The sequence below is a fragment of the Scyliorhinus torazame genome, chromosome 18 (assembly GCF_047496885.1).
Source record: "Scyliorhinus torazame isolate Kashiwa2021f chromosome 18, sScyTor2.1, whole genome shotgun sequence".
NCBI lineage: Eukaryota > Metazoa > Chordata > Chondrichthyes > Carcharhiniformes > Scyliorhinidae > Scyliorhinus > Scyliorhinus torazame.
Genome location: NC_092724.1, coordinates 5,139,941 through 5,284,119, shown reverse-complemented (window position 1 = coordinate 5,284,119; position 144,179 = coordinate 5,139,941). Strand labels below are relative to the sequence as shown.

The 144,179-nt window shown below is 48.5% G+C and overlaps 1 long non-coding RNA gene across 1 annotated transcript; it reads right to left on the bottom strand.

The window, feature by feature from the left end:
- Positions 1–25,962: 25,962 nt before the first annotated feature.
- LOC140394764 (uncharacterized) lies at positions 25,963–116,018 on the bottom strand. Its single transcript, XR_011935988.1, has 3 exons — positions 115,831–116,018; positions 39,563–39,682; positions 25,963–26,355 (listed from the first exon to the last, which is right to left on the bottom strand). It is a non-coding gene; the product is annotated as an uncharacterized lncRNA (long non-coding RNA).
- Positions 116,019–144,179: the final 28,161 nt, after the last annotated feature.

Below are 144,179 nucleotides of genomic sequence, written 5' to 3'. Positions count from 1 at the left end.
CCACCTGTTTGGTCACCTTCTCAAAGAACTCAATAAAGTTTGTGAGGCACGACTGTAGCCATGTAAAATGGCTGCGTTCCGATTAATCTGGCCAAAACCCAGTTTAAAATGGCTAAACCGAAAGACTGCTGGGAAAAACAGCCAAGAAGACACAAGCAGGCAGCTGCAGACAGTTTTGCATATTCGGCTCTGGGAAGGTAGCCCAGATCGATACTCAGGGCTATCAACAGCCCATCAACCTAGGTATTCGCAGTTGCATTCAGGACTGTTTGCAGCCCATCTATTTAGACATCCACAGTTAAATCGGCTATCCCCGGGAACAATTGCAACATATTAACAATTGAATACCGGGCCAGACCTGTCGGCGCCTGCAGTGGCCGAAACAAAGACAGGTGAGCGACCACCCCCCGATCGAGGAATCGCCTCACCATTGGACACATCGACCCCAGAGATTGGGGACAGATCCAATCACTTGGGACTCAGGGTCAAGGGCCGCCCCGGGAGGCGGGAAGCCCCTGGGCCCTATAAAAGTGAGGGTCCAAGTTCAGATCGCTCTCTCTTTCCTCTTCGCCTGCTCGAGACCTTCGCAAGACCAGCCACCGGCAACAGTAAGTTTGAATCCAGCGATCGCTATCCGGTAGAGACACCTAGCCACCGACCTGTAGCAGCCTTTTGAATCCCACGGGCCAGATCTGATTGGACAAGCCATTCATTTCCCTGACCTGGTGGGCTCTTCCTAAGTTAAGTATTGGCCAGTAGTGATAGGTTTATTATATAGAATGTAGTATTAGAGTATTAATATTGCTTGTTGTATGTAATAAATGACCGTTGTTTTAATCCTTACTAAGCGGTGTGCTGTGTTATTAATCATAACCTGAACTTGAACCACGTGGCGGTATCATAAAGATACCTGGCGACTCATGAGCAAAGGTGACGTAAACAGAGCAAATAGACTAAGGTTAAAAAGAGCAACACGACCTACCCTTCACAAAACCGTATATCCATATACACCACATCAACTGGTTTACCCTCATCCACCTGTTTGGTCACCTTCTCAAAGAATTCAATAAGGTTTGTGAGGCACGACCTACCCTTCACAAAACCGTGTTGACGAGTTCTAATCAAATTATTCCTTTCCAGATGATTATACATCCCATCTCTTATAAACCTTTCCAAGATTTTGCCCACAACAGAAGTAAGGCTCACTGGTCTATAGTTACCGGGGTTGTCTCTACTCTCCTTCTTGGACAAGGGGACAACATTTGCTATCCTCCAGTCTTCTGGCACTATTCCTGTAGACAAAGATGACTTAAAGATCAAAGCCAAAGGCTCAGCAATTTCCTCCCTAGCTTCCCAGAGAATCCGAGGATAAATCCCATCCGGCCCACGGGACTTATCTATTTTGACACATTCCAGAATTGCTAACACCTCGTCCTTCTGAACCTCAAGCCCTTCTAGTCTAGTAGCCTGAATCTCAGTATTCTCCTCGACAACATTGTCTTTTTCCTGTGTGAAAACTGACGAAAAATATTCATTTAGTACCTCTCCTATCTCCTCGGACTCCAAGTACAACTTCCCGCTACTGTCCTTGACTGGCCCTACTCTTACCCTAGTCATTCGTTTATTCCTGACATATCTATAGAAAGCTTTAGGGTTATCCTTGACCCTACCTACCAAAGACTTCTCATGTCCCCTCCTGGCTCTTCTTAGCTCTCTCTTTAGGTCCTTCCTAGCTAACTTGTAACTCTCGAGCGCCCTAACTGAACCTCAATGTCTCATGTTTACATAAGCCTCCTTCTTCCTCTTGACAAGTGTTTCGACTGCTTTAGTAAACCACGGTTCCCTTGCTCGACCACTTCCTCCGTGCCAGACAGGTACATACTTATCAAGGACACGCAGTAGCTGTTCCTTGAACAAGCTCCACATTTCCATTGTGCCCATCCCCTGCAGTTTTCCTCTCTGTCCAATGCATCCTAAGTCTTGCCTCATCGCATCATAATTGCCTTTCCCCCAGATATAACCCTTGCCCTGCGGTATATACCTATCCCCTTCCATCACTAAAGTAAACGCAATGGAATTGTGGTCACTATCACCAAAGTGCTGACCTACCTCCAAATCTAACACCTGTCCTGTTCTGGTTCACCAATGTCGTTTTGTGGGTTGGAGGATTTGGGTCACAAAACCAATCTCTGGCATTTTAATCCCAAACGCGATTGTTTCTCAAATTAAAATCCAGCCCATTGTCTCGACCAGAAGCAACTCTAAATATACCTAAAAATAAATTAAGTCCAACTAATTACCCCTGAAAGAGACGTATCAGATATGAATATATATCTTTATCCCCCTAATGGTTATTACTACCTTAGATTAAAATATAAATATTAGATTAAAATATAAAAATAGGCATTCCAGCTTCCTTCAGTTTAATTGAATTTAAATTGTCGAGATGACTTATCCCTCGCTATTTGTTGCGTCCTGCAAAATTAAAAATCACATTTTTGCACAAAGTGATATTCTGAAAAATCGGAGAAAACCTCTCATGGCCGTACAATGGCTAAAATTCTAATTGGACACATTTGTTTAGGGTGTGAAAGATGGATAATTGATAACTCCTTATATGCCATGGTTCGAAGGTCAGTGATTGTTGGATGTGGCTGTTTGAACAGCTGCCAATGTCTTGTCAGCCGACCAGATAGTGCTGGGAAGTGGATGAACCACAGTGTGGGCTGCTGTGAAATATTTCAGAGGTGGAACTGGCTCTCCTAGACACTGTCGTGAAAGGCTACTTAACCCGGAATGTTGTGGGAATGTTGTGGGAGGGAGAAGTCAAACATGAAAGTTTTTTAACCAATTTAATTGTCACAAGTAGGCTTACATTAACACTGCAATGAAGTTACTGTGAAAAGCCCCCAGTCGCCACATTCCGGCGCCTGTTCGGGTACACTGAGGGAGAATTCAGAATGTCCAATTCACCTAACAAGCACGTCTTTCGGGACTTGTGGGAGGAAACCGGAGCACCCGGAGGAAACCCACGCAGACACGGGGAGAACGTGCAGACTCCGCACAGACACAGTGACCCAAGCGGGGATCGAATCTGGGACCCTGACCGTGCCACCCTAATATTCACCAACACAAATATAAAACCCTTTAACTATCTTTGTTTTCTTAACATTCCAAATAAGCATGTTCAAAATAAAACGATGACTAGTGGGCTTACCACTAGTGACACTAAGAATATATTCTTAATGAATGATGTTTAGTAAGTCAGGTGATTCCGGTTATTGCAGTATACAGGAGTGTAAACCAGGAGTCAGAGTTGGAATAACAGGAACAGACACACAAACACTTCTGGAAATCCAACAAGAAAGTGAGTTTTGTTGGTTATTTATTCTGAGAATGATAGCTGAATGATAGCTGAATGTCAATGCTGTAAATCTCTGTGTATTAAACAATAAAAATATGAGAAGGCTTTAAGTAATAACGGGTGGGAAGGCCTTAAGTAGCAGCGTGAGGAGGTAAGAAAGGTTTCCAAAGGCGCAGCGGTGGGCTGCCAGTCGTGCAGCTGGCGGGTGTCTGCCAGGGCTGGGGGGAGCAGTAGGGGGTGACCAGGATATGGTCCGTGGGTTCAATGTGTCCCTCCGGGAGCAGGGTGTCCAGGCACGGACCACCATCGCCGTGGCCGTTATGGCAGCCATCAACTGCCTGCTGTGTTCTGTAAATGTGCAGAGCACCACCGGCCGTATGGGTGGCCCCCACGCCCTCCAGACCACCCCCTGGGAGCACTCAGACCCCAGCCGACCCATCAACGTGATGGTCGTGGTCCAGCTCAGCCAGTGGCCCACCAGGCATTGACACTCCTCAGTGCGTCCATCTGAGACGCTGTCCCACTGCAGGGGGAGCAAGGGAAGAGCGGAGCTCACCCCTAACAGCGGGCGCATGAACCGTGGACATTGTCACCCACCAGGCATCACAAAAAGGACCCACAGCACACTGCAGCTACGGCCCCAACGGGTGCCCATCCCCCTCGCTCAGACCCATCCACTTGCCCTGCCCATATGCATGCCACCAGGAATGCGCCAGTTTGTGATGCACTGTGCCCCTGCCACCCTACCCCACAACCAGGTGCCACCCTGCTGGCAGGGTAGTGCAAAGCCCACCCAAGGAAGACACCGACAGTAGACCCCATGGGCGGGCACACGACAGGGGCAGCAGAGTGTATCACTGGAATGGGTAGCGCCAGCCATTGGTACAGCTGCCGACAGGGTCGTGTGGCAGGGTTAGAGGCCCCCCTCGCCCCCGGTGCCAGGCACCGACGGGCCAGGGGAGTGGTGCTGAAGGCAGAGTGTCGGGGGGAATGGCTGGGGGTGGGAGTGGGGGGGGGGGGGGGGGGGCATGCAGAGTCTGGGGCTGCAATGCAGGCCTGGGCCACCGCATAACCCATTGGACCTGGATGAGCACGGGAGTACTCACCATGCTAACATGTCTGCCCTTTACCCCCTGCAGGCAATGAATTCCGGAGTCCAGCCAGGAATGATTGGCATCTACCGAGCCCCAGCAGCCCTTGCAGACGCAATGAGGCTGCACACCACCAACAATCTGTCCTGGTCCACCCACGTCGACGCTACGAACAGGAAAGCAGAGCAGCGCCTATACTTTCTCAAGAAACTAAGGAAATTCAGCATGTCCACATTGACACTTACCAACGTTTACAGGTGCACTGCAGAAAGCATCCTATCGGGCTGCATCACAGCCTGGTATGGCAACTGCTTGGCCCAGGACCGCAAGAAACTTCAGAGAGATGTGAACACCGCCCAGTCCATCACACAATGTTGCCTCCCATCATTGACTCTGTCTGCACCGACCACTGCCTTGAGAAAGCGGGCAGCATAATCAAAGACCCCTCCCACCTGGGTTAATTCTCTCTTCCAACTTCTCCCATCAGCAGGAGATTCAAAAGTCTGAGAACACGCACAAACAGCTCCTTCCCCACTGTTACCAGACGCCTGGAAGACCATCTTATGGACTGAACTGATCTCTTCACACACCTTCACTACCGAGTAGTACTACACTCCGTATGCCTCACCCGATGCCTGTGTCCAGGTATTTACATTGTGTATTTATGTATGTCCTATGTTTTTTTTCATGTATGGAACGATCTGTCTGGACTGTATGCAGAACAATAACTTACACTGTACCTCGGTACAATAAATCAAATCCAAATTCAGATCCAAAGTATTGGAGGAGGACTTGACATACAGCAGGAAATGCTGCAGAGGACAATGCCGTATTTATCGAACACAAATCACCATCCTGTGGCATTCTGTGCTCTATAAAATTTACAGCTACTGTGTGAATGGTACTCAGATAGATTGGTGACCTGATTTAACAGAACGCTGGAAAATTCCATTTGAGCTTGATGGTCTGGCAGGAAGTGCGGTGTCCCGTGTGCACTGTGTATGATCTCATTTTCCTTTTGGATAAATGGGTAAGCTGTAACTTAGGAGGCGACCGTCCCCAAACAGTTAAATACGAGCACAACTGCCAATGAGTGCTGAAATGCCAGTAATGGGACAGAGCTCAACATTATAAAACACAATTGGCACCTTATAAACATTACGGGTTGGGGTGAATAATTTGAATTCATTGGGACATTGCTTGAAAGAGCTCATTGTAAAAATTACTGAAGGTGGAGTTGCTTACAAAAGACTTGTTGGGGCTCCTGACTTCAGATAACAATAGCAGGATAGACTTTGAACCCTCAAAGCAGGGATTTGCTTCTAATACTTTTTGAGGGACCAACAGAAAGTGCATATCACTAAGCCGGAAGTTTTGCATGGCTACAGTTTAATCTTTGCTACAGGCCCTGACATGAACACCACCGTGACAGGAAACTAAACAATTCCTCACAGATAAAATTAGTTCCAGGATATTGCATATGGGACCTAATAAAGAGACTCCTGGATGTTAAGAAGTGATTTGAAGACAAGAATCTCACTCAAGGTCCTATATAAGATCATAAACTGCAAGACAGCACATTATAACACCTAATAATTGTATAATATGGAAGTTGTCCCACTGGTTAATGCATTTTCCAGTCAATAGCTGGGTCATATGGACTGGCTAGGTTCAAGGTTTGAATGCCTGTCTGTCCGAAAATAGCTGATTTCATCCAGTGAGGCTAATCTTCACATTGAGAATATCCTCCACCCTATTGTGTGGCACGACCAATGTGTTAATAATAATAATCTTTGTTAGTGTCACAAGTAGGCTTACATTAACACTGCAATGAAGTTACTGTGAAAAGCCCCTAGTTACCACACTCCACCGCCTGTTCAGGTACACTAAGGGAGAATTCAGAATGTCCAATTCACCTAACAAGCACGTCTTTCGGGACTTGTGGGAGGAAACCGGAGAACCCGGAGGAAACCCACGCAGACACGGGGAGAACGTGCAGACTCCGCACAGACAGTGACCCAAGGTGGAATTCGAACTGGTCCCTGATGCTGTGAGACTAACCACTGCGCCACCATGCTGCCAAATGGGATAGACTTCAAACCGATCTGGCACTCAGGACTGGGCAACTGTAAGGTGCTGTGGGCCACCAGCAGCAGCATAAGTACACTCAACCACAATCTGTAACCTCGAGGCCCATATATCCCCTACTCTACCATTACCATCAAGCCAGGGGATCAACCCTCGTTCAATGGAGGGTACAGGAGAGCATGCCAGGAGCAGAACCAGGTATACCGAAAAATGAGGTGTCAACCTGGTGAAGCTACAACACAGGACTACTTGCATGTCAAACAACATAAGCAGCAAGGGCAGCACGGTAGCATTGTGGATAGCACAATTGCTTCACAGCTCCAGGGTCCCAGGTTCGATTCCGGCTTGGGTCACTGTCTGTGCGGAGTCTGCACATCCTCCCCGTGTGTGCGTGGGTTTCCTCCGGGTGCTCCGGTTTCCACCCACAGTCCAAAGATGTGCAGGTTAGGTGGATTGGCCATGATAAATTGCCCTTAGTGTCCAAAATTGCCCTTAGTATTGGGTGGGGTTACTGGGTTATGGGGATAGGTTGGAGGTGTTGACCTTGGGTAGGGTGCTCTTTCCAAGAGCCGGTGCAGACTCGATGGGCCGAATGGCCTCCTTCTGCACTGTAAATTCTATGATAATCTATGATAGTGCCAAGGTCCCGGGTTTGATTCCGGCATTGGGGTGACTGTCTGTGTGGAGTTTACATGTTCTCCCCGTGTCTGCGTGGGTTTCCTACGGGTGCTCCGGTTTCCTCCCACAGTCCAAAGATGTGCAGGTTAGGTGGATTGACCATGGGAAATTGCTCCTTAGTGTCCGAAGATGTGCATGTTAGGCAGGGCTATGGTTATAGGAGAGAGGAGTGGGCCTAGGTAAGGTGCTCTTTTGGAGGGTCAGAGCAGACTCGATGGGCCAAATGGCCTCCTTCTGCACTGTCGGGTTACTATGGATTCTATGGAAGTAATAGACAGAGCTAAGTGATTTCACAACCACGGATCAGATCTAAGCTCTGCAGTCCTGCCACATCCAGCCGTGAATGGTGATGAACAATAAACAACTCACTGGAGGAGGGGCCTCCACAAATATCCCCCTCCTCAATGGTGGAGGAGCCCAGCACATATGTCGAAAAGACAAGGCTGAGGCATTCGCAACAATCCTCAGCCCGAAGTGCCGAGTGGATGATCCATCTTGATATCCACAGGAGGTCCCCAGCATCACAGATGCCAGTTTTCAGCCAATCTGATTCACTCCACATGATATCAAGAAATAGCTGAAGGCACTGGATACTGCAAAGACTTGTGCTCCAGAACTTGCCACACCCTTAGCCAAGCTGTTCCAGTACAGCTACAATACTGGCATCTACCCAGCAATGTGGAAAATTGCCCAAATGTGTGTCCTGTACACAAGAAACAGGACGAATCCAACCCAGCCAATTGCTGCCCTACCAACCTGCTCTTCATCATCAGCAAAATGATGGAGGGAGTCATCAGCAGTGCTATCAAGCAGCACTTACTCAGCAATAACCTGCTCATGGACGTTCAGTTTGGATTCCGCCATGGTCACTCAGCTCCTGACCTCATTCCAGCCTTTGTTGAAATGTGGACGAAAGAGCTGACCTCCACAGGTGAGGTGAGAGTGACTGCTCTTGACATCAAGGCAGTCTTTGATTGAGTATGGCATCAAGGAGCCCTCGCTAAACTGGCTCAATGGGAATTGGGGGAAAGCTCTCGCTGATTGGGGTCATACCTGGCACAAAGGAAGATGTTGTGGTGGTTGGAGGTCAATCATCTCAGCTCCAGGACATCACTGCAGGAGTTCCTCAGGGTAGTGTCCTCGGCCCGACCATCTTCAGCTGCTTCATCAATTACCTTCTTTTCATTGTAAGGACAGAAGGTGGGATCTTCCTGGAGTGATCTCTGTTTGTAGTAATACATGATCAAGTAATGTTAAGCAAGTACAGGCAAATGAACACTAGATGGCCACACTATCAAGGTCTATAAAAAGGTTTTCCCATTCTTTCCTCAAGGAGTGTGTGTTAGGCGTGTGGAAAGTACAAAAGGGAAAAGCTAGAGAGAAGTTACAGATCTTAGTACATAGCATTGTCTTATTTAATAGTTTCATCTATAATTATTTATTTACTAGTTCAGTATTGAAGTAAATGAACTCACTAGTTTATTTAATATTACTCATTAAATTACTTTATCATCGCTGGAAGACTACATCTATATTTCAAAAACTCGGCTAGACAAAAAGAGTAATATATATATATTACAAAATAGTAATATAACAGTTCCCATGTCAGCGTAGGTCTCATCCCCACAACATATAAAAGATGTGCAGCGTAGGTGAACTGGCCACGCTAAATTGCCCCTTCATTGGGGAAAAAAAGAATTGGGTACTCTAAATTAATTTTTTAAAAAGGAAGTAGGGATGTTCGCTGATGACTGTGCAATGTTCCGAACCATTCGCGACTCCTCAGATCAGAGGCGGATTTACGGTTCGTGAGGCCCTGCGCTCACCTTCATCTCCGCACACCCCTCCCGGCCAACCTCACACACCTCCTGACCCCACCCACCCTCGCCCCATAGACCACACTCTCCCATTCTCACAATCTCACTCACCTCGCTCACCTGTGTTGCCTTTTTTACCGACTGTAAATATGGCAATCAATGAGGTTGCCCTTCTTCCTTTGGATATCAATATCATATTGCTCAGAGTCGCCAGGTATCGAATGATACCACCACAAGGTTCAACCGGCTATCGATCAAAGAGCCAAACACCAGTTAGTTAGCTCAAGGTCAAGGGTACTTTATTTACACACACAATTAATCATGCAACATAGACACTACTAGTTAAACTACACCTATCGACTATGACAACCTGTACTTAACTTCAGGCACTTGGCTTAGGTCAGAGGAACAGTGGCCTTTGTTTGAATCTGGATCTACTGGGTCTGGAGAAGTAACTGCTGCTCAGCTGGGCTCATCCGTCTGGTAGCGAGCGTTGAACTTGAACTTGCTTCTGGTGGCGCTGCGATTGGAGGTGGACGTTGCCGGAGCGCCAGGTCCAAGAGAGGCCGAACACATGGTGGTCTCTCTCTTTATCCTTGGGGGCTTTTGCACTCTTTTGGGTGGTCCTTCAGTTTGGACCCCACTAATTGGGTAATTCTTGATCACTGTGTTCGATTTGAACCAATAAATGGGCGGGTGCCTTGATGGCTGGACGTGTCCTAAGTGGTCATTGACCCTGTTGTTTACGCTTCCCTAGTACAGGGAGTGGCGCCAAAATGTCTGGGATTGTATCGGTTACTCAAGTATCAGTCCTTTGTCTGACGGAGATGGGCCATCAAAATGCTAATCGGCTGGGGGTTTCGATACCGTCTGTAGGCTTCGCTCACAAATATACATTCAGACTCTGAGCCTGCCTGAACCTTGCACTGTCCATTTTTCCCGTTATGCTTTGTAACCGTCCATGTTCCTTATTGTAAGTGGCCATCCCAGATGGCTACACCTGGAAAAAGGAAAAGTTGCAGTTCCAACATTTGCCGACACTATTAAAAAACGGCAATGTGGTTTACAGTTCGACATTCCTCCTTCCCACTCGGTTCATTTTAAATACACTAACTCCTGCACAAATTAAATCTTTGTCTGCAAAGTTTGTCAACAGTAATTGCTGTGCTCTACTCATTTTGGAAGTGAAAATGTGTACATCAAATGACAATAGGATAAGCTCCCACCCACGGAACAATTGCCTGCTGGAACTCATTGATACTGAATAATGGTGACATGGTCAAGATAGCAGAATGTGCCTGGCATCTCATTACACTGAACCACAGCAAGAAGAGGAAACTGGTTACGAGATAAAAAGGTTTCTGTTGATTTAATCTGTAGACTGATGTTCAATTATAGGTTTGCCATCATTCAGACCTATCTTTTCTTTAGTATAATATTAGCATGCTATCCTCATAGTTAGTAGAGAAAACACTGTCTTCCAGCAATCGGAGTAACAGCATGGAGTGTAGCAATGATGGAATATCATCTAGTTGTGCAGGCCAATTTATTTTAAGATTGTGTTACTACTAGTTAGACAGTTTCTCACTGTGTTTGAGAGATGTTGGTGAGGACAAGCTGCTTTTCTAATGACCTATTTAGTGCATGATGGATTGCCATAAAAAGTTTCCATGTTCAACAATCAATGAGGTGCCTAATCCTGGGAGCTTAAAGTAGACAAAGGCCTCTACAACAGCGGTTAGCACTGTGGCTTCACAGCGCCAGGGTCCCAGGTTCAATTCCTCACTGGGTCACTGTCTGTGCGGAGTCTGCACGTTCTCCCCGTGTCTGCGTGGGTTTCCTCCGGGTGCTCTGGTTTCCTCCCACAGTCTAAAGACATGCAGGATAGGTGGATTGGCCATGCTGAATTGCCTGTAGTGTCCAAAAAAAGTTTAGAAGGGGTTATTGGGTTCGGGCAGATAGGGTGGAAGTGAGGTTGGTGCAGACTCGATGGGCCGAATGACCTCCTTCTGCAATGTATGTTCTATGTTCATAACCGGTATAATGCTTCAGGTGCAATTTTCAACAAATGTTTTGGTGCTACAGAGATAATGAGGTGGCCAAGATGATGTCTCGCACTGAAACACTTGTTCAGCGCAAGTTGCCATCTTGGTAAAGGCGTTGAAGCCCATGCTAGAAACAGCCACTTAGCGGCTGGTTAAACAGCTCATTTCCACATAACATGCCGTACGTGTTCAGTAAAGAGGATATGTTACATTTTGGTTGTGAGCACTTCAGCCAACCGCCTCATTCACAGTTACCAGCTGTTTAGAATACACATGATGTTGGGGTTGATTTCAAGTGCTACTTAAAGGGATACTCACCACTTAAAGGGATACTTACCATTTAAAGCATAGCACGGTAGCACAGTGGTTAGCACTGTTGCTTCACAGCACCAGGAACCCGGGTTTGATTCCCGGCTTGGGTTACTGTCATTGCGGAGTCTGCAGTCTGCACGTTCTCCTCGTATCTGGTTTCCTCCGGGTGCTCCGGTTTCCTCCCACAAGTCCCGAATGCTGTTAGGTGAATTCGACATTCTGAATTCTCCCTCTGTGTACCCGAACAGGCGCCGGAGTGTGGCGACTGGGGGATTTTCACAGTAACTTCATTGCAGTGTTAATGTATGCCTACTTGTGACACTAATAAAAGATTATTAATTATTATTAATGGGGTACTCACCATTTCATGGTGACTTCTGCTCTGAAGAGGACCTCTGATACAACGGGTGGAATTCTCCAAACCCCACCGGGTCGGAGAATTCCCGGGGGGCGGCGCGAATCCCGCCATGCCACCCCGACGCCGGCTGCCGTATTCTCCGGCGGCGTTTCTCGGGCGGGGGTGAGGTTCACGTCACGCCGGTCGGGGGCCGTTGGCAGCGGCCCCCCTGGCAATTCTCCGGGCCCCAATGGGCCGGCGGCCGTCTGTTCTTGGCCAATCCCGCCGGCGTGGGTTACGTATTGTCCCACGGGTTCTCGGTTTTGGCACCTTGCTGAGAGTTTGCTTTGGTTTGGATGGGGAAATGGGAGAATAACAGGAGGCCAGGCAAGGCAACGTCAATTGCTGCACGTGTGAGGGAAAGAGGGTGAGGACAGTGAGGTGGCTTCCTTCTGCCCCTCTGGGACAGGACAATCTCTCCCCCTCTGGTCCTCCTTGACCAGAACCGCCAGTGCTGCATTCAACAACTTGTGTACCCTCTCCCTTGGTCCCTAGCTGAACAATCCTGTGATGTGCCATTGTCTACCAGCCACAGCCTCAGCACCTTCAGTGGAAGAGGATGTGAAGAGCCTGCACATGCTGCTCCCTGAAAGTTGTGTCTAACCAACTCTTGAGTACTAAAGTCAGCTCAACGCCTCCAGGTAAATTCATATCATGGTAATCAGCAATCAGGACCAACATTGTGTGTTAAGTCTGCACCATGAAGCAGGCGAGTCTTATTGCATTGCCTCCATTTAGTGCCTGATTTCACTCTTTGTCGAAAATAACCCCCCTTAATCTCTTTCGCTTATTTCAATCAGTCAACTGCTCCATTGTTGGCGTTATTGAGATACTCACCTGTGAAGAATAGAAGCTGCAGAGTACTTATTGACTGCTAACTGTGCAATTGTTCATAGCTATTCATTGTGGAATTCCAAGATAGCAGTATTCATTTAAAAAAATCAATAACATACCTTTTTTGTATTTGCTGTATAGCATCGAGATTTAAATAATGAAGTAGCTGCTTTTGCTGTGTAGGTAAGTCGTCAAGACACCCCTGTACTTTTGAAGTGACGCCGCATTTTCTTAGGACAGTGCAGTTACTGTATTATTCTGTGGCAAAATTCTAGGGGAGAGGTGCACAGCGGAGCAGATATAAAAGTTAATGGGGTGATGAGCAGCTAATGCAGCTTTCGGTTCCAGCAGTCGGGCAATTTGCCAGAATATTGGTTTTGCGTTGGATACCATTTACAAAGGACAGCAGACAGTGATTGCTTGGAAATAATTCAGCTTCTCAAATTTTGAGTGTGTGATTATCTTTGTGTATTATAGGGCAGCACGGTGGTGCAGTGGGTTAGCCCTTCTGCCTCACGGCACCGAGGTCCCAGGTTCAATCCCGGCTCTGGGACACTGTCCGTGTGGAGTTTGCACATTCTCCCCGTGTCTGCGTGGGTTTCACCCCCACAACCCAAAGATGTGCAGGGTAGGTGGATTGAGCACGCTAAATTGCTGCTAAATTGGAAAAAAATGAATTGGGTACACTAAATTCATTTTTAAAAATCTTTGTGTATTATATGTTGTGCAGAAATTGTAACCCAAAATTAATTTACAGGATTGTTGAACAAAACTTGCACCATTACCACTCAGTTGTAAATTAATCTTTAATACATTTTATGATTATAAATTTTGTTACAATGCGTGAGGAGGACGCACTTTAGATGCGACAAATATTTTGGAATTTCTTTTCCAAAAGAAATGTATTTAATTTTTAATAAGGACCATTCAAACCAGGTTTCTTGTGACAAAGAAAGAACAAGTCTATTAGGTACTACACCCTGGGAAAATAATAAAAGACACAATGGCACAAACAGATATCAGAAATAAGGAATGTAAAGCGTCCAAATAAATGTGAAAAGAATATTCAATTAAGTTCTTTGCTTGTCCTTGATTATTGAATATTGCACCTTTTCAAGTTAGCTGGAGTTGAATTGAAGTCCAGATAACTGCACTTTGCTGCAGGCAATTTCCTTCCTTTTAATTCAAGATCCGTCTCCCAGAAACTGTCGGGTTTCTCCAAAGGTTCTTTCCGATGGAGAGTCACTACCTCTTCAGTTGGATTTCTATACTGAGGGGACAGCGGTTTTGTTCTCTTAAGAGGGAGAGATTCCTCACTGCTCCATTCACAGCTTCTCCAGATTCTTCCAATGGCTTTTTCTCTCAAGTCTAGCTTGGCAAAGCCAGTTATTAAAAACCTCCTGTCTGTATATTCCTAAAAAGCAATTTGATTAACATGTCTTGCTGTCATTCTTAACATAGAACATAGAACATAGAAAATACAGCACAGAACAGGCCCTTCGGCCCACGATGTTGTGCCGAACCTTTGTCCTAGATTAATCATAGATTATCATTGAATTTACAGTGCAGAAGGAGGCCATTCGGCCCCTTGAGTCTGCACCAGCTCTTGGAAAGAGCACCCTACCCAAACTCAACACCTCCACCCACCACCAAGGGCAATTTGCACATTAAGGGCAATTTATCATTGGCCAATTCACCTAACCCGCACATCTTTGGACTGTGGGAGGAAACCGGAGCACCCGGAGGAAACCCACGCAGACACGGGGAGGACGTGCAGACTCCGCACAGACAATGACCCAAGCTGGAATCGAACCTGGGACCATGGATCTGTGAAGCAATTGTGCTATCCACAATGCTACCGTGCTGCCCTTAAGAACAAATAAATCTACACTATATCATTTTCCCGTAATCCATGTACCTATCCAACAGCTGCTTGAAGGTCCCTAATGTTTCCGACTCAACTACTTCCACAGGCAGTGCATTCCATGCCCCCACTATTCTCTGGGTAAAGAACCTACCTCTGATATCCCTCCTATATCTTCCACCTTTCACCTTAAATTTATGTCCCCTTGTAATGGTGTGTTCCACCTGGGGAAAAAGTCTCTGACTGTCTACTCTATCTATTCCCCTGATCATCTTATAAACCTCTATCAAGTCGCCCCTCATCCTTCTCCGCTCTAATGAGAAAAGGCCTAGCACCCTCAACCTTTCCTCGTAAGACCTACTCTCCATTCCAGGCAACATCCTGGTAAATCTTCTTTGCACCTTTTCCAGAGCTTCCACATCCTTCCTAAAATGAGGCGACCAGAACTGTACACAGTACTCCAAATGTGGCCTTACCAAGGTTTTGTACAGCTGCATCATTACCTCATGGCTCTTAAATTCAATCCCTCTGTTAATGAACGCGAGCACACCATAGGCCTTCTTCACAGCTCTATCCACTTGAGTGGCGACTTTCAAAGATGTATGAACATAGACCCCAAGGTCTCTCTGCTCCTCCACAATGCCAAGAACTCTACCGTTAACCCTGTATTCCGCATTCATATTTGTCCTTCCAAAATGGACAACCTCACACTTTTCAGGGTTAAACTCCATCTGCCACTTCTCAGCCCAGCTCTGCATCCTATCTATGTCTCTTTGCAGCCGACAACAGCCCTCCTTACTATCCACAACTCCACCAATCTTCGTATCGTCTGCAAATTTACTGACCCACCCTTCAACTCCCTCATCCAAGTCATTAATGAAAATCACAAACAGCAGAGGACCCAGAACTGATCCCTGCGGTACACCACTGGTAACTGGGATCCAGGCTGAATATTTGCCATCCACCACCACTCTCTGACTTCTATCGGTTAGCCAGTTCGTTATCCAACTGGCCAAATTTCCCACTATCCCATGCCTCCTTACTTTGTGCAGAAGCCTACCATGGGGAACTTTATCAAATGCCTTACTAAAATCCATGTACACTACATCCACTGCTTTACCTTCATCCACATGCTTGGTCACCTCCTCAAAGAATTCAATAAGATTTGTAAGGCAAGACCTACCCCTCACAAATCCGTGCTGACTATCCCTAATCAAGCAGTGTCTTTCCAGATGCTCAGAAATCCTATCCTTCAGTACCCTTTCCATTACTTTGCCTACCACCGAAGTAAGACTAACTGGCCTGTAATTCCCAGGGTTATCCCTAGTTCCTTTTTTGAACAGGGGCACGACATTCGCCACTCTCCAATCCCCTGGTACCACCCCTGTTGACAGTGAGGACGAAAAGATAATTGCCAACGGCTCTGCAATTTCATCTCTTGCTTCCCATAGAATCCTTGGATATATCCCGTCAGGCCCGGGGGACTTGTCTATCCTCAAGTTTTTCAAAATGCCCAACACATCTTCCTTCCTAACAAGTATTTCCTCGAGCTTACCAATCTGTTTCACACTGTCCTCTCCAACAATATCGCCCCTCTCATTTGTAAATACAGAAGAAAAGTACTCATTCAAGACCTCTCCTATCTCTTCAGACTCAATACACAATCTCCCGCTACCGTCCTTGATCGGACCTACCCTCGCTCTAGTCATTCTCATATTTCTCACATATGTGTAAAAGGCCTTGGGGTTTTCCTTGATCCTACCCGCCAAAGATTGTTCATGCCCTCTCTTAGCTCTCCTAATCCCTTTCTTCAGTTCCCTCCTGGCTATCTTGTATCCCTCCAATGCCCTGTCTGAACCTTGTTTCCTCAGCCTTACATAAGTCACCTTTTTCCTCTTAACAAGACATTCAACCTCTCTTGTCAACCATGGTTCCCTCACTCGACCATCTCTTCCCTGCCTGACAGGGACATACATATCAAGGACACGTAGCACCTGTTCCTTGAACAAGTTCCACATTTCACTTGTGTCCTTCCCTGCCAGCCTATGTTCCCAACTTATGCACTTCAATTCTTGTCTGACAACATCGTATTTACCCTTCCCCCAATTGTAAACCTTGCCCTGTTGCACGTACCTATCCCTCTCCATTACTAAAGTGAAAGTCACAGAATTGTGGTCACTATCTCCAAAATGCTCCCCCACTAACAAATCTATCACTTGCCCTGGTTCATTACCCAGTACTAAATCCAATATTGCCCCTCCTCTGGTTGGACAATCTACATACTGTGTTAGAAAAGCTTCCTGGACACACTGCACAAACACCACCCCATCCAAACTATTTGATCTAAAGAGTTTCCACTCAATATTTGGGAAGTTAAAGTCGCCCATGACTACTACCCTATGACTTCTGCACCTTTCCAAAATCTGTTTCCCAATCTGTTCCTCCACATCTCTGCTACTATTGGGGGGCCTATAGAAAACTCCTAACAAGGTGACTGCTCCTTTCCTATTTCTGACTTCAACCCATACTACCTCAATAGGGTGATACTCCTCAAACTGCCTTTCTGCAGCTGTTATACTATCTCTAATTAATAATGCCACCCCCCCACCTCTTTTACCACCCTCCCTAATCTTATTGAAACATCTATAACCAGGGACCTCCAACAACCATTTCTGCCCCTCTTCTATCCAAGTTTCCGTGATGGCCACCACATCGTAGTCCCAAGTACCGATCCATGCCTTAAGTTCACCCACCTTATTCCTGATGCTTCTTGCGTTGAAGTATACACACTTCAACCCATCTCCGTGCCTGCAAATACTCTCCTTTGTCAGTGTTCCCTTCCCCACTGCCTCATTACAAGCTTTGGCGCCCTGAATATCGGCTACCTTAGTTGCTGGACTACAAATCCGGTTCCCATTCCCCTGCCAAATTAGTTTAAACCCTCCCGAAGAGTACTAGCAAACCTCCCTCCCAGGATATTGGTGCCCCTCTGGTTCAGGTGCAACCCGTCCTGCTTGTACAGGTCCCACCTTCCCCAGAATGCGCTCCAATTATCCAAATACCTGAAGCCCTCCCTCCTACACCATTCCTGCAGCCACGTGTTCAACTGCACTCTCTCTCTATTCCTAGCCTCGCTATCACGTGGCACCGGCAACAAACCAGAGATGACAACTCTGTCTGTCCTGGCTTTCAACTTCCAGCCTAACTCCCTAAACTTGTTTATTACCTCCACACCCCTTTCCTACCTATGTCGTTGGTACCAATGTGCACCACGACTTCTGGCTGCTCCCCCTCCCCCTTAAGGATCCTGAAGACACGATCCGAGACATCCCTGACCCTGGCACCCGGGAGGCAACATACCTTCCGGGAGTCTCGCTCGCGACCACAGAATCTCCTATCTATTCCCCTAACCATTGAATCTCCTACAACTATTGCTTTTCTATTCTCCCCCCTTCCCTTCTGAGCCCCAGAGCCAGACTCAGTGCCAGAGACCTGGCCGCTAGGGCCTTCCCCCGGTAGGTCATCCCCCCCAACAGCATCCAAAACGGTATACTTGTTTTGAAGGGGAACGGCCACGAGGGATCCCTGCACTGTCGGCCTGTTTGTTTTTTTCCCCCTGACTGTAACCCAGCTATTCTTGTCCTGTACCTTGGGTGTGGTTACCTCCCTGTAACTCTTCTCAATCACCCCCTCTGCCTCCCGGATGATCCGAAGTTCATCCAGCTTCAGCTCCAGTTCCCTAACACGGTCTTTGAGGAGCTGAAGTTGGGTGCACTTCCCGCAGGTATAGTCAGCGGGGACACCGGTGGTATCCCTCACCACCCACATCCTACAGGAGGAGCATGTAACTGGCCTAGCCTCCATCCCCTCTTACCTTAAAGAATATAGCTGCTGTGTGGACTAACTAGATCTCCGCCCTCCGACTCTGCTCCCAGTCAGCTACACTTCCTGTAAACTCCTGGCTCTCTTCGCACTCTTTGCGGAAATGTCGGAAACAAAATGAAAGGAGCACCTTACTCCCTCCTCACCTAACTCCCTCGGTCACCAAACTCTCACTATCGCACTCAAAAATCACCAAATTCAGCACTCAGTGCAAAAACCTTGTAGAACAACTAATCACATTTTTATCTTTCATCTCAGAAACTTCTGACACATTTAACGATTATAGAAATCAGCAGAAGGTTTTGTCCTCCACAGAGGGGTTTGAGTGTCTGTTGGGTGCGCCTGGCTTCCCGCAGCTTTTAACTATTGATTTAAAATTCTGCGCTTTGCTTTCATTATCTCTTCTTAGATGGTTGGGTTTTGATATCTATAGGATGTCTTTGAAGTGTCATTTTCGATCCTGCCAGGTCATTGGCGAGGCGCAGTCTAACCCCTCCACAGGTAAACTGTGGATGACTTCCACGGTCACTGATCTTGACACAAGGTTGCACTACAGGTGCACTAGGTATAAGGGGATGGGTATATCCCATCTTTCATTATTCTTTGTCAACACTTTGGCACGTACTCCATTCCCTGGCGGAGAGATTTTGGCTAGGATTTTCCAGCCCTTCCTGCCAGCGGAATCTTCCAGCAGCACGGTAGCACAGTGGTTAGCAATGTTGCTTCACAGCACCAGGGTCCCAGTTTTGATTCCCGGCTTGGGTCACTGTCTGTGCGGAATCTGCACGTTCTCCCCGTGTCTGCATTGGTTTCCTCCGTGTGCTCCGGTTTCCTCCCACAAGTACCGAAAGACGTGCTTGTTAGGTGAATTGGACATTCTGAATTCTCCCTCAGTGTACCTGAACAGGCACCGGTGTGTGGCGACGAGGGGATTTTCACAGTAACTTCATTGCACTGTTAATGTAAGCCTACTTGTGACAATAATAAAGATTAATGTAGATTATTATTATCCTGCTAAAATTCCCCCCCCCCCCCCCCCCCACACTGTGTTCCCCAGTGTTGTAGCCAGCGAGCAATGTGACTGGCCATTGATTTCTGCAGGACCACAAGGTCCCGCCAGTGACAAATAACAAACCTTCTAATTTGCAGGGACTTTTTTTAACCTCACCCACACTCACAGTAGTACATCCACGGTGGTATTCTGCCAGAGTCCGAGCCGTAGCCTGGTCTGCCATGCTGTCTGTCTGACTTCCATTCTTTTCATGGGGTTGATGTGCCCCAATAAATCCCACAGGGTTTTTCTTGTAACCTCCAGCAGTCTACATGGAGATGCCCTACTTTGCGGCAGTTAAAACACTCAGGCATCCTGGTCTCACTTTCCTCAGCACCATCCTTTCTGGTCTTAGGCGGGCCTCCTGAATTTCCAGCTGTCCCTCCTCTCCCATGAGTGCTTGGTTTCTTTCACCCTTTTCAATTAGTTAGGGGTGACCAGGACAGAATTTCCTTTGGCATCAGGGTTTGTGAATCAGCTGATAATCATCGGCTATAGTTGGTGGTGCCAAGCTCCTCTTACTCTCTGTATCTCTACGTGAGTCCTTATTGGGAAGGGCATGGTGTTCTTGAACTCCTTGAGGAGAATTACTCCACAAATATTTTGTAGATGGCTTCTTCTTTACGTGCTCTTGCCCCCTGGTCAAAAGCGAACTGCTTACAACTTTCAAATTCCAGGTTTAACTGGTCAAGCCATTTCCTGAGGGTACAGAATTTCTAATGGTATGCCCCGAGCTCTAATAATATTAAAAATCTTTATCATTGTCATGAGTAGGCTTACATTAACACTGCAATGAAGTTACTGTGAAAATCCCCGAGTCGCCACACTCCGGTTCCTGTTTGGGTACACAGAGGGTACACATTTGGACTGTGGGAGGAAACCGGAGCACCCGGAGGAAACCCACGCAGACACAGGGAGAACGTGCAGACTCCACACAGACAGTGACCCAAACCGGGAATCGAACCTGGGACCTTGGAGATGTGAAGCAACAGTGCTGACCACTGTGCTTCTGAACCGCCCAAGTAAGTGGTACATATTGAACATAGCCCTTTTTGCTATCTCACGGCAAGAGGCAATAATCCTCATGCACTTTCCCTAAAAGCTTACTTTGTAACACCAGGGACCAATGTTGGTCCTTAATTGTTGTTCTATCTGTTTGAAAGTGATAAAGAAGACATCAACTTCTGCTTCACAATTGAAAAGGGCAACACGGCAGCAGAGAGGGCAGCACGGTAGCACAGTGATTAGCACAGTTGCCTCAAAGCTCCAGGGTCCCAGGTTCGATTCCCGGCTGGGTCACTGTCTGTGCGGAGTCTGCACATTCTCCCCGTGTCTGCGTGGGTTTCCTCCGGGTGCTCCGGTTTCCTCCCCCAGCCCAAAGATGTGCAGGTTAGGTGGACTGGCCATGATAAATTGCCCTGAGTATCCAAAAAGGTTAGGTGCGGTTGCTGGGTTACGGGGATAGGGTTTGGGTGGGGTGCTCTTTCCGGGGGCCGGTGCAGACTCGATGGGCCAAGTGGCCTTCTCCTGCACTGTAAATTCTATCATTCATAATACTTGGGGATTAAATGGGCAAACATGAATGCCTCAGCCCTTAGATCTGAGCTAGAGGTGCCTACAAGGCGCAAAGTGGAATCCCCCCCCCCCCCCCCCCCCCCCCCCCGGCAATTCTCATTTAAATTCTCTTTCCTTTTCTCTCCCACTTCCTGTGTGGTACGGTGGCACAGTGGTTAACACTGCTGCCTCACAGCTCCAGGGACCGGGTTTCAATCCCGGGCTCGGGTGACTGTGTGGAGTTTGCACTTTCTCCCTGTGCTTGCGTGGGTTTCCTCCAGGTGCTCCGGTTTCCTCCCACAGTCCAAAGATGTACAGGTTCATTGGATTGGCCATGCTAAAATTGCCCCTTCGTTTCCTAAAGGCTAGGTTGGATTCCGAGGATAGGGCGGAGGCATGGGCTTAAGTAGGCTGCAATTTCCAAGGGCTAGTACTGACTTAATGGTCTGAATGGCCTTCTTCTGCATTGTAGGTTTTCTATGATTCCTGGAATTCTCTCTTTCTTTTCCCTTTTCCTCTCTCTGTTCCTGCATCTCTCTCTATCTTTTTTAACCCTTTCCTGAATAAGTTCCAGTTTCAAAGTCCACTGCCCCAATCTTAATTTCTCTGCTGCTATCTGTGGATCCATTTCAGCCTCCTCAATTTCCACCTCTAGATGTTTCAGTGCTCCTTTTAACATTGAACCTGTATATCTTGCATCTGACCACAGCTAACGGCACGGAGTGGTACACACCTGTCATTTAGAGCTGGAGTGACAGAAAGAAAAGCTTTGACAAAGGATCACCTGGACTCAAAACGTTAGCTCTTTTCTCTCCCTACAGATGCTGCCAGACCTGCTGAGATTTTCCAGCATTTTCTTTTTGGAAAGAAAAGCTGTGTTATTTTTAGATATTATTCTCTTTTATTTTATTGATGACATTTTTTTGTTGGTCTTGACGCCGGCCGAGCAGATTTATACCCAGTTTCAAGCAGTATAGCACTCTTGAGTTCAAATATTGACCGCTGTAATGTGGTTTTGCATTTGAACTCACAGCAGCTTTGAAGCAGAAGTGGCTGTTCTGTGAACCAATGAAAGATTTAACGTTGCAGATTTGGCTCTCGACTTTGGCCTGATGAACACTGAGAATTTACAACCAAACCTGAATGCCTGTTCTTAATCCTGATTCGAGCACGATCAGTTAGAGGTATTAGGAATGGGTGCTTGCCTCATCGTCCCACATATTCGTTTAGCTGAATACAGAATATCATTAAGTAGCTTGTATTTCCCAATGTTGATGTTGTTTGGACCTAAGTAGCTTGTGTCAGGTTTGAGGGATGTGCAAAAGATTCTCCCCTCCTTGCTGAACGTTTCAACCAAGCACTTGAATGGACTTAGCGAGAATACTAATTGTGTGAGTGGAATATTGTTTGTGTTTTAAAGGACGGGATAATGAAAGGGAAGTATCAGAACAGGGAGACAAAAAGTCCTGAGAGCCTTTGGAAAGGCTGAGAAAGCAAGTCAGCCCAATAATGGCTTCTTCCAAATGCAAGGTGTTGGATTAAGAATGAGTGGGCTAAAATCAGTGGAAAACGGAACACCCAACCCAGGCATGAATCTGCAGGAAAATAGAATTTGTTTGTCCGCAAATTCATATTTAATCCCTTCTGAGGTGGGGGTGATGCTGCATGAGGTATCTGCTCGGAGAGGTTCTCTTCCGTGCAACTTCATTGCCTGTAGTATGACTGCAAGAATGTGGAGCCAAATTTTCTTGCAGCATGTGACAAATCTAGCATTCGAATGATTCAGGAACTCTGGGGGCAGTTTGCCACTGTTGAACCTATCGCCAAGCCAAGGCGGTCTCCGGGCATCCAGCAACAATCAATGATGTGAACAAACTGAGCCAATCGCATTGAAGGATTCTCACAGCTAGCAAACCAAGACATTAAAAGCATTGGTTTACCCTTCATTTTTTAGTAACATTTTACGTGGGTTCAAAATAAACATTGAATGCTGCTCCTGTGATTAAATTTGGAGCTGAAATATTATAATCATTTCAAATGTGGAATTTTGTTTCTTGTCATGGAGAAATTCCACAATTATGAAATTAGTTTTCGCCAGAGCAGAAAGGTTTCTCTGCAGGAATTATGGACTGAGTATACCACTGAAAATCCAGTTACACATCATTCAACAATGTATGGCTTTGTCGAGACCTTCGACAGCAAGACTAGCAGTGTAACGGGGGGTGGGGGGTGGGGGTGGGGGGGGGGTGGGGGGGGGTGGGGGGGAGAGGAGTTCTCATCAGTTCAATGATTTCTAAGTGATTTCACTCTGGGGGTAATTCAACAGTGCACCCCGCGGAGAATCGCTGACAGCAACTTCTGGATTTCCCGCATTTAACTGCACATATGTTTCAAACTGTTTGGCTGTCATTACTACTGCAAGAGACAGGCCAATATCAGTAGTCGGCTATGAAAGTGCTAGAATGCTTGAAGGAACTAGCAATCGCTTTTTCTTTCTACCTACTGATCCTTTCCACTTCCTACCCCGGGAATAAGATATTTTTTCAATGCGCAGGAATGTAAAGGTTGGAAATACATGCAAATTCTCACAGATTCATTGTTCATTTGCCACACAAATTAGGCATAAAATGCAGCTAAGTCACTTTGGACTGATTCCAACAGAATACAATATGAAAGTGCACTTCTCAAGGAGACACTAACTATTTTTACTTTGCCTTTGACAGCCTTGAATGTATGCGGCATTAATGTGATGCAGCGGAGCTTCAAGCAGCCTAGAGCTTATCCCATTAGTCTCTGTAGTGTTTCTGGACCTGCTGTGAGTGCTACATTTACAAGGTCTTGCACATTTACAAGATGGTGTGATGATGAACACACACTGACCAGCACCGACCAAATGCCTCCCAGTGTGGATTATTGCCTTCATTAATTAGTGTCATGTACAGTACACTTGTGGTGGCATAACAAGGAATTGGTCCCAGCATACTTCAGCACATCAGAAAATACAACACCAATAACCCTCATATTTCCTTATTCAGAAACAGCAACATTGCATGGTTAAAGTAAGAGTATACACTATAAAATGTTAAAATCCATATCGCCCCTCCAACCTCCTTCCATTGTGAGTGAGCTTTGATATTCTCCAAGTTTTGAATGCGTCTTCAGTGCATCAACTATAAGTCCTACTATTTTTTGTGACAAACAATGGTTGGATAGGTGTAGGAAACATGCCACCAAAGGAAACCATGTCACTCAGAAGCAGCTCCCAACCATATGAAGCGTACTGCGCACAATTATCTGTGTATTGGGAGGGTATGAACAGTTGGAGGCTCCCCACCAAATTTGCCCTGGCCTAATTAACAAGGCTAGACTTTGAGAAGGTATGACTTGCACATCAACACTGCCTATGCAAAGTGTCCATATGAAATGAATGTTGTGAGTAAAGCCTCCTTTCAATTGGCTCCTTGTTCCTGCTTTTTAGCTCATCTGATTTCCTGTTTGTTATTGGAGCAAGGAAGCTCTTTGGACCCATTCCCACAGCTTCATGAAACTGTGGATTTTCTATGTTTGTTTGTCTATCAAGTAGGATTTGTGTGACGATTGGGGGGAATTGAGAGTATTATTTAGAGTATGTCTTTTTTTCCAGTTCTCGAGGGGCAGCTACATCAAAGGGTGCCTGCGAGGAAGGTGTGCTTGCACACTCGATACTCCATTAGGAGCTTCCATTACTTTGCTACATGTCTGTACAAAGTCAGTATTGTATCTGTTCTTGACCAAAGGGATCTCTATACAAATGCTAAGAATCGTAAAGAAATAAATTTGAAGTTGAAGGCAGATGTAAAAGTCCCACTATTTTGAAGGAGAGCAGGTAGTGTTTTACGCCTAGAGCAGGACGATGACGTGAGTGTGCCGTTCTTTCCTGTCACCTACCTCGATTTATTTTAGTAGGAGATCATCTTTAACCACAGCCAAGAACCATTTGTTTTAGTACCTTGAATCCACAGCGCTTCCAAATGTGTCAGAAGCACCAGGTATGCATTAGAATGGTCTGGTAATTGTCCCTCTAAGGGCAACACAGCAGAGTAAGGGTCACCTGACCAGGCTGACCAATTGGGACTCAGATTGGGGAATCACCCCAGGGGGAGGAGTTCTCTGAGCAGAGGCTTTCCAGAACAAGCCGCTGCCCTTGAGGACCTTTGTAAATAAACCGTTTGTTGATCACGAATGAAGTCTCTGAACGTGCATCTGGCCCAGCATTTCATCTTCAAGGTCAGCAAGAAAGAGGTGTGCACAGCATTCTGAAGAGTAGCACTCCTGAGCATCAGTGCACACAGTCGTCTTTACAACATGTTTTATTTCATGTTTGAGGAAGAGGAGCCGGTCCCTCTTCCCACAAGCATGGCATTCCCATTGGCAGTTCTCTTGGATTAGTGATTAGAAAATTAGTGCCCTTTCACACCCTGGCATCGTGTCCAATGAGAACTGAATGTCGACATTGCAACATATTATTATTCTGTGTAGTGCAAGGAACAGGGGACATGAGGACAATATCAGCATTTTTAATAGGTCTGATACATTGCCGTGCATTTCTATAAGGGAGTCACTGCTAGACCACTGACTCAACCTGATGCATTATTCTTCATCCCTGACCTTCCCTTCCCTAACTGATATCTCACTGATATAATTGGCCATAATCCCCCAAACCTGCCTCAATTATAAAAACAAGTAATAATCATTAAGGTCTGCATATCTCTTGATAACATATCCAAAAGTCACCAGTTTGCTCTCTGAGACTGAAAACGAGTGGGCCTTTTAAAAAATACATTTTCATGACAGTACCCCCGTAGTATGAAAAAAATCTTTCATCTGTTCTCCTCTCATATTCCAAAATGATGAACCATTCCTGGAAAGTTTTTCAAAGGCATGTAGAGGGGAAAAGAAAATCACATTAGCATTTAAAAAGAAAATTGTTTTAATGTTGTCTGCAGTTCACCTTGCGAATCAAGTTTCCATTAAGTCAAACCACCTCAATTTAACACAATATTTATTGCCCAAATTGAATGGTACATTAGTTTATATAAATATGTAAAATTAATATGTTAAGCAGGCAAGGTCTTGCGAGAACAACGCATTTTACAAAAATGTGCTCTGGATTGCTTTCATGTGATTGGAGCATTCTTGGCGACGGCGGCCTGTGTCGCTTTGCTGATTGAGAGTGTCATCTGAGATCAACCGTTGTGCCCCTGACCACTCAGAAACGTCATGACCATTTATAATTAATATCCATTTTCTTCTGTTGATTTTCTAGAGTATTTTCTTTTGAGCAGTGAATGCCTACGGTTTCACTGCACTGATGAGGAGCCGCTGATGGTGTCGGGAACCTGGATTAACACAAACAGAGGTGAAATTCATTAAGCTTCAGTGCCACATGTGTACCTTAATGCTGTTCTCTCATACTGTCAGAATCAATATGGACTTTGTTACACACAATATGCCAGTGCAAGTGATTCTCATCCAGGCCGTGCTTAATTCTAGCTTCTTTAGAAATTAAGAACTCTGCTGCTTATCAACGCTGTATTGTGCATATGCCTCTCCATGGGAGGCCATTTTAACGGTTAGAAAACTCAAAGATGTTCAAATGTCCTCTCTGCAGCTCCAATGGGCAAGGCTACCAAAAGCACACAGGTCAGAATTGTGGTATAATTTCGCTGTACTGTGAATTTTGATGGAATCAGGGGAGAAACTGGAAGTCCCCCCTATCGTACAAAGAAGCAATACCAAATCAAATCCAGGGCTGTTTTTTGTCAGTGTGGCCTTAAACTTACCTGCTGATGCTAGTAACATCCCTTATAGAAATTGACCTGGAATCTGCCCTCCATTTGTGAATGGAAACAGCATAATCTGGATAGCCGGGGTAGAACTGGTCTTGATTTTAATGGATGCCAGTCGGTGAGTCTTTCGCTCGCTAACCCTCATCCAAAAGGAGCAAAGTGCTTTCTACTGTGAAAAAGAGGATGTGAAAGCACTTCACTCGTTTTGATGTGATGAGGAGCTGGCAATCATACCAAGAGTGGTTACAAACATTGTGGTTGGCATCAAAGCAGGGTATCTGGGAAGCATTCAAGCGTGAAGGGAAAGATAAATAAACAAACATCCGAAGCAAACTGTATCTGGACCAATAAAACTGTCAATCAATGGCTAGTGCAATGTATAGCTATGCAAAATTGAATGGAAGATTTGTATTTCAAAGGCTTTTGTGGATTTGAAGCCCTTTAAAGTGTACTTGGTTTTCAGGGAAGCCTCTGACACTTGTAACAGCTGCTGATTTAAACATTTGTGTCTGAGGCAGCAGGTATTAGGGAAGGGTGGGTAAAAATGCAGTGTTTTTAACTCTGCTGTCTGGACTGCTCTTCAGCTTTCAGACAGGGATGATTGTGGGTCTCTGATTGGGGGGGGGGGCTCTGATGGGGCTTCCATTGCCTTCCGAAACAACCACTTGTCCAAATATGTTTGTCATACCTGTGTACTTTTACTGGAAGAATGGGGCAATTACTACTTTCTTCATTGCATGCGATGATCTTTAAAATTTAAAATGACTGGATGTCTTGGATACCAAGCACAATGCTCTTTATTAAAAAAGCGTCAGCTAAATTCATATCACAGCATGAATACTGTTGAATTATTTATCTGCTGAGCAACCAGTAAATGGATCTGATCACCATTCATTTTATATTTGATTAAAGTACCACAGTTTTAGGCAGGAGGGAGAAGTATTGGGTTCATCTAAGTCACTGGCTACAGAGGTCAGTGATGAGGGAGATTTCAGGAACATGTTGTTGGCTCGTGATATTCTGAACTCTGTTTCAATAATGTCCTAAACTGGTCAAATCTACATATGTTCTAGACCTCACTACAAGCATACATCAACATGAGAAATAGAATTAAAATACATTGACATGAACTGTTAAGCCAGAAAGTTATATTATCTTCCGCAGTAAAATGAAATCTTGTACATTCAACGAGAAAAGATTTACACATTATATCAGTTATTATTAAGTAAATGTTCATTTTTGTCAAGAGACCAAAATTGCTGTAAATGTTGCCAAAACCAATTTGGAAGTGTGTGCTTTGAATACCTGATGGCTGTAGTTTGGAATAAAGCTAGTCAGCGATGCCTTGTTTTCATGCTGTGTGAAATTGCAGCTCACTGTGATTATAACCGGTATTGATTGAGGAAAGCGAACTCTGTTTTAATGTAAGTCATGAATTTTCATTTTTATTTTGACTGTCACTTCCTCTGAACTTGATAAGTGCATCTCTGATTTTGAAACCGAAATTGGCTTGACGGGAACGCTTTATGAGAAGAATGTCAATAACTTGACAGAGCTCAGACTACGTATATATGGGCAGACAAATTAGGCGCAGGGGTAGGCCATTCGGCCCCTCGAGCCTGCTCTGCCATTCATTAAAATCATGGCCGATCTTAATGTGGCCTCAACTACAAATTCCGCAAAACCCTGTTAACCTTTGAATCCACTGTTCGCCAAGAATCTATTGACCTCTGACTTAAAACTATTCATTGACTCTGCCTCCAACGCTCTTTGGGGAAGAGAGCTCCAAAGATTTACAACCCTCTGCGAGAAAGAATTTCATCTCAGCCCCGTCTTAAGTGGGTAATGCCTTTTTTTAAACAATGTCCCCAAGTTCTAATCTCTTCCACGAAGGGAGACATCCTTTTAACATCCACTCTGTCAAGTTCTCTCAGGATCTGATATGTTTCAATAAGATCGGCCCACATTCTTCTAAATGCCAATAGATATAGGTTGAACCTGTGCAAACTTTCTTCATTAGATAACCACCCCCATACCAGGTATCAGTTAAGTAAACCATTCATGTACCCGGACACCCAGATCCCTCTAGTTCTGCAATCTCTTGCCATTTAAATTATATACTTTTTTCTAGTCTTTCTGCTAAAGTGATATTTTCCCACATTATAACCCATCTACCAAATTTCTGCCCACTCATTTAACCAATCTATGTCCTTTTGAAGGTTCCCTGGGCAGGACTCTCTGTTGGTTGATGCCAAAATCATGAACCACAATTGGGTGGAGAATAGGTTCTGACCCCAAAATCGCGGCAGGCGCCGATTTGACGCTAAATCATATTCTCCGTCACCTTGGCAGCGGCGTCAATGCCGTCCGGAATGTATGTACAGTAAACACAATTTGCATGTCATTAGCATGCCCGATGCTGTACTCTCTGGTGTCTCCGCGATGCTCCGCCCCTAATGGGCTGAGTTCCGAAAGGCGCGGTTCACTTGTGCTTTTAAAAATCGTGAAACCGGTGTCGTGGCTGCTGAGAGAGAGAGAGTGGGCGCAGAAAGCGTACACCAATGCCATAGTTTGTTGACAGTCATGCCGCTGGCACGGAGCACCATTGCTGCAGCCTACAAGGCAGCCAAGCAGCTGATATAAATTGTAAATAGTTGATGCCCCAGCATTGATAGCAATGGCACCCCACTCAACCATTGTTGACAATCTGAAAATGACCCATTTATCCATAATACTCTGTTTCCTGTTAGCCAGCCAATTCTTCATCTTTGCACATTTACCTCCTACACCATGAGTACATTTTGGATAGTAACATTTGATGTGGCACCTTGTGAAATGCCTTCTGGAAACGTAAGTACGTCACATCCACAGGTTCTCCTCTATTCATGTTGTTAGTTACTTCCTCAAACAACCACAATAAATTAGTCAAACACGGTTTCTCTTTCATAAAACCATGTTGGCTCTGCCTGGTTGTATTAAGATTTTTCTAGGTGCGCCGCTGAAACCTCTTTAACGATAGGTTCCAACAATTATGTATTGTAGTGAAGGTTATGTTGCTCATATTCTTTGTGGTCTCATTTGTCAGATGAGATGTTAAATCAAGAAGATATAGGAGATTCAGTGACACTATTTTGAAGAGAAGCAAGGGAGATAACTTGTTGTCCTGGCCAATATGTCATTCAGTCACTAAATCAGATTATCTGCTTTTGTATCTCATTGCTGTCTTGCAGGACCTTGCTGTTTGCTATCTCATTGATGTGTCAGTCCATATTACAATAGTGACTATTTATCAAACATGCTTCTTTGGTAAATGCATTTAATTTGGCTCATTCTGGGATGTCCTGTATCTAAATGCAAGTCCTTTGCTTTATCATTTAGTTCTTTTCCATATACTGTCTGTACAGTACTGACAACCCCGGATGTTTTAGTTAACCTTGCACTTGGTAAGACACTGGGACCGTCAGATGTTCAGCTCGGGGAAAAGATAATATTAAGCAACTGAAATCTCATCATCAGCGATGAATGCGGTTTAAGAGCATCACTGGAATACAACATTTAATTTAAGGTTTAAGTTATATGTTTTCAGCAATGCCATTTGCATTTACACATTGTTTCTTTAGTTTTGTCACCCTAAGTAGTCAATTGTAAAGGTAGCGTGAGGCGTTGGATGAATCTCTATTGAGACCTGGCTTGAATATCCCAGACAAGGTATGACACCACAGTAAGGTTTGAGGTCCATTTTCAACTTCATTGCCTGTAGGAATCTGATGGAGCAGATAATCTCTCTCCTTTTAGGACCTCTTGATTTTAGTTTCTCTTAATGGCACCAATATCAGGCAATCTGTACAAATGGCAGCTGGATCAGTCTGAGCCTGTTGACCAGGCATTTTATTTTGTTCGTTTACGGAATGTGGGCGTCGCTGGTTAGGCCGGCATTTATTGTCCATCCTTAGTTACTCTTCAGAAAGTGGTGGTGAATTCTCTTCTTGAACCTCTGCAGTACTTCAGGTGTAGGTACACCCACTGTGCTGTTAGGGAGGGAGTTCCAGCATTTTGTCCCAGTGACAGTAAAGGACCGGCCGATATATTTCCAAGTCAGGATGGTGAGTGACTTGGAGGGGAACCTCCAGGTGGTGGGGTTCCTGGTATCTGCTGCTCTTGTCCTTCTAGATGGTAGTGGCCGTGGGTTTAGATGGTGCTGTCGAAGGAACCTTGGTAGGTTACTACAATGCATCTTGCAGATGGTACACACGGCTACCACTGTTCATCGGTGGTGGAGGGAGTGAATGTTTGTGGAAGGGGGAGCAATCAACCGGGCTATTTTGCCGTGGATGGTGTTGAGTTTCTTGAGTGTTGTTGGAGCTGCACTCGTCCAGGCAAGTGGAGAGTATTCCATCACACTCCTAACTTGTGCCTTGTAGATGGTTGACAGGCTTTGGGGGGTCATGAGGTGAGTTACTCGTCATAAGATTCCTAGCCTTTGACCTGCCCTGGTAGCCACAGTATAAATGTGGCTAGTCCAGTTCAGTTTCTGGTCAATGGTAACCCCCATGATGTTGATTGTGGGGGATTCAGCGATGGTAATGCCATTGAATGTCAAGGGGCAATGATTAGACCCTCTCTTGTCGGAGATGGTCATCGTCAGGCACTTGTGTGGCGGGAATGCAACTTGCCACTTGTCAGCCCGAGCCCGGATATTGTCCAGGTCTTGCTGCATTTGGACATGAACTGCTTCATTATCTGAGGAGTCGCGAATGATGCTGAACATTGTGCAGTCATCAGCGAACATCTCCACATCTGACCTTATGATGGAAGGAAGGCCATTAATGAAGCAGCTGAAGATAGTTGGGCCGAGGACACTACCCTCAGAAACAGACCCCTTTGCATTTGATAACTGTTTTGTTGGGAAACCCATTTTCAGGTGTTACAGTTTTCGTTGGTATTAAGCAGGCGAGCTACAGCAACTGATTCACTGAAATCTAGAGTGGACAATTACTAAATGTAAAAAACGAAGAATATGGGGCGAAATTCTCCCCAAACGGCGCAATGTCCGCCGACTGGCGCCCAAAACGGCACCAATCAGACGGGCATCGCGCCGCCCCAAAGGTGTGGAATGCTCCGCATCTTTGGGGGCCGAGCCCCAACATTGAGGGGCTAGGCCGGCGCCGGAGGGATTTCCGCCCCGCCAGCTGGCGGAAACGGCCTTTGTTGCCCCGCCAGCTGGCGCGGAAATAACATCCCCGGGCGGCGCATGCGCGGGAACGTCAGCGGCCGCTGACAGTTTCCCACACATGCGCAGTGGGGAGAGTCTCTTCCGCCTCCGCCATGGTGGAGACCGTTGCGGAGGCGGAAGGGAAAGAGTGCCCCCACGGCACAGGCCCGCCGGCGGATTGGTGGGCCCCGATCGCGGGCCAGCCCACCGTGGGGGCACCCTCCGGGGTCAGATCGGCCCGCGCCCCCCCCAGGACCCCGGAGCCCGCCCATGCCGCCTTGTCCCGCCGGTAAATAGGTACTCTAATTTACGCCGGCGGGACAGGCAATTTATCGGCGGGACTTCGGCCCATCCGGGCCGGAGAATCGAGCGGGGGGGCCCGCCAACCGGCGCGGCCCGATTCCCGCCCCCGCCCAATCTCCGGTGCCGGAGACTTCGGCAACCGGCGGGGGCGGGATTCACGGCAGCCCCCGGCGATTCTCCGACCCGGCGGGGGGTCGGAGAATGACGCCCATGAGGTTGAACATCTCTTCAGAAAGATGGAAGCCCCGACAGAGTGCAGCTCTGTCTTTACAGCTATTTCCCATTCCGGCGGGATTCCATCAGAAATTGGCCTTGAACCCAGAAAAGTAAACCAGATCATGGTGGTCTTCAATTGCCAGCCAAACCCACCCACAATGAAAAAGGGGGCATCCAGACCATAATATTCTGGAAATAAATAAAGCCAATTGGTACTGTTCGACTACTGTGCATGATTTACGAATTTCAAGGATAAATGACATCTGAGATCCCTCTCGCCAGTTAAATAAATCTGGTGCTGTGTTATGCATTATCGACACACATTAATGTTTGTAACTCTGAACCTGGAGCGTTTACAGAGAAATTGAAGATATTATGTCAATTTCGGAATAGAAAGTAGGTCACACATAATTCTTTTAACACTATCAATCAGTTGTTCGACTGAATAGTCAAGTGCTGCGAAATGGGTGACATTTTGCCACAGAAAATCAATTTTCACCGTTGCGAAATGTTCCTGAACGTGCACAATGAACTTTTTTATATTGGTGCTAAAATTCCGTCATTGCCAGGAGAAAAAATGGATGATCTGTTAGTAGAAACACTGTTACGAAGTTCGCTTGCGATTTGAAATCACAAAGTGTATCTCTAGATCTCTAGCTATTATCGGTACACAGTTAATAATGGCAATGAATTGGTTGGATTTCTCCGGCTGTTCGGATTCTTTTTCCCCGTTGGCAGCCCCCCCCCCCCCACCCCCACCCCCACCACCACCATCACCACCACCACCATCACCACCACAACCCATGGGTTTCTTGGCAGCTTCAATGGGAAATCCCATTGACAAGTGACGGAAGATAGAATCCCGTTGCCAGCGAACGGCGCGTCGCTGAGAATCCTGCCCAATATCTCGAGCTGTTTACAGTCCGAGTGTTTGAAACAAAGGGCTGGATTCTCCGGTTGCTGACGGCGAAATCGCATCCGGCGATCTGCCGGAGAATAAAAGTGTACTCTGCGAGTACACTGCGCGATGCATCGACGGCCTCAGGTCATTGCCTGAGGCCCGCTCCCCCCCCCCCCCCCCCCCCCCCCCCCGCCAATGCTCCACCCCTGATTGGCCGAGTTCCCGATGGTGTCGGTCGTGTGTGGTCTCATCCGTCGGGAACTCGGCGTGGCGGCTGCGGACTCAGTCCAGCGGTGCCGCAGATGGGGGAGGGCCGATCCGTGTACAGGAGGGTCATTATAAGGGGCTGGGGTACTGTGGGGGGCGGTGCTCCAGGACGTGCAAGCTGGCCGAAGCGGGGGACTATTTTGTGGGCCGTGTCCGCGGACCTGGCGATTCCCCAGCCGTATTGGCAGCTCTATCCGGGTGTCCTGGTGGGTGCTAGTCAGGGCGGGACAGACTTTATAAATGGCACCTTGATCCTTGTATTATAAGTTGCTGGCAGGGCTGGGGGGCTGGCAAATCAGGGGCTGTCTTGCCAGCGATTCGTCATGGATCCTTGAAGTTTTTGTTATCGAAGTGCTGCACTATACAGCTCAGAGAACCGCCATTGCCGTCTCCGGCTTCAACACCCCTTTTCCTACCCACCATCCCCATTTTCCAGTTCCTGGGAAAATATCACCTGTCATTTCTAACAGGTTAAAGATCTATGAAAGTGATAGATGTGGTGATATGCATCACTGTAAGTACACAAGGGGTTAATGTAAATACACTTAGACTAGATAAACACTAGAGGGAGCACCAGAGACATCATGACACACAGACATTCAACCAATAGGTCAGTAAGATAGGACACGACCAATGGGCATTCACGATACACACAGAGGTGACACTACCACAGGGGGGCATTACACCAACCCATACATAAGGACACGGCACACATGATCTTCCTCTTTCCAGTGGAGACACTTAGTGAGTACAGACAGCGTTGATTGAAACACATCACACCCACCACGTGGATTGTAGCAGACTGGTTAGTCAGTCTGAGTAGCTACATCAGGATTAACAGGAGAGTCGAATCCAAGTAGGAGAATTGTTAATAGTTCAATAAACGTGTTGAAGTTGCCTCCAAGTCTGAACCTTCCTTTGTCAGAGTGCACATCGAGGAAGCAGCTTATGCTCCGTCAAGAGCAGAACAAAACAATAGACAAATAAAGTGATTATAAAAACTTCTACTTCTCTAAATAATGGGATGGAATTATTGTCTTTGTAGTCTTGAGTTCATGCAGAAAATGGAGAATACATCATGTTTGCAGAATGCAGCAAAGGTTTACAGTGGAGAAGGCCCATGTGGCCCAGCATATCTGCTAGAACGGTCCAAATCTAATCCCACAGCCCTGCTCTTTCATATTGGTTGTGTCGTCTTTGATGAATATTTTTCATCTAAATTTCTCTTAAAAAAACGCTGATTAGCTTCACCCACCCACTGTGTCAAAATACCGAATGTCAGGAGATTTCTCCTTAATTTATTTGTGACAATTTTACATTGATGAATCCTCCGCATTGACTTCCTACACTGTTGCAACACGAGCTTGCCCACACTCTTGCCTTAGAACAAGAACAAAGAACAAAGAAATGTACAGCACAGGAACAGGCCCTTCGGCCCTCCAAGCCCGTGCCGACCATGCTGCCCGACTAAACTACAATCTTCTACACTTCCTGGGTCCGTATCCCTCTATTCCCATCCTATTCATGTATTTGTCAAGATGCCCCTTAAATGTCACTATCGTCCCTGCTTCCACCACCTCTCCGATAGCGAGTTCCAGGCACCCACTACCCTCTGTGTAAAAAACTTGCCTCGTACATCTACTCTAAACCTTGCCCCTCTCACCTTAAACCTATGCCCCCTAGTAATTGACCCCTCTAACCCGGGGAAAAGCCTCTGACTATCCACTCTGTCTATGCCCCTCATAATTTTGTAGACCTCTATCAGAGTCAAACCTGATGCGTTCAATGCTTACTCTCGAGTTTGAACATGAAATCTAGGCTGACACTAGTGCGGTGACTCTGGGCGAAATTCTCCGTAATCGGCACGGTGTCCGCCGACCGGTGCCAAAAACGGCGCAAATCAGTTCGGCATCGCACCGCCCCAAAGGTGCGGAATCCTCCGCATCTTGAGCGACCGAGCCCTAACCTTAAGGGGCTAGGCCCGCGCCGGACTGATTTCCGCCCCGCCAGCTGGCGGAAAAGGCCTTTGGTGCCCCACCAGCTGACGCGGAAATGACATTGCCGGGCGGCGCATGCGCGGGAGCGTTAGCGGCCGCTCACGGCATCCCCGCGCATGCGCAGTGGAGGGAGTCTCTTCCGCCACCGCCATGGTGGAGACCGTGGCGAAGGCGGAAGGAAAAGAGTGCCCCCACGGCACAGGCCCACTCGCGGATCGGTGGGCCCCGATCGCGGGCCAGGCCACCATGGGGGCACCCCCCGGGGCCAGATCGCCCGCGCCGCCTTGTCCCGCCGGTAAGGTAGGTGGTTTAATCCACGCCGGCGGGACAGGCATTCCAGCAGCGGGACTTCGGCCCATCCGGGCCGGAGAATCGCCAGGGAGGGCCCGCCAACCAGCGCGGCGTGATTCCCGCCCCCGCCGAATTCTCCGGCACCAGCGGGGGCGGGATTCACTCCAGCCCCCGGCGATTCTCTGACCCGGCGGGGGGGGTCGGAGAATCTCGCCCTCTGTCTCTCAGCATTTGGCCTGTCTATTTGTTTGAGGTAGATTCAAAGATCCCACAGCAATATTTGGCAAAGAGCAGAGGGGCAGAATTCTCAGATTTTGAGACTAAGTGACTTTCCCGCTGAGTAAAATGCTGGGATTCCACGCCAGGTTCTACACTTGGAACCTCATCCGTTATACATCGACGCGTTCGCCTCCGAATCTCCCGGAGGGCCAACGACGGATTTGCCTGCTCATCGTCGGCTGCCGGGTTCGAAGGTCATGGCGCCATACTTAAACATCAGTCCAGGGCAGCACGGTGGCGCAGTGGGTTAGCCCTGCTGCCTCACGGCGCCGAGGTCCCAGGTTCGATCCCGGCTCTGGGTCACTGGCCGTGTGGAGTTTGCACATTCTCCCCGTGTTTGCGTGGGTTTCGCCCCCACAACCCAAAGATGTGCAGGGTAGGTGGATTGGCCACGTTAAATTGCCCCTTAATTGGGCACTCAATTGGGTTTTAGATATATGGTTAAGTCCTTTGCTTGTTCACGAGACATAGATTGTTGAACGCTGTGGCTGGTTCCTTTAAAATCCTGGACTTGAATTGAAGTCCATGTAACTGCATTTGTTGGAGACAACTTTCTTTTTTTGGAAGCCATAGTCCTTCTTCCAGAAATCGATGAGTTTCTCTTGAGGTTCTTTCCGCTGGACAGTCACTATTTCTTGAACTGGATTTTACACTTCAGAAAGGGAGAGAGATTGCTTCCCGTTCCTTTCATAGTTTCTCCAGATTCTCTGCTTCTGTTTGGCAAACCCAGTTCTCAATGTCCCGCTCGCTACACATTCAAAAGGAATTTGATTGCAGAAGATTGACATCAATATTGTAGAACAAGTAATTATATTTTGATGCTTTGTCTCAAACTTTCTAAGGTAGCAGAAACCAATAAGAGTTGGGGGGCGAGATTCTCTGTGTCGGAGATCCGCTGGGGGGGTGGGGGTGCGCGAGTCATGTGACGCCGGTCCACCAATTCTCTGGTGACCGGAGAATCGGCACCATTGGCGCGGTGAGGTTGGCGCGGTGCCGGTCAGGGGCCGCTCTACATGCCCCCCCCCCGGCGATTCTCCGCGCGCAATGGGCTGAGTGGCCGCTGAGATAGACCGAGTCCTCCTGGCGCCATTCATGTGTGGTATTACCTGGCGGGACTTCAGCATTCATCCTGCGGGTGGGCGGCCTGGTGGGGGGGAGGGGGAATTCAACCATGGGGGGAGGGGGCCTCCACTGTGGCCTGGCCCGCGGTCGGGGCCTACCAATCGGCGGGCCGGCTTCTCCTGGTGGGGTCCTATTTTCCTCCATGTCGGGCGCCTGTAGCTCTCCGCCATGTTGCATCGTTGCCGGCGTGGGAAAGCAACTAGCACGCCGGCCGCAGGGCGCATGCCCAGACCCGCGGTGCCCACTTGACGCCGGTATCGGCAGCTGGAGCTTCGCGAGTCGCTCTAGTGTCCTGAGATTATCTCTGCTGGGCCCCTGTGCGGCGCAGGATCACTGCTCCTAGTGGCCTGTTGGCGCCGTCGTAAAATGCGACGGCGTTTACAATGGTGTCAACACTTCGCTTCAGGATTAGAGAATCCCTCCCAGGGTTCCTTCATCCCTCACAGAGGGTTTTGTGTCTTTTGGTTTTGTATCCTGGTTGGCTAGTAGTTACCCATTGTATTGATGGATTCTCAGTCTCTGCTGGAGAGGTAAACTTATAAAGATATAAAGACTTATAGACACCACCAGGTGTGAAAGTCCATGAACTACATGTCCGGGCGGGTCTGCAGGGCAAACAATACAGTAACTATTCAGAAGTGGACCATTTATAATTCCAGTTGTCAGCTGACTCGTGTCGGCCCTTTTTGGTCAGTGTCTTTTCTTATGCTTGAAACAAAGGGCCTTGTTAAATGATTCAGTGTGGTTTTAGTTGGCTGCTGAAGTTATGGGTGGACATCACTCCGTCACAATTTCCTGTCATCCTGCCAAGACTTAACTGAGATTTCCCATTAGCTGCCCACCCCAGGGCAGACCCCTGGGTTGAGGGAATAAAGTTACTTATGGGTATTGTCACCCATTTGTCTGCCTTTTCTTTGCATTCCAGCTTTCTCCCATCCCATATTTCCCACTGTTTCGACCTGGCAAAGCCAGCCCATATAGCAACAAATGAGAAATTGAGATCTGAATGGCAGTGATATTCCACACGCACTGCACAGATCGGCGATCACCTGACATTAGGGGAGCATCATTGTAAAAGATACAAATCCCACCACAGCAGAGATAATCTCCCATTTCACAAAAGTGGAAGATAGAGGTGAAGAGGTCTCTGACCACTGCCATGGGAAACACTGGGCGGGTTTCTGCGCCCCACTGCACCACTTTTCTGGTGGGATCCTGCATCCTGCCAGCCGGCCAAATGGGGTTTCCCATTGTGGGCAGCCCCACGCCGTCGGGAAATCCCCGGGCGTGGGTGCACTGCCGGCGTAACGGAGAATCCCGCCAGCGGAGAATCCAGCCCACTTTCTTGGCTATGTAATATATTATTTATGAAATTAAATGAAATGAAAATCGCTTATTGTCACGAGTAGGCTTCAAATGAAGTTACTGTGAAAAGCCCCTCGTCGCCACATTCCGGCGCCTGTTCGGGGAGGCTGGTACGGGAATTGAACCGTGCTGCTGGCCTGCCAAGGTCTGCTTTAAAAGCCAGCGATTTTGCCCTGTGCTAAACCAGCCCCAGTATTTAAGGCCAAACCATTGGATATAGACCAAGGGATAACCTTTCAGAGTCCTGACAAATTAGCCGTGGTGCTTTAATCACCAAGGCTGAGACCTCACTAACACGCTTCACAGAAGTCTCCTTGTTGCGTCACTTTACCTTCCCTCATCGCTATTCCCCACAGGCTCAGGAAATCTGGGTGTCAGAAAATTGGGTGCAGCATTCGAGAAGGATTCACAGGCTACACAAAGCTGATGGAGATCACACATGATTGTTCCTTCGGTAGCCTCCTTAACAGAAGTTAACTTCAAAACGATGGTGGCAGGTCTGTTACATGTGGAGATCTTGTGGCGAGTGGTGGCACATGTACCACTGGGTTCAAATCCACATCTTGGGACAGACCTTTACGGCCCTCCCCACCAGTGAGATTCCACTCCTGCCAAAGTCAATGGACTTTTGAACAACTCGCCACATTTTTGTCTGTTACATGCCATCGAATGGACAGCCAGGAGATGTGTTCCTTTCATGGTACTGAGTAAAGAAAGCAGAGTTCCGTGCAAACTGACTTTATTTGTAAAATTAAATAGTTTGGTCATAAAAATGTCCTCCTCATCCTCAGTAATTGGGATTACCTCCTTATTGTTGAAGAGCGAAGTGAATTAGGGACCAATATTGTATCGTTTATCCACACGATCGCAGTACTTCCTAGAATGGCTGCAGTACAAATGGTTTGCCTTCAAATTGGATGATGTCTACAATGGATAGAAAGACACAATTGATTACAGCTATGTTAAATTTACTCAGATCTGCAACAAGAGTGAGTTTGTAATTTTCATTCTGTCGAAGATTTCTTTTTTAGACTCCTGAAAGTGAGGGGGTGGACTCACTGATTCCCCTCCTCCCTATCGTGCAGTCGTAATTGCAGCACGTCAATGTCAAAAAGTGTTGTAAACACATTTTAATTAGTGAATATTAATTTGGCATCATAAACCTGCCCCCTCAAACCCCTGATTTAAACTGAGTTTTAGTGGCAAAATTGAACTCCAGGTCAGCATCATCACTGACATAAACAATACAATTAAAATCCTGCCCACAAGGACCAGTTAATTAAAGGACCATTGTCATTGACTGCTTCTGCCTTTAAATAGAGAATGTAAATACATCCAAACTCAGGGCGATAACCTGTGTTGTGGCGTGAAAGCAGTTTACTGAGATTTTTCAAAACTGCATGTCCTTGAGCCATTTTGAAGTTGCAATTTATTTATTTAGTTTTTTTAAAAATTTAGAGTACCAATTATTTTTTTTTCCAATTAAGGGGCAATTTAGCGTGGCCAATCCACCTTGCCTGCACATCTTTGGGTGGTGGGGGGGAAACCCACGCCGACATGGGGAGAATGTGCAAACTCCACACGGGCAGTGACCCGGGGCCAGGATCGAACCCGGGTCCTCAGCGCCGAGGTCCCAAAGTTGCAATTTATGTCCATACCATAGACATGATGGTGGTCAATCAATGCGGAGTTTTGTGACCAGTTATATCAGTCTTGCAAGACAGAAATTGACAATGATGAAACAATATTAAATTGTAAATATGGACTGGACTTTACATTTCTTGGCATGGAAATTGAGCGCTCATTCAATCAAGCATCAGATGGCCGGTTAGTAGCCACCCGACAGGAAGGGGGTCAGTTGTAGGTGTGTTGGTCGGGGGGTGGTTTGGTGTCCAAATAGCACTGTAGGCCAGGGCGTCTTGCAGCAGAGGGGGAATTGCCGCAAACAGGAATTCGGCCACAGCTGGAATTGTAAACGCTCCTCTCAGAATCTTTTGTATTCAAAGCTCAAAAATTATTATTTAAAAAAAACTAAACATGCAACCACTGGCACCTTCCTCAGCAGGACCCGCTGGCACACTTTACCGTGGTCCCACTGGCAGGCCTTTCCAATTTCCCTTGTGCCATCTCGCCTGGCGCGAAAGACTCCCAAACATCTTCTCGTCCTACCTCGGGAAAATGGAGCACGCAACAAGAAATTGCAGATGATTGGGTTGTTAACAAGGTTAATAACTTGTTAAACAGCGATTTCTAAATGGCTGCAGATTTCTGCGCCCACTCACTTTCCATAATTTGGGGGTCTAGCGTGGTGACATCATATTGCTGACACAATGCAGTCACGCCAAACATTTCATCGGGGCTGGGCTGGGGGGGTGGGTGGGTGAGGGAGGGGGCAATTTGGATGGTAAATTCCAACCCTATGGGTCAATAATGCTGAAGGTTCACCTCAGGGTCACTGACAATAATTGATTCAGAACGCAAAGGGTTGCCAGGCCACAGCTTATGCTGTGATTTTAATATGGGCACGGAGAAGATGGGGGCACGGCCCAAGTCCACCCCAGCCAAAACGGGGATCGAACCCCATGCTCCTGTTGCCATTCTGAAACACTGTTAGCCATCAAGCCAACTAAGCTAACCGCACGCCCGCCCATCCCCCCTTCAAACATTAGTGTTCTATGGTGTACCTGCACCACATGGACTGCAATAGTTCCAGAAGGCAGCTCACCACGACCTTCTCAAGGGCAATTAGGGATGGGCAAGAAATGTTGGCCTTGCCACGAAGCCCACATCCCATAAAAATTAATTCAGAAAAAAAAGAAAATCTTGCATTTACATAGTGCTTTTAGATCCAATATCCCTCAAAGTACTTTACAGCCAATGGGTGGCATGCTAGCACAGTGGTTAGCACAGCTGCCTCACAGCTCCAGGGGCCCAGATTCAATTCCGGCCTCAGGTCACTGTCTGTGTGGAGCCTGCACGTTCTCCCCGTGTCTGCGTGGGTTTCCTCCGGGTGGTCCGGTTTCCTCCCACAGTCCAAAGATGTGCAGGTTAGGTGGATTGGCCACACTAAATTGCCCCTGAGTATCCAAAAGGTTAGGTGGGGTTACTGTGTTACGGGGGATAGGGTGGAGGTGTGGGTTTGGGAAGGGTGCTCTTTCTGGGGGCCGGCACAGCCTCGATGGGCCGAATGGCCTCCTTCTGGACTGTAGGGATTCTGTGATTCTAAGCACTTTTGCAGTGTAGTCACGGCTGAAATGTAGGAAATGCAACAACCAATTTGCTCACAGCAAACTCCCACAAGCAGAAAGATGATAATAATCAGAGTTTTTTTTATAATGATGATTGCAGGATGAATATTGGCCAAGATTAAATTTTGTATGTCGCCCCCAAAATTACAAGCCACCCACTACTAAGGTCAAAAAGCTTACATACCCCTGATTTAGTACATCTGAATATTCTAGTGCAATCAAATCACCTTCTCCTTCCTCACTGCTCAAGGCCCCAGAAACTCATTTTCAGGTTAAGCAGTATTCATTTGTACTGCCTTCAATTTGGTCGACTGAATTCACTGCTCCCATTGGGGAGTCTAAACGTAGACTGGGAGACTGCTTTGCGGAACACCTTCGCTCAGTTTGCAAGCATGACCCCAACCTTCCTGCCGCGTGCCTTTTTAACTCAGCAATTTGCTCTCGTGCCCACGTGACTGTCCTTGGGCAGCTGCAGCGCTCCAGTGAAGGCCGTTACAGACAGGAGGAGCAGCACCTCATCTTCCGATTGGACACATTACCGCCCTCGGGGCCCAGCGTCGAGTTCAACAGCTTTAAACTGAGACCTTTCTCCTCCACCTTGCTTCTCTTTTCCATTTTTAAATATTTCATACATGTATTGCCTCGAAGCAAAACACCCCCCCCCCCGACACACCGCCCCTCTCCCCCTCCCACACTACCTCCACCCTCACACACTGCCCCGCTCCCCCTCACACCCCCTCCCCTCTCACACACCCCTCCCCCTCACACCAAGCCGTCTGTCGTTTGTTCTTCAAGTTGCAATTTGTTGTTGCAGTTTCTTTTGCTCCATGACTCTCTCCTTTCAGTTCCAATAAAAATGTCCATGACTCAAAATATTAACCTTGCTTCTCTCCTGATAGTTGCTGACAGACATGCTGACATTTTCCAGCTTCCTCTGTTCTTGTGCAATGGAGAAGGGACTGATTTCTAGTTATTTGGAAGCGAATTGTATGGAATGTTACAGCACAGAAAGACCATTTTTCAGAAGCAGGCTGGTGCTTACACTCCATGCAAACCTCTTCCCTCCCTGTAGCAACTAATTCTATCGCCAGTCTTACAAAATCGTCTTTTCACAGTGATTTAGTGTTTCAGCAATGGCTGTGCTTTAGTTCTGCTTTCAGTGCTGCCTTAAGATATTAGTTGAATTATTCATCCGCTGTTTACATCACTGCAGCCCCCAGACCTGAGTCACATATACACCACGCAGCCTCAAATATCACGCTCCAGCCCCCATCTCACCCTTACTCCGCAGCCCTTCGAATTAATGCAACCCTCCCTCCCTCTCGCGTTATCAAAGGTCCTGACCCTTCAGTTAGTTTTCACTCTGCAGCCCCCACACTCGCACTGATAACCTCAAAGCAGCTTTATACCAGAACGCTGTGGTCCCCGCATCGCACAAGCCAACTACTGTTAGACCTCCCAGCTGTCTAAAAGTGACAACATCCTTAGTAATGAATCAAGATTTATATGCCACATGGCAGCTCGAATAGAAATCAGAGCTTCCTGGACGCTAATCCATCTTAACACATTTTGTTCCGTCTCCAAATAAATTTGGTCACGTTGACGATGCTGAATTATTCTTCTGCATTTGTATAATATTTGGTGGAAACCAGCTGTACCAGCTGTTGATCAATGTTACACAGCAAACACAGGGATGACCTTCCACTTTCACTGAGGGTAGCAATCAGGTGGAAAAGATCGCCTGCCTTTCACACCTTGTCTCGGCCAATGGAACAAAATTTGGGTGGTATGTTAAACCTACAGCCAATCCACCACCGACCATTCTATCGCAGGAGAATAAAGTGTAAATGTACATCATGTGGCTTTCCGTGTCCCATATGACATAGATAATGATAGTGAGAGCGAAAAGAGAGAGCCACCCACTGAGCTGTAATCTGCCTGGGAAAATATTGGGCCAGGGCAGTGGAGGTATTGGGCACATTAGAACATGCAGCATGGAATTACGCTCCTAATAACTCGGAGCTATTAGACTTGTTTAGTTTTGAAGGGCATAATGATCAAGTCACCAATAGTAAATAATCCTTTGTACCAAATTCTGCTTTAGGTCTTAACAAGAAGACAATTTGGCACCACGGTAGCATTGTGGATAGCACAATTGCTTCACAGCTCCAGGGTCCCAGGTTCGATTCTGGCTTGGGTCGCTGTCTGTGCGGAGTCTGCACTTCCTCCCCGTGTGTGCGTGGGTTTCCTCCGGGTGCTCCGGTTTCCTCCCACAGTCCGAGGATGTGCAGGTTAGGTGGATTGGCCATGATAAATTGCCCTTAGTGTCCAAAATTGCCCTTAGTGTTGGGTGGGGTTACAGGGTTATGGGGATAGGGTGGAGGTGTTAACCTTGGGTAGGGTGCTCTTTCCAAGAGCCGGTGCGGACTCGATGGGCCAAATGGCCTCCTTCTGCACTGTAAATTCTATGATAATCTATGATAATCTGGGAATGCTGGCAGTGCCAGACTGGCACCCCTGGCAGTGCCAGCCTGACATTTCCAATGTGCCTAGGTGGCACTGCCAGCTGGCAGGGCCACTGCCAAGGTACCAAGCTGACATTTCTTGCGTGGCGGTGATCGGGTCAGGGTGCCCTGCGCGCGTGTTGAGAGGGGGTTTGCTGGGGGCCCCTCATTGTGAGTTTGGGCTTTGGGAGGTTGGGGGCTGTAGAGATCGGGACTCCATTTTCGCTACGCTGACGAGTTCCGGCGAGCGGAGCTCCTCAGTGCAGGAAATGGGGCTATGCGTGGCCTCGGCTGCATGCTCCCCGCTGAGGTTTCTCTCTAACCGGGGCGTGTTAAATAGCGGGATGTTTCTCGGCGCTGTAAGCACGGGAAACACGTGGCTAAACGCTCTCACTGTGGGATTCTGTTCCCATTTGGTTAAATCGCGCCCATGGAGTTAACTGGGAGTCTGTGAGGCACATGCCTGACTTCAATCACTGCTCCTTACAGATTGACTGCAAGTCATGGGATTAATACATCACATCCTGTCAAAGCATATAATGTTTGACAGTAGTTTAAGTTATAATAATAAAAATCTTTATTGTCACAAGTAGGCTTACATTAACACTGCAATGAGGTTACTGTGAAAATCCCCTAGTTGCCACACTCCGGCACTGAGGGAGAATTCAGAATGTCCAATTCACCTAACAAGCACGTCTTTCGGGGCTTTTGGGAGGAAACCGGAGCACCCGAAGGAAACCCATGCAGACACGGGGAGAACGTGCAGACTCCGCACAGACAGTGACCCAAGCGGGAATCGAACCCGGGACGCTGGCGCTGTGAAGCAACAGTGCTAACCACTGTGCTACTGTACCGCCCAAGTACCCTGTCTTAGAGGTATACGCACCAGATATTATAACAATACGGAGAGCTCTGCACTATCCGAGGTAAGACATTAAACTGAGGTTCAATCTTTCCTCTTTGAAGAAAACTATTATGACATTGCTGTTTATTGTGGGAGTGACCTTTGTGCAAATTGGTTGCTGGTTACTACACTACAACATCCGACTCGGGAGGTGGGTGTGTGGCACCCCACACAGTGTCAAGAATGATCGCTGGATATGATTCTTGGCTGACCAGTCAGTGGCCAAAGGGCATGCCCACTGTCCAATTAAGGATGGTTGGTGGCTCCCGAGTTGGGGACCAGTAGGAGGTTCTCAGGCAACCTCACATGGGTAACCCAAAGTGGGAACTGTTGATGCCTCCAGAGAGAGAGAGAGAGAGGGGTGTGTGGGGGGGGGCGGACAGAGAGAGAGAGAGAGACGGTGTCTCACATTGGAGGTAGACCTGAAGATCAAGTCAAATGATTTGCCCTAAAAACAGCCACAGAACCCAGGCTGCGATGGCGAAGGGACCACCCACACCACTGGATGGCCAGCAGCCTCAGCTGTGGGTCAGCAGTCATGACGGGTAGGGTGCAGCTTCCTTGCCGCTTGAACCCCGTCTCTCACCTGGAGGTCACCTCCCGAGTCCTCCTGGCTGCACATTCAGTATCGGACAAATTGGGTCAAAGCAAGCTTTCGTGGCATGCACAGAATTTAAACACAAGGGGCAAGATTTGTGGAGGCTGATAGGGGCGCTGGGGGCTGCCTGCCGACTGTAAAATTCGGCCCTACCTGGGCTCTAAATCACCTCAATTGGCTTATGTGCTGCTTTTTGGTGGGCGCTTGTTCCATTCCGACACGGTCTTCTTGAAAATTCCTCGGACGCAGAATTTTGTAAAAAACTGGCATGCTGGCTGGCGGTGTAAATTTACAGTTCTGCCGCCCCCGGCGCCCCTATCAGCCTCCACTAATCCTGTCCCTTGTGTTTAAATTCTGTGCATGCCACAAAAGCTTGCTTTGACCCAATTTGTCCGTTACTGAATGTGCAGCCAGGAGGACTCGGGAGGAGCTCCTCCCCGCCAACCCCTCTCCACCCCCCCCCCCCCCCCCCCCCTTCCCCCCATTACATTTTTGGACACCAGTTGCCACACACCCATCTCAATCGCCTTCCTTGCTCTGGTCTCATTCTCCAGCCCGGGCTCTGTTGACCTATCGAGCTGGCCGGTCTCCCTGGGACTGCTGAACTGCTTCTGCGACCACACCCTCCACTTGCAGTCGCAGGCAATACAAAAATAAAGCCGACTATCCTATTTTGCGCGATGCTGACACCAATCCAAGCAGCCCTGCGTGGCCAGCGCTCCGTTGGAATTGCACCTTGCTCTTCTTTTTAATTGCTTGATGGGATGTTGGTGTCACCAACTAGGCCAGCATTTACTGCCATCCCCTAATTGCCCCGGGGGAGGCAGCAATGGATGTGATTTAATTGCCGGATCAACGTGTTCCTACTTTTACAAAAGAGGGAAAGCACCATTTGACCTAGTTGTGAGTACTTAGGGAGAGCACGCAAGTATCCTAAAAATAGGAGAATACTTTGGAAAGGGTTACCACAATATAATTAAATTCAGTGTAAGAATAGCAAAGGAAAGCTGAGTACGAGGGACCCTGACTGGGAATGAATGCAAGTTATAGCAAGATAAAAATAGACTTGGCACTGATTACATGTGAGGAAAAATCGTCAAATTGAACCGTATGTCAGCAATAGGAAATTTTAAAGTAGGAAAGATGCGAATCAGGAACAATTTTAGTTTTAAAAGAAAAGAGGCCATATTGAAGGCTTGGGTACCAGAGACAACTTCAAATCGCAGAAGAATAAATAGTGCTTATGGGACGCATAAAACTGAAAGTTAGAACAAAGGTTTGAGATTGGTATGGATAGAGACAGCCAACAGTAAAGACAATGAAATTAGAAAATGCTGGAAAAGCTCAGGAGGTCAGGCAGCATCTGTGGAGGGAGAAGCAGAGTGGACGTTTCACGTCCGTGTGTTGAACTCAAGGTTGGGTCATCAGAGCTAAAGACGGGTGAAGATGCCAACCTTTCAATAGAGGGAAGAGCAGATAGACTAAGGAACTACCTTGCATCAGTTAGTGCAGATACCGATGAACATTGGAATTCGAGGACCATCAGAAGTGGTTGCCAAATAGCTTTTTACACTGATTAGTCGTCCAAAGGAAGTCAGTCAAATTTACGATAGACAACTCCCTGGGGTTTGGTAGTTCATGAGTCCTGAGGTGAAGCTATGGAAGAAGTGGCAGAGGCATTAATGGTCAATTTTTTCAAAATTCTGTGGAAAAGAATATTGTGTGAGAAAACTCATGCATGGCAAATTTTAATTTGTTCCCCAAAAGGAGACATGGAAATGCCAGGTCATTATAGACTAACTAACCCTATTTCAGGTACCAATAAATAACACTGTGCTGTACTGTTCTATGTTCTATGGGTCGACACAATGGGCTGAAATGATTAAGCAATTACAGAAGCATCAGCCTAATTTCTATAAGGCAAATCTAAGATTGCAGGAAGGCATGGATAGGTGAACAGGTGACAGGTGCAATAGAATGTGGAGAGTTACGGAATTAAAAGTAAGGATAATAAGTACGCCTTACTGAACAGACTGGATGTGTTGAATGACTGCTCCTCCCTCTTATGGTCTTAACAGGCAATAGTTTCAATGCTCTGGAGGAGCAGGGAGACCTTAATTTACTAAACATTTGTTGCTTGGATGAATACATTAGGATCGGTACTGCAGGAGGTGATCCTATTTCTTCCCCTCTGCCTCCTCCCCACCCCCACCACCCGCCCGCTCCCCCACCCCCCAATTGTCATTCGCTTTTGGTCTCCAGGTTTTTTTTTCACAATTCTGACGCGAACATAATTGTGAATTTCAAGGGAACAATAAGTCCTCAACTTGAAGCCATGCTCCTGGCACAGTGTGTGCTGACTTGCAGTATGTTTTGGGACCGTCAAATTATGCATGGCATTTTTGCAAATCCTGTTCATCGGCAAAAAAATACCCACCCACACCATAATGTCACTGGAATGTAAATTATTATTTCGCAGGCGAAAGTTCTGTTCCCACATGTCTGTGAAAAGATGTGTGTAAAACAGTTTAGCATCTTATCTTCAGCAATGCAAAAGATAGTTTACTCATCGTCATTGTCTTGTCATTTGATGACAGTTATAGACCGCTGCTGTAAAGGTCCTTCCATGGCATATGTAATGTTGTCTTTACATTACTGAAATCATTAGAGTTTTCAAAACCTAGTCGTGAATCTTGAGAGGCAAATGTGTTACAAAGGCTTTGATTATAAGTAGACAAAAAGAAAACACAGCCTCACACAGTTTCCCAGGTACAGTTCATTTCTTTATTATCTCTAGACACTAGAAGCTGGATATTCCTTAAACCAGGCCTTTAATATAAATGCATAGAATCCTGACAGTGCAGAAGGAGGTTTCTCGGCCCATCGAGTCTACACCGACCCTCTGATAAAGCACCCTACCAAGACCCATTCCCCCACCCTATCCCTGTAACCCCACCTAACCTGCACACCTTTGGACATTAAGGGACAGTTTTAGCATGGTCAGTCCACCTAACCTGCACATCATTGGACTGCGGGAGCAAACCGGAGCACCCGGAGGAAATCCACGCAGCCACGGAGAGAAAGTGCAAACTCTACACAGGTAGTCAGTCACCTGAGGCTGGAATTGAACCCGGGTCCCTGGCACTGTAAGGCAGCAGTGCTAACCACTGTGCCACCATGCCGCCCTCGTTTCCATCAGGGCTGCAAGATAGAATTTGGTGACAATAAAAATCACATTTTTAACTGACTAATGGTGAAGTGCTCAGTTAAAATCTTTTGTGATCAATTCGAGCAATTTTCCAATAAGTTTTATCTTAGGAATTTAATTATAACTCATTTAAATTACTTTTGTGTTATGTTCACCGCACAGGACATTGCAACTCCTGGTTAGAAATTATTCAGCCAACAAGAGGCATTTGAGTGATCTGATGAAACTTGGTAAAGAAAAACATCAACAGAGATCCAGTCACAAACGTTTACAAATGTCCAAATTAAAAAGATTTAGAATTATGATGTCTCTTACAACCACAAAGGACTTTGTGCTTCTCCTTCTGTCTCAACCTTTTTCTTTCTCCCTTTCTGCTGTTTTTTTTAAACTGTCGTTCCTCTATTTCTTTCACACTGCAATTACACCCTCCCACCAGTGTTCACACTGCAACACCTCCACTGGCCCCGGGGGAGGGTGTAATTACCGTGTGACAAGTCATGTAGGCAGTTCCCATTATAGATGGGGACAGAGGAATTTCTAATGGCCATATAAGAAAAAGGACAAAATGTATGACTTCAAAATGGGGACTGAATCACATCTGTGTGTTTTTCAATTGCTCCCTGCGGTCTAACCCTGCTCTATCGGCTGACTACACTTGTTCCCAACTTTTGGGGCTATTTAAATCCTGTGGTAATCGACCCGTCCTCTGTCAGGAAAGCCGGAGGCAGCCTCGCCATGGCCATTTCTGGGAGTCTTGATGGGATTAAATGCAGGCAGTTAATTGTTTGTCATCAGGGTGCCTGTGGCCTTAAAGGTGAAGTTCCTGCCTACAAGAGCTACCAGCTGGAGGACTGGCAGCTCATTACTTTGAGCAGGAACACCGGGAGCAGTGGCCATTGCTAGAACAGGGTCAAACAGCCCCCTCCTGCTCCTAAGTCTTATGCTCCTATGCAATGGGTCATGGACGAGACCCCAGAAGAGAGGGGAGTGCGGGGGGTTGAGCGAAGCCAGTCAAATAGATCCAGGTTCCATTTAGTGCAACCTTTGGTTTGTAAGTCTCGGAAGTATGCTGAGAATGAACTGGCGAAACTGGAGCCTTTTTCTTCGGAACAGAACAGTTGAAGAGGAGATCTGATAAATATGTTCAAATGTATGATGAGTCTTAATTTTAAAAAAACTTCCAATTGAGGGGCAATTTAGCGTGGCCAATTCACCTACCCTGCACATCTTTGGGTTGTGGGGGTGAGACCCACGCAAACATGGGGAGAATGTGCAAACTCCACACGGACAGTGGCCCAGGACCGGGATCGAACCCAGGTCCTCAGCACCGTGAGGCAGCAGTGCTAACCACTGCGCCACCGTGCCGCTCCATAATGAGTCTTAATAAGGTCAAAACAGGCGCAAAACTATTTCCACTGCTGGGGCGAGATTCTCCGATCCCCCGCCGGGTCGGAGAATCGCCGGGGGCTGGCGTGAATCCCGCACCTGCCGGTTGCCAAATTCTCCAGCACCGGATATTCGGCGGGGGAGGGAATGCGCCGGTTGGCGGGCCCCCCCCCGGCCGAAGTCCCTCCGCTAAAATGCCTGTCCCGCCGGCATAGATTAAACGACCTACCTTACCGGCGGGACAAGGCGGCGCGGGCGGGCTCCGGGGTCCTGGGGTGGGTGCGGGGCAATCTGGCCCCGGGGGGTGCCCCCACGGTGGACTGGCCCGCGATCGGGGCCATGGGCGGGCCTGTGCCGTGGGGGCACTCTTTCCCTTCCGCCTTCACCACGGTCTCCACCCTGGCGGAGGTGGAAGAGACTCCCTCCACTGCGCATGCGCGGGAATGCCGTCAGCGGCCGCTGACGCTCCCGCGCATGCGCCGCCCGGACATGTCATTTCCGCGCCAGCTGGTGGGGCACCAAAGGCCTTTTCCGCCAGCTGGCGGGGCGGAAATGCGTCCGGTGCGGGCCTAGCCCCTTAAGGTTGGGGCTCGGCCCCCCAAGATGCGGAGCATTCCGCACCTTTGGGGCGGCGCGATGCCCGACTGATTTGCGCCGTTTTGGGCGCCAGTCCGCGGACATTGCACCGATACCGGAGAATTTCTCCCCTGATTACTATAATTAGAGGACATCACTTTAAAATAATCCTGAAGAGAACAAAAAGAGTTTAGTACAATACCTTATTGCACTGATAACTGTTAGAATGCAAGATGGAAAGAGAACCCATAATTGTTTTTAAAGGATAACTGAATAAATATTTGTAAAATAAAAACACTTTGTATAAAGCAATGGGACTAAATGGGTGCTTTCAGAGAGTCATCATTTGCGTTTTGGACGAGATGAAGTCTTTCTCTGTTGTAAAATCTGTCAAACATTTTATTTTATGCAATGGAATGGGTTCAAGTCCCTAATGCTTGAGCATGAAAATCAAGGCTGACACTCCAGTTTATCACTAAGGATGTGCTGTCGGATGGCTCATCTTTCTGATGAGATATTACCCCTGGCCCCACCGCGCCTGCTGCGATGGTTGTAAAGGATCCGGTGGCGCTATTGCAAATGAGAACCAGTGTCCTGGTTGACAATTATTCCTCAGTCAACATATTGTCATTCTCACATTGCTGCTTGTGGGAGTTTGCTGTGTACAAATTGGTGGCCGCATTTCCTACCTCACAACAGTGACTATGTTCAGTTAGTTGTCTGTAAAGTGTTTTGGGATGGTTTGTGGTTATGAAAGACGCTGTAAAGGTGGAGGTTTTCTCTTCTTTCTTTTACTCAATTAGTTATACAGAACCTGCCCGAATTCCCACTGTAAATGAGATCATGAATTTATATATTCTGATGATCTATTCAATGAATATTCATCCTCCATAGGTTGCCGCATTAAGAGAATATTGTCTTTGAAAGTGCCACCCTGAGCAATCCACTTGCTGCTGGCTATCATGTAATTTATTCTGTTCCGACATGGGCACAGCCAGAAAATTAAAACATTCTGCTTTCAATTTGCATTTCACTCAGTTGCTTGCTGTCCCTTATTCTAATATTGAAATATTCCTGATGGTGCACCAGCATTGGGGAATGACCTTGACTGAAACTACCCTGCATTAGCTCATGGGTGGGATTCTCCGCTTGCCAACGTCAAAATCGTATTCGCCGATGGGGCGGAGAATCTCTTTTGACGCCGGAATCAGGGGCGGTGCCTGCTTTCGGATGCTCCGCCCCTCCAAAATGAAGCTCAGCGCTCCAACAGGAGGGTCTAGGGAAAACAGAGGCCAGCAAATCGTACACCTTCTCAGTCTACTGTCTTCATCCGCAGCAAATGTGGCCGAGACTGCCAGAGTGGGGCTCCTGAGTCACACAAAGCTGACCAGTTATGGGCCAGGGTTTAGAGAACCCCAACGTGTATCATGGAGTTCACCTGACCCACAACTTTTACTAGATTGTGGTAAGGGGAGCACACGGCCCACTCTACAGATGTGATACAGCAGAAATGGAAAAGTATTTTTTAAAGCAAAACAATGTTTATTCTATGAGCTCAAGTTAACCTTTTTAAAACATAGTGAACATCTTAGCAATCATCAATTCAAATACAACCCCCAAAGAATACAACACTAAGTAATCCTTTAAGCTTTCCTTTTAACATCCATAAGATTTAAAAACAAAACCTTTAACAGAAGCTCATCAGGTTAAAGCCACTACTGAGAGCAGTTATTAGTTTTAAATCACCAAAGGATCAATTTACAGTCTTTAGATTACAGAGAGAGATACTAATACCCCTTCTGGCTGTGACTGCAGCTATCCAGCTCTGAAAACAAAATTGAAACACACCCTGCGGCAAACAGCCTAAAACGAAAGTAAAAAGCTGACAGACAGCCCAGCTCCACCCACACTCTGACATCACTGATAAACGCCCATTTCTTAAATGCCCATTTCTTAAACACCCATCTCTTAAAGGTACTCTCACATGACAATAGCTATCATCATTCGAAACAGAAAGCTACCACCAGGATAATAAACATTGACTTAATTTGCAACTGTTGCATCCTCTGTTGAAGGAAATTGCTCTTATGTTAGTGGATTGTTGATTTGGTGCATTTTCTAAAGACTTGTTGCCATTCGCTTCAGTTTTTCTCCTTTGAGGCTGGTCGCTTCAGCACATCTATGGGCTCAAAGAGTGGGATCACAGTCTTATGTGAGATCTCTCTCCCCGATGCAACTAAACAACTGTGCAAACACAAGGAAGAGTGATGCGACATTTACAGCGCTGAGCTGTTGGACATTTTCCAATTTTCATTTCCTTACCAGCATTATTCTCTCAACAGATAATCACTTAATTGACTGTAAATTATCACCCTATTACTTGAAGGCAATCGTTGCACCGTCATTCCCAATGGCGTCTGGCATCTCATGTCAGATAATATCCTGATATTGCTTCTCATCCGCCATTGATGCTCTGTCAGCTAGACATACATAGGTTGGGAAAATTGGAAACCATTTAAATGGACATTGAATTTCTTTCAATGATTTATTTGGGTGTAGCCCAAAACTGTCAGAATCTCAGCTTTTCAAATACCTTTGTGAAATACTCCAACCTGGTGAATAAGTTCCATTTGGCTTCTGTTAAATATAAGTGCAAGAATGCAGCAGTTTAAATTTGTCACAATTTGGTTACGTGGTAAACATAGATCACTCAGTAATGTTAACCATTTGAGGACTTAACCTGCACAGCTGCATCTGTGTGATTTGTGGTTAGCTGGTAGCCCCACTTGTAGTCCAAACGTACTGGGTTCAAGATCCACTCCAACCACTTAAGCGCAAAATCTAAGTTGACACTTCAGTGGAGAGCCGAGGGTGTGTTCCACTCCTGGGGCTGCCTTCTTTAGGATGAGATATTAAACCTTCCCACTCAGGTGGATGTAAACATTCCACATCACGAATCCAAGGAAGAGCAGGGGCGTGCTCCCTGATTCCCGAGCCAATCCCTCAGCCAGCCTCACTGAAAATCAGATTAATTAGTCATTTTCTCGCTGCTATTTGCGGGAGATTTTCCTTCATGAAAATTGGCTGTAATGCCCTCTGGAACTTCATAAGCCCTATATAAATACAAGCTAATTTTTTATGTTGGCATCAGTATATATCTACCAGTATATTTGCACTTGTATGTGTTCAGAAGCATCATTGCACTAGTATAATCAGACCAATGTATGTACACTGTGGCCGGGATTTTCCAGGTCCACCCCAAGTGTGTTCCACCCTTGGTGGAAGCGGTGAGCCATTCAAATGTCCATTGACATCGGTGAGGCTGGAAGATCCAGCTGGCCGGAGGGGCAGCCGAGATACCTGTGCCAGCGTACCTGCAACAGATTGGGCTCAAAGTTCAATGGGTGGTGTGGTGCATCTATAAATCCTGAAGACCATGGTGAAGGCAGAAGAAAAAGAGTGCCTCCATGGCACAGGCCCGCCCGCAGATCGGTGGGCCCCGATCGTGGGCCAGCCTACCGTGGGGGCACCCCCAGGAGCCCCCCGCACCACCTGCTCCTGATGGTAAGGTAGGTGGTTTAATCCACGCAGGCGGGAGAGGGTTGACTGCAATCCTGTTGATTCCCCTATTTCCCCTTTCTTTATTTTTGCTGTTATCATTTTGATCCATGGATGATTAATGGACATGTATCTTTAAGTCAAGCAGCAGAGAAAGTGAAGAATTCATAAAGTTGTAACATAGAATATGGTGCAAGCTCTCGAGCAGCAGAACTCAGAATTTTCAGCACCCGAGAGATGGGGTCGGACTCGGTTCGATTGCCTTGCTGGTGACCAGTGAATTGGCCAAAAGGCTATAATCTTCCCATTAACAGGTAGTGATTGGTCCTACCCGAGGGATGATTGATTTCCAGAGGCCTAAGGGAAGCAGAGTTGGGCCCTGGAAACTCAGGGAAGGAGGAGCTGTGAGTACCTGCTCTCATTATTTTCTCACTCTCGTGAGAAATGCTTTGTGCTGCTGCATTTCTGAACCGACAGAGAACCTGAATGATGAATCCACAGTGAAGACCTCAAACTGAAAACAGGGGGCGGGATTCTCCGACCCGCCGCCGTGTCCCGAATTCTCTGCCACCTGAGATTCGGCAGGGGCGGGAATCACGCCGCGCCGGTCGGCGGGCCCACCCCCGGCGATTCGCCGGCCCGCGATGGGCCAAAGTCCCACCACAGTCAACTCTCTCCTGCCGCTGTGGATTAAACCACCTACCTTACCGTCGGGAGCAGACGGCACGGGCGGGCTCCGGGGTCCTGGTGGGGGGGGGGTTGGCGCGGGGCGATCTGGCCCCTGGGTGTGTCCCCACGGTTGGCTGGCCCGCGATCGGGGCCCACCGATCCGCGGGCGGGCCTGTGCCGTGGGGGCACTCTTTTTCTTCCGCCTTCGCCACGGTCTTCACCATGGCGGAGGCGGAAGAGACCCCCTCCCCTGCGCATGTGCGAGGATGACGTCATGAGCCGCTGACGCTCCCGCGCATGCGTGGACTTACACAGGCCGCCGAAGTCCTTTCGGCCCTGTCTGGCGTGGCGCCAAAAGCCTTCCACGCCAGCCGGTGGAGCGGAAACCACCCTAGCCCCTCAAGGTGAGGGCTTGGCCCCTAAAGGTGCGGAGACTTCCGCACTGGTGGTTCCCGCCACTCCATCCCGCCGGGACCCCCCGCCCCACCGGATAGGGGAGTATCCCGCCCAGGGACTTGGACCTGAAAGCCTAATTTGTAGGAAGGTCTGCTTAAAGACAACCACCTGGAACAAAGACTCTTTCGCCTTTTACTTATTATTTTTCACCCCTCTTCCCCTTTGTGTTTGTTTGTCAGGTGTGTGTGTGTATGTGCGTTTGTGTGTGTATATGTGTGTATCAGTGGGGACAAGTTTAAAGTGGGGATTAGGAATTACATAATCGTATTTGCTGAATATTTGATTATAGTTATTAATAAGAAGTAATTGTGTTTAAATTTACAAACCTGGTGACTGTAATTATTGGGCAACCAAGGACCAAAGACTTTGGGTATTTTTCTATGAATTATTTGTGAATTCAATTGTGTTGCGACTCTGGGCCAGGGGGTGCTGGAATTGACCGGGCCCTAGATCAGGGTGTCGTAACACTTTCACCTTTCTAGATCTGATTTTGAGATCAGACAAAATAGTGATTTAAAAGTCTTTGTCACTTCCCATATTCTTACTTGTTTTGCGTTGAGGTAACATCAGTAGATATCCAAATAGGTGCAGATGAGTAGCACAATGCCATACATAATTCCTGTACCAGCCTCCCCGAACAGGTGCCGGAATGTGGCAACTAGGGGCTTTTCACAGTAACTTCATTGAAGTCTACTTGTGACAATAAGTGATTATTATTATTATAAGTGGCCATTAGTTTGGAAATCTCCCTTAGTGAGGTTATAAATATAGATGATTCATAGGGGTGGCACAGTGGTTAGCACTGCCGCCTCGCAGCACCAGAGACCCGGGTTCAATTCTGGCCTCGGGTCATTGTTTACACATTCTGCGTGGGTTTCCTCCGGGTGCTCCGGTTTCCTCCCACAGTCCAAAGATGTGCAGGTTAGGTGGATGGGCCATGCTAAATTGCCCTTCAGCTTCCACCTAGGTTAATAACACTCATAATAATAATAATCTTTATTAGTGCCACAAGTAGGCTTACATTAACACTGCAATGAAGTTACGGTGAAAATCCTCTAGTTGCCCCATTCCGGTGCCTGTTTTGGGTACAGTGAGGGAGAATTCAGAATGTCCAATTCACCAAACAAGCGCGTCTTTTGGGACTTCTGGGAGGAAACCGGAGCACCCGGAGGAAACCCACGCAGACACGGGGAGAAGGTGCAGACTCCGCACAGACAGTGACCCAAGCCGGGAATCGAACCCAGGTCTTCGCTGCTGTGAGGCAACAGTTCTAACCACTGTGCTGCCATGCCGGCCACAGTTAGGTGGGGTTGTGGGGATAGGGTGGGTGAGTGGGCCTAGATAGGGCGCTCTTGTAGAATATAATAAATATTTGGAGCTGAGCTGGATTTTGCCCCAGTTTCTGTTGCTAGGTAGATAGCGTTCTACCTGATTAGGTTCCTGTTCTATTACTTCTCTTCCTTGTACATCTGAAATGTGCGCGAGCTCAGTAGTTCTCTTCAGGAGGCTCAGCACAAAGCAAATCTCCCCTGAGTTTAAGCTGGGATTAAAAATCAGTGCATATGTCAGGACAGGCAATGTAACACGAGACCTGCTGGTATATGAAGTGGCTGGATGCAGCACTCAGCTGGGAACCGATGGGCATTGCAATCCATTTCAGATCATCGTGAATAAAACACAATAGGATTTCAGAAAGTCGCAGGTGGAAAAGAGGCTGTAAAATATCATCTTGTTGTGTCTCACGCCATCTGCCATCACCTGCAAAAACTTAATCAGTGCGTTGAACAGAATAAATTTCTTATTATGCGTTTTCCATGCTAATTTTCCTTGTCATATCCTGGAACTATGAAGAAGTAAATTCCAGCACAATGTAATATTACATTAATAGCACAAAATTGTTTTCTTCAACTTATATTTTAAGTGTTTGTGTCTCTGTTTAACAAATAGTATTCCAGTTTGCAAAGCAATAATCACAGTGTTTTGTCCAACTGTGTGGAGTTTCTACATATTTCACAAAGTTCTGTTATTGTGGTTTTATCTTGGGATTCTTACTCCAGCAGAAATCTCGCGGGAGGCAGTGATCTTTTGCTGCATACACATTTATTTACACATCAACTGCTTACGAAGTTACTAAGGTTAAGTAAGACAAAGACATAGTCAGAGCCACTCTCGCTGTTGAGTCAGCTTCTCTGAGTGAGTGACATCACTGTGACATACCTCCTTTATGCACATGCTCAACAGCTATTATTAGAGTTCACCATTTATGTTTTCATCTCTCTTGCCTCCCCTCCCTCCTCCTGCAACTACCACGGTCCCCACACACCCCCGTCCCCCAGTCTTAATCCTCAAACTATTATACATACATCCCCCTGAACCTCCCCACAATGCCTATCCTCTTTAAAAGAAAGTCTCTTTGGTGTTTTCACCAGTCTTCCTGAAAGAGTGCAAAGCTCATTTTGAGGTAGATGGGAACCCTGTTGCTTCAAGGTCTGTTCCTGGGGGTTGTCACTCCTGGGGCGGGATTCTCCGACCCCCCCGCCGGGTTGGGCCGAAGTCCCGCTGCTGGAATGCCTGGCCCGCCGGCAAGAATCAAGCCACCTCTCTTACCGGTGGGACCTGGCGGCGCGGGCAGGCTCCGGGGTCCTGGGGGGGGGGGGCGGCGCAGGGCAATCTGGCCCCGGGGGGGGGGGGGGGGGGGGGGGGGTGCCCCCACGGTGGCCTGGCCCGCGATCGGGGCCCACCGATCGGTGGGCGGGCCTGTGCCGTGGGGGCACTCTTTTCCCTCCGCCTCGGCCACAGTTTTCACCATGGCCAACGCGGAAGAGACCCCCCCCCCGCGCATGCGCGGGGATGACGTCAGCAGCCACTGACGCTCCCGCGGATGCGCAGACTTGCGCCGGCCGGCAGAATCCTTTCGGCCCCGGCTGGCGTGGCGCCAAAGGCATTCCACGCCAGCCGGTGGAGCGGAAACCAGTCCGGCATGGGCCTAGCCCCTCAAGGCCCCTAAAGGTGCGGAGAAATCCACACCTTTGGGGCGGCCCGACACCGGAGTGGTTCCCGCCACTCCATCCCGCCGGGACCCCCCGCCCCGCCGGGTAGGGGAGAATCCCACTCCTGGTTTCCCAGTGATTCATTGGTTGTGATGCTCTATTGAGGTTCAGTGTGTCCTGCCCATGCTGCCCATGCTGCCCATGCTGCCCATGCTGCCCATGGTGCCCATGCTGCCCATGGTGTTCATGCTGCCCATGGTGTTCATGCTGTTCTCTCCATTGAGTGTGGAGATGCCGGCGTTGGACTGGGGTGAGCACAGTAAGAAGTCTTACAACACCAGGTTAAAGTCCAACAGGTTTGTTTCAAATCACTAGCTTTCGGAGCACTGCTCCTTCCTCAGGTGAATGACGGGGTATGTTCCAGAAACATATATATAGACAAAGTCAAAGATGCAAGACGATACTTTGAATGCGAGCATTTGCAGGTAATTAAGTCTTTACAGATCCAGAGATGGGGTAATCCCAGATTAAAGAGGTGTGAATTGTCTCAAGCCAGGACAGTTGGTAGGATTTCGCAGGCCCAGGACAGATGGTGGGGGGTGAATGTAATGCGACATGAATCCAATGTCCCGGTTAAGGCCGTACTCATGTGTACGGAACTTAGCTATAAGTTTCTGTGACAATGCAGAATCGCCAAACTAAATCCAGCCCTTAGTCAATCAAATCCATGCCAAGGTGTTGCCAAGTATGTGATGGGAAGGAGAAGTACAGAAGTGGCCCTTTCTGCTCCAGTCTTTGGATGGCATAGGTGACACAACTAGCGACCGTCTATTTAAGGTGAAATCTCTGGCAACCAAACAGGCTGTTGTGTCCTGGCTTGACACTTGGTTATGACAAGCTGGGTCTTCTGAGTGACCCCTAGGCAGAGAGCACATGGTAATACTACTCTTATACCAGGAGGTTGTCTACAGCGCTGAAGTGGTCCCACTGTTTGGAACGTTGCCTCAAGACAGGGTTTCTAAGGGGATGCACTGTAGCCATCCGTCCAGGTAGTCAGTACGACTCTGGACGCATAATTCATCTTGTCTTTGGGCTGTTCGAAATTCCTGCAACTTCTGGTCTGTCGCCAGCAAATATTTGGTAGTCAAGGCTGTAAAGACCTCAACCTCTGCCATGAAGGGTTTGTCTTCTTGTTCTGAGTAAATGGCAGGTGTGCTGGACAATGTATTGGCCATAGTTTTATATTTACCCTGTACGTACTCTGTAGTAGTGCGGTTAAGCACGAGTTAAAGGCAGAATTGTTGAATCCTAGCTGGCATCTTTGCCATTTCCTTTGTGTTCAGCAATGTTACAAATGGCTTGTGATTGGTCTCATCTTAAAATTCAGGCCCAGCACATAATCAGAGAATTTCTCACAGGCCTAATCGCTGCGAGGGCTTCCTTTCTGATCACAGCGTAGCGCTGTTTAGTTTCGGTTGATGACATGGAAGCAGAGTAAACAGGTCTCCTTTTGCCATCACCTTGGACCCCGAATTGCTGCTCCCAGCCGCATTGCAAATGCATCGGCCCCCACAAGTGTGGGAAGTTCTATGTCATAGTGGACTCAGACCTCTTCCTGCGATTGTAAGAATTAAAAGAGATTCTCATGAAAAAAAACAAAGCCTATTCAGCTTCATGCTCATAATGTTTGGCTAGGTGGTACAATTTGTTGATGAGTGAGTCAATCCCTTCATCCTGCTTTTGGCTTCACCAATTAAATTTCACCGCCTCGATGACAGGACTGAAGAATGAGTCATAGATTCCGCTGACATCTTCCTAGGAGGTTACCTCTTCATTCATGCCCTGCCTCGCCAGCTGGCCATCTGCTATGCTCCCAACAGCATATAATAAAGTGCTGACTTGATCTTTGTTCCTTTATTTGCAAGACCCGAGGCATTGTGCTACCCGGCAAAATATCTTTGACAAGTTTACCTTTACTCAGCCTGTCGGGGACGATAAATATTTTGCAATGATTCTGATATGGGCAAAGTAGTAGCCCTTTCTTGCCCTGGTTCAAAGTTGACTTTTCCTGCACTGTTTGCCTTGCCAGGCCCTAGGATGTCCTAGATATTTCATCACCTCTGGCGTGTTTGCTGGGCTGGCTTCGAAGCCCAGCAGCCACTGAACAATACTGAACTTCGCTTGAGATCTTTCCTGTCTCGTTCTACTGTCTTTCTGTGATCATAATCACTGCAGCCACCATTTGTTTTCATGGTTTTATCTCGGGATTTGTTAGCCTCTTGCTCTAGAAGATATCTTACTGGAGGCGATAGTCTTTTGAAGAAAATGCATTTATTGACATACTGGCTGTTTACAGAGTGAGACTAACACATAGCTGACAACTTGGAGCTGTAGCAACCCTTGGAGATGTTTCTCAGGCCTCTTCATTCAGTGAGTGGCATCACTGTGACATTAGCTCCTATGCATATGCTCAGTAGCTATCGTTTGAGTTGACCCTTTGCTCGACAGTGTTGATTCCATGAGATGTGGTCACAATGGTTCTCTGGCCCAGTTTCTTGCTCCTGGATTGGGTCTGCTGGGACGGGGGAATTTCTGACTTTGTGGCTTGATATTTAACAATGAAGACCCGCAGGTTGGATTTTCATTCTGGGGGGCAGGCTGGATTAGGACTCGGGCTTGTCACCCCAGAACAAGTATGGAGGCTACCGTGAGCAGGTATGGACTGGGCAGAAGGCCTGCCTCTTTGCTCTGTCACTGTGTTGAAATAAAAAGGAATAAAACAAAAAACATCCCTCCAGCCCTTACCCTTCATCTCCCTCACCCCCGCATACCCCCATGCCAACCTATGCCACTTGTGATGAATGTAGGAAATTGTCCTTTATTATATTTTACATTTAGCAGTAGTAATGTTGTTAAGGACCCTGGTTTAAAATACATTAAAGCAGTAGGTCTGCTAAAGTTGTGATTACGGCGTCATAAAAGTGAGGGAATCATTGATTCCAACAATTTACTTGTTTACAGAGCGATGCTAATGGAACATTGTTTTAATTGCAGGCGATTCCCTAGGATACATACAATTTGAGGGATTGGGTTTAGTCCTAGCTAAGCAGGTCAAGGATATCTTAGTGGGGTACAGATGATGTAATTAATGGGAGGAGCCAGGTTTAACTGTAATTTTGCAGTCTGCTAGAAGTTTTTAATTTGAACCCTCCACCTACCCGAAAGTCTCCTCATACCCCCATGTCAAATCATTCTCCTCTATCCACATCTCCATTGCCATTTATAGGCCCATGCCAACTTATTGTCAACTCATGTCAATCCATGCCCCCACCCACCACCATTTGCCCTTACCCCTGCATGTCAATTCAGCTAATATCCTTTGACAGCTTCTTGACAGCTTTGACAGTTCCTTGAAACCTTCACAGCTCCTGACAGTTCCTTGAAACCTTTGAGAGCTCCTGCCAGTTTGACAGTTTTTTGACAGCTGGGCAACTCTTTGACAGGAGTTTGATAGTTCCAATGAGTGCATAATCATTTTCATTTTTCACAATCCCAAAGTGTGAGTTACCTCTCCCAAAAGGTGCCTTACTTCCCCCAAATGTGGCCCTATGATCCTATATAAAAGGGCACCTTATCTCTCCAAAGGGATACCCTGAATATCCAAATGAATCCCTGAAGTTCAATCCTCCTCTTACTCTCCATACCCACAAAAATCCCACTTCAGTGGAGGGGACTGGTGATTTAAATGGCCAGCTGCCACTGTAAACCGCACATTGGAGAGCCCCAGTCCAACTCCAAACCTTCAAAATTACAGCCATTTCCGGGTTTTCACCACAATGAAGAATCCGTTGCAATGAAAATCTTGGCCCTTGGCTTTGATCTTTAAGTCATCTTTGTCTACAGGAATAGTGCCAGAAGACTGGAGGATAGCAAATGTTGTCCCCTTGTTCAAGAAGGGGAGTAGAGACAACCCCGGTAACTATAGACCTTACCTCTGTTGTGGACAAAATCTTGGAAAGGTTTATAAGAGATAGGATGTATAATCATCTGGAAAGGAATAATTTGATTAGACATAGTCAACACGGTTTTGTGAAGGGTAGGTCGTGCCTCACAAACCTTATTGAGTTCTTTGAGAAGGTGACCAAACAGGTGGATGAGGGTAAAGCAGTTGATGTGGTGTATATGGATTTCAGTAAAGCGTTTGATAAGGTTCCCCACAGTAGGCTACTGCAGAAAATTCGGAAGCATGGGATTCAGGGAGATTTAGCAGTTTGGATCAGTATTTGGCTAGATGGAAGAAGACAAAGGGTGGTGGTTGATGGGAAATGTTCAGACTGGAGTCCAGTTACCAATGGTGTACCACAAGGATCTGTTTTGGGGCCACTGCTTTTTGTCATTTCTATAAATGACCTGGAGGAGGGCGTAGAAGGATGGGTGAGTAAATTTGCAGATGACACTAAAGTTGGTGGAGTTGTGGACAGTGCGGAAGGATGTTACAAGTTACAGAGGGACATAGATAAGCTGCAGCGCTGGGCTGAGAGGTGGCAAATGGAGTTTAATGCAGAAAAGTGTGAGGTGATTCATTTTGGAAGGAATAACAGGAAGACAGAGTACTGGGCTAATGGTAAGATTCTTGGCAGTGTGGATGAGCAGAGAGATCTTGGTGTCCATGTACATAGATCCCTGAAAGTTGCCACTCAGGTTGAGAGGGTTGTTAAGAAGGCGTACGGTATGTTAGCTTTTATTGGTAGAGGGATTGAGTTTCGGAGCCACGAGGTCATGTTGCAGCTGTACAAAACTCTGGTGCGGTCGCATTTGGAGTATTGCGTGCAATTCTGGTCGTCGCATTATAGGAAGAATGTGGAAGCATTGGAAAGAGTGCAGCGGAGATTTACCAGAATGTTGCCTGGTATGGAGGGAAGATCTTATGAGGAAAGGCTGAGGGACTTGATGCTGTTTTCGTTAGAGAGAAGAAGGTTAAGAGGTGACTTAATTGAGGCATACAAGATGATCAGAGGATTGGATAGGGTGGACAGTGAGAGCCTTTTTCCTTGGATGGTGATGTCTAGCACGAGGGGACATACCTTTAAGTTGAGGGGAGATAGATATAAGACAGATGTCAGAGGTAGGTTCTTTACTCAGAGAGTAGTAAGGGTGTGGAATGCCCTGCCTGCAACAGCAGTGGACCTGCCAACACTAAGGGCATTCAAATGGTCATTGGATAGACATATGGACAATAAGGGAATAGTGTAGATGGACTTTAGAGTGGTTTCACAGGTCGGCGCAACATCGAGGGCCGAAGGGCCTGTACTGCGCTGTAATGTTCTATGTTCTATGTTATGGGCGGCGCAGTGGCATAGTGGTTAGCACTACTGCATCACAGCTCCAGGGTCCCAGCTCCAAGTTTGTACTTTCTCCCTGTGTCTGCGTGGGTTTCCTCCCACAGTCCAAAGATGTGCAGGTTAGGTGGATTAGCCATAATAAATTGCCCCTTAGTGTGCAAAATGTTAGGTGGGGTTACGGGAATGGGATGGGGTCCTGACTCTCGGTAGGGTGCCCTTTCAGAGGGCAGATGTTCTATGTGTAATTCTGATGATCCAGGCTTTGTTCTTTTCCTCTACTGAACTGCCGAAAGCCCCTGTGTTGTTCAGAGCTGCTCTGCAGAAACCAGGTGGCTTCCACGGGAGGAGTAACAAAAGGCAGACAACATTTGAATGTTGCGTTTTATCATGCTGTACTTCATGCAACTGGCAGAGGATTGGGATTGACGGGTCCAGGAAAAATGTTTCCTATATATTTCCCCCACTGCAGTCAGTGAGCACTTTGTGGACATGAAAGATAAAATAAGTGTTAAAAATATAGTCAGTATTAAATAAACCACCTTTAAAGAGTGATCTTTGCTCATACTCCTGCCAATTCATCGCTTCTTTGTTTGCATTGAGGCATCTTTAAAATAGAATTGCCCAGCAGAAGAAGGATTTGTTTGTGTATGTGCCGTCTGCTTTGACATGACACCATCTATTGACAGTCTTGGACCTGAAGGCTGAATTCAGAATTTCATTGCTTTATGATTTTACACACTTCTTTGCAATATATCCTTTTGCTGCTTATGTTTTTCATATCTGGTATTATGACCACGTGAATGTGCACAGCTCACATAAAACTGGAAAAGTAAACTTGGCTGTTGCAATTTATTCCTTACTTACTTTATGGACAGAGATGGGAGCGAACAGAAATCCTTGTCACCTTTCCCCTATTTTCCGTAAGCAATGTGTCATTTTGGAAAGGAGGATGTGTGGGTTTCTTAGTCCCCAGAGTATGTGCAGTCAATTTAATTGACATCAGCAAGCTTTCGTGGGTTAAAATAAAGACGATTATTCATTTGTGCATTCACCACAAAGCACTAAGTTCCTCGTGCACAGAGGCACACAAGGAAGATACAATTCAAAAGAAGAGTGCACTTTTACAAATTGTAAACAAAATAATACTTCAAAATTCAAGTGCTTGGTTCATCACTGGAACGCAGTCAATGCAGGCCCATTGAAGGCAGTGTTCCCATTCTGAAAGGACACTTCAGGTCTGTTCAGTAGTCAGAGTTGTATGTCAATATTATGGAAGGATTCTGTCGAAGAGATGGATGTTCAGCCGGTCACTGACCAGCAGGGAAAGCTTTGGTACGGGTGAACTTGGCATTGGAATCAGCCAAGGAGGCCTTGAAGATGGAGCAGTCTACAGGCTTAAAGGACGTATATGTTACACCGTTGTTCTGCTGCAGATAGTCTGCAGTGGGTGCTCTGTGCAGACTGATTTGCTAAAATAGTTAGAAGAATCAGAACAACTTCTAGCTTGCACTGAGATTGGAGGGGGCATTTTGTCTGGTCACTCGATGTCAATGCAGGTATTTTCACAGGGTGGGAATTTTCTGTGGAACCATCAAATTGTTCTTTAACAAATTATTAACATTTGTGATCAGAGAAAATCATCTTGTTATCCTTACAACATTGCTAGCACTCAGCCACCAGTCAAATTCTTCCTAGCACACTTATAGTGCAGGTTAAATACAGTAAGCAGAAAGAATCTTCAAGCCTTGTTTCATCCCCTCACACAGCTGTCTTCACTCCTGCATTTTACAGATGTTTACTCCAGGAATTCAGGAAAGGGATTTCCAAATTCAGTTGCTGCCTTAGATTAAACCTGGCCGAGGTCTTGGGCTACAACATAAAATTCTACTTTTATTGGTATTCTTCCACTGTTACTTTGGGGATTGCATTCACTGATTCCATTGATGTCTTGATGAAATCTACAAACTAGTAGTCATGATTGATCTGAAGGGAACTGATTCAGACAAACGCAAGGGAATAAGCGTGAATTTTGATGGAGGTTGTTCCTTAAGAAACATTGCACTATTTGACAGCTTTATTCTGCACAACTCAAATGACAGAACCTTAGCAAAGCGTTTCTCTGAATCACTTGGTCGATAACTGGAAGGAAGTAACTGAGCAATGGATGTTTCAAATATGCATGTGGACTGTTTCCCTGACCTTTAGCCGGGGTGTAGAGGTGCGAAGGAATGGAACAGAGACCCAATCAATCCATTTCACATTGCACTGAGTGTCAAATGGGGCGGGATCCCCCCCCCCCAGTCGCGTGTTTCTCAGGGTCCGCCGTTCGAGGGTGCAGAATTCTCTCTTCCCGCTGCTTGTCAATAGGATTTCCCATTGAAGCCATCCCATGCCGCTGGGAAGCCCAAAGGCGGGGATGCAGCGGGCAAAGAGAGAATCCCAACAGCTGGAGAATTCTGGCCATCATTTCATTTGAGGGTTTGGGATAAATGAGACACATGGGGCGTCATTCTCCAACCCCCCAGCGGGTCGGAGAATGGCCATTGGCCGCTGTGAATCCCGCCTCCGCCGGCTGCCGAAGTCTCCGGTACCGGATATTCGGCGGGGGCGGGAATCGGGCCGCGCCGGTTGCCGGGCCCCCCCGCTCGATTCTCCGGCCCGGATGGGCCGAAGTCCCGCCGATAAATTGCCTGTCCCGCCGGCGTAAATTAGAGTACCTATTTACCGGCGGGACAAGGCGGCGTGGGCGGGCTCCGGGGTCCTGGGGGGGATGCGGGGCGATCTGACCCCGGGGGGTGCCCCACGGTGGCCTGGCCCGCAATCGGGGCCCACCGATCCGCGGGCGGGCCTGTGCCGTGGGGGCACTCTTTCCCTTCCGCCTCTGCAACGGTCTCCACCATGGCGGAGGCGGAAGAGACTATCCGCACTGCGCATGCGCGGGAAACTGTCAGCGGCCGCTGACGCTCCCGCGCATGCGCCGCCCCGACATGTCATTTCCGCGCCAGCTGGCGAGGCAACAAAGGCCGTTTCCGCCAGCTGGCGGGGCAGAAATCCCTCCGGCGCCAGCCTAGCCCCTCAATGTTGGGGCTCGGCCCCCAAAGATGCGGAGCATTCCGCACCTTTGGGGCGGCGCGATGCCCGTCTGATTGGCGCCGTTTTGGGCGCCAGTCGGCGGACATCGCGCCGTTTGGGGAGAATTTCCCCCCACATATCCCAATCCAAGTTAAATGGTGTGGTATTATCATAACTATCAGCATTACAAGAGTTAATGTAGTACCATGAATAGCCACGCGAGAGCTGCAAATACTACTATATAAAGTAGTGATGCTAGACCCTCAGGAAGGGGTGCAAGCATGGGACAGCTAGAAAAGGTCATCAGAGGAATTAGTGTGAGCAGGTTAGATTATAGTCATACCAGTGAGTGAGATTAGCAGTAGGTGAGTGTAGTTGTATGTATAATAACAATCTTTATTGTCACAAGTAGGCTTACATTAACACTGCAATGAAGTTACTGTGAAAATCCCCTAGTCGCCACATTCCGGCGCCTGTTCGGGTAAACAGAGGGAGAATTCAAATTAGCTAACAAGCACGTCCTTCTGGACTTGTGGGAGGAAACCGGAGCACCCGGAGGAAACCCATGCAGACACGGGGAGAACGTGCAGGCTCCGCACAGACAGTGACCCAAGCGGGAATCGAACCTCGGACCCTGGCGCTGTGAAGCCATGGTGCTAACCACTTATTGATCAATTCTGTATTCTAAAAGGACTAAGTATCGAAACCCAGTTTAGTAGTGTAAATAAAATAATAGATTTGTTTAAGTAAAAGCTATATTGTGGTATTTGTGGAACACTACGCAATCCATCCTAAATAAGCAACACAAAGAACACCACAAATGGAAGACATTGAAGCCATGACAACTCCTCGAGGAAAGCTGAGTCTTCTGAGTTGTCCAAGTCTTTTTAATTACTTGCCGCCATACCTTCCCAATTTCACTCAGAAATATTCAATGCTAAGGGAATTGTTGAGAAATTATGTGCCTTCACTGTGGTTTGGAGATCACCGATACTTCTTTGGATTGGATTGGATTTGTTTATTGTCACGTGTACCGAGGTACAGTGAAAAGTATTTTTCTGCGAGCTGCTCAACAGATCATTAAGTACATGAAAAGAAAAGGAAATAAAAGAAAATACATAATAGGGCAACACAAGGTACACAATGTAACTACATAAACACCGGCATCGGATGAAGCACACAGGGTGTAGTGTTAATGAGGTCAGTCCATAAGAGGGTCATTTAGGAGCACTGAAACAGTCACCATTACAAGCGATTTTACAATCGACATTGCAATTTTACAATCCCAGTGAGTCAATTACCGTGGGGTAGATGCTTCACAGAAAGGTCCGGGAGCATGGATACTACAAAAAGACAAATCGATTGCATTTGCTTCAAAATCTTTGTCCATAATGCAATCCAACATCTAGTGGAAAACATGAACTTCGTTTTTTTGGGATCACGCATCATGCCTATCAATTTGGTTAAAGTTTTGTCCTCAAAGCTGACCAAAATGTACTGCAGATGATTTGGCAAAAGCCACTGACCAGTGCACTGCCAAGATTGTAACATCTCTTGATAAAGATTCAGGGTTATGACGGTGAGATTAGGTACAAGCCAGGTAACATGATAATAACACTTAGGAACTTGCCTAACCAAATAAACAAAAAATAAATGCAAATGAAGTGGAATGTCGATCATACTACTTCTTCTCCTCATTACCCCAGATCTAATGGTCTAGCTGAATGAATAATTTGCATGGTTAAATCCCTAATTCTCAAATGTAGACAGACCAAGCAAGATTTACACATTGCAATATTATATCTGAAAGTGACACCTTTAAGTGAAACTAATCCATCACCAGCAGAGCTCATGTTTGGCAGACCAGTGTGTACCACTTTATCTACTCTCACCCATTCTACTCTTCCAGAAACTCAAGAGCAACTTTTAAAAGTACAAGATGACCAAGGTGCATGATAAAAATACAGGTACAGAATTGTCAAGGTTATAGTTGGGGCAACAAGTTCACATCGAGGATGCACCATGGAAATCGGTTGAGGAGACAAGGATTTATTTAGAACCAAGGTTCTATGAAGTCATTACATACAAAGTGAGGCATGGTGGTGGACAAATCAGATCTATTCTATCTCCTCAACCACCCAACATCCTTTCTGCATCTAGGACAAGATCCCAAATGCAACTGGAACAAAGTCCAAGAATGGCAATCCCGTAGTTCATTGTGAGCAATTAAAGCACCCTACAAACAAAGTTACCATTACAAGATCTTGTTATACTGTCATGCAAGGGAGATATAAGGAAATTGGGTCCAGAAATGAGACCCAATATAGCAGCCAATTTAGGGATTAAACAGACTGAGGGAAAAAAATCTTCTAGCCCGTCAGGACTGCAAACATTAGAGAGGAATTCTAATTACATTTAATTGTCGTGCTTGGTAACTTTTTCAACATTAATTTATATGGGATGGCACGAGTGTTGTGAAACCCAAGTTTGAAACGACTTCCTATCTGCAAACAGCGGGATTGTATCCCAAATGTAGACATCAACATGCATTTGATACCTCTTTGTATTGACACAAAAGTGATTGTATATCTGGCCCACCACATATAAAATGAAATGCGAAATCAACAATCGGCAATCAGCATAGATTTGCATCTGGGGTTTGAGCAGGTTGCGTCACTGTTGAGAAGAATGCATACTCAAACCATTGTGAAACCAAAAACCTTTCAGCTTTTCACACAAAGAATTACCGCTGCACGATCCAACAATGGGTGGACAGTCTAGGGTCGGAATTAACTTATGTATGTTCAGACCAAAACACGTCAGGAGGCATCTGAGGTCACAAAATGTTCGGAATCACACACAAACACACGCTTTGAATGGAAAGACTTTCAATCTGACATACCCAGACCGAAACGGTTCTGTAAGATCACCAAATTTCCATGTTTTCTGGAAGGAGTATCATTTTCTGCTCCTGTATGTTGATACGGAGCTATCTGCTTTGAATGGCGAAGAAACTCAGGACTGGGCTCATTTTAAATATATCTGTATTTTTAGGGAGCCCTGCACACAAACACACACACACACACACGTATGCGTACACACACATGGACACACACACATGCATACACGCACACGGACACACACAGATGTATACACGCACAGACATGTGGACACACACACGTGTACACAAACACGCACACATGTGTACATGCACATGGGCACACAGGCACATGTACACACACACACATGCACACACATATGTACATACACACAGACGCACACGTGTACACACACAGAGACACCCATACACGCATACATGCGTACACACACACCCACACACAGTCATGTTAGAAAAATATTGTTTGAAACCATTTTTGAGAAACCACACCCCCGGGTTACAATGTTACTGAAACATCAGCTGATAAGTGGGTCAAAATGGAAAATCTGATCATCGTGTGGGACATGGCAGAGTGAATGGAGGAGGAGGAGTGGGCTGACAGCATTTACTGGCACCCTTCGCTGGTACGAGGATGTTTTGTCATGCACGATGAACAAGAAGGCACTTTTCCATGAGAATCGCTGCAATATTTCCCTCATTCTTTCATTTGGCTTTTGTTTTTTCCTTTTCAGTACTTACTTCAGTTTACATCCAGACCTAACAACCTGTTAATGGTGTAAATTATATTGTGCAGAACGAGGCCAACTGTGTGGGTTCAAATCCCGTATCAGCTGAGGTTATTCATGATTCTCAGCCTCGCCCCTCGCCTGAGGTGTGGTGACCCTCAGGTTAAATCACCACCAGTCAGCTCTCCCCCTCAAAGGGGAAAGCAGCCTATGGTCATCAGGGACCGTATGGTGACTTTACCTGCTTGGCTAATGTCACACTTCGGGCATCATTCTTTGTTGGAGACCCTTCCGAGAATTGGCAAATAGTAGAGTAGAATTTAGGAGTCGAATTGCTCATGCTGACAATTCTTCAACCTTGTGACATGCTGCAGAATTATACATTGTGTGTCAAATATTAGGATAAGCATTTCCTGGAAAACTACAAAATGTATGGCACAGAAAGTCATTCGGCCCATCAACACATCAACACTGCCAGCCAAAAAAGAGGTATCAGCCTAATCCACTCGTTCCAGTTCTTGCTCCTTATCCCTGTAATTAAAGCACATCCCAGTATGCTTTTTTAATGTGACGGTTTCTGTCTCTATCACCCCCTTCTTCAGACCCACACCGCCTTCTGTCAATTAATTGAAATCTATGACCCCTATGGTTATTCAGAAAGCCTTTGACAAGGTGTCACACAAAAGGTTGCTGCATAAGATAAAGATGCATGGCATTAAGGGGAAAGTAGTCGCATGGATAGAGGATTGGTTAATTAATAGAAAGTAAAGAGTGGGGATTAATGGATGTTTCTCTGGTTGGCAATCAGTAGCTAGTGGTGTCCCTCAGGGATCAGTGTTGGGCCCACAACTGTTCACAATTTACACAGATGATTTGGAGTTGGGGACCAAGGGCAATGTGTCCAAGTTTGCAGACGACACTAAGATAAGTGGTAAAGCAAAAAGTGCAGGGGATACTGGAAGTCTGCAGAGGGATTTGGAGAGGCTAAGTGAATGGGCTAGGGTCTGGCAGATGGAATACAATGTTGACAAATGGGAGGTTATCCATTTTGGTAGGAATAACAGCAAAAGGGATTATTATTTAAATGATAAAATATTAAAACATGCTGCTGTGCAGAGAGACCTGGGTGTGCTAGTGCATGAGTTGCAAAAAGTTGGTCTACAGGTGCAACAGGTGATTAAGAAGGCAAATGGAATTTTGTCCTTCATTGCTAGAGGGATGGAGTTTAAGACTAGGGACGTTATGCTGCAATTGTATAAGGTGTTGGTGAGGCCACATCTGGAGTATTGTGTTCAGTTTTGGTCTCCTTATCTGAGAAAGGACGTACTGGCACAGGAGGGTGTGCAGAAGAGATTCACTCGGTTAATCCCAGAGCTGAAGGGGTTGGATTACGAGGAGAGGTTGAGTGGACTGGGACTAAACTCGTTAGAATTTAGAAGGATGTGGGGGGATCCTATAGAAACATATAAAATTATGAAGGGACTAGATAGGATAGATGTGGGCAGGTTGTTTCCACTGGCGGGTGAAAGCAGAACTAGGGGGCATAGCCTCAAAATAAGGGGAAGTAGATTTCGGACTGAGTTTAGGAGGAACTTCTTCACCCAAAGGGTTGTGAATCTATGGAATTCCTTGCCCAGTGAAGCAGTTGAGGCTCCTTCATTAAATGTTTTTAAGATAAAGATAGATAGTTTTTGAAGAATAAAGGGATTAAGGATTATGGCGTTCGGGCCGTAAAGTGGAGCTGAGTCCACAAAAGATCAGCCATGATCTCACTGAATGGCGGAGCAGGCTCGAGGGGCCAGATGGCCGACTCCTGCCCCTCGTTCTTATGTTCTTATTCATCCCTTGAATGAGGGAAATACATTTTTCCTCTTCACTCTACCCAGGCCCCCTTGTAATTTTATACATCATAATTAACTCACCCCTAAGCCTTCCTTGTTCAACAAAAAACAACCTCAACCTTTCCAATCTTCTCTCAGAGCTGAAGCTCTCCTTTCCAGGCAACCCCCCCCCCCCCCCCCACCCGCTCCCCCGTAAGCCTCCTCTGTATCCTCTCTACTCAGACCACATCCTTCCCTTAATGCATGTGCCCTCCGACAGCCCTTGAGTAATGCCGTGGGGAGAGATGGTTTTGTTTTTTATTTGTTACCTCCACCTGTCATCCAGCCAATCCGTGCAAGAAAAAAAACGCCTTTCCTGACTCACGACCTTTTAATGCTCAGACTCCTTGGCTTCTAATTATCGTTAGTGTCTACAATTACTTAACTAAACTAAAATGAATCTGCAAACATGCTGAGGAAAATAGAAACAAATTGTGCTATTAATTTTAGATATTAAAGCTGCTGCGAATCTGTTTGGGAGCTGAAAATTTCGAAGGAGTACATTCAAACCAGCAAATTATTTTTCCCCATAGTTTCTTCATATTCTGTCTATTATAATCAACCAACTGTCTGATTGGTTACCTGTGCGTTCAGAGCATCGTGTGATGTTTAAATGCTGAGATGAAGCTTAACCTGTTTAACCCACTCTAATCTTGCTCAGTTACTCTCTGTGAGGATGTAATGTGATGGGCTAAATAGGAGGTCAACTGACAGCTTTTTACTGGGTGGAAATGCTGTATGTTGTATTTTTTATATGTAGCATTGGAGGGATAACACTAGTTTCCAAGTGTGCAATGGATTTTATTAACAGTGCTTTACAATATCTCTGTAATCATGAAAAAACCTGCACCATGCCTGTCCCAGCCAAGATTCTGGTCACTTCCCTGTTGTCTGCTTCCTCTAATTCCGAGTCATCACCCCAGGCTTAACCAACCAAGCACAGAGAGCAGAGGTCAGTTACCAGACTCACATAACCAAGCACAGAGAGCAGAGGTCAGTTACCAGACTCACATAACCAAGCACAGAGAGCAGAGGTCAGTTACCAGACTCACATAACCAAGCACAGAGAGCAGAGGTCAGTTACCAGACTCACATAACCAAGCACAGAGAGCAAAGGTCAGTTACCAGACTCACATAACCAAGCACAGAGAGCAGAGGTCAGTTACCAGACTCACATAACCAAGCACAGAGAGCAAAGGTCAGTTACCAGATGCACATAACCAAGCACAGAGAGCAGAGAACTCTGGGCGGGTTTGTCCCAAGCCCCCATCAGCAGGCTCAGTGGCAGGCCTGCGGGGGGTGGGGGTTGGGGCGGGGGGGTGACCCAGAAATCGGTTTCATTCTGGCGTGAGTTTACAGCGGGATCTTCTGCTAGTGCTCCCTCTAGCCGGTCAGAAAACCCACCGGAGGCTAATGCGAACCTTATTTGCATCCCGCTGATGGGGGGTGCAGATGAAGGCGCGACTCCCCACGCCAGATTCTCCACGATGCTGGCGGGAATACACACCGGCGTGTAACACCTGAACAATACCTTGGGTTGCCTCCGAAGTTCGAGATGGAGGCTGTCCGCAACTGTGGAGTCCAAATTTGGTGTCCTGGAGAGGGTCCATCTTCCAGCCTCGGAATGTTCCTGGACATCCATCTTGACTCTCAGGGGGTCCATTTTCCGGTCTCAGAGATCCCGGAGATCTGGCATCATTTTCAGGTGGTCCACCTTCTTCTTTCTGCAACAGTGGGCCAGTGATGTTGGACGCCTTTTCAATGTGGTGCCTCGATACATCAGCGGGCTACGTGCCATCAGGGCTGCTGCACCACGGAATGGCGTAAAACACATGGGTGCATAATTAATGAAGTCGGGTCCAGAGGATTTGGCGTGCTTTCCTATCAGCCTCAGCAGTGGGAAACACTCTCTTTCCCGCACTGACCAAAGGCATTTAGTCCCAAAGTGGGGGAATTTGCCCTGCTCTGCTAATCAACAGCTGCATGTTAATCTCTTACTCCTTTCCTCAGGGAAAGGCCAGGTCATTAAGGTAAGGAAAGGGCATTCTGAATTCCCACTCAGTGGGCGAAATTCTCCCGAAACGGCGCGATGTCAGCCGACTGGCGCCCAAAACGGCGCCAATCAGACGGGCATCGCGCCGCCCCAAAGGTGCGGAATGCTCCGCATCTTTGGGGGCCGAGCCCCAACATTGAGGGGCTAGGCCGACGCCGGAGGGATTTCCCTGATGTCTGGAATTGTACTCTAACCCTTTCTGGAACTTTACTGTGTAGATTGCACTACAGACATACCTGAAATTTTGTTCATGGAATTTCACGCCTGTTGAGGTCCACTTAAAAAAGGACTATTGAAAGGAATGGACATGTCATTTGTATCTTTATGAGTTTACCTCTGCAGCAGAGACCAAGAGTCCATCAAGACAAGCCAACCAGGATATACAACCAACAGACACTCAAGTCCTCTATGGTGGATAAAGGAACCCCATCTCCTGTTGGTTTCTACCATCTAGAAATGTGACAAAGGTTTCCGAGGTTAAACATCAAAATGTGACAATTGCTCTACAACAATAGCTACAGTAGAAATGGTAATTGAATTCCTTTGGAATAGAAACCGATTAGGACTAAGAACTGTGTTTGCCAAGAGGAAGCAGGGGAATCTGGAGAAGACGCTAATGGAGCAGTAAGCAATCTCTCTCTCTCATTGTTTCTCCCTGGGAATACGCACAGCACTCAGTTCAATAAATCAGCCTACCCAAGAACCCCCAACAAACCAAGAGTCTGGGAGGAGCCGGTCCTCTGGTGAGCTCAGCTCCCCAGCGTAAGAAAACTTTCTAAGTGTGGCCTCGACGGGGAGAAACTCGCTAAGGCCCCAAAAAATGGCTCAGTGCCATTGATTAGCGATGTCTGCTTGCCCTGGACTTCACTTTAGAAGGTAGGCGGAGATTCCAAGGACACAGCATCAGCGGGCTGGGACTCTGCTTCTGCAGGGTTTCTGTTCATCTTCCACCAGGGTTATGGCTGAAACTTGAGGGATACTCACATGAGTATCGCAACTCCAGCGTGTAGAACTCTGTCAGTATTGTGCTGCTGTATTGAAGTGTTAACTCGGATCTGATCAACGGATCAACGACATAGGTAGGAAAAGGGGTGTGGAGGTAATAAACAAGTTTAGGGAGTTAGGCTGGAAGTTGAAAGTCAGGACAGACAGAGTTGTCATCTCTGGTTTGTTGCCGGTGCCACGTGATAGCGAGGCTAGGAATAGGGAGAGAGTGCAGTTGAACACGTGGCTGCAGGAATGGTGTAGGAGGGAGGGCTTCAGGTATTTGGATAATTGGAGCGCATTCTGGGGAAGGTGGGACCTGTACAAGCAGGACGGGTTGCATCTGAACCAGAGGGGCACCAATATCCTGGGAGGGAGGTTTGCTAGTACTCTTCGGGAGGGTTTAAACTAATTTGGCAGGGGAATGGGAACCGGATTTGTAGTCCAGCAACTAAGGTAGCCGGTATTCAGGACGCCAAAGCGTGTAATGAGGCAGTGGGGAAGGGAACACTGACAAAGGAGAGTATTTGCAGGCACGGAGATGGGTTGAAGTGTGTATACTTCAACGCAAGAAGCATCAGGAATAAGGTGGGTGAACTTAAGGCATGGATCGGTACTTGGGACTACGATGTGGTGGCCATCACGGAAACTTGGATAGAAGAGGGGCAGAAATGGTTGTTGGAGGTCCCTGGTTATAGATGTTTCAATAAGATTAGGGAGGGTGGTAAAAGAGGTGGGGGGGGGTGGCATTATTAATTAGAGATAGTATAACAGCTGCAGAAAGGCAGTTCGAGGAGTATCACCCTATTGAGGTAGTATGGGTTGAAGTCAGAAATAGGAAAGGAGCAGTCACCTTGTTAGGAGTTTTCTATAGGCCCCCCAATAGTAGCAGAGATGTGGAGGAACAGATTGGGAAACAGATTTTGGAAAGGTGCAGAAGTCATAGGGTGGTAGTCATGGGCGACTTTAACTTCCCAAATATTGAGTGGAAACTCTTTAGATCAAATAGTTTGGATGGGGTGGTGTTTGTGCAGTGTGTCCAGGAAGCTTTTCTAACACAGTATGTAGATTGTCCAACCAGAGGAGGGGCAATATTGGATTTAGTACTGGGTAATGAACCAGGGCAAGTGATAGATTTGTTAGTGGGGGAGCATTTTGGAGATAGTGACCACAATTCTGTGACTTTCACTTTAGTAATGGAGAGGGATAGGTACGTGCAACAGGGCAAGGTTTACAATTGGGGGAAGGGTAAATACGATGTTGTCAGACAAGAATTGAAGTGCATAAGTTGGGAACATAGGCTGGCAGGGAAGGACACAAGTGAAATGTGGAACTTGTTCAAGGAACAGGTGCTACGTGTCCTTGATATGTATGTCCCTGTCAGGCAGGGAAGAGATGGTCGAGTGAGGGAACCATGGTTGACAAGAGAGGTTGAATGTCTTGTTAAGAGGAAAAAGGTGACTTATGTAAGGCTGAGGAAACAAGGTTCAGACAGGGCATTGGAGGGATACAAGATAGCCAGGAGGGAACTGAAGAAAGGGATTAGGAGAGCTAAGAGAGGGCATGAACAATCTTTGGCTGGTAGGATCAAGGAAAACCCCAAGGCCTTTTACACATATGTGAGAAATATGAGAATGACTAGAGCGAGGGTAGGTCCGATCAAGGACAGTAGCGGGAGATTGTGTATTGAGTCTGAAGAGATAGGCGAGGTCTTGAATGAGTACTTTTCTTCTGTATTTACAAATGAGAGGGGCAATATTGTTGGAGAGGACAGTGTGAAACAGATTGGTAAGCTCGAGGAAATACTTGTTAGGAAGGAAGATGTGTTGGGCATTTTGAAAAACTTGAGGATAGACAAGTCCCCCGGGCCTGACGGGTTATATCCAAGGATTCTATGGGAAGCAAGAGATGAAATTGCAGAGCCGTTGGCAATTATCTTTTCGTCCTCACTGTCAACAGGGGTGGTACCAGGGGATTGGAGAGTGGCGAATGTCGTGCCCCTGTTCAAAAAAGGAACTAGGGATAACCCTGGGAATTACAGGCCAGTTAGTCTTACTTCGGTGGTAGGCAAAGTAATGGAAAGGGTACTGAAGGATAGGATTTCTGAGCAACTGGAAAGACACTGCTTGATTAGGGATAGTCAGCACGGATTTGTGAGGGGTAGGTCTTGCCTTACAAATCTTATTGAATTCTTTGAGGAGGTGACCAAGCATGTGGATGAAGGTAAAGCAGTGGATGTAGTGTACATGGATTTTAGTAAGGCATTTGATAAAGTTCCCCATGGTAGGCTTCTGCACAAAGTAAGGAGGCATGGGATAGTGGGAAATTTGGCCAGTTGGATAACGAACTGGCTAACCGATAGAAGTCAGAGAGTGGTGGTGGATGGCAAATATTCAGCCTGGATCCCAGTTACCAGTGGTGTACCGCAGGGATCAGTTCTGGGTCCTCTGCTGTTTGTGATTTTCATTAATGACTTGGATGAGGGAGTTGAAGGGTGGGTCAGTAAATTTGCAGACGATACGAAGATTGGTGGAGTTGTGGATAGTAAGGAGGGCTGTTGGCGGCTGCAAAGAGACATAGATAGGATGCAGAGCTGGGCTGAGAAGTGGCAGATGGAGTTTAACCCTGAAAAGTGTGAGGTTGTCCATTTTGGAAGGACAAATATGAATGCGGAATACAGGGTTAACGGTAGAGTTCTTGGCATTGTGGAGGAGCAGAGAGACCTTGGGGTCTATGTTCATACATCTTTGAAAGTTGCCACTCAAGTGGATAGAGCTGTGAAGAAGGCCTATGGTGTGCTCGCGTTCATTAACAGAGGGATTGAATTTAAGAGCCGTGAGGTGATGATGCAGCTGTACAAAACCTTGGTAAGGCCACATTTGGAGTACTGTGTACAGTTCTGGTCGCCTCATTTTAGGAAGGATGTGGAAGCTCTGGAAAAGGTGCAAAGAAGATTTACCAGGATGTTGCCTGGAATGGAGAGTAGGTCTTACGAGGAAAGGTTGAGGGTGCTAGGCCTTTTCTCATTAGAGCGGAGAAGGATGAGGGGCGACTTGATAGAGGTTTATAAGATGATCAGGGGAATAGATAGAGTAGACAGTCAGAGACTTTTTCCCCAGGTGGAACACACCATTACAAGGGGACATAAATTTAAGGTGAAAGGTGGAAGATATAGGAGGGATATCAGAGGTAGGTTCTTTACCCAGAGAGTAGTGGGGGCATGGAATGCACTGCCTGTGGAAGTAGTTGAGTCGGAAACATTAGTGACCTTCAAGCAGCTGTTGGATAGGTACATGGATTACGGGAAAATTATATAGTGTAGATTTATTTGTTCTTAAGGGCAGCACGGTAGCATTGTGGATAGCACAATTGCTTCACAGATCCATGGTCCCAGGTTCGATTTCGGCTTGGGTCATTGTCTGTGCGGAGTCTGCACGTCCTCCCCGTGTCTGCGTGGGTTTCCTCCGGGTGCTCCGGTTTCCTCCCACAGTCCAAAGATGTGCGGGTTAGGTGAATTGGCCAATGTTAAATTGCCCTTAATGTCCAAATTGCCCTTGGTGTTGGGTGGAGGTGTTGAGTTTGGGTAGGGTGCTCTTTCCAAGAGCTGGTGCAGACTCAGGGGGCCGAATGGCCTCCTTCTGCACTGTAGATTCAATGATAATCTATGATTAATCTAGGACAAAGGTTCGGCACAACATCGTCGGCCGAAGGGCCTGTTCTGTGCTGTATTTTCTATGTTCTATGTTCTATGATAGCTTTTCTAGTATCTGTTGGAAAGAGCAGTGGCCATTGGCTCTGCATTTGTTTGGTGGGAGGGGACTCTATGTCTATTCTCTACATTACAATAAAGCCTTCAGAAAGTACGTCATTAGCTGTAAAGTGCCTTGAGAAAGCCAGTGCTGATTAAAAGTGTTATAGAAATGCAAGGCTTTACTTTTTTATATGACAAAGGGATGGGCGGACACAGAGAGATGCTAATCTGAGGCCCAGTCTGCATTTAATTGGCAATTTCATGACAATTGTCTGTCATATAAAGGTTATAACCTAAAGATATCAGATTCTCGAGGGTCCAGAATGGGACTGTGGCTGTGATCCTTGAAGATCTGCCCATGAAGGTGACTGTTTTGTTATATTTCACCAGGCATCCTGCTGTTAGGGATAAGTCAAGTTCCTTTGAGAATCAGAAGCATGGGAACTCCTGATGGAGGGGGTATTTTTTATTTATTCTTGGAACTTGTGTCTTGGTGGCAAGAGGATTATTTATTACTCATTCCTAATTGCCCAAGAGAAAGTGGTGGTGAAATGCCTTCTTGAACGGCTGCAGTCCATGTAGTGTAGGTACACCCACTGTGCTGCTGGGGAGGAGATTCCAAGAGTTTGATCCAATGACGGTGAAGGAATGGCCAATATTAAAATCAGATTGATGAGAAACATGCAGATGTTGGTGTTTCCATGGATCTGCTGCCCTTGTTCTTCTAGGCGGCAGAGATTGCAGATTTTGAAGGTCTATCGGAGTAGCTGCAGTGCGATTTCTAGACACTGCAACCATGTGTCAATAGTGGATGGGGTGCTGACCGAGGGGCTGTGCTGTCTTGGGTGCTATACAGCAAATGGCAGACCCCTTCGGAGTATTGAGAAGAAGAGGGATCTGTGGGTAAAACTCCACAGTTCACTGAAAGTGGCAATGCAAGTGGACAAGGTGGTCAAAAAGTCAGACAGCATGCTTGTCTTCATCGGTCGGGGCATTGAGGATAAGAATTGGCAAGTCATCCTGCAGCTGGACAGAAATTTAGTTAGGCCACATTTGGACTATTATGTACAATTCTGGGGCGAAATTCTCCGACCCCCCCGCCGGGTCGGAGAATCGCCGGGGGCTGGTGTGAATCCCGCCCCCGCCGGTTGCCGAATTCTCCACCACCGGATATTCGGCGGGGGCGGGAATCACGCCGCGCCGGTTGGCGGGCCCCCCCGCTCGATTCTCCGGCCCGGATGGGCCAAAGTCCCGCCGCTAAAATGCCTGTCCCGCCGGCGTAAATTAAACCACCTACCTTCCGGCGGGACAAGGCGGCGCGGGTGGGCTCCGGGGTCCTGGGGGGGGGGGCGCGGGGCGATCTGGCCCCGGGGGGTGCCCCCACGGTGGCCTGGCCCGCGATCGAGGCCCACCGATCCGCGGGCGGGCCTGTGCCGTGGGGGCACTCTTTCCCTTCCGCCTTCGCCGCGGTCTCCACCATGGCGGAGGCAGAAGAGACTCCCTCCACTGCGCACGCGTGGGAAGCTGTCAGCGGCCGCTGACGTTCCCGCGCATGTGCCGCCCGGAGATGTCATTTCCGCGCCGGCTGGCGGGGCACCAAAGGCCTTTTCCGCCAGCTGGTGGGGCGGAAATTCGTCTGGCGCCGACCTAGCCCCTCAAGGTTGGGGCTCGGCCTCCAAAGATGCGGAGCATTCCGCACCTTTGGGGCGGCGCGATGCCCGTCTGATTTGCGCGGTTTTGGGCGCCAGTCGGCGGACATCGCGCCGTTTCCAGAGAATTTCGCCCCTGGTTACCATACTACCAGAAGGATGTGGATGGAGGCTTTGGAGAGGGTGCAGAAGAGGTTTACCTGGATGTTGCCTGGTCTGGGGGACTTTAGCTATGAGGAGTGGTTGGAGAAACTCAGATTGTTTTCACTGGAATGACGGAGGTTGAGGGACGACCTGATAGAGGTCTACAAAATTATGAGTGAACTGAATGGACAATCAGAAGGTTTTCCCAGGGTGGAAAAGTTAATTACTTGGGGACACAGGTTTAAGGTGCGAGGGGGAAAGTTTCGGGAGATGTGCGAAGGAAGTTTTTTACACAGAGGGTAGTGGGTGCCTGGAACTCGCTGCCGGGGGAGGCGGTGGAAGCAGGTACAATAGCGACTTTTAAGAGGCATCTTGACAAATACATGAACAGGATGGGAATAGAGGGATACAGACCCCGGAAGTGACGGTTTTAGTTTAGACAGGCATCATGATCGGCGCAGGCTTGGAGGGCTGAAGGGCCTGTTCCTGTCTGTACTTTGTTCTCTTTGACAAGTTTGCTGAGTATTGTTGGAGTATTATTATCCAGGCAAGTGTAGAATATTCCATCATAACCCTGACATGTGCCTTGTGGATGGTAGACAGGACTCACTGTGGAATTCTCAGCCTCTGGCCTGTTTTTGCAGCCACTGAAAATCTGGCCGAGCTGGCACCAATGGGCTTGTTTGGGTGGAAACCTGGAACCTGTGGCGTCTGGGTAGAGAGGTTTGTCTATTCTCATGCACCAAGCCTGAAAGTGTGGTCAAAGGCGGCAGAGAGCAACAGGTCAAAGGCGGCAGAGAGCAACATCTCCGAAACAGCAACGTGACGAATGATAAATTGTGTTCCTTTATGGATAGATGGAAATGAGGGATAGGACATTAGGACATTTCCATGTTCTCCATCAAGTAGTAGCCTGGGGATCTTTGACACCTGCTTGAGCCAATAAAACAGGCAAACAGAATCTCAATGCATGATTACATCGAAAGATGGCATTGCTAATAATGCCGCCCTCCTGTTTCAGTGCACTCCACGATTGGCCCAGTTTGCCTGGTCAAGATTCTCACTCAGTGCCCGCCGAGCGACTGATGGGTCAAAGTCACCAATTAATTCCTCGCGGCCGTCTCCTTCAAACGCAATGACTTTTTTTTTTGGGCCTGGTTTTGATCTTTAAATTCAGCAGCTCCTTCTCACCATAAAAACAAACTGAATCGATATGAGGCTTGTTTTATTTTCCCATCTGTGCTCTCCAGCCCATAATATTCTGCCCACTCGCTTTAATAGGTAGAAAAATGGAACACTCAGAGTGCAGAGATGGAGGATAAAGCACGAGCAATAGCTCCGTGAGATTAAAGGATATCTGATGGGAGGAAGGACGGGAGAGGGAAAGTTGTGCACCAGTTTGTTCGTCTCGTGCCAGCAAACTTTCACAGTTAGAGAAGCTCTGGGCACTGATATTATGGAAGTGCCACAGGCGCTGATCAGTGCAGATGAGTTTTTTCTATTATGCCAGGTTTAGGATTGTGTCATGCCCAACAAAGTTCCCTGGCACGGTGCATTGTCTGTTTTCATACGTTTAATTGAAGCCAGAGCAACAATTATGGGGTTAACTCCACACGCCACAAAGCTAAGTGGAGAATAGCCCAGGGTTCCTCCTCCTGACTACCATCCAGAAAGCCCTGTGGGTAAATGTCAGGTCTGTTTATGGTCTCCACAGTCAAATACCCTGTCAGGACTCAATGCCGGTGAAGACTAGACACATAGGCGAGTTACCAAGAGCAATCAAAACCCAGGGAACAATACCCCATCCTGGCTCAGTGAGCCGAGGGGATGAGGAGAAAAAGTTGAAACGAAAGTTGCACTGTTGATCCAAAAATATTGATGACATTATAGAATTTCATAGAATCCCCACAGTGCAGAAGGAGGCCATTTGACCCATCGAGTCTGCACCAACCCTCCGAAAGAGCACTCTACTTAGACACACTCCGCCACACTATCCTCGTAACCCCACCTAAACCTTGGACACTAAGGGGCAATTTATCATGGCCAATCCACCTAACCTGCACAGCTTTGGGCTGTGGGAGGAAACCCGAGCACCCGGAGGAAACCCACGCAGGCATGGGGAGAAAGTGCAAACTCCACACAGACACCCAAAGTCGGGATCGAACATGGGTCCCTGGTGCTGTGGGGAGCAGTGCTAACCACTGTGCCACCGGGCCACCAAGCAATCCTGAATTCTGTATTCAAAATTTCAGAGCAAGAAACAATCAATCAACCCTTCACCACCGTTCCAACCACTCATAACGCGAACAGCAGGGAGAAGATCCTTTTTGTAGTAAAGGAAGATTGGCGATCGTCAGTCAGTATGTATAACAAATTATAACGGTTTATTTACAAATGGTATTTATACAGAGGGATGGTTTCTCCGATCCTGAGACTAAGTGTTGATGCTGGGGCAGAATTCAAGGGCTTTCACAACAGCAACACTGGGGCCGCACCTGGATCGATTCAGTGACTGCGGAGGGGCTAGCACCGGCGTCCCATGGAACACAATCGATTACAATGAGAAACGGTGCGGGATTCGCCGGGTCAGAGATTGACACTCGGGAGGCTGACAAGCTGCAGCCGCACATACACATTACACTCCCCACACACACGCATCCCAGCCGCACACACACATTACACTCCCCACACACACTCATCCCAGCCGCACACACACACTGCACTCCCCACACACACTCATCCCAGCCGCACACACACATTACATTCCCCACACACACTCACCCCAGCCGCACACACACATTACACTCTCCACACACACTCATCCCAGCCGCACACACACATTACACTCCCCACACACACTCATCCCAGCCGCACACACACATTACACTCCCCACACACACTCATCCCAGCCGCACACACACACTGCAATCCCCACACACACTCACCCCAGCCGCACACACACATTACACTCCCCACACACACTCACCCCAGCCGCACACACACATTACACTCCCCACACACACTCATCCCAGCCGCACACACACATTAGGCTCCCCACACACACTCATCCCAGCCGCACACACACATTACACTCCCCACACACACTCATCCCAGCCTCACACACACAGAACACTCACCACACACACTCATCCCAGCCGCACACACACATTACACTCCCCACACACACTCACCCCAGCCGCACACACACATACACTCCCCACACACACTCATCCCAGCCGCACACACACATTACACTCCCCACACACACTCATCCCAGCCGCACACACACATTACACTCCCCACACACACTCATCCGAGCCGCACACACACACTGCACTCCCCACACACACTCACCCCAGCCGCACACACACATTACACTCCCCACACACACTCACCCCAGCCGCACACACACATTACACTCCCCACACACACTCACCCAGCCGCACACACACATTACACTCCCCACACACACTCATCCCAGCCGCACACACACATTACACTCCCCACACACACTCATCCCAGCCGCACACACACATTACACTCCCCACACACACTCATTCCCAGCCGCACACACACATTACACTCCCCACACACACTCATCCCAGCCGCACACACACATTACACTCCCCACACACACTCATCCCAGCCGCACACACACACTGCACTCCCCACACACACTCAACCCAGCCGCACACAAAACATTACACTCCCCACACACACTCATCCCAGCCGCACACACACATTACACTCCCCACACACACTCATCCCAGCCGCACACACACATTACACTCCCCACACACACTCATCCCAGCCGCACACACACATTACACTCCCCACACACACTCACCCCAGCCACACACACACATTACACTCCCCACACACACTCATCCCAGCCGCACACACACATTACACTCCCCACACACACTCATCCCAGCCGCACACACACATTACACTCCCCACACACACTCACCCCAGCCGCACACACACATTACACTCCCCACACACACTCACCCCAGCCGCACACACACATTACACTCTCCACACACACTCATCCCAGCCGCACACACACATTACACACCCCACACACACTCATCCCAGCCGCACACACACTGCACTCCCCACACACACTCATCCCAGCCGCACACACACATTACACTCCCCATACACACTCATCCCAGCCGCACACACACTTACACTCCCCACACACACTCATCCCAGCCGCACACACACATTACACACCCCACCCACACTCATCCCAGCCGCACACACACATTACACTCCCCACACACACTCATCCCAGCCGCACACACACAGAACACTCCCCACACACACTCATCCCAGCCGCACACACACATAACACTCCCCACACACACTCATCCCAGCCGCACACACACATTACACACCCCACCCACACTCATCCCAGCCGCACACACACATTACACTCCCCACACACACTCATCCCAGCCGCACACACACAGAACACTCCCCACACACACTCATCCCAGCCGCACACACACATTACACTCCCCACACACATTCATCCCAGCCGCACACACACAGAACACTCCCCACACACACTCATCCCAGCCGCACACACACATTACACTCCCCACACACACTCACCCCAGCCGCACACACACATTACACTCTCCACACACACTCATCCCAGCCGCACACACACATTACACTCCCCACACACACTCATCCCAGCCGCACACACACATTACACTCCCCACACACACTCATCCCAGCCGCACACACACACTGCAATCCCCACACACACTCACCCCAGCCGCACACACACATTACACTCCCCACACACACTCACCCCAGCCGCACACACACATTACACTCCCCACACACACTCATCCCAGCAGCACACACACATTACACTCCCCACCCACACTCATCCCAGCCGCACACACACATTACACTCCCCACACACACTCACCCCAGCCGCACACACACATACACTCCCCACACACACTCATCCCAGCCGCACACACACATTACACTCCCCACACACACTCATCCGAGCCGCACACACACATTACACACCCCACCCACACTCATCCCAGCCGCACACACACATTACACTCCCCACACACACTCATCCCAGCCGCACACACACAGAACACTCCCCACACACACTCATCCCAGCCGCACACACACATAACACTCCCCACACACACTCATCCCAGCCGCACACACACATTACACTCCCCACACACACTCATCCCAGCCGCACACACACAGAACACTCCCCACACACACTCATCCCAGCCGCACACACACATTACACTCCCCACACACATTCATCCCAGCCGCACACACACAGAACACTCCCCACACACACTCATCCCAGCCGCACACACACATTACATTCCCCACACACACTCACCCCAGCCGCACACACACATTACACTCTCCACACACACTCATCCCAGCCGCACACACACATTACACTCCCCACACACACTCATCCCAGCCGCACACACACATTACACTCCCCACACACACTCATCCCAGCCGCACACACACACTGCAATCCCCACACACACTCACCCCAGCCGCACACACACATTACACTCCCCACACACACTCACCCCAGCCGCACACACACATTACACTCCCCACACCCACTCATCCCAGCCGCACACACACATTAGACTCCCCACACACACTCATCCCAGCCGCACACACACATTACACTCCCCACACACACTCATCCCAGCCTCACACACACAGAACACTCCCCACACACACTCATCCCAGCCGCACACACACATTACACTCCCCACACACACTCACCCCAGCCGCACACACACATACACTCCCCACACACACTCATCCCAGCCGCACACACACATTACACTCCCCACACACACTCATCCCAGCCGCACACACACATTACACTCCCCACACACACTCATCCCAGCCGCACACACACATTACACTCCCCACACACACTCATCCCAGCCGCACACACACATTACACTCCCCACACACACTCATCCCAGCCGCACACACACATTACACTCCCCACACACACTCATCCCAGCCGCACACACACACTGCACTCCCCACACACACTCAACCCAGCCGCACACACACATTACACTCCCCACACACACTCATCCCAGCCGCACACACACATTACACTCCCCACACACACTCATCCCAGCCGCACACACACATTACACTCCCCACACACACTCATCCCAGCCGCACACACACATTACACTCCCCACACACACTCACCCCAGCCACACACACACATTACACTCCCCACACACACTCATCCCAGCCGCACACACACATTACACTCCCCACACACACTCATCCCAGCCGCACACACACATTACACTCTCCACACACACTCATCCCAGCCGCACACACACACTGCACTCCCCACACACACTCACCCCAGCCGCACACACACATTACACTCCCCACACACATTCATCCCAGCCGCACACACACAGAACACTCCCCACACACACTCATCCCAGCCGCACACACACATTACATTCCCCACACACACTCACCCCAGCCGCACACACACATTACACTCTCCACACACACTCATCCCAGCCGCACACACACATTACACTCCCCACACACACTCATCCCAGCCGCACACACACATTACACTCCCCACACACACTCATCCCAGCCGCACACACACACTGCAATCCCCACACACACTCACCCCGGCCGCACACACACATTACACTCCCCACACACACTCACCCCAGCCGCACACACACATTACACTCCCCACACACACTCATCCCAGCCGCACACACACATTACACTCCCCACACACACTCATCCCAGCCGCACACACACATTACACTCCTCACACACACTCATCCCTGCCGCACACACACATTACACTCCCCACACACACTCATCCGAGCCGCACACACACACTGCACTCCCCACACACACTCACCCCAGCCGCACACACACATTACACTCCCCACACACACTCACCCCAGCCGCACACACACATTACACTCCCCACACACACTCATCCCAGCCGCACACACACATTACACTCCCCACACACACTCATCCCAGCCGCACACACACATTACACTCCCCACACACACTCATCCCAGCCTCACACACACAGAACACTCCCCACACACACTCATCCCAGCCGCACACACACATTACACTCCCCACACACACTCATCCCAGCCGCACACACACATTACACTCCCCACACACACTCATCCCAGCCGCACACACACATTACACTCCCCACACACACTCATCCCAGCCGCACACACACACTGCACTCCCCACACACACTCAACCCAGCCGCACACACACATTACACTCCCCACACACACTCATCCCAGCCGCACACACACATTACACTCCCCACACACACTCATCCCAGCCGCACACACACATTACACTCCCCACACACACTCATCCCAGCCGCACACACACATTACACTCCCCACACACACTCACCCCAGCCACACACACACATTACACTCCCCACACACACTCATCCCAGCCGCACACACACATTACACTCCCCACACACACTCATCCCAGCCGCACACACACATTACACTCTCCACACACACTCATCCCAGCCGCACACACACACTGCACTCCCCACACACACTCACCCCAGCCGCACACACACATTACACTCCCCACACACACTCACCCCAGCCGCACACACACATTACACTCTCCACACACACTCATCCCAGCCGCACACACACATTACACACCCCACACACACTCACCCCAGCCGCACACACACTGCACTCCCCACACACACTCATCCCAGCCGCACACACACATTACACTCCCCATACACACTCATCCCAGCCGCACACACACATTACACTCCCCACACACACTCATCCCAGCCACACACACACATTACACACCCCACCCACACTCATCCCAGCCGCACACACACATTACACTCCCCACACACACTCATCCCAGCCGCACACACACATAACACTCCCCACACACACTCATCCCAGCCGCACACACACATTACACACCCCACCCACACTCATCCCAGCCGCACACACACATTACACTCCCCACACACACTCATCCCAGCCGCACACACAGAACACTCCCCACACACACTCATCCCAGCCGCACACACACATTACACTCCCCACACACATTCATCCCAGCCGCACACACACAGAACACTCCCCACACACACTCATCCCAGCCGCACACACACATTACATTCCCCACACACACTCACCCCAGCCGCACACACACATTACACTCTCCACACACACTCATCCCAGCCGCACACACACATTACACTCCCCACACACACTCATCCCAGCCGCACACACACACTGCAATGCCCACACACACTCACCCCAGCCGCACACACACATTACACTCCCCACACACACTCACCCCAGCCGCACACACACATTACACTCCCCACACACACTCATCCCAGCCGCACACACACATTACACTCCCCACACACACTCATCCCAGCCGCACACACACATTACACTCCCCACACACACTCATCCCAGCCTCACACACACAGAACACTCCCCACACACACTCATCCCAGCCGCACACACACATTACACTCCCCACACACACTCACCCCAGCCGCACACACACATACACTCCCCACACACACTCATCCCAGCCGCACACACACATTACACTCCCCACACACACTCATCCCAGCCGCACACACACATTACACTCCCCACACACACTCATCCGAGCCGCACACACACACTGCACTCCCCACACACACTCACCCCAGCCGCACACACACATTACACTCCCCACACACACTCACCCCAGCCGCACACACACATTACACTCCCCACACACACTCATCCCAGCCGCACACACACATTACACTCCCCACACACACTCATCCCAGCCGCACACACACATTACACTCCCCACACACACTCATCCCAGCCGCACACACACATTACACTCCCCACACACACTCATCCGAGCCGCACACACACACTGCACTCCCCACACAGACTCACCCCAGCCGATCACACACATTACACTCCCCACACACACTCATCCCAGCCGCACACACACATTACACTCCCCACACACACTCACCCCAGCCGCACACACACATTACACTCCCCACACACACTCACCCCAGCCGCACACACACTGCACTCCCCACACACACTCATCCCAGCCGCACACACACATTACACTCCCCACACACACTCACCCCAGCCGCACACACACATTACACTCCCCACACACACTCATCCCAGCCAACAACATGGCACTGGTTGCGCGGGAGCACGCCTTACAGCTGATGGGTCGACTGGGGTCAGAGGGCACCTGGGAGGGGTGGCCTGGGGGGAGGGGGGGGACCAATATGACCTGTGGTCCTAAGTCCACAGTGGGTAGTCAGCGGTGTGCACAGCTGTATGGTTGCCTTTACAGCTGTGGCAAAGGTGTGCCATGCCATCCACCCCGACCCGACAACCCACCTCCTGCCCCCCCCACCCGGCCAGCGGCACAACTGTCAGCAAACTATGGTGATGTTGGACACTTTCCGAACCCCCTCTCTCTCCCTCAACAGCCGCCACGCTGGTTTCACGATTTTTAAAAGCACAAGTAAACCGCACCGTCGGGAACTCGGACTTCCAGAGGGATGGCATCTTCACAACATCACTCACTGTATGAGTATGCTGCCAGGTGCTGAGAAAATCAATAAGGACCTGGCCGCTGGTGGTTATTAACCCGGGAGAAAATCAAGTAAGCGCAGTAATTCAGTGCAGTAAGAGACGAATATCAATGCAAGTTTATTAAGGAGATTTAAGATCTAAATATTGTAATAGTGGCAGACAGAACTCACAGCCTCCTAAGCAAAAGTGGTCACCATCTGAATAGAACTGCTGCCAAGTGAATAAGAATGACGTGCATTGATGATGTAAAATGTCAATACAAGAATGAATGGGGACGTATTTTCTGTAAAAATGTCAGGAGCTGGGGTTTTAATCTTCCCTCGGCCATGAAAGCGCAAATCAAATTAGCAGAAACCCCATCTGCTCTCTCGGGTGGAGAGAAATATCCCATGTCACTATTCCCGGAGTTATTCCCGGTGTCCTGACCGATAGTTATCACTCAGTCAGGTCACTAAGACAGATTACCTGGTCATTATCACTCTGGTCTTTGTGGCTGCCACATTGCCGACATAATAACAATAAGTGCACTTCAAAAGTATCGTTTTGGCAGCAGTTTTGCGCCTGCGTTCGCCATGAGCACACGCCACACACGGCGACGTGGGTGCAAAATATCACAAGACTCAGAAAATGAGAATCATACCGTGATCCTAGTCCAGGATTCTCTAAAGGTAAACTTGCAGGTTGAGTCCGTAATTAAGAAAGCAAATGCAATGTTGTCATTCATCTCAAGAGGCTTGGAATATAAAAGCAGGGATGTACTTCTGAAGCTTTATAAACCATTAGTTAGGCCCCATTTAGAATACTGTGAGCAATTTTGGGCCCCACACCTCAGGAAGGACATACTGGCACTGGAGCGGATCCAGCAGAGATTCACACGGATGATCCCAGGAATGGTAGGCCTAACATACGATGAACGTCTGAGGATCCTGGGATTATATTCATTGGAGTTTAGGAGGTTGAGGGGAGATCTAATAGAAACTTACAAGATAATGAATGGCTTAGATAGGGTGGACGTAGGGAAGTTGTTTCCATTAGCAGGGGAGACTAGGACCCGGGGGCACAGCCTTAGAATAAAAGGGAGTCACTTTAGAACAGAGATGAGGAGAAATGTCTTCAGCCAGAGAGTGGTGGGTCTGTGGAATTCATTGCCACAGAGGGCGGTGGAGGCCGGGACGTTGAGTGTCTTTAAGACAGAAGTTGATAAATTCTTGCTTTCTCGAGGAATTAAGGGCTATGGAGAGAGAGCGGGTAAATGGAGTTGAAATCAGCCATGATTGAATGGTGGAGTGGACTCGATGGGCCGAATGGCCTTACTCCCGCTCCTATGTCTTATGGTCTTATGTGATGTCTCGATTTCTGATTTTTCCCACCCTTCGCTGTTGAATAACAAGGTACCCATCCAGAAAGGTCATGCCTGTGCCCCCTGGCACTGCCAACTGGCCCCTGGCATTGCCCCATGGCACTGCCCCGTAGTCTTCTTTCACCTTTACAATGCCCCTTGGCGCACAAGTATTGCCTCTGGCACTGCCCCCAGGGGGCATTGTCAAGGGGGGCTATCTGGGGTGCTCATTGGTGGGGTGGTTCCCCTTATCCTTGGGGGGGAGGGCCCCCTTATCCTTTTATCCTGGGGCGGGGGGGGGGGGGGGGGCATGGGGGTGAGTGGGGGGTGGGATGCGTGGGGGAGTGTGTTGTGCTTGTGATTATTGGGGATTCCCCTTATCCTTGGGCGAAGGATATCATTTTTTCAATCACCGATCAGGATGTCTTATTGAGCTGACGCTGCCGCACTATCAGGCCCCGTGCCGCTAGCGCATGGGCCACGCCGGGAGAATCCGTTTTTGTTTTGCACAGAACGCTGCAAAATGTGCCGGGAGAAGCTGGCTGTGCAGCCACGAGCTACTCGCTGGTTTTCCTGTCTTAGCCGGCATTCTGCGCAAATAACAGAAAATTCCGTACATTGATTGTAAATTGCTTTGGAATGTCCCATAGTCGTGAGAGGTGCTAAAGGTCAGTCTTTCTATCTTTTACCAGTACCAAGTTCTGGCTGTGAACGTTTTCCTTCAAATGTTAATCTTTCTATTGGTTATTGATTATTGATCACTATTTCTCCTGTTCCCCCTTCTGTTTTGCTGCACCCTTTAAGAGGGATCTCCGACCTGCCCCATGTCCATCTCGGTGAAACATTCCTCTCCTAAAAGTTAACCTGTCTTCTCTTTCAGGATCACCTGCAATATTTTTTATTGCTGATAATTATATTGCAACATTAAATAATTGCATCTGGAATGTTTCCTTAAAGTGCCAGCTACGAGACAAAGACAGCACTCTTTCCACTAAATCAGAGGATGTGGGGTCAAGTCCCACTGTGGGGATTGAGCACAAAATCCAAGCTAACTCTCCAGCAAGGTACTTCAGGGGGTGCTGCAGCGTTTGAGGTGCTGTCTTTTAGCTGAGGCATTAAACCAAGGCCTTGCCCATGGTCTCAGCTGAATCAAACAGATTGTGTGGCACTATTTTGATGAATTCGCCCTGGTGTCTTGGCAAATATTTCACTCTCAACCAATATCACTAAAAATGAGCTGATCTCAGTGTTATCACATTGCTGTTTGTGGGACAGGGCAGTGTGATGTAGCTGCTGCATTTCCGAGATTACAACGTTGACTTTAGTTCAAAAATTAATGCACTGGCTTTGATCATAAACCAATGAGTCACAGATGCAATGTCATGTTAGCTTGTTCTGCAACAGGACTGTTTGCCTTTTCTGCTGAGGGAGGCTGATATGTGCGTATTTGTACAGAGTTTGTGCAAGTGTTTTATTATGGACAGGAGAGAGGAACTGAACTCCTTCATCCTCTCACCATTGTCTGTATGCAGAGGTGTTTTGAACTACTAAAAAATAGGCAATTTCTCCAACCCTCAGATTGTGTGGCCAATATAATAATAATGCTCAGCAAACCCGCATGATGATTAACTCAGAAGGTTAGTTTATTTCTATTCAAACCTGTGGAGTGAGGAGGGGGTGTGGAGGTGTCCCTGGAAGTGTTCAAAACCACACACATGCACACAGACACAAGCACACACATACACACAGACATGCAAACACAAACACACACACACACACAGACACGCAAACACACACACAAATACACACATACGCAAACACATATGCAGGCAAACACAGAAACGTACACCCAAAGGCACAGCATGCAGGCACACACACACACAAACATACACATGCTCACACAGACATGCACACATGCACAAATGCACACACAAGCACACACATACCAACACATGCATGCATACCCACACATGCATGCAAATATGTGGACACACAACATGCACACGCACACACATACACACACGCTCACAAACACACATGCACAAGGCACATGCAGACGCGCACACATACACAAATATGCACACACTCACATGCACACGCACATGCATACACACACACACTCACACACCCACACGCCTGCACATCAGATGAACTTGTGTCTGAAGTCACCATTGCAGATGTCAGAGCAGCCTTTTCGAAGGTCAACCCACAAATAGCCACTGGCCTGGATGGGGTACCCGGACGAGCTCTCAGGTCTTGCACGGATCAGCTGGCGGGGGTACTCGCAGACATCTTCAACCTCTCTTTACAACAATCTGAGGTCCCTATCTACTTCAGGAAGTCAACAATCATCCCTGTACCAAAGAAAAGCCAAGCAGCGTGCCTTAATGACTATCGTCCAGTGGCTCTGACATCCATCATCATGAAGTGCTTTGAAAGGTGGAATCAGCTCCAGCCTCCCGGATTGCCTTGATCCACTACAGTCTGCCTACCGCTGCAACAGCTCCACAGCAGACGCCATCTCGCTGAACCTGCACTCTGCCCTGGAACACCTAGATAACAAAGACACCTATGTCAGACTCCTATTTATTGACTACATCTCAGTCTTCAACACCATTATTCCTACAAAACTCATCTCCAAACTCTGTGGCCTGGGCCTGGGCTCCTCCCTCTGTGACTGGATCCTGAACTTTCTAACCCACAGACCACAATCAGTAAGGATAGGCAACAACACCTCCTCCATGATCATCCTCAACACCGGTGCCCCACAAGGCTGTGTCCTCAGCCCCCTACTATACTCCTTATACACCTTTAACTGTGCGGCCAAATTCCCCTCCAATTCGATTTTCAAATTTGCTGATGACACCTCCGTAGTGGTTGGATCTCAAACAATGACGAGGCAGAGTACAACCCGATGAGGATGTTTGCATGCAACTAAATAGCATTATGCACCAAAAGTGGCCTCCATCTAAATCACCTTATAGATACACGGCCACCTTCAAGAGATGGAAATAGACACAGGGGCTGCTGTCTCTGTTATTGGACAGCAAACATGCGGACGGTTCGAAGGGACAGTAAGGCACAGTTGAGACAGATACCAGAAAGCTATCGTCCATCATTGGAACAACGATAACTCCGATTGCCTACGGGCAGTAAGAGGTTTGCCTGCTATCGATCCAGGGGCCCAGACCCAGTATGTTGGGCCACGACTAGTTACCGGTGCTCTGCCTTATGGTGATGGTGAACAAGGCCCTCCAGTTGGACGGGCACCCAATGCTGTGCATGGAGAATCTTGCTGCAAAATTGGCTGGGGTCATTCCTTCTCCAAGTTGGACATGAGCCACACATTCCTCCAGTTGGAGTTGGATGCGGCGGTCAGTAAATATGTGACTATTAACACCCTCAAGAGATTGCATGAATCCACCAGGCTCCTACTTGGAGTATCAACCACCTGTGTGCGATCTTCCAGCGGGTTATGGGGAGCATCCTTCAAGGGATCCCAAGGCTGGCAGTCTACATGGACTACACATTGATTACTGGAGCCAACGAGGAGGAACACCTCGATAATTTAGAGGAAGTCCTCCATTGTTTCCTGGAGGCAGGTGTCCACCTGAAAATGGGCAAGTGTGTTTTCCAGGTGAAAGAGGTCACATACCTGGGGCATCAGGTAGACAAGGACGGTTTACAACCAATGGAGGAGAAGGTCTGAACTATCAAGCAGGTCCCCACACCTGAGGATATGACGGAGCTATGGCCATTACTAGGACTCATAAATTACTATGGGAAATTTCATTCCAAATCTGGCGACCATCCTGGCACCTTTATATGCTCTCGTAAAGGAACATGGGACATGGTCATGGAGGGCGCCACAAGAGGAGGCAATTGCCAAAGTAAAGCGACAACCGTTGTCCTCTAAACTGCAAACACATTACGAGCCTGCCAGATTGCTCCTTATCACGTGTGGCGCCTCCCCATGTGGCATAAGGGCATTGCTGGCCCATTGCATGGACTTTGTGGTGGAGTGGCTGATGGCCGCTGTGTTGAGAATCTTGGCTGATGCAGAACGCAGGTACGCTCAGATTGAAAAGGAAGGACTGACCGGGATCTTCGCGGTCAAAATGTTCCATCAATACATTTAGTGGCGGCACATCGCAATCATTACGGCCTCTTCAAAGAAGACAGGGCGATAACACCGATCGTGTTAGCCAGGATCCAGAGATGACACTATGGTTAGCGGTGTATGAGCATGCCTTTGAGTATCGCCCAGGCGCGTCGATTACGCAAGTGAATGCCTTGAGCTGACTCCTATTTCTGACACATCACCATCCCCACCAGTAGTGGACAAAGTCTTGGTGCTGCTACATTTTCTGAACACGTTGCGTGTCATAGCCTCACAAATTTGTGTGTGGATGCAAAAGGACCCTACATTGGCAAGGCTGTGCCACGTCGCCCTGCATGGGGGCTACAGGGGAACTGTCTGAAGAACTGTGGGTTCTCACAACTAGGCAACAGGAGCTGAGCATTAAAGACGCCATTCTCATATGGGGAGCCCGTGTACTGGTCCCGAGGCAAGGTCAGAAAGTCATCCTGCTGGATCTGCACAGTGGACATCTGGGGGTCTCCAAAAAGAAGATGCTCGCCAGGAGCTACGTGTGGTGGCGGGAGCTCGGTGGCGACATCGAGAGGTTGGTGCAGTAGCATACAGCGTGCCAATAGCATTGAAAGCTCCCGCCATCGGCCTCACTTCACTGGGAGTGGCCAGGACGGCCCTGGGTGCAGTTAACACGCCGACTTCATTGGCCTTTGCTGAGGTCAATGTTTCTACTACTTGTTCAGGTCAACTCGAAATGGATGCATGTTTACCGGATGCCGTCCACCACAATGCGGACCATCGGAGAGAAGCCATGCCAGTCGTTCCACATCCATGGAATCCCGGAGGTGCCCATCACAGATATTGGAACCTTTCACCAGTGAGGAATTCTCCAAGTTCATGCAGGCGAAAAGAGCCAAACACCATCCGGACCTCCCGGTACTAACCTTCCGAATGGCCTGGCTGAGTGGGCGGTACAGACTTTGATGAGGGGAATTAAAAAACAAGCCACAGGGCCAGTTGCGACATAATTGCCCCATTTTCTGTTCAAGCATCGGACCACAGCACATCTGGGGCGACATTCTCCGACCCCCCCGCCGGGTCGGAGAATCGCCGGGGGCTGGCGTGAATCCCGCCCCCGCCGGTTGCCGAAGTCTCCAGCACCGGAGATTCGGCGGGGGCTGGATTGCGCCGCACCAGTTGGCGGGCCCCCCCCGCTCGATTCTCCGGCCCGGATGGGCCGAAGTCCCGCCGATAAATTGCCTGTCCCGCCAGCGTAGATTAAACCACCTACCTTACCGGCGGGACAAGGCGGCGCGGGCGGGCTCCGGGGTCCTGGGGGGGGGGGACGCGGGGCGATCTGGCCCTGGGGGGGATGCCCCCACGGTGGCCTGGCCCGCATCGGGGCCCACCGATCCGCGGGCGGGCCTGTGCCGTGGGGGCACTCTTTCCCTTCCGCCTCCGCCACGGTCACCACCATGGCGGAGGTGGAAGAGACTCCATCCACTGCGCATGCGTGGGAAACTGTTGGCGGCCGCTGACACTCCCGCGCATGCGCCGCCCGGAGATGTCATTTCCGCGCCAGCTGGCGGGGCACCAAAGGCCGTTTCCGCCAGCTGGCGGGGCGGAAATTCCTCCGGCGCCGGCCTAGCCCCTCAATGTTGGGGCTTGGCCCCCAAAGATGCGGAGCATTCCACACCTTTGGGGCGGCGCGATGCCCGACTTATTGGCGCCGTTTTGGGCGCCAGTCGGCGGACATCGCGCCGTTTCCGGAGAATTTCGCCCCTGATAACTGTGGTAGTACCGGCAGATTTACTGATGGGCCAAAGACCAAAAACCCTTCCAATCCTAACGGTTCCCAGTCTTGGTAGGAAGGTGGAGAAGAAACAAGATCTCCAGAAAAAGTACCATGACCACCGGGAGCAGGACTGAGGATTCAAACCAGGGACACCGTGTACATCTGGAATTCTGGGAACGGTGGATGCCGAGGGCCAGAGCACAGAAGACTGGACCAGTCTCTTATCAAGTCAAAACCAAGGAGCGACCATACGCAAACATGTGGACCAGCTCAAAGGCAGGGAACCCACACAGAAGCCAGCCCCTCCAGCCTCTCGTTCCCCTTGCCCATCATCCAGAAGCCAGGGAGCCCTCCTCCCCAAGGGCGATGACACTGACATGCGCGAGTTGGAGGGTTCCGGGGTCAGACATGGAGACAGAAACATCCATGATTTTGGATGTAAGTTTGGTCAGGGAGAAATCCCCAGGACCCCAAAACGATCGCCTTGGAAGTGATGCCGACAAGTCACACACACCCTCGGCCCAGCCCGCAACCGTTGGAAACAAAGCCACAGGCAAAGCGGCGAAGTAGACCACCCCCCACCTCCAATGGCTGAGGGACCTATGGACCTCAGAGTGGGGAGGGATGTAATAAACCTCACGAGACTCACGGAGATGACCCATTTGATCTTCCCGTGGGGCTCGTGGAACAGGAGCTCTCTCACTGGGGGCAGAGGCCTAGCAGCTGGGGCTTGTGACTCTGGTTTCTAAAAGCTGATATAGATTGGGACCGGTCAGATCCGTTGTCCCAGCTGAGACATATGTGCTCTATGCCGCATTGCAAACATTACTTTTGTTTACCAAAATAAATCATTTTGTGTAATCTTCTCGGGTCTCCAGAAGATATTATAACGAGCAACAACATTAAAAGGTCCATTAAATGAAAATTTGTTTGTATGATTTCTGTCGTGTTGGGTGTCCCGCTATACAGGCGAACCAACACGGTTGCAGATGATAAAACTCTGTTTCATTACTATCAATAACAACATCTGTAAACTTATGACTGTGGTTCGTTCTTTACCCTTTAACCTGTGGACCCAGCCCTTACACTATCCTAGAGAGGCACTCAGCACATGGTGTGTGTCTGAGTGACACGCTGTGAGCTCTGTGCCCTGAGCTGTCTCCTGCTGGAATCAGCGGGAACTGTGGTGTTCCCTGTTTTATAGTGCGTGTGCTGTTGCTTGTGATTGGCTGTGATGCGTGTGTGTTGATCTGTCCATCAGTGTGTATGTGTGTTTGCACCATGATGTTTGTCTGAATATCATGACAATTTCCAGTCGAGTAAGTTAAAGCCCAGAGGGTGTTTCCTTCACTGCAGAGTTCATTTCAGATGAGGTTCTGATTGGAGACAGTAACACAAAAGTTCTTGAAGTGAACGGCGTTGGCCAAAATCCTCAAGAATCAACATGCTGGCTGTTAGCGCTTCTTCAGATATAGCGAGTTTCGATGTCTCTATCTTTGTTATCCCCCTGGCTGGGGGAATCAGTTCATCTGTTAATCGTCCAGTTTTGTAATTATTATGTGGCCTTACAATTTGGGTGTGAGGTCCCAGAAGGATGGGAGTGGAACTCTTTTGTTCTTGTCGTCTTTGTTTGAACCTTCTAGAAATTTATGGGCAGCATGGTAGCACAGTGGTTAGCACAGTTGCTTCACAGCTCCAAGGTCCCAGGTTCAATTCCTGGCTTGGGTATGGAGTCTGCACGTTCTCCCCGTATGTGTGTGGGTTTCCTCCGGGTGCTCCGGTTTCCTCCCATAGTTCAAAGATGTGCAGGTAAAGTGGATTGGCCATTCTAAATTGCCCTTAGTGTCCAAAAATGTTAGGTTGGGTTACGGGGCTAAAGGGGATAGGGTGGCGGAGTGGGGCTTAAATAGGGTGCTCTTTCCAAGGGCCGGTGCAGAATCGATGGGCTGAATGACCTCCTTCTGCACTGCAAATTCAACGAAATGTTATGAATAACAGATGGCCAATCTCATAAGTCACGTGACCTGCAGCAGCCATTTTGTGGTTCAGCAGAAGTCCATTTTAAAACAGCAAAAAAGAATCGAGTTTTGATACATATAGTTTTGATTTCTTTTCATATTCTATTGACATGATCGTTGTTTTCCTTTGTGTACTCACAAACACACCGGATTGTTTGGTGGATGCGTTGAAGCAGAGAAGAAATGAAATGGCCAACATTGTGAGAACAATGAAGAGAGGAAATTGAGACAAAGCACAATAGGATATATAAACAATTCAAACTTTAAATCAAATTGCCAGTGGCTGCCAGCAAAAACAATCCTCTATTGCGTTGTGAAATATGCTGTATAAATTCAAGTTATTATTATTGTATTATTGTTCAATTGAAGATGGAAGACAAATAAAAGCACAATATGTGACATAGATGTTACCTTTTAAAAAGCAATGATTCAAAAGTATTCAAGAAGGCAGATTTGGTGCAAAGGAACTCCTTAAGGGATAACCCCTCTGCACTCTCTAGGGATTGGATGCATAACAGAACATCAAACCTAGAGACTTAATAAATCATAATTTTGTTGTGGACGTGTTTCCAAAATCTCACCATTTTGGTGAAAGCCCTTTTCAATCGATTCAGCTTCGGAAGAAGATACAGTTTTGTTAGTCACCAGAGCGTCTTGTGGCCCAGAATGTACATACATGAACAACAAATCCCTTCCCTACGTTCAGCACTGTTGTCCGGGCACAGAAGGACATCAGAGCCGGTTTAAGAATGCAATTACAAATCGCTTTAATCAGGTAAAATAATTCAGTCCGCTACAACTGGAAAGGCCCAACTGAGCTGTCACCATCAATTTGATTGGTACTTACGTATGCATCACTTGGTGGAGAGGAACACATTGAGCTGGGATTCAGGACCCTGCAACAGATGCAGTTGAATGAGACAGGGGTGACCTATTTAGCTGTAAGCTGACATCCATATCCACGCCATTGACATGACAGGTGTTCGGAGAAGGACAATGAATGACATTTATGCCAACGTGTCCCTAATGAAGGGAAACTGAAAAGGAGGCACGTTTTGACATTTTGGTGTGTGGTGACTTGAATATTACTCAGTGAAATTAGATTTTCTTTCCCTGGCTAATCTATAAAACCTCCGCTGGATTCCTGCAACAATTTACTTAAAGACTGCGGAGGAAGTCTTCTGTCACGTCATCTGTACCATTAGAAACGTTACAGTGAGACTAATGAGTGGTTAAAATGCTTTGGCCACACTTGCAGTTTTGTAGAATGTGTCAAATTAAATTCTCACTAAATAAGTGTTCCTTATACAAGCAACTACTGGCAATTCAGTTTGAAATTGTGACTCACTGATAAAGCCCACTGTGTTTTGTCTCAATCTCCTCTCCCCATTGTTCTCTCAACCTTGGCTGTTTCATCTCTTTCCCCCCCCCCCCCCCCCACCAACACACGGACCACATAATCTGGCATTTACACCTCTACCGAAAGAAAAACAAACACGTGTGCAGGTATTCAATCACAAATACCGACATCAGCTTCCTTCAAATGAACAAGCAACTAGTCTCATTACAGACAATCGGCTAACGTTACATCAGTGACCATAGACCTGCAACATCCTGGAAGATCAGAAGAAAAAATAGCAAGGCTCTTCTTCAAACTCAATTCAGAAGAAGATCAATTTTCCCCTCTCAAACCAAGCACCAGCTAGTTGTGATGTGGTTTCTCTGTGGCCTGTGCTAAATGCCCTTTGTTTTATGCTATTTGAAGATATATATGTAAGTTCATTGAAGGTTCACGAGGGTCACTTAGGTATCGAAAAGTGTAAAAGACGTGCTCGACAGATAGTCTACCGGTCAGGCATTAATGCAGATATTACTAACCTAGTATTAGAATGTCACATTTGTCAAAGCAACCAATCACTCCAACAGAAAGAGACGTTGACTGTGCACAATGTGGTAAAGACTCCATGGTCTAAAGTCGATAGCTTCTACTTGCATGGCAAGGAATACTTGTTAACAATTGATTATTACTCGTATTATCCAGAGGTGATACGTTTACCTAACTCAAGTTCCTCAGCAGTAATCAAAACCATATAGGAAGTGCTTGCTCGACATGGTATTCCACTCACAGTGATGTCTGACAATGGTCCATGCTTCGACAGCTGCGAGTGGATGGAAGCAGTATGATTTTGAACACATAACCTCAAAGCCATTATATCCCCAATCCAAAGTCAAAGCAGAGGAAGGTGTTCACTTTGTGAAGAAACTACTGAAGAAATCAGCGGATTCAGGCAGCGATCCATTTCTAGCTCTATTAAGTTAAAGAGCCACTCCGTGAGCCACAGATTTATCGCACAGTTATTGATGAATCGGCAGCTACACACATTACCATTCCTAGACTTAGCAAATCCTGACAATAAGATGTGATCAACACAAGGAAGAAAAACAAAGAGCTACAGAAATATTACTATGACAGGACAGCTAAAGAATTACAACAACCAGAACCAGGTGATTACGTCAGAGTGCAAATGCCCACAAGCGGATGGTTAAACATGGCGAGCGTAATAGGCAAAGCAGCTCCACATTCTGATGATGCGATAACTTAGGGAGGTTCTATTCTGAGAAGTAACAGGAGAGCCCTTTTGAAAGTGAAGTCGACTCAACCCATATTTCCAAACATTGAGCTCAACGCAGAACTATTCAAAACACAAAATCGAAATGTGATTCAGAAAGAAAAGTCAGAAACATCTGGGGCGGGATTCTCTGAAAATGGGGCTATGTCCCCACGCCGGCGGGAAAACCGCCGCCAACCACTCCGCGCCAACAGCCCCCGAATGTGAGGAATTCTCCAATTTCTCGGGGGCTAGGTTGACGCCGGAGTGATTGGCGCAGCTCCATCTGGCGCCGAATGCGAGTTTGCGCATGCGCGGATTGGCAGGCGTGATCTTGCGCATGCACGGGGGGTTTCCTTCTCCGTGTCGGACCCCGGGCAATATGGTGGAGCCCTACAGGGGCCTAGCGTGGAGGAAAGAAGGCCCCCACGGAACCAGCACGCCTGCAGATCGGTAGGCCCCGATCGCGGGCCAGGCCACCATGGGGGCACCCCCCAGGGTCGGATACCCTCACACCCCCCCAGGACTGCCCCGTACACTTACCTGCCAGGTCCTGCCTGAGGTGCGTGAGGTGAGTACTTCACGCCGGCGGGATTGGGCACAACTTTAAGGCCACTCGGCCCATCGGGGCCCGGAGAATCGCCGGGGAGGGGGGCCGCTGTCAATGGGAATCCCACTGGCCCACGACAAACGGTGCCAGAGAATAGGGCAGCCGGCATTTGAGCGGCGGGGCGGGATTCGTGCCTCCCCCCGGGGATTCTCCGCCGTGGAGTACGAGTTCCCCAGGTGTGGGGGGAGGGGGGGGGGGGTGGTGCTGAGGCCAACCACCTGGGGCTCGTTAAGGCAAAGGATAAAAGCAGGCCCAACTCAGGGCCTGGTGAGACCTCTCCTGCCAGCGAGGCCTGCGCTGGGAGTGAGATGCTGTGCTGAGTGAGTAATTATAAATACTGAAAAGAAATTCACCTTCATTGAGGACAGCTTCTTGATGAGTTATTATAGCATCTCAGCCAGGGAGGGTGTAAGATGGCAACACAAGCTGATGCCAAATAAACGGATGTTCTGCAGGATTGATGGAGCAATGGCCTGTAGGCATGCACACACAACGGGTCATGCCGGGCAAGGAGCTCCCTTCAAGCAAGGTAATGGTAATTGCCTTCCACGTTCCTGGTTATCAAGCAGAATTGACCAAAGCTGGAGAATAACCATGAAGAAACAGGGAAATGCAGAGCAGGAAGATAAATTTCAGTGTAACTCCTGAACTAGTACATCCCACAAATCACACTAATCTTACCACCAATCTTTAAAACAAGCCAGCTTGGCATTCTGAAACAGTGCGTATAATTTCAAAATGCACCTGGGTCCAATGTACTATTTTTAGAGTCAGGCAGTGTGTGTGATGCACGATCAATTGGACAAAGACGAGAGTTGAATACAACTGAAATTTTATTGCTCTAAGATGTGTGGCCTCCCACAGGAGCTGGAGAAATGGCTGCTGCACGGAGGACACACATATTTATACTCCGCCTACTGGGTGGAGCCAGCAGGCAGGGACTACCGGCGTACCTGTAATATACCATACATCACCTAATATAGGTGCAACAGTGGTTTACCACATTCACCCCCTGTTAAAATTGAGTACGGCGGGGGTGATGGAGAACTATATACAGCAATTGAATTGACATATACAATATTTTCTTTAAAAATAAATTTTCTTTTGAAGTCCAGTGAGCCAGTTCGAGGTTTAACCGGTCCGGGGCCTTGATGTGCCGCTGGGAGCGACGCAGTGGTGGCGGCGATGCCGATGCTGGTCTGGTCTTCGGTGACTCAGGGAGCGTGCCGAAAGCCTCTTCATCCTCGGGCGTGGGCAGGGGGAGGACGGATGGTCCCGGGGGGGTTGCTGCTGGGAGCGCCTGGGGAGGGGAGGATGGAGCCGGGCCAGAGGTGTGTGTGTGTGTGTGTGTGGAACCTGCTGGTGCCAGGTCCCTGAGGGAGACAGTATCCGGGCAGCCGTCGGGGTACGCCACGTAGGCATACTGGGGGTTCGCTTGGAGCAACTGCACCCTCTCCAACAACGGGTCCGCCTTGTGGCGGCGGACGTGCCTACGGAGAAGGATGAGTCCTGGAGCTGCGAGCCAAGTCGGGAGCGACACCCCGGATGTGGACTTCCTGGGGAAGGCAAAGAGACGCTCATGGGGTGCGTTGTTAGTGGCGGTGCACAGCAGTGACCGAATGGAGTGTAGTGCATCGAGGAAGACCTCCTGCCAGCGGGAGGCCGGGAGGTTCCTGGACCGTAGGGCCAGTTGGACGGCCCTCCAGACCGTCCCGTTTTCCCTCTCTACCTGCCCGTTTCCCCGGGGGTTGTAGCTGGTCGTTCTGCTGGAGGCGAGACCCCTGCTGAGCAGGAACTGACGCAGCTCATCACTCATAAAGGAGGATCCCCTGTCACTGTGGATGTAGGCGGGGAAACCGAACAGAGCGAAGATTGTGTTGAGGGCTTTGATGACGGTGGCAGGCGTCATGTCGGGGCATGGGATGGCGAATGGGAATCTGGAATACTCGTCGACCACACTGAGAAAATACATGTTACGGTCGGTGGAGGGGAGGGGCCCTTTGAAATCCACGCTGAGGGGTTCAAAGGGCGGGAAGCCTTCACCAGGTGCGCGCGGTCTGGCTGGTATAAGTGTGGCTTGCACTCCGCACAGACCTGGCAATCCCTGGTGATGTCCTTACTTCCTCGACGGAGTAGGGCAGATTGCGGGCCTTTATGAAATGGTACAACCGTGTGACTCCCAGGTGACAAAGGCTGTCGTGCAGGGCCCGGAGTCGGTCTACTTGTGCGCTGGCGCATGTACCTCGGGATAGGGCATCTGAGGCTTGTTGAGCTTGCCGGGGCGATACAAAATCTCGTAATTGTAGGTGGAGAGCTCGATCCTCCACCTCAAGATCTTATCATTCTTGATCTTGCCCCGCTGTGTGTTATTGAACATGAAGGCTGCCGACCGTTGATCTGTGAGGAGAGTGAATCTCCTGCCGGCCAGGTAATGCCTCCAATGCCAACGATAGCTTGGGCCTCTTTTTCGACGGATGAGTGCTGAATTTCTAAGGCATGAAGGGTGCGGGAAAAGAATGCCACGGGCCTGCCTGATTGAGGCTTGCGGCTAGGGCGACGTCTGATGCGTCGCTCTCCATTTGAAAGGGCAGCGTCTCGTCTACTGGGTGCATCGCGGCCTTGGCGATATCGACTCTGATACGGGCGAAGGCCTCACGGAGGTTGCCTCGATTACTGAACCTCTCGAAGATTGACACCCTCCCCCTTGATTCCCTGTATCCTTCCTACCTACCCTTCAAATCACAACCCCATCCCCCTCGCTGTTTCCCGTCACAAGGAGTTTTGTATGATTGAACATGAACTGCTTGTTGATAACACATAAGCAAGTACATATGTACAGGGAACAGCCCAAGCTGAGAGACAAACGCTTGCCTCTGTCCAGTCCGCGACTGACCCTGGTCTCAGGTCGCGTGTCACCTTGCAGCACATTGTGGATCCTTCTTCCAAGTCACACGTTCACGCTTGCTACGCCAGATACCCTTACACTAAACCCGTGGTCCCAGCAGTGAACACTGATGGGTTTGCAGAGCTGCCAACCAATCGCATTGGCTGACAGCTTTCTGAAGCAGGACTTTGTACCAATGAGAGGCGGACGTTTCCCCTGCTGCTGATTAATGCTCCTTCGAGTGGCTCTGGGGCAGCCAGTACCAGCGGGGATCAGTTTAGTACCAACGTCTCTGGTGGGAGTGTAGGCAGCCCCATTACTGGAAAGATTCGTCTTCGCGTTTACTCTTGCCAGTAAGTAGTGCTCTACACTTTTGCATGACTTAGCTCTGTTTGCTATTTTGATGCAGGCATTAAATAATTTGCTTCAAATAAGTTTGTTACCCTGATAAGACATCAGAGAGAGGAATTCAACAACAAATTAAATTTAAATAGCATATTCAATGTAGTGGAGGTCTTGTGGCGCAGTGAGTAGCACCCCTGCCTCTCAGCCACGAGCTCCGGGTTCGAGACCCAGCCCAGGTTTCATAACGCGGCCCAGCAGGTTGAGTGTCAACTTGCAAATCCTTCCAAACACCAAAGGTTGGCGGTAAGAGCGGGAGAGACTCCTGGCCAGACACACTTGATATGGAGTGGCGCTCCTCAAGCAAGCTACAAGCCCCTGGCGACAGACGAGCGATACGGTCCCAGAATTACCAGCTGTGGAAACAGGCAGAAGTCTGCTTTAGTGCAGCACTAGACGAGGGAAAAGATACAGAGATGGAACTCAACGTGGCAAAATGGTCCCAAAAAGCACAGGTGCGTTGCCAGACGCAATACACAATGCGACACCAAACCCATACAGCAGGTTAAGGTTAGCTTGAAGGAACTTTATAAAGGAAGAGAGAAGGATTTGAGAGGCAAAGAGGATTACTGAGGGAATTCCAGAGTTTTAGACCGAGGCACGGCAACGGCGTTACGATGAAAACAGGAGATTCGCAAACCTTCAGAACACTGAGATCCTGGAGGATTGAAGACAAAATGTTTCCTCAACTGTGCGGCCCATAGCCGTGTAGCAAACTGAAACTTCCCGAGCAGGGCTGCACACAACCAGCCACTTCAGGTTACCATGTGCGGGGAGCTGTGCAAAACGTTTAAAGGACCCCCCATAACAAATTGGCCGCACACCCCAAAAAAAAACATTCAAGGATAGAATGATTGCAGGCAGACTCCATACACATGCATGAAGCATTTATTTGTTACTGCCACCAACGGGAATTTCTACACTATGAAGAAACATTTAATGGCGATATGTGTATAACAAATTAAAGCAATAAAAATCCCTCATAACCTGCCCATGGCTCACCTTTTCGAAAGTCAGAATGTACCATTTACATTGCCAAACTGTTCCTAAATGGTTAAAGTCGATTCCCCCCAAAATGGTTAACTTTTTATTATCTCTGCCCTCGGTAGAAGGAGGCTGCACTGTTTTTTATTTAGTTGCTCCAGGTGCAGCAAACCTGGGCGAGCGTTTCCTAGGAATAGGCATTGATATCACAACTCTTGATTGGAGCCTGCAGAGTTTCCATTTAGCTTCCTGTAGCCATCAGGAGGATGAACCCTGGACCCAAACTCTCCATGGATGATTTATAATAATAATAATCTTTATTATTGTCACAAGTAGGCTCACATTAACACTGCAATGAAGTTACTGTGAAAATCCCCTAGTCGCCACATTCCGGCGCCTGTTCGGGTACACTGAGGGAGAATTCAGAATGTCCAATTCACCTAACAGCACATCTTTGGACTGTGGGAGGAAACCGGAGCACCCGGAGGAAACCCACGCACACACGGGGAGGATGTGCAGACTCCGCACAGACAGCGACCCAAGCCGGGAATCGAACCTGGGACCCTGGAGCTGTGAAGCAACAGTGCTAACCCCTGTGCTACCGTGCCGCCCTTGGCTTTGGTGAGGGAGTGTCAGGCATTCTGGCTGCATCGCCAGCCCAACTCAGATGTACTGCCTCGATATGGGATGGAGGCTTGGCAGACTGGCTTGGGTGGACACCGCAGTTACTGGTATCTTGACCTCGCCACCTCATCTTCAGAGAGAAAATGCAAGGAGAGGAAATCCCGAGTTAGCAGCCTGTCCCAAAACTCAGTCCTCTGTGATCCTGTCCTATCTATTCCAGAATTGCCCGGGCACGGAATGGCAACAGCAGTCGCCTACAGACGGCCCACACCGCTGGAACCTTATTAACACCCCAGCTGAGGGATGTGGTCACATTCCCCTGGGAGCACGAACAAGAAAGGGTCAACAAGGTGAATTAGTACGCAAATAAAATAAAACGGGACTAGGTGAGTCATTCTTTTATCAAACAAGGAAATAATCTCCCCCCCCACAACCAACCAACAACCCACACACACCCATTCACCTCCACCCCCTATGAATTATTTAACTTGGCCGAATCTGTGATATTTATAAAGGTCAAAGAATAGAAATCTGAAACCGCTGAAAATCCGGTGCAATGTGAGTCAGTTTGTGGTTCAATAGTACAGAATAGTTGTTATTTCACATAGTTTCTTTGCATTTGGCTGTCATGAAAGTGATTGCCATGGTGTGAGTGATTGCCATGGTGTGAGTGATTGCCGTGGTGTGAGTGATTGCCATGGTGTGAGTGATTGTCATGGTGTGAGTGATTGTCATGGTGTGAGTGTATTGCCATGGTGTGAGTGTATTGCCATGGTGTGAGTGTATTGTATTGCCATGGTGTGAGTGTATTGCCATGGTGTGAGCGATTGCCATGGTGTGAGTGACTGCCATGGTGTGAGTGATTGCCATGGTGTGAGTGACTGCCATGGTGTGAGTGATTGCCATGGTGTGAGTGATTGCCATGGTGTGAACGATTGCCATGGTGTGAGTGTATTGCCATGGTGTGAGCGATTGCCATGGTGTGAGTGATTGCCATGGTGTGAGTGATTGCCATGGTGTGAGTGTATTGCCATGGTGTGAGTGTATTGCCATGGTGTGAGTGATTGCCATGGTGTGAGCGATTGCCATGGTGTGAGTGATTGCCATGGTGTGAGTGATTGCCATGGTGTGAACGATTGCCATGGTGTGAGTGTATTGCCATGGTGTGAGCGATTGCCATGGTGTGAGTGATTGCCATGGTGTGAGTGATTGCCATGGTGTGAGTGTATTGCCATGGTGTGAGTGATTGCCATGGTGTGAGTGATTGCCATGGTGTGAGCGATTGCCATGGTGTGAGTGATTGCCATGGTGTGAGTGATTGCCATGGTGTGAGTGTATTGCCATGGTGTGAGTGTATTGCCATGGTGTGAGTGATTGCCATGGTGTGAGTGATTGCCATGGTGTGAGCGATTGCCATGGTGTGAGTGATTGCCATGGTGTGAACGATTGCCATGGTGTGAGCGATTGCCATGGTGTGAGTGATTGCCATGGTGTGAGTGATTGCCATGGTGTGAGCGATTGCCATGGTGTGAGTGATTGCCATGGTGTGAACGATTGCCATGGTGTGAGTGATTGCCATGGTGTGAGTGATTGCCATGGTGTGAGTGTATTGCCATGGTGTGAGCGATTGCCATGGTGTGAGCGATTGCCATGGTGTGAGTGATTGCCATGGTGTGAGTGATTGCCATGGTGTGAGTGATTGCCATGGTGTGAGTGTATTGCCATGGTGTGAGCGATTGCCATGGTGTGAGTGATTGCCGTGGTGTGAGTGATTGCCATGGTGTGCATGTATTGCCATGGTGTGAGTGATTGCCATGGTGTGATTGATTGCCATGGTGTGAGTGATTGCCATGGTGTGAGTGATTGCCATGGTGTGAGCGATTGCCATGGTATGAGTGATTGCCATGGTGTGAGTGATTGCCATGGTGTGAGTGATTGCCATGGTGTGAGTGTATTGCCATGGTGTGAGTGATTGCCATGGTGTGAGTGTATTGCCATGGTGTGAGTGATTGCCACGGTGTGAGTGTATGGCCATGGTGTGAGTGTATTGCCATGGTGTGAGTGATTGCCATGGTGTGAGTGTATTGCCATGGTGTGAGCGATTGCCATGGTGTGAGTGTATTGCCATGGTGTGAGTGATTGCCATGGTGTGAGTGTATTGCCATGGTGTGAGTGATTGCCATGGTGTGAGTGTATGGCCATGGTGTGAATGTATTGCCATGGTGTGAGTGATTGCCATGGTGTGAGTGATTGCCATGGTGTGAGTGATTGCCATGGTGTGAGTGTATTGCCATGGTGTGAGCGATTGCCATGGTGTGAGTGATTGCCATGGTGTGAGTGATTGCCATGGTGTGAGTGATTGCCATGGTGTGCATGTATTGCCATGGTGTGAGTGATTGCCATGGTGTGAGCGATTGCCATGGTGTGAGTGATTGCCATGGTGTGAGTGTATTGCCATGGTGTGAGCGATTGCCATGGTGTGAGTGATTGCCATGGTGTGCATGTATTGCCATGGTGTGAGTGATTGCCATGGTGTGAGCGATTGCCATGGTGTGAGCGATTGCCATGGTGTGAGTGATTGCCATGGTGTGAGTGATTGCCATGGTGTGAGTGATTGCCATGGTGTGAGTGATTGCCATGATGTGAGCGATTGCCATGGTGTGAGTGATTGCCATGGTGTGAGCGATTGCCATGGTGTGAGTGATTGCCGTGGTGTGAGTGTATTGTATTGCCATGGTGTGAGTGTATTGCCATGGTGTGAGTGATTGCCATGGTGTGAGTGTATTGCCATGGTGTGAGTGTATTGCCATGGTGTGAGTGATTGCCATGGTGTGAGTGATTGCCATGGTGTGAGTGTATTGCCATGGTGTGAGCGATTGACATGGTGTGAGTGTATTGCCATGGTGTGAGTGATTGCCATGGTGTGAGTGTATTGCCATGGTGTGAGTGATTGCCATGGTGTGAGTGATTGTCATGGTGTGAGTGATTGCCATGGTGTGAGTGATTGTCATGGTGTGAGTGATTGCCATGGTGTGAGTGATTGCCATGGTGTGAGCGATTGCCATGGTGTGAGTGATTGCCATGGTGTGAGTGTATTGCCATGGTGTGAGCGATTGCCATGGTGTGAGTGTATTGCCATGGTGTGAGTGATTGCCATGGTGTGAGTGTATTGCCATGGTGTGAGTGATTGCCATGGTGTGAGTGATTGTCATGGTGTGAGTGATTGCCATGGTGTGAGTGATTGTCATGGTGTGAGTGATTGCCATGGTGTGAGTGATTGCCATGGTGTGAGCGATTGCCATGGTGTGAGTGATTGCCATGGTGTGAGTGATTGCCATGGTGTGAGTGATTGCCATGGTGTGAGTGATTGCCATGGTGTGAGCGATTGCCATGGTGTGAGTGATTGCCATGGTGTGAGCGATTGCCATGGTGTGAGTGTATTACCATGGTGTGAGTGATTGCCATGGTGTGAGTGTATTGCCATGGTGTGAGTGATTGCCATGGTGTGAGCGATTGCCATGGTGTGAGTGATTGCCATGGTGTGAGTGTATTGCCATGGTGTGAGTGATTGCCATGGTGTGAGTGATTGCCATGGTGTGAGTAATTGCCATGGTGTGAGCGATTGCCATGGTGTGAGTGATTGCCATGGTGTGAGTGATTGTCATGGTGTGAGCGATTGCCATGGTGTGAGTGATTGCCATGGTGTGAGCGATTGCCATGGTGTGAGCGATTGCCATGGTGTGAGTGATTGCCATGGTGTGAGTGATTGCCATGGTGTGAGTGTATTGCCATGGTGTGAGTGATTGCCATGGTGTGAGCGATTGCCATGGTGTGAGTGATTGCCATGGTGTGAGTGTATTGCCATGGTGTGAGTGATTGCCATGGTGTGAGCGTTTGCCATGGTGTGAGTGATTGCCATGGTGTGAGTGTATTGCCATGGTGTGAGCGATTGCCATGGTGTGAGTGATTGCCATGGTGTGCATGTATTGCCATGGTGTGAGTGATTGCCATGGTGTGAGCGATTGCCATGGTGTGAGCGATTGCCATGGTGTGAGTGATTGCCATGGTGTGAGTGATTGCCATGGTGTGAGTGATTGCCATGGTGTGAGTGATTGCCATGGTGTGAGCGATTGCCATGGTGTGTGTGATTGCCATGGTGTGAGTGATTGCCATGGTGTGAGTGTATTGCCATGGTGTGAGTGATTGCCATGGTGTGAGTGTATTGCTATGGTGTGAGTGATTGCCATGGTGTGAGTGTATTGCCATGGTGTGAGTGTATTGCTATGGTGTGAGCGATTGCCATGGTGTGAGTGTATTGCCATGGTGTGAGTGTATTGCTATGGTGTGAGCGATTGCCATGGTGTGAGTGTATTGCCATGGTGTGAGCGATTGCCATGGTGTGAGTGATTGCCATGGTGTGAGTGTATTGCCATGGTGTGAGTGTATTGCCATGGTGTGAGTGTATTGCTATGGTGTGAGCGATTGCCATGGTGTGAGTGTATTGCCATGGTGTGAGTGTATTGCCATGGTGCGAGTGATTGCCATGGTGTGAGTGATTGCCATGATGTGAGCGATTGCCATGGTGTGAGTGATTGCCATGGTGTGAGCGATTGCCATGGTGTGAGTGATTGCCGTGGTGTGCGTGTATTGTATTGCCATGGTGTGAGTGTATTGCCATGGTGTGAATGATTGCCATGGTGTGAGTGTATTGCCATGGTGTGAGTGATTGCCATGGTGTGAGTGATTGCCATGGTGTGAGTGTATTGCCATGGTGTGAGCGATTGCCATGGTGTGAGTGTATTGCCATGGTGTGAGTGATTGCCATGGTGTGAGTGATTGCCATGGTGTGAGTGTATTGCCATGGTGTGAGTGATTGCCATGGTGTGAGTGATTGTCATGGTGTGAGTGATTGCCATGGTGTGAGTGATTGCCATGGTGTGAGTGTATTGCCATGGTGTGAGTGATTGCCATGGTGTGAGTGATTGCCATGGTGTGAGTGATTGCCATGGTGTGAGTGATTGCCATGGTGTGAGCGATTGCCATGGTGTGAGTGATTGCCATGGTGTGAGCGATTGCCATGGTGTGAGTGTATTGCCATGGTGTGAGTGATTGCCATGGTGTGAGTGTATTGCCATGGTGTGAGTGATTGCCATGGTGTGAGCGATTGCCATGGTGTGAGTGATTGCCATGGTGTGAGTGTATTGCCATGGTGTGAGTGATTGCCATGGTGTGAGTGATTGCCATGGTGTGAGTAATTGCCATGGTGTGAGCGATTGCCATGGTGTGAGTGATTGCCATGGTGTGAGTGATTGTCATGGTGTGAGCGATTGCCATGGTGTGAGAGATTGCCATGGTGTGAGCGATTGCCATGGTGTGAGCGATTGCCATGGTGTGAGTGATTGCCATGGTGTGAGTGATTGCCATGGTGTGAGTGTATTGCCATAGTGTGAGTGATTGCCATGGTGTGAGCGATTGCCATGGTGTGAGTGATTGCCATGGTGTGAGTGTATTGCCATGGTGTGAGTGATTGCCATGGTGTGAGTGATTGCCATGGTGTGAGTAATTGCCATGGTGTGAGCGATTGCCATGGTGTGAGTGATTGCCATGGTGTGAGTGATTGCCATGGTGTGCATGTATTGCCATGGTGTGAGTGATTGCCATGGTGTGAGTGATTGCCATGGTGTGAGTGATTGCCATGGTGTGAGTGATTGCCGTGGTGTGAGTGATTGCCATGGTGTGAGTGATTGCCGTGGTGTGAGTGATTGCCATGGTGTGAGCGATTGCCATGGTGTGAGCGATTGCCATGGTGTGAGTGATTGTCATGGTGTGAGTGATTGCCATGGTGTGAGTGTATTGCCATGGTGTGAGTGATTGCCATGGTGTGAGCGATTGCCATGGTGTGAGTGATTGCCATGGTGTGAGTGATTGCCATGGTGTGAGTGATTGCCATGGTGTGAGCGATTGCCATGGTGTGAGTGATTGCCATGGTGTGAGTGATTGCCATGGTGTGAGCGATTGCCATGGTGTGAGTGATTGCCATGGTGTGAGCGATTGCCATGGTGTGAGCGATTGCCATGGTGTGAGTGATTGCCATGGTGTGAGCGATTGCCATGGTGTGAGCGATTGCCGTGGTGTGAGCGATTGCCATGGTGTGAGTGTATTGCCATGGTGTGAGTGATTGCCATGGTGTGAGTGTATTGTTGGTGTCTGGACACTGACAGCCAATGTGCCATGGAAGGACATCTTTTAGCCCCCTTGTACCATGCAGGCAGGTAAACTGCTTTACCGTGGCAACACTAATAACACAGCACTAAACTCCAGGCTAAGAGTTATTTGAAGTTATGATGATCTATTCTCAGTGATAATTCAATGGGAAACAAGACTGTGCATATTCACTCAAGCATCTCGACCGCCTACAAATCAAACCACAGAACAACTTGAAGCCCAGTTGTTTACTGAACAAGATGGAACTCAGTCAGGATGACTTACAGATTTCTAAGAAATGTTATTAGGAAACCATTATTGTCTTGCCTGGTTAGAGACATGCATTTTGTCAGCTAAAGCCGACTCTTCCCAAATTAAGGGGGGGAATTCTCTGACCTCCCCGCCCTGTGTTTCTCGGTGGTGGCGCACCATTCGCTGGCAATGGGATGCTCTGCTACCGTTGCTGTCAATGGGAATTGCCGTTGAAGCCACCCCACCCCACCAGGAAACCCATGGGGGGGAGGGGGGAGCTGCCGGTGGAACCAGAGAACCCCGCCGAACAAACCGCCGGAGGATTCCGGCATAATCCATCCTATCCCACACAGAGTGACTTCTTACCATTGGATATGCAACCCCAACGCTTTGAAATTTCTGTGGGGGGAAAGGTGTTAAAGCCATCTTCATAGAATCATAGAATTTACAGTGCAGAAGGAAGTCATTCGGCCCATCGAGTCTGCACCGGCACTTGGAAAGGGCACCCTACCTAAGCCCACACCTATCCCCGTAACTCAGTAACCCAATCCGTCCTTTTTTGGATACTAAGGACAATCAGCATGGCCAATCCACCTAACCTGCACATCTTTGGACTGTGGGAGGAAACCGGAGCACCCGGAGGAAACCCACGCAGACACGGGGAGAACGTGCAGACTCTGCGCAGACAGTGACCCAAGCGGGAATCAAACCTGGGACCCTGGTGCTGTGAAGCAACAGTGCTAGCCACTGTGCTACCGTACCGCCCCCTCTTTCAGTGGACAGAGTTACCCAGTAAATACAGGTCGAGGACCCTTTATTGGGGTCAATTGCATTTGGGATTTCAGATATTTTTCCGAATGCTACATTTAAACTTACATTACAGCTATAGCCTGAAGTAAATAAAATGGCTGGAAAAGTAATGTATCACTGAATAATAAATACAGAGTACCTGTTATAAGTTTCTTTATGACATGTTCACCAGAAAAATCGCAAGGCCTCATACAGACAAACACTCGGCTTCCCGTGCTAAAGGTCAGTGAGGTTCAGAAAAAAATGCTGTTTTCGGACGTTTTCCATTTTCAGACTTACGGATAAAGCATACCCTGAATCATGAGAACATTTCAAATAATATATGCCTTTGTGCCTTACTTCTATGTCTCTAAGTTCAGATGTGTCATCGTTTTGCCACAGAGATTGGCCCATTTGTACTGCCAGAATGGTGTTGTAAATTGGACTTTCATCCTTTACTGGAAGTTACGTTTACAAACTTTGCTGCAAATTCTGGGCCAAGCTCTCGTCTTAGTCTCCCCTGATGTGAACCACAGACACTGTTCCGGGAATAATCACCCATGGGTCATGGAGGTGATCAACATCACATAAAATGTTACTCACATTGAATGTTGTGGTTCATCACTCAGAATTTATGTACCATTAATCAGAGCATTTACACAATGGAGAAGCATTTATTCCATCTTGTTTATATTTCTAAATTCTTCATCTCAGCACAATCATTGTACATACAAACGTGTGTGCATGTGTGTGGATTGCATGTGGATGAATGGAGATACTCAAAGACCATTACTCCATGACATGGCTCAACCAATTGAAGTCAGAATGGGATTATATGGGGCAATTTTAACCTGACCCGTCTGGCGGAAAACGGACTGGATGATATTGACTGCGTGTTTTATACTCAGTCCCGTCACTTCACTGGCTTCAACAGGGGGGCTTGTGGCACAGTTGGAGTGCTCCTCTCACTGAACCAAAAGCTGCGGGTTCAAGTACAACAGCAGGACTTGTTGGCCAGAGAAGGAGCATTCAACGGGGTTCAACAGGCTGGTAATCAGCATGGGAACCCTGACACCATTTTCCCCATTATCTCCCAAAGGGTGAAAAACAGTGTGAGTGTGAAGATAGACTTTTAAAAATTGACTTAAATGGACAGGGTGCAAAAATGTCAGCTGGTTCATTCCTCACGGCGCTGAGTTCCAAACACTGTGAGTAACATGTCAACGTGCGACAGAGTTTTATCAGTTTTGGAATGGTAAATGCCTATTCGATCCATCTATAATGACTCAGATACAATTTATACATTGCCGACACCACGGTCTCAGGATATTCTCATTTTCCGTTCTAAATGAATCAATGAATCTTGATGATAACTTGAGAAGAATATCATAAAACTTCCAAAAATGACTCAACTTGATGCAGTGCAATGCGCTGGGGCAGGAATCTCTGTTGGCTGACGCCGAAATCACGAAATGTGGTTGGGTGGAGAATATGGAAATCACGGCGGGAGCCGATTTGATGCCAAATCGCTGTTGGCTGCCACTTGGCAACGGCGTCAATGTGGTCCAGAATGCATGTACAGTAAACACCGTTTACATATCAATAGCGGGTCTGACCCGGTATTCTCCGGGGCCGCCGCGATTCCCCGCCTCCGATGGGCCGAGTTCCCGATGACGCGGTTCATTTGTGCTTTTAAAAATCGTGAAAGCTGCGTGGTGGCTGCTGAGGGAGAGAGAGGAGGTATGCAGTGTCCAACATCGCCAGAACTTGCTGACAGTTGTGCCACTGGCCAGGGAAGCTTCTGCCTGGGCCGGGGGGGGAGTAGCGGAGGGTGGCCAGGAGGTGGGCTGCGGTGTCGGGGTGGACAGACACAGAACACCATTGCTGCAGCTGGCAAGGCAGCCATGCAGCTGCATACACCGCTGACAGCGCACTGTAAACTTAGGGCCATGGTTCGTATAGATGTCCCCTCCTCCCGGCTGCCCCCCTAGGTGCCCTCTGGCTCAGTCAACCCATCAGCTGTATGGGCGCGCTCCAGCACAACCAGTACCCCTTGTTGGCTGGGATGAGTGTGTGCGGGGAGTGTAATGTGTGTGTGCGGCTGCAGCTTGTCAGCCTCCCGAGTGTCAGTCACGGACCCGGCGAATCCCGCACCGTTTCTCATTGGAATCGATTGTGTTCCGCGTGGCACTGGTTCTAGCCCCTGCACCGTTGCTGAATCAGTCCAGGTTCGGCGCCAGTTTTGCTGTTGTGAATGTCCTCGACCCTGCCGCGGCGTCAACACTTCCACCCCTGGTGTCCAGATAAACACTGTTGATTCCTACCTTGTTGGTAAACAGCAACATTTCATTCATTCAGTGACATTTGGGGTTTTGGGGGGGGTTTTCCCGGCCCGCTCGCCCTGCGTAAATCCCGTTATTGCTGCTACGTCGAGTAAGCGGCCATAACGGGAGAGAATTCAGAAGGCAATGTTCCCTGGCCCTCCTCACTGACATAATCAGGTTCACATCCAGTCAGAGCATGAGGCTGATTAGCATAAATTTGATAAAAGCAAATTACTGCGGATGCTGGAATCTGAAACCAAAGAGAAAATGCTGGAAAATCTCAGCAGGTCTGGCAGCATCTGGAGGGAGAGAAAAAGAGCTAACGTTTCGAGTCCAGGTGACCCGTTGTCATAAATTTAAATTCATTTAAATATGCTGAAACGCTTAATGCAGTTGCTTCCGGGGTGTCAGATGCCCGCCCGCCCCCCTCCCCACCCCGCCACCATGACATCACACTGGCGAGTATCACTATTGGTTTCCTAAAACGGAAACCGGTCGCGATAACTGCACCAGGGGCTCGGGGGTGAGTGAAGCCCCCAGGTGTTGAGGGACACGATTGGGCAGTGCCAAGCCCCCAGGGCTGTCAGGGAACCCCAGTGAGGTGGGTGTTTCCACTATGTGGGGATGCTCGCAACGTTGGGGGCGGGGTACTGAAGCCCCCAATGTTGGCGATGGTGAGGGGGGAGAGGTTGTGGGGGGGGGAGGGATACTGAAACCCCAATTCCGGCAATGACGGTGGGTGGGGCGGGGGGGGGGGGGGGATTTACTTTCAATTTGAGATCAGGTGCGCCCCAATCTCAGTAGAGCCGACTTGCAAGTTCTGTGGGCCCCCGCCCCGCCCGAGTGATGGTGCAAAACACTCACCACCACCCTGCTTTTTTTTTTAATGACAAAATGTTGGAAGATCTGAAGGGAAAATCTATCTGTTTCTGTCAGCACGCCTGATGTTCAAGCAGAACCTGACACTTGCTATTTTGGAGAAAATTCTGCCATTTGAGTCAGTGCACCAATAGGAAAGGCGAGATTTGATTGTTCAGGAAAGTAGCATCACTCGTGTGCTGAGCAAGGCAAGAGAACAAGTTGTCATGTTGGGTGTTCCGATACACAAACGAACCAACACGGTTGTGGATGGTACAACTGTTTTATTATTCTGTACAATAATATCTATTAAATTCTGGCTGTGGTTCGTATTTCACCAGCTAACCTGTGGACCCAGCCCTAGCACTATCTTAGTGAGGCACTCAGCACATGGTGTATGTCTGAGTGACACGCTGTGAGCTCTGTGCTCTGAGCTATCTCCTGGTAGAATGAGCGGGAACTGTGGTGTTCCCTGTTTTATAGTGCGTGTGCTCTCACTGGTGATTGGCTGTGATGTTGTGTGTGTGCTGATTGGTCCGTCGACCTGTCCATCAGTGTGTGTGATTGCACCATGATATGTTAATATGGATATCATGACATAAGTATAAATAAAACAAATACAATACTTGATTTCTCTACTCCTCTCATTTGGATGCCAGCTGGACTTTGCAGCACCCGAAATCCTTCGCCATAATTTTCCACAGATATGATACAGTTGGGGGCTGACAGTGAGAGATCTGCTGGCAAAGAGGCTGACAAAAGGTGTGATTTAACTATCAGCATCTCAAGGAACTAACATCAAAACATTGCTTTGCGTTGAAAGAAAATGCTCTCTCCTGCCATCCGCCCAATCGTTTGTACTTTAATTCCCAGTCACACATTTACATGCACCAAACCAATCAATGTTAAAGTCAACCGCCTTGAAATGGGGCTTCTCGAATATTAGCATGAACATATTTAGACGTTGTTGGTAGCACAGTGGCTAGCACCGTTGCTTCACCGCGCCAGGGTCCCGGGTTCAATTCCCGGCTTGCGTCACTGTCTGTGTGGAGTCTGCACGTTCTCCCCGTGCCTGCGTGGGTTTCCTCCGGGTTCCCCGGTTTCCTCCCACAAATCCCGAAAGACGTGCTTGTTAGGTGAATTGGACATTCTGAATTCTCCCTCCGTGTACCCGAACAGGCGCCGGAGTGTGGCGACTAGGGGATTTTCACAGTAACTTCATTGCACTGTAAGCCTACTTGTGACAATAAAGATTATTATTATTTCTCTATCAACTATTTCAATGGAGGTGGCTAACCATTTAGATCAACGGATTAATACCTCTGTTCAATTACAACACAAAGGATGATCACATTCGCATTAATATTTGAAAGTTCTCATTTGAAGATAGACATGACTAACGGACACCAACATGGTTTGCAGTAAGGCTTCCGAGAGACATTTGTAAAAATAAAGTGCCATAAGTGATTGTGTGAGAAGGCATTTCTGAGTCAACTCGAAGGAACACTTTTATTCCCCAGTTACAGTCAAATCATGAATACGCACCAGCCAGCGGTGTGGGGAAACTTTTTAATGTGACCCTGCCATGTTGCTATCGCCTTCAAAATTCAAAAATTGAATGCAGTAAACCATTCGCATCCTTGCCCGCGATCTAACGGCCGCATTGCACCCGGCGCAGATCTGGGCGACCCGGTTAGATAACGGCAAAGCCAAAATCGAGATTCACGGTGGGCGCGAATCAGTTTGCTATCCGGCTCGCTCCCGATGGCGAGTTCCGGATCTCACCCAAAGATGGCGAGAAAATCGGAAACCACAATTTGCATTCATTTCAATCTCATTAGCGAGATTGGAGTAAAATCTAAAGGCCTCCCGCGATCAAATCGACTCCCAAGCGAGAAATCAGGCCCGCATCGTTTAGTACTTCCTTTCAAAAACGTGAAGCTGGCACAATGATTGCTGAGGGGACCCGAGGAGGGGAGTAGCCATTTCCAATCACGGACATGCAGCTCCCGGGCAGCAGAGCTGCTGCCCCAGTGCTCCGGGGGCGGGTGGGGAACACCCCGGGGGGGTGGGTGTGGTCAGGGGGCTGAGGTCTTCCATGACAGAGGTTGCCCCAGGGGCAGGAGGACGGGCTGGGTAGGGGCAACAAGAGGTGGGGGTGCAGGCAGGTCCGCTGTGAAAATTAATGTGACAGAGGCCTCACATGTATCCAGTGTAACATGTTTCAATGGTGCACAAAATATAAATTTCCACTCCTCCTTGCTACAGATAGTGATCCCCTCCCCCCTCAGTGCCCACTCAGTGTTCCTCGACCTTCTTCATCTTACGTGGTTCACTGCTACGTCCAGGTGTGTACCAGGATGCCCAACAGATGTGGAGGCAGCCTGCTGATTTCCGTGCCCTGCGGCCTTTGCTGCCCTGGGTGGATGTCCTCTGGATGGCCTGGAGTCAGAGTGCCACCCTGTTCTGCCCACTGCCCACGAGAGGCGCCGGTGTCAAGAGGCAGTGATTCAGAAGAATTGGAGGCCTCTGTCGTCTCCCCGGTGGAAGGTCTCGGGTTGGCCTCCAGTGCTTCCTTCGCCCTGATGATGCCCGTAGACCCCTGGGGAACACCATGGGATGGAAGGGCAGTTGGAATGAGCTCCAGAGGCCTCTGGGCTTGGCACTGCCTGTCCTTGAAGTTTCACATTGTCTGCATCATGGCGTCGGCACCCTCGGCGATGCTCCTCAGTGAATGGGCCATGCTTTGCAGTGTTGCGGCAATGTCCACCTGCATCTGGGACGCATTCCCCAGTGACTGGGACATGCTGTCGAGGCCCTCAGCTATGGTCGCCTGACTGAGCCACCACTCATGGCGTGGATGTCGTGCACCAGGCTCTCCACTGCGGTCACCACCCCAGCAATGTTAGCCTCTGTGCCATGCAGTGTCGGCGTCATCTCCTGCACCAGTCATCTTTGGGACTCCTCCAATCAGCTACTGACTCACTGGAGTGTTGCTGTCACCCCCCTCTGATTCTTAAGGCTGCATCCTAGAGACTGTAAGAGCTTAGGGATAGCCTTGTCCAGAGGCTCGGCATCTGACTGGGATTCAACTGAGTTTTGTGGTCCACAGACCTCCAACTGCGGACTCCCTTGGATGTTCTGCCTCCACCTGATGTGCATCAGCATCTGTGTGGTGCTCATCAGATTGTGCCCCAGATGCCTGCCTACGAATGTTGACCATCGAGGTGTGTGTCTCTGTACTGGTGCAAAGTGGGGGTGAAAGCTGTGACGCGCCAATGGTGGTCTCCTTGGAGCTCTCCTCCGAGGTAGTCTCTTGGGTGGCAGGGGGAGTGGCCCCAATGACCCGGCCCCATCGGGAGGAGATCATGCGAGAGACAGACATGCGGTCAGTGTGAGCAAAGGATCATTTTATCTGACTTGAACAACTCACCTGAGGCAGATCACCTGGGTGAAGGAGCAGTGGATCCTCACCTCTGCGGCGCCGGCCAACCTCACAGCCAGTGACTGGTCCTCCCTCTATTACGTCCGCGATCTCCAGGGCCCGTTCCTTATGTCGGGTGAGGACTCTGACGTCGGGTACTCCGCCCTCCGTCATGTCTCGTTCGCTCCTGTTACAAGCGAGCTTCTCCTGCGGGGACAGGGACAGGAGATTCTCAGCCACACGCTTGACGGATCAGTGGAGTCTATAGCAGGTGGTATGTGAAGGGCAGCGGACTGGGACATGAAGGGGTTGTTCTGGGGGGAGCCAGGGGGGTTCTGAGGAACAAACACAATGATCGATATGGGGGGGGGGGGTGCAAGGTGTCAACCAGCGATTTGTGGGGGGTTATAAATTTGATCGCTGGCAGGTGGAACTGATGCCAGGAGAGTGGGGGTGATTTACCCTTGCGGCTCGTTGGATCTTGGTGGTTTCCCTCCGACAGTTGACAGCGGTGCTCAGTACAAGCCGCTGCCACTGCCACCCAGGCGGCATTGCTGTCCCTCCTGCTGTGCCTCCGACCGCCTCGGGGGACCAGGATAGCCCGTCTCGTATCCACCCGCGTCCAACATGCTGTTCAGGCCGGCATCACCGGGGCGACGGGCTGGTCTGTGTGCTTCCATTCTTCTGTGTTGACTGTGGTGAGGGAGCATTTAAAAGCAGCTCCCTCGTGTTAGCGGCGAGCAGCTGGGGTGCGTGTGTGGTGGATCAGACGGTGAGCGAGACTGGAATGGAGAGGAGCTCATTTTTGGTACTGAGTGCCGTTTGGTACAGGTCACAATCTCGCCAACCTTACCGTCGAACAGCGCCCCACCAATCGTGCCCGAAATGACACTTAGAATTTATTCTGTTAGATTTCGGCCATAGGTTCTAAATCCCTCCGTATACTCACCCCTCCAATTCTCTGTGATCTCCTCCAGCCCCACGACTCTCTGAGCTCCTGCACTCCTCTAATTCCGGCCTCTCGAGCATCCCCATTTTCAATTGCTCCACCATTTGTGGCCTTGCCATGAGATGCCTCGACCCCAAACTGTGGAATTCCCTAAAGGAGGGCACAGGGATAAACCAGGAAGCAACAGACCAGTCAGTCTAACCTCAGTGGTGGGGAAACTATTGGAAGCAATTCTGAGAGACAGAATTAATCTGCATTTGGAGAGGCAGGGATTAATCAGGAACAGTCAGTGTGGTTTAGTTAAGGGGAGATCAGATCTGACCAACTTGGGTGAATTTTTTGAAGAAGTAACTAGGTGTCTAGGTGAGGGCAATGCATTTGATGTAGTATTCTTGGACTTTAGTAAGACTTTTGATAAGGTCCCACATGGGAGGCTGATAGCGAAGGTAAGAGCCAATGGGACCCAAGGAAATTTGGCAAATTGGGCCTGGAAATGGCTGAGTGGCAGGAAGCAGAGGGTGATGGTCGAGGGGTGTTTTTCTGACTGGAAGCCTGTGTCCAGTGGGGTCCATTAGTGATCTGTGTTGGGATCCTCACTATTTGTGGTTGTGGTTTGTGGCACGATTGCACAGTGATTAGCACTGCTGCCTCACAGCACCAGGGACCCAGGTTCAATTCTGGCCTTGGGCAACAGTCTGTGCGGAGTCTGCACGTCCTCCCCGTGTGTGCGTGGGTTTCCTCCGGGTGCTCCGGTTTCCTCCCACAGTCCAAAGATGTGTAGGTTAGGTGGATTGGCCATGATCAAAATTGCCCTTTAGTGTCCTTTAGGTGGGGTTGGGGAATAAGGCGGGGGAGTGACATGGATGAAGTGCTCTTTTGGAGGGCTGGTACAGATTCAATGGGCCAAATGTCCTCCTTCTGCACTGAAGAGATTCTATGATATAAATGATTCAGACATGAATGTAGGAGGGTTGATCAGTACGTTAGCGGATGACATGGAAATTGGTGGGGTGGTAAATAGTGAGGAGGGTAGCCTTCGATTACAGGAGGATATAGACGGGCTGATCAGTGGCAAATGGAATTCAATGGATAAGTGTGAGGTGATGCACTTGGGCAGGACAAACAAGGCAAGGGAATACAGGATAAACGGCAGGACCCTGGGAAGCACCGAGGATCAGAGAACCCACATTATAGGAGGGATGTGATAGCACTGAAAAGGGTGCAGAGGAGATTTACCAGAATGTTGCCTGGGCTGGAGAGTTTTAGTTATGAAGAGGGATTGGATAGACCGGGGTTGTTTTTCTTGGAGCAGAGGCGACTGAGGGGGGACGTGACTGAGATGCATAACATTTTGAGGGGCACCTCTAGAAACTTTTTCTCTTGTTGTGGGAACCAATGACCAGGGGGCAGGAGGTTTAGAGGAGATGTGAGGAAAACTGTTTTTACCCAGAGGGTGGTAGGAGTCTGGAATTTGCTGCCTGAAACGAGGACAGTTAAGAAGTATTTAGATGGGAATTTGCGATGACAAGGCATACACGGTTATGGAGCTGGGAAATGGGATTAGAATGCTTAAGTGGTTGACTTGTCTGTGCTTTCAGTCTCTGTGACTCCCCAAACCTTTCTGCCTCTTCATCTCTCCTTTCCTCTTTAACAGGCTCCAGGCCCTTAAAGCTTACCTCTTTGACGAAGCTTAGCATCTACCCTGATATCTCCTTATGTGACACAGTGTCAAATGCTGCTTTACGTTGCTCCTGTTCGGCACCTTGCAATGTTTCTATACTTTACAAAAATATAAATGCGAGTTATTGTCATCGTCTTTTTCAGTCAATTGATGAGCAATGTGAGCTGAGGATTGTATTATTTTCTCTCTTTGATGTCTGTCCCATTGTTAAAAATTTGGTCCATGGTCCACAAGTCACTGTCTGAAACTCTGTACAACAGAACCTCTTTGTTTCTGAGTTTAAACAATGATTACTATTGGGCTAGTTGCTTGGGCAGGGGGAAAAGGGGCGTGAAATCCAAGTCTAGCACCTGCATACACACTCACTGGAGCAGGAGTGTGACTTATTTGTCCCTGAAGACTCAAATCATTGAGGCCAATCCTAATCTCCTAATGGTTGATTTTAGCCAACTCAGCAAATAAACCTTCCTGGTTCACGTGGGTGGGTTTCGGACCAGACTGTCCACTTTCTATTGATTTTCAAACCTCTTCCACATTATATTACAGTCTTTAAAAGATTAATATCGGTTTAAACACAGAGTTCTTCTGAGGCATGTGTTATCTCATAAAAGTGAGTACTCTGGAGGGTTGGTGATTCTGCACAAGATGAAACATTGACACACATCAAATTTAATTGTTTTATTCCACAGGAGCCAGATGTGATGAATTTCCTACCAGAATGCCAGACTAGAAATGTCTCCAGCTGTTTCCACTTGCAAAGACGTTTTCCAGCAGTTAGCCCTACATAATGGGCCTGTGACAAACATTGACATCTCCTTGCCCTGAAACCAGAAGGGACACGATGCTTCATGCCGTAAATATTCCTGCAAGGGTGGCGAGTCTTGAGGACCACAGATAACTTTGGAAAGTGAAAAGCAATGTTAACATTCGGATTTACACCCAATAACCTCTCTACTTGAGGGACTGAATAGGAGATTAGGTTCTTTATTTCATACTGGAATGCTGCTCCTTGAGGGCACTCGCACTACAGTGGCAGCTCCGATGCAACGTTGTGTGGCTTCAAGTGAACACTACATTCACCCTGTGTAAGTGCCCTGAATCTGGCCTCCCGCTGGTGCTGCACCCCTGGAATGGAATGTCTCACTCCGCTTTGCTCTGGAGATACTCTGGCTCTCAACATCAGATTTACGCTTCATAAGAATAACAATCTTTGGGCCTTTTATCCTGAATGTTCAGTGTCTGATTCAGCCTGCTGCACACTTCTGCTGCTGACCCTGCCCAACATTCTGGGGTCAAAGGGAGTTTCCTCCTTTTCCAACACCCTGCTGGGCGCTGGGTCACGAAGGTCTTGTGTCCCATAGAAATACCATCCTTCCAGAAACATGTCACAATATGGCCCATGCAATCATTGAAGAAAAACACTTTCAGATGGCCTGGGCGATGTCCACAGACACCTCCTCTCAATGGGTGCACCAGCTCCTGCTATTTTGCCAGAGTATGCACGGGGAAACATTTTGCTTAGGAAGTCCATTCCCTCAGCCTCGCTGTCTCCGGTGTGGGTGATATTGTTTCGGATGTAAGTTCACCCCAAACCAGGAAGATGAAGAAGGTTGGAATCTGCCCGTCCAACTGGTTTGGGGAATGCACCAGAAGGGTTGCGGACTCTTGACCCTCACAAATTTAATGTGAGTGGGTTAACACTAAAATTGTGATGTAAATATTCCCTAAGGAACCGTACAAGAGTTTTCACATTCGAGATTGAAATTTTGCTTATCAGCTAAGAACTTATTTTTAACAGTGATGAAGCCCATTCCTTCGCAGCATTTGGTAGGTTTACATAGAGACAAGGGAGACTTCAGATTCAACATCGCTTTGTGTTAAAGTAGCTCACCCCGGCCATGTCAGGAAGAGGAAATTAGCCAAGGCTGGGCCAGGTTGTGATGCCTCCTGTTAGGGAATACATTAGCAGCAATCATTGTGACACATGAATGCTGATAACTTGGGCGATGGCGGGAGGGGTGATGGGCACATGTCAGCATGTTGCTCGGCGAAGGGCCAATTCCTTCGGGAAGCAGGGGAGGGGGGAGAAAATTGGCACAGGAAATAATTGTTGGCTCCATTCTGGAGCTGATTCTACATTGTGGACAGTGAGCCTGGGGATTGATACTGGGGCCACTAGATGGCACTCTGCACCAATGACAATCAGACTATGTTTATTAGGGTAAATGTGGCTTAAAATGACACACAGAATGACTGCATCGCAGCTGTTTAAGACAGTAGGAAAGATGTTCGAAGATCCACCTTCCAGTAGTAAAACGATGAGAATCTTTTTGTACACTTTGATGAATCACCAGATGTCTAAAAATTAAAGGAAAAGGCTTTTAAACTTGAGAAATTCTACATGTTGATGGAGGTAGCCTTGCGTATACTGGGATGACCTGTGCACCCACATTGGTGAAATAGAACAGTTCTGATGCTATCAATATTAATAATAAATGAGACATTCGCAGTGAGCAATTTGGAGTGACTCCCACAAACAACGAGGGTGGGCTGGAAACAAATGTCAAATTGAGAGGTCTGTAGAACGAGTCTTAAATTGCTTTTCATAAAAATGACAGAAGCATACGTGAGCAGAGCTATGTGGGACTGCTCCCCCACCCCCATACTCACCGCCACCCCCACTCCTGTCTAAGTACTTGGGGGCCTAGCCGCATGAACAGGTGAGTCTGTGGAAGTGCTGATGGATTAAAGCCTGTTTCAGGAAAGTAAAGACAGACGGTGCAGCCATTCGCTCCTATTTCCAACAACACTAATGTTTGTGTCTCCTTATTCCACACTGCGAATGGCAGCTGAGCTGATAGAAAAAGAGGGAGAGTTCATCGTAGAGGCGCCCCTCCTTGGCCTGAAACAGCGTAGACAGCGAACGCTTTCAGTCAGAAGGAAGGTGGGCAGGTGAAGGAAATGCCTCTGGCCAGATTCACTCCATCAAAATGATAGCAAATAAAACCAAAGAGTTGCCACTTGTGGAGCTAATCACACTTACGCGGAGAGTGTGCCCTGAGTCTTTGCTCTGAGGTTGTATCTTGTGATAGTGTATGAGGGCACTTTGTCTAAAAATCATTGCGAAAATGTTATTGATGAAATAAAGAATATTTCTTGCCAAATGTAACTCATCGCCTATTCCTGACGAGCTGGAGACTGTTCTTGGAAAATACACAATCGAAGGGGAATATGTATATAAATATAAAGCAGCCCTCATGTCATCATGGAGCACGTGGCCCCAGCTGGGCTACTTCTGAAGTGTCGTCAGGTTGTAATGTAGGCGAATACACCTGTCAATTTGCATGGGGCAAAGTCCCACATATAACTAGTCAGATTGGTTGAGGGAAAAGCGTTGGCCAGGATCGAACTCGCTTTCTCTTCTTTGAAACGTGCCATGGGATTTCTGCTTCCTGAGCAGGCGTATAGGGTCTTAGTTTAACGTCTCATATACAATTCAGCCCTGAAGCATCAGCTTCATTATGCACTGAGGAACCTGGAGTGGGAGCTGAACCCATGACCCTCTGACACAAGGTGCAATCTCTGAGCCTTGCCCGATGCCTGAAGAATGATTATCAACAGACTTCACTGAATAAGACTGGGAGAGATTCTTTAATGTGAACTTATCATTCAAGGCAGACATCATACTCATTAAAATGTTCGCCGATGATGCAGGCCTTCTTTCAAGGAAGGCCATTTAATTTCTTTGAATCAATTTATTTATTTTTTAATTTTTCCAATTGAGGGGCAATTTAGCGTGGCCATTCCACCTACCCTGCACATCTTTGGGTTGTGGGGGGCGAGACCCACGCAGACACGGGGAGAATGTGCAAACTCCAAACGGACAGTGACCCGGGGCCGGGATCGAACCAGGGTCCTCGGCGCCGTGAGGCAGCAGCGCTAACCACTGCGCCACCGTGCTGCTCTGTTAAATCAATTGATGACCCCGTCCCACACCGGCACATGAATGTGCACACACATGCACAACCACACGTTTACACATAATAACACACATGCAGGGAGCACCTCAAAGCATTTAGTCTCAATGCAGCTTATTTACTACTGGATGTCAATGTGGAAATAGAATCTCACAGCCCCCACCACCACCCCCCCCCCCCCCCCCCACTGCTCCTAGGCATACTTTGGAGATAGGTCTATACTGCTGAAGCTATGTATTGCATTGTACATTAACTGAGAAAGCTCTTTAAATGTGTGTGTGTATGTATGTGTGTGACCGCACACATGAAACAGCAAAATATCAGCTACTCACACAATTATTTGCAAAAGTGTTTATTTCAGATCCACACTTAAGATTGCTGAATGTTAACCATTGACTAAATAATAGCTCTTACGCAAACGGCTGGAGACTATAAAGGGAGCCGCAACAGAGAAATATCGCCACCACCCCATTTACATTTCCACAATCTGCAGCACTGCAGAATATTATATATCATCGCTTTCTGGTGGCCTTTTCAATCAGCAGTCACATACCTCACACATCTGTGGGCGGGTGAGGGGGATGGGCAGTTCCAAACAGCCCACGCAAGAGGGGGAGTTCAGAGCGATAAAAGCAACTTTGTCCTTTATTTTTTTTTAAAGAATGCTCGCTGTCAACCACAGACAGGACAAGGCAGGTCAGACACATCGAAGCAGTTCAAACTGCGCGCAGAAGGCAAAAGGGATTGTGAAAATCTGTTTTCCTTCGATCTGGTGTGTAGGGACCCTACAGAATGATCTCAGGCGTATTGAAGGGATTTTCTCTCTGGTTTTGCCCCCATAATACCCCCCGGGAGGCCTATATTGGCGTAAGTTTTCATTTCCTGAAGTTTCTGTAAATGTTTAGCTGTAGGAATATCATCAGCCCCGTGCAACGGGAATTGGTCTGAAATGCACCTTTACAACGAGAGTTAAATGTTACAGGACTTCTGGGCTCATGGCTGATGGGAGTAGTTAGAGGCCGGTTCTAGATTTCAGCATTATACAACAAACCATGAAACCATTTAAGTTTTAGCAGCTGCACACTCACAGCCACCAATCCTGGGTAATGTCAGGAACTATTGCATCATTGCATTAAATGATTGCCCACATTAAAACATGACGACATAAAACTGGAGAGCTTTACCGAGGAGTGGAACCTCCTCCCACACTCCGTACTGCTCCACCCCAGGCCCACAGGCAGCGCATGCATGTGGAATGTGGGTGACAATTGGATCTGGTTTGGCCGGGGTGCCCTTAACAGTGAAAGAACCTGTCGAAAGTCACTGACCAGGTTGGTGAATGGAGGATGGTGGTTGACGTGGCCAGGCGATGCTCCAGAAAATGATTGCAGAAACGAAGAGGTGAAAATTGGAACAAAAAGTGTAAATCTTATGTAGCAGTAGCACAATTCACATCAACACGAGATGCCAGGAGTGAACATAAAACCCTCACATCTGGCATTACTGTGACACAATTAATGGAAACTATGGGTAGGATTTTCCATTCTCCACCGCTAAGATCGGGAAATCTGATTGGGAGGAAAACCCCGCGTTGAGCCAGACACGGGATGGGCGCCGTGCGGCAGACCCATCCCCAGTCTCTGCGCCCGCCCCATTGGCTGCAGTGGGCTTCACACCCTGTCCCAGCAGGAATATGCAAACCGCTGATCGGAATTGATTGAATGCAATTATAGGGCTGGACGCCCGGTTTCTTCCCTCGCCGCCCCCTTCGTTATGCTCAGACCCCCGCAGCAGGAACTCCACTGACCATGCTTTGGTGTAAGTATTGACAGGTGCTGTCCTGGGTCGATGGACACCGAAGCGGGTTCAGCCCATTGCTCATGTGCCCCTCTGCCGCTGCCCGGTTGCAGAGGGAGGGTCTCCCAAGGGTCCTGGGGGTTGGATGGACTCGGGCTGTGGATAAAAGGTTGACCCCAGAAGCCTCCCCGGGATGTGGGGTCAGTGTCTGGACTGCCCCTTCCAGCCCTGGATAACCTGAAGGTCACTCTTAGCATGGTGACCTCAGCCAGCCCTCTGTTCAAAATCATCAGCTTGGCCAGATCTATTTAAGTGGCCTTTGCACCCTGAACTACTCTGCCTGATAACCGATGAGCAGATCAGGCAGTTCCTTGAAGAATTAATGCCAGGAACACTTTCCCTTCCCTCACATTTGTTCCCTCAGCCCTGTGCTTTTAAAACTACTGCTTTTTGAAATGTCTCAGCCTTCCTAGATCGTCCACAACAGTAAGAAGCCTTGAAATCCCCTGAGATCCTTTGAAATGCTAAACCTTCATTCAACTTGACAGTGCAGTACCTTTAATTTGCCTTTGAGTGACAACGTAATGCTTGAAACTCAGCAGCTAGCAGGTTTGATTGTTTATCTTTCCCTTCATGCTTGAATGCATCTGAGGTATCCTCCAGTGATCCTAACCACAATGTTTATAAACCCTGGGTAGGGTCCTGGGTCCAACCACTCACCCACAGCCTCAGCCCACCCATTTACCAGGGCCCTTGAAGGGCAATCTCTCTGCGGCCTGGCAGCAGCGGAGGGGCACATAAGCAATGGGCTGACCCCCTTGACCCCCACATGGGGTCCATTGCGCCAGACTAGGGAATCACCACCAGGGTATTAGTGCCATGGTGCCAGGGGGAAGTGTACCAATGGCAGTCCAAGGGGCAGGGACTGAAGGGGGAGTGGAAAGAGGGGGCTGAAGAGGGGATGGCTGACGGGAGAGCTGAGGGGGGTGACTGGGGTGGCTGCTTTGAGGCTGAGAGCGTCGGTTCTGGCGGGATTGGGTCACACTCATGCATGCGTGGTGTGTGTGTGTGTGTGGGGGGGTAATCTGTTATCCCCGTGTTGGGGCGGTTGGATTTGTATTGTGGGGGGGAGGGGCCCTGTCCCTGCCCGTTGGGAGAGAGCACCCGATCAAAATGGTGGCCCGACCCCAGTGAGGGCCTGTATCAGAGAATATGTATTCCACGTCATCCCAAAATGGCCACCCACATTCAGGATACCCCAAAGCACTTTGCAGCCAATGAAACACTTTTGACATGTGTTCACTGCTTTCCTGCAGGAAACGTTGACATTTTGCTGGGGGCAAAGCAGAGGGGATTGGGCCGAAGGGCCACCTCCTGCACTGTAGGAATTTTCAGCGGGATTCTCCCTTCCGGGGATTAAGTCCCACGCCGGCGGGAAAATCGGCAACAACGACTCCGGTGTCAACGGGCCCCCAAGGTGAGGAATTCTCACCTGTCTAGGGGGCTATGTGGACGGTGGAGGGGTTGTCACCGGTCCAGCCGGCGCCGGCATGATTCCGTGCATGCGCAGACCAACCCTGTATTTTGGCCCATGCGCGGGGTTCTCTTCTCTGCGCCGGCAAATCGCAATTTTCCGGTGTCTCGACAGCGGAATCAATGCGTTCCGCTCCTCATGTACCATAAATGCCATTGGAATTTCATTAGCAAGCCTGATGAGGTACTCTCCGGGGCCTCCGCTATTCTCCGCCTCCAATGGGGAGGTCACTCGTGCTTTTAGAAATGGCTGGCGAGGGAGAGAGAGAAGGTAGGACACGGAGAGGCACGACAGTGGGCTGACGGTCCCGACACTGGCCGGGTTGGCTGGGGAGGGGGTTCCCTGCTAGGTGCTGGGGGAGGGGTGGGTGGGTGACGGGCAGTTTGGCCAGGGTGACCCTCCCACGGGACTGGGGTGTACAGTCACGGACCGCCATTTCCGTGGCAACCAAGGCAGCCATCATGCTGTGCACCCCGCTGGCCACTCTGTTTCTGTGGTGGACACCAGCTGTATAGGTGTCCCACCCCACCACGCCTGCACCCCACCCTCCGCCATACCCACCGCCGACACACACTGGCGGGCCATCACCACGCCCATCCAAGGGCAACGCCCATAGTAGCCCCCTACAAAGGGGTGCTGGGCGGTGCCGCAGAGCGTACTGCTGGCAAGGGCAGTGCCAGCCGATGGTACTCCTGGCAGCAGGGACAGGTGCCATGGCCAGAGGCCCCCAGAGTGCCAAGCATGGGCAGGGCCAGGGGTGCGGGAGAGAGGATGGTGTTGGGGTCTCACTTCCTCGCCCGATGCCGACCTCTACTCCAGCGACTGCCCTTTCGCCGGGCCCGCTGATCACGTCCAGGGCCTGCTGCCCTGCCACGGTGAGGGGCCGCAGGTCCAGCGGTCTCCGTCCTATCTTCTCCAGCTCCCTGCGGTTATGTGCAGCCGCCTCTTGCGGGAGGGGAACAGAAAACGCAGTGTTAGGCAGTCCGACCCGTGCAGCCATGGGGGTCGGTAGCTGGTGGCTTCACTGGCCAGGTCACCTGGCCATGGCGGCCGGTATGGGTGCCAGCATATGGTGCGGGTGGGGATTCAGACGGGTTTGGAGGGGTGGGGGGGTTAACGGGTGTATCGGATGGACTTGGTTCCAGGGGCGGGTCACCCTATACACCGGCCTCCTTCCTGGGCCGGTGTATAGGGTGACCCGCCTCTCCTCCACGGTGTCCAGGAAGGTCTCAATCTCGGCGTCGGTGAATCTCGGGGTCGCTCTCCTCGCTGCCACCTTATTGGCTGGGATGGTGTGTGTGAGGAATGCCGTGTGTATCTGAGTGTCAACCCTGGAGCCGGCGAATCCCGCACCGTTTCTCATTGTAAGCGATTGTGTGACGCCGGTGTGAGCCCATCAACGGTAGCTGAATCAGTCCAGGGGTGGCAGCAGCTTTGCTGTTGTGGAACTCCACAAATTCTGTCCCGGCGTCAACACTTGAGCCCTGTTTACACGTGAGATTTAGGAGGTCCGTAAAGCAGTACAATCCAAATTAAAACTGACATACACCTGAAAATAAAACCCAGCTTTGCACCAAGCCACCCCTGTCAGCTTCCATTTTTATTGCACTGAATTCAAAACTTGTGTTTCTTTGTGTGTGAGCAAGAAGAGTGATTTAGTCTCAGAATGTTTCTATTGTATTATCACTAACTTGTTCGTCCTCCACTTAACGACTTTGCCATTCCGATCCTCGCTGAACTTCACCTTGGATCCTCTGCGGCCTGCGAAAGTGGCACCAGAAATGAAAATGGGTAAAGCATTGAAATGCTCTAGTATCTCAAATGCTCCTCAATCATTAAAAGCACCAGCTCGAAAGTGATAAGAGAGCACAACAGTGATTAGGATGCTGATAACTGTTGTGTAGAAACTGGAAGAGCAGCTGTAAATGAGAGATTAGGCTGTGGGTGTCAGCAAAACAGCTTCAATTACCTCACTCACCTGGAATGAATTGTGCCGCTGATATTAAAGGTATTTTTTGTTGAATTCCAGATAGTGATGGAACAAAAGGGCAGCTTTTCACCTTTCAAAGTTTCGATCTTGTCATAAATTGTCTAAACATTTGCACGTGTCGGCCAACAATGACAATTTGGCGGATGGTGCTTAAAAATAGAAATTTGATGACCAAACCCTTCAGTTTCTGCATAACAAGTTTCTGATGCAAATAAAAGTTAAAATATTTAAACCAACGAACCAGAAAATCCCACTGCCTGCGTTGCTCTTTTTAATGAGTGGAATACTATCCCACCAGCGTCACCAATAATGTTGCCAATTTGCACCGGAGACGCCAATAATGTTGCTCTTTTTAACTGGATACTGATAGTTATTAATGATAATATTGCTTTTCAGAGTCGCCAGGTATCAAATGATACCGCCACAAGGTTTTACCGGATATCAGTTCAAGTTCAATGATAGTTTATTTCCACACAAGAATTACTTCGACATGCAACATAAAACACTACAAGCTAAATTACACCTAACACTACAACAACCTGTACTTAACTTCAGGCACCCGGCTCTATGCAGAGGAACAAGGCCTTTGTTCGGATCTTGCGTGGCTGGGTCTGGAGAAGTGACTTCGTTTCTGCTGGGCTCATCTGTCCGGTAGCGATCGTTGGTCTTGAACTTGTCTTCTGGTCGTGATGCTGCACTTCGTTTTAGGCGTATCGCTGGGACCAAGCGAGACTGAACACATGGCAGTGTCTCTTTTTATCCTTTGGGAGTTTTGTGCTCTTTTGGGAGGTCCTTAGCTTTGGACCCAATAATTTGGCAGGCTTCAATTACTGCCTCCGATTTTAGCCAATCAAGGGGCGGGTGCCTTGATGGCTGGGCGTGTCCTGAGCGGTTATTGACCTTGCTGTTTGGGCTTCCTGGGTGAAGGGAGTGGCGCCGATGAGTGTGGACCTGTATCTGATACCTGAGTACAAGTCTTTTGTTCTGGGGAAATGGGCCATTAGAATGCAAATCGGCTGGGGGTTTCGATAGTGTCTGGTTATCTAGTGGCCAATATACACTTAAGCTCTGAGTTTGTCTGGATCCTGCATTGGCCATATTTACCGTGATTCTTTGTAAGTGGCCATACTTCCCTTTGCAAGTGGCCATCCCAGATGGCTACACCTGGTTCTGTTCAGGATATTGGTTACTTAAAATGCCAGAAGGCTTAAAAAGAAGTTCCAAAGACTTATTTAAAGAGAAACTAATTGCTGAAAATTTGAAACGAATCAGAATATAAATATTGAGAATTTACAGCAGGTTAACCAGGTTCAGTGTTTCATGGCTTCCTCTTCTCCACCCTGTTCTAAAACGAAGGCTGGGATTTTGCGCCGCTGTTTGCCGCGAATGTGAATGGCCGGCCACAGGAGCGCATAATCTTGCGAGGTTCCCAAAAAGCCAGAATCTCCCTGGGGCGATTTCGCGACATGACCGTCCCCGATCCCTCGCAGTTCACACGCAGCAAAGTCAGGACCCTCATTTAAATACATTTCAATATCATTGGCGGCTTCATCCGGGTTAATCCGCTGTATCACCATCCCATATTCGGACTCCCCCCTCCTCCCTTTGCCAACGTGATGTCGCGCTGACCAGGTTTACAGCAGGTCTGGACCAATATGAACCGGGCGAAGAGAATCTGCCGGGACACACGGCCCCGAGGGAGGAGAGGCACATGTCCGGGCAGCACATCGCCTATTGCCAATCCCCCGGACACTGGGAACAATGCCAAGGCACAGAGTCAGGGGCAGTTGCCAGGGTACTGCTGGGGGGCAGTGGCGGGGGGCTTCTTCTGGGGAGTTCCATTGTGGGGGCTCCCTATGTCCATGGTGTGGAGGGTCGAGGGTGGTTCCCTGTGTCCATGGGGGTGGTTCCCCATGCGTGTTGAAGGTGGTGGTGGGGGGGGGGTGGTCTCAGTGTCCGTTGGGGGGGGGGTGGTTTTATATTCAGAGGAGGGACGAGCTCTCCCAGCGTGACGGGGTTGGGACCCGCCTCTCACATTTCTTTTCTCAAAGTACTGGAAAATATGGTGGGAATTTCTGGGAGGGCAGCGAATGGGACGGCATCTGCTTTTCTCACCTGAGGCAGCACTTTGAAACAGAAATGAAAACTCCCACCTCAAGTGTATTCCCTAGGCTTGGATTTCCCAAGATTGCCCAGTCTATACCAACTCAGAGATCATGCTGCATTCATTATGCGTTGCTTGTCTGTGGATGTCCTTGTGGCTCAACCTCCTGTTGAATGAACGTTTGGGCTGGATTTTTGCACCGGCTTTGGGACCCTGGTATATGGACCAAATGGGGGCTCCCAAGACAACTCTGGTGGCCGGTGAGGGGTGTGGGGGGGGGGGGGCGAGACCAGCAGATCGATCTTTCTGGAGGTGGCCAGCTACTTAACCCCCAGGAAGTCTGTCTTATTAATGACAGCGGGCACGTACCCAAGGCTGGCAGAGCTGGAGCCCTGGCGTTTCCACAAAGAGATCTGAGTGTTGCCTAAGTGGGTGCGAGGCCTCGGGAGCACCTCAATCTGAGACCTTTGAAAGCAAAACCTTCAATGAAAGTTTCAGTGTGGGTGAAGGGGTATGTAGCTCAAGTTGCTGAATCCTCTAGGGGTGGGCAGGGGTGAGGAACCCCTGCGGCGGACGTATTTGGACCACGTGCATGTCTGAGCTTTGAGACATGAAGTGTGCCACAGGGAGTCTGCCTCAATGGTGCTGGGAACCTCTGCTCTGCCCCCCAGCAAAATGCCAGTGCTGCCAAAAGGTGCCCCTAACTTGGGCCTGTGTTCAGGTCACATTAATTGTAATGTGATGGTTAAGGATAAACAAATGGATGGCTTTGATTGATTAAGTATGATGAGCACATTTCAAAATCGGCTTTTCCAGGTGGCATGCGGCCGAGGGGAGTCCGGGTCCCACGTTTATGTGGATTGCTCAAGGTTACCGCTCCCGGGCACTGCTGTCTCACGGCACCGAGGTCCCGGGGTCGATCCTGGCTCTGGGTCACTGTCCGTGTGGAGTTCGCATATTCTCCCTGTGTCTGCGTGGGATTCGCCCCCACAACCCAAAGATGTGCAGGATAGGTGGATTGGCCACACTAAATTGCCCCATGATTGGAAAGAATTCATTGGCTACTCTAAAAAAAATTTTTTAAAGGTTACAGCTCCCTTTTTAGCAATTTAAGGGGCTGCTCATTAATCTTTGGCAGCACATCAACCCCATGCTCCTAATCTTCAGTAAACTGGTGTAGAGGGAGGGCAGGAAGGGAGGAGCATCTCCTCATAAGGTTGCCCCTGGGCCTGGCTGAGTTGGCCATAACAGGTCCAGGCAGCTGGCGGTGGAGGGAACTGACTTGACCCTCTCCCTCTTTACCCCGGCTATGTTTGTGGCTTGAAGGCCTCACAGATGCGAAGCGTCTCACCCCCCCACCCCCGACCCAGGGGTAACCCCCGACCTGAAACGCTTCAGCCCCCCGACTAAGCTCAAACCCCCTGAGGTGTCTCTCACGTCCCCGGAACACTGGGACAGCCGCTCCAGTGCCCCTGAGCTGCTTGCTGGACACTGGGAAATGGCTACTCACCCCCTCACATCCCCTCAGCAGCCATTGCGTCAGCTTCACATTAGGAGTGCTAAACGATGCCCGTGTATCTTCTCGCTGGGGAGCCGGGTAATTCCCGGGAGGCCGCTGCATTCGTTAATGAGATTGAAATGAATGCAAATTGGGGTTAATGACGCACTCGCCATTTTGGGGCGTGATCGGGAACTCGCCACTGTGAGTGGGCCAGGTGAATCGCAAACTGGTTCGCCCGGCTAAATCCCGATTTTGCTCCTCTCCCGCTATTCACCTGCCGTTCCCAGATCCGCGCTGGGCGCAACGCGGTCGCTGAATTGTGGCGTTCAGGTTAGAAGAGTCAAATCTGATTCTGGAATAAGACTGCAATTTATTGTAAGGTCCCGGGTGTTTGGGTTTTACTCCTGTCACAATTCTTTGAAGGTTTTTTCATATTGTGACAATTTTTTATAAATAAATAGGTTTTGTACCTATTGTTGGACTAAGAATTAGATTGCCATCTCAGAAATAATGCTGATTATGAGAGTTATTTTGTTTTTTTCTTGTCAAACGGGCAAGTCTATTACAATAATGCTTCTCTCACACAGCGCCTTTCATGTGTAACTGTCTCAGAACAATTTACATAATGAATTTCTGTTTAAGTATAGTTCGATGTCGTCTCTGAAGCGAGATATCTAATACTGCTTCCATATAAAATGTTATTTTTTATTCACCCTGAATTGCTGAATGAAGATACATCATCTCTAAATCACATCATAGCTTTAATAAAACAAATAGCTTGTCCCCCAGCAGGCTTCATGCTCCAGATTATGAGCAGTTGACAGTTGTATCATTTTAGTCATTAAGTAATAAAATCAAATCTAGCAGCCAGAACTTTGCACCGTATCGCAAAACCCATTCAGCGGAATGGTTTCCAGATACTCAATGGAGCCTCTATCCACGCCCCTAATATCTGCCACAGTTGTTTATTCGGCAGAATGTTTACAAGACAAAGCCAACTGACATCACCTTATCGCACTGCTTTGTTTTGGCACTTGCGTTTCACCTTAGTTTCCAGATGAATAAAATGGCATAAAAGGGTCGATTTTCCAATGTGGTCACACAAGTTACTTGAAATAGGTATTCAGTGGAAGTGGATGCGCGCCGTTTGTTTTTCCGGGTCAGCTCATTGTGTTTCTGCACAGATTTAGCTGCAGATGTACACATGCACAAGGGACATTCCGTGCCTGCGTGGGTTTTACCCCCACGACCCCAAGATGTGCAGGGTAAGTGGAGTACCCACATTAAAATTGGCCCTTAATTGGAAAGAAAAAAGAATTGGGGGGGAAAAAGAAATGATGGCGACACAGCAGCACAGTGGTTAGCACAGTTGCTTCACAGCTCCATGGTCCCAGGTTCGATTCCCGCACTGTCTGTGCGGCATTCTCCCCGTGTCTGAGTGGGTTTCCTCTGGGTGCCCCGGTTTCCTTCCACAGTCCAAAGGTGTGCAGGTTAGGTGGATTGGCCATCATAAAAAATTGCCCTTAGTGTCCAAAACGGTTAGGTGGGGTTACAGGGATAGGGTGGAGGTGTGGGTTTAGGTAGAGTGCTCTTTCCAAGGGCCGGTGCAGACTCGATGGGCCGAATGGCCCCCTTCTACACTGTAAATTCTGTGGTTCTATGGCAGACGTTTACATGAAGGTGAAATGCAGAAGTGATCCGGAAAGGGAAGGGAAGTGTCAGAACAATGGATCACAGATATGAACAGCCTGTCAGGCCAGCGCACTAAAAATGTGGCCTGTAAAAATGAAACAAAAGGAAACTTGAGGCAAAGATGGTGAAATTAGCCCTCATCGCTCGGCTGGATGCTGAAGTATCAGTGGTCCGCCATGGAGTGGTGACGACAAATGTTCATCATCTTGTCACTTCATTGCGCAATTTGCATAGATACTGGCGAAGCCTGCTTGCCGGGAAGTGCAGGTAGGTTTGAGGCTGGTTCCTTCACTAGCTGATGCATAATTACAATCATGAGATGACCATCCAAGATTGGTTCGAAGTAGCACATCAATTTCCAGGGTGTCTTTGCAGCAAATGGCACAGCTCTGCTCCTGGCTCTCTGCAGACCTGAACCCACAAAAGCAGTTTCCAGTGGCTATTGCCAGAGGAGTGTGGCATGGTCTGCTACCATGATCAGTCCCAGCTTGGCAGCCATGTGTCAAGTGAGCTACACTGGCAATCGATGCCCCTGGCATGGCCTGTTCCCTGAGATGGCAGAGTGCGTTTCGGAACATAACTTGCAGTGTAAAAAAAAAATTCTCCTCATCTCATTTCTGTTTTGCTAATTACCTTAAATCTGTAACCTTTGTTATTCAGGCATCTGCCACTGGAACACTGCAAATAAGTAGCAAATAAATGCCAAAACCCTTTACAATTTTGAGCACCTCTAATAAATCACCCTTAATCTTCTCTGCTCAGAGGAGAATAACTCAGGCTTTTCCAGTTCCTTCATGGAACATTGATTGCTATGGCCTTAACCTTAACCGTAATACATTTGGGGTTAGGGTTTCCATTTATTTAAGCCATGTGTGCAATCTGATGGAAATACCAGCGCAGAAGATCGGACAATACTGAACCCACTTGAGCTTAACCCAAAACAAGGTGAGTTAAGATTCAATTTATGAGATCAGGCCCCAGCCACAACACTGGACCAGGGACCTCCCCTCCCACCCCCCACTCCCAGGTCAACTTTGCGAGATTCCACTAATTAGTTTGGTCGGGAAAGTATTGCATTAATTTCTTGAGGTGCATGGGGGCTAAGGCGAAAATTTGAAAAGGTTTTCTACATCAGAAAATGGTTACTTTCCTAAGAAACTACTACTAATAATAATCTTTATTACTGTCACCAGTAGACTTACATTAACAATGCAATGAAGTTACTGTGAGAATCCCTGAGTGCGCCTGTTTGGGTCCACAGAGGGTGAATTCAGAATGTCCAATTCACCTAACAACAATTACATACGGAAAGTTTATAATGTTTCCATCAAGGTCGGAAAGTGCAAACGATTCCCTGAACAATATTTGATCAGTGATGCGCTGTCGACATGATTTCATGAAGCAAGGCTGCTTTTTGACACCTGCGAATCCGGATGATTACATGGGTCAGTGGTCATATTTGATTAGCTATCAGTTCAGGCTCTGAGAGTGAGGTGTAAAGATACCTCCGCACATGTGGAGTCCTTCTGCAGAAGATGATATGGCAGATTTAGAGATTAATGTAATAATGAAAGCATCTGTTGCAGAACTTTATGATTGTGAAATAATATTTCTTGTGAAAAATTGACTAGCTGACATTTCTGTGTTTTTTCATGTTATTTTGTTCTCTTTAACCCTTTAGCTGCCAGATTTTCCGACCATTGATAGGCTGGGCTATGCCACACAATCTGGATTTGTGTGCCTTGCCATCAGGTATTCTTGCCATTTCTTGAAACATTGTTCAGACTTCCTTCATTCCCGTATCCTTGCGGCTTGTCTGCACAGATCTATCTATCTTTAAGAAACCTTCCATTTCCCAGCAATGCTGAACTGCTTGAACTCTGGAATCAGGTATTGGTCTGACATTTGATGGAGTTGTCTGAGGCCTCTTCCAGGAGGCCATAGGACTTGCCGTGCAGAAAGAAGCTGTGGTCGAGTGGCCCCTTTAAGGGGGTGGGCTCGACAGGCCACATGACCAGCTTGGGCCAATCCCACGGGAGCATGCAAAACCCGGCCAATAGAGAGTTTGCATGGGGAGCAGGACCCGGGGCAGTATAGATTCCCGAGCTGAAGTGTTAAGACCTGTAATAAGGGGAGGGATTCTCCGGTCCCCCAGCCGCATGTTTCTTAGCAGCGCCGCATTCACTGCAGGCGGGATTCTATCCTCCCGCCGCTTGTCAATGGGATTTCCCATTGAAACCACCCCACACCAGAAAACCCCCGGGTGGGGTGTGCTCCCAGCGGGAAAAGAGGATCCCAATGACCGGACAATTGTGGCCATGGTGTCCTGTGCCTGTCACTTATCTGCCTTTGCCTTTATCAATAAAGCTCTTTGTTAACTGGAAGCCTCCAGTACAGGGCTCGAGTCCACCACAGGAGCCATTCAGTCCATCTCAGTTGTGCTGGTTCTCTAAATACGCCAGCTAAATTACAAAAAGGTAGTATGCAAGTTCAGCAGGTAATCAGGGAAGCAAATGGAATGTTGACCTTTATTTCAAAAGGGAATAGAGTATAAAAATAGGGAAGTCTTGCTGAAACTATCCAAGGCACTATTTAGACCTCACCTGGAAATCTGTGAACGGTTTTGGTCCCCTTAACTAAGGAAGGATGTACTGGCATTGGAGGCAGTCCTGTGAAGGCTCACGAGGTTAATCCTATTGAATGTCAGAGTCGATTCGATGAACCAAATGGTCCACTTCTGTTCCTACGTCTTATAATCTTATGGTCTATCTAGCTCCATTCACCAGTCCTTTCCTTGTAACATTTTTAAAAAAAATACTCTGAATGCGAGTCTTTGCAGGTAATTAAGTCTTTACAGGTCCAGATGGAGCGACTGGAGAGAGGGGTAACCCCAGGTTAAAGAGGTGTGAATTGTCTCAAGCCAGGACAGTTGGTAGAATTTCGCAAGCCCAGGCCAGATGGTGGGGGGTGAATGTAATGTGACATGAATCCGAGATCTCGGTTGACTTGCATTCAGAGTATTATCTTGCATCATTGAATCTGTCTATATATATGTTTCTGGAACCCACCTGTTCATTCATCTGAGGAAGGAGCTGCACTCCAAAAGCTAGTGATTCGAAACAAATCTGTTGGACTTTAACCTGGTGTTGTAAGACTTTGTACTGTTTCTGATAGGACATTCCAAGTTAAAAAAAACACTCCCTTTGATTTTTTTTTTGGTAATGTTTATGAATTTATTCCCGGTAATTCCTAACTCTCAACAAGTTTGATCTTGAACGTCTCAGAATGCTGAACACTTCTACAAAATGTCCTCTTTATCACCTCCTTTCAATGGATAATCAGAGCTTAGCGCTCTCTTCAAGCACGGTGGCACAGTGTCAGCACTGCTGCCTCACAGCACCAGGGATCCGGGATCAATTCCAGCCTTGGGTGATTGTGTGGAGTCTGCACGTTCTCCCCGTGTCTGCGTGGGTTTCCTCCGGACGCTCCGGTTTCCTCCCACAGTCCAAAGATGTGCAGATTAGGCGAATTGGTCATGCTAAATTGCACCTTAGTGTTCAGGGATATGCAGGTCACGTTAACGGGGATAGGGAGGGGGAGTGGGCCTGGGTGGAGTGCTCTTTCAGAGGGTCGGTGCAGACTCGATGGGCCGAATGGCCTCTTTCTGTACTGTGGGGATTCTATAAAAAGGGATTCTTGAAAGTATGATTACCCCACTGCTATGCCAAACTTGATTTTAAAACTGTGCCAAAGGTCCCTTGTACCAGCCTTTTGTTAATATTTTCAGAATGTCGAATGCTCCTGTGTTTTCAGGAAAGATAACCTTCAATTCAGACTCAGTGTGGTGAATGTATTCACCTAAGTATGAACTGTCTGTATAGAGCTATGACCTATGACCTGGAAATGGTAATACGGTCTACTTCCAGGTGCTGTACTGGAACCCCGGTGGGCTCCGCCTCTAGCTCCGCCCTCACCGGGGGAATATATAGACCGGCCACCTGTGGGTGGCACTCATTTGTACAGCAGATACTGGCAGGCGAGTTCCTGGATAATAAAGCCTAGTATTCATTCGTTCTCACGGTCTCACAGTGAACTGACGGTATAACAGCCAGACAACATAAATGTGTTCCTACCACATTCAAATTAATTCTACTGCTGCCTTTAAATGTTTGGTTGTTATAGGGAACGTCAGCTTAAAGTCTCTCTGCTTTCAAAGAGTGAAGGAGAAAAGTAAATTGGATGCTGGAAGCAATGCAGAGGGGAGATGTGAGGCAACTGTCAGGTGGTGGGGATCTGAGTTGGACGAAATGTCTGGAAAGACATTTATCCTGGAAAGGAAGCATCTCAGAAGTGATCTCATAGACCCACCCGATGAAGGAGCGGCACCCTGAAAGCTAGTGATTCCAAATTAACCTGTTGGACTTTAACCTTGTGTTGTCCGACTTCTTACAGAGAAATGTAAGACAGCAAATGGTGTAAAAGTGGTTATCTAGAATGGTTATCAAGAGTGGTAGCAGGAGCTTGGTCTCCTGTGGCAAAATACAGAAGCAAGAATCATTGAAGACGACATGTGCACCAAATTGAATGTTTCTGTAATAGCGTACTTTCAGGCAGGATTTTCCGACCATTCCTGCCCACCGCCGGGATCTTCTGACCCTGCCGACAGTAACCCCTTGCT